This window comes from Mustela lutreola, chromosome 1 (assembly GCF_030435805.1).
Source record: "Mustela lutreola isolate mMusLut2 chromosome 1, mMusLut2.pri, whole genome shotgun sequence".
NCBI lineage: Eukaryota > Metazoa > Chordata > Mammalia > Carnivora > Mustelidae > Mustela > Mustela lutreola.
Genome location: NC_081290.1, coordinates 155926013 through 156070191, shown reverse-complemented (window position 1 = coordinate 156070191; position 144179 = coordinate 155926013). Strand labels below are relative to the sequence as shown.

At 36.1% G+C, this 144179-nt stretch overlaps 2 protein-coding genes across 7 annotated transcripts; one reads left to right on the top strand and one right to left on the bottom strand.

Annotated features, from left to right (window-relative positions):
• Positions 1 to 54363: 54363 nt before the first annotated feature.
• FBXO8 (F-box protein 8) lies at positions 54364 to 111282 on the bottom strand. Of its 2 annotated transcripts, XM_059177555.1 has the most exons (7): positions 111013 to 111282; positions 99498 to 99650; positions 89082 to 89418; positions 85985 to 86111; positions 64741 to 64859; positions 63463 to 63659; positions 54364 to 62016 (listed from the first exon to the last, which is right to left on the bottom strand). In XM_059177555.1, exons 3-7 carry the CDS (start codon positions 89408 to 89410, stop codon positions 61829 to 61831), a joined length of 960 nt encoding a protein of 319 aa, XP_059033538.1. In that variant the 5' UTR covers positions 89411 to 89418; positions 99498 to 99650; positions 111013 to 111282; the 3' UTR covers positions 54364 to 61828. The 2 variants fall into 2 exon arrangements, with proteins under 2 accessions (XP_059033538.1, XP_059033528.1); XM_059177545.1 differs by lacking the exon at positions 99498 to 99650.
• A 200-nt stretch (positions 111283 to 111482) lies between these two features.
• CEP44 (centrosomal protein 44) lies at positions 111483 to 135311 on the top strand. 5 transcript variants are annotated; one of them, XM_059177512.1, is made up of 13 exons: positions 111483 to 111842; positions 113069 to 113178; positions 114067 to 114098; positions 118889 to 119027; positions 121844 to 121991; positions 123115 to 123261; positions 123619 to 123741; positions 126735 to 126905; positions 127889 to 128095; positions 128940 to 129015; positions 133666 to 133790; positions 134044 to 134081; positions 135095 to 135311. In XM_059177512.1, the coding sequence occupies exons 4-13, from the start codon at positions 118939 to 118941 to the stop codon at positions 135135 to 135137; spliced, it is 1167 nt and encodes a 388-aa protein (XP_059033495.1). In that variant the 5' UTR covers positions 111483 to 111842; positions 113069 to 113178; positions 114067 to 114098; positions 118889 to 118938; the 3' UTR covers positions 135138 to 135311. The 5 variants fall into 5 exon arrangements, with proteins under 5 accessions (XP_059033495.1, XP_059033502.1, XP_059033515.1 ...); XM_059177519.1 differs by lacking the exon at positions 113069 to 113178; XM_059177502.1 differs by lacking the exons at positions 113069 to 113178; positions 114067 to 114098 and having other exon boundaries at positions 111484 to 111842.
• The last annotated feature ends 8868 nt before the right edge of the window (positions 135312 to 144179 follow it).

Here is a 144179-nt window from a genome sequence, read left to right as displayed (position 1 = left end):
ACCTTCGCCTCAGGTCATGATCCCAGGGTCCTGGGATCGAGCCCCGCATTGGGCTCCCTCCTCAGCAGGAAGCCTGCTTCTCCCTCTCCCACTCCCCCTGCTATGTTCCCTCTCTCCCTGTGTCTCCGTCAAATAAGTAAATATTTAAAAAAAAAAAAAAACTTTTAAAAAAGAAGAGGAAGTTAATACACAAACTAGAAGGAAGACCATGTGAAGACACAAGAAAAAGACAGCTATCCACAAGCCATGAAAAGAGGCCTCAAACTCTGCCAAACCTTGCTCTTGTTCTTCTAGCCTCCAGGACTGTGAGGAAATTAATTCCTGTTATTTAAGACCCCCATTCTGTGGTGCTTTGCCATGGCAACCTGAGAAAGCTCATATACACTCACTCCATTAAAATCGATTCTCCCCCCGCCCGTCTTTCAGTATTGTCCTCTTCTTTCTCTCCTGCATTGCCCAAAATATTCAAAGTTCTCCGGACAGAGGCTCCTTAGTAGGTTCACAAAGATGACCCAGACATTTGAACTCATGTGGGAGCCGGTTACTAAGATAAAGCAGAAAGTGAGGTAGGTCTGTGAGTCTGGCAGGAAGAGAAAGGCTGCTGTAAGGGCAGGAGAAAGTGCTAGACAGGTGAGTTCACTCTGGAGACTCGCCTCTGAGCCAGGGTATGAGGGTGGGTAGAAGGTACTCACAAGACAGGGAAGACAGTTTCAGCTCTGAGGTGAGAAAAAGTGAGAAGCAGTGTCATTAACTGAGCCATCCTTTGGGTCAGACTGCTAAATTAAATGCTATGTATGCTTTGGGGCATTTAACCAGCCTTAGGGGCCCTAGGGGATGGCTATTAGTATTGTCTTGGATTTACTGATGACAGGTTGAGAGAGTTTAAGCATCTTGCCCAAGGTCTTCACAGAAAAGGGGTAGGTAAGCCATGCATCAGTCCTGATCTGCCTTCCTCTGGATTCTGGGCCATTATCATTATACTCCACCCAAACATTCCAAGGCCAGTGACATTCCTGAGACATGGTGAGCCAAGGCCAGGTGCTGTGTGGCTCCTCATCCAGGACCGAGAATGGAAACCGCTGAAAGGTGCAAAAGGAAAGGGAAGCATACAAAATGACACAGAAGACCAGGATTTGGTAGAGCTGACTTCCATGAAGCCACTCTGTTCACCTACCTTTCTCCTGTTCTCCATGGGAATTATAGGACTTCATTCTGATTCCCCGTATGTGCAAATATACTTATTTGATTTCTTAGCCACTAAATGACTCTCTGTCTTACAACCCTGGATGCCCCATCCCCACCCAACTTTATATTTAACATGTCCCAGGAATATCCCCACTAAGCAGCCACCAGCTGAACACAGGGGTGACCTCATCCACCGGCCAACTTTTAACGTGCATAGATGGGTGTTGTCACTTGCTGACTCATAATACCTGCAGACACCTCGACATGTCTGAGGCATTTATCTGTCTGAAGGCAATAGTACTTTCCACGGGCAAAAATGTGCCTTCGTAAAACACAGTGATCCTGGTGAATTAAGTTCCAGAATTTGCTTAATAGTTATCAAGGGCCATGAGATTTCCTATTCCAAAAAGCAATTCAGCCAAATTAAATGTTTGACTAGAACTTCAGGTAAATTCAAACAAAAGAAAGTTCAGATGAGAAAATACTCAGAATAGATCACAACTTCACAACGTTGCTCAATTCTGAGTATTTGAACCCTAATTATTCAATAATGCTTTTGCTCTACCCCACTTCCTGCAAACCCATGTTGATTAAATAACTTTTGCAAGATGTTTATGAAGTCAAGGACTTTACTGTGGACTAAAAGCCCCTGTCTCAGACACTCCACTTGTGGAGTTCATAAATCAAATTGCTGCAGCTTTCCTACCTCTTCCTGATGCAGCTACAAGTATTTTCAGTTGGCACAATAGTAATAATGAGAAACTCACATTCAGGATTTTCATGCCATCCCTAAATTTCTTGCGCATAGGAGTTCGAAATATGTTTAAAAATTAGAATTTTAACTTTTCCCATTCTAACTTCCCTCTTCTATGACATCACTTGAAGCATAATGGTTTCAGGTCAAACAAACAAGGAAAAAGTAGCTTCATTGTAAGTTTTTGCACATTTAGGATTAAGTTACAAGATTTATTTTTCATCATTACTTAACTACATATAGGTGAGATACATGACTTTCAATCATATTATTTCATATTTTAAAAGAATATTATCTTGGACACTACTCAGCAAGACTCTTAGTACACTATTCTCTGCAAAGTACCACTGAAATTATGCTTTTCTATTCTGATGATTAAAACTTTGATGCCTAAAGAAATTCATATTTGTCATACTGATTAGAGTTATTAATTAATTTCAGGACCTTAACATCCAGTTTTAACTTTATTGAAAATCTACCACTAGCATGCTAAATAACTACCATTATCAATATAATATGACATATATATTACATGCAAGTATTAGTATACACTTGCATATAAGTATATACACACATATATACTAACACTAATATATAATGCAAATCTAACATATATTATACATGTAATATAACTCCTTTAGCTCTAGAATAGCTTATTTCTGTTTTTGGCATTCTTAGTGACAGGTTTTACATCCAAATGGGTTTTATGCCTTTATAGAATGATGTCTAGCCATTAGTTATAGCGACTCTAGCAATTCATAGATTAACCAGGGTAATGAGGAACATGATCTTTATTGAAAAATTAAATTATTAATTTTATCTCAACTTTTTACTTATGAGAGTACCCATTTAAACCATTTTGTATAAGATCATTCTAGTACCTCTATTGAAAAGAGGTATCATTTCATCCTGATTCTATAAAAAAAACTTTTCAATGTTTGGAGGAATTTCCAAATTGATGATGATGATGATAATAATAATAAATTCATAAATAAATAAATATGTAAATTCAAATATGTAAATTCAAAGCCACATGGGTGGCTCAGGTAATTTAGCCTCTGATTCCAGAGTCATGATCATGATCTGAAGTCAATTTCAGATTTCAGGTCATGATCCCAGGATTCAGGGATGAAGCCAAGCAGAGGCAGACTCTTCACTCAGCAGGGAGTCCGTTTCTCCCTTTCTCTCTCCCTCTCCCTCTGGCCCTCCATGAAGCGCCCCTTGTGCTCTTTCTCACTCTCTCTCAAATAAATAAATAAAATCTTTTAAGGCAATTAAAAAATAAAAATAAACTTAAAGAAAAAGACCTATTTGCAACTTGAAACTTCTATGGAACAACACTAGCTTTGTACATCAAGTTAAAAATGAAATATATATATTTTAAAAAAGATTTTGGTCTATTGGCTTCAGTGGTTTTCCATTATTCTTTTATTTTCTGTGAGTGAGCTAATACCATATTTCTCTTTCATCCATCTTTTCAAAAACTAAAAGATGATTCGATGCATACATTTAAAGTATAGATTTGGGGCTGATATAAAGCTCAGCCACAACATGAAAAGTGCAAAAATGTAACTATCCTAGTAATCAAGGCCCCACGGGACCACCAGGCAGGTTCCCCCTTGATCCCCGCACCGGCTTCCAGAGAACTCTGACTCAGCCAGTTCCCAGTAAGGCAACCACGCTTAGTCCACTGACCCTCCATCTACAGAGCTCACTTGCTACGGGGCCGTGTCTCCCTCATTCTTCTCCCCTTCCTTCTGGGTCCTAATCTAGAGTGGGCAGAAAGCCATCTAGGCAGATACCCAGATCACTCGGAGCTGTGGGAAACTGAAGGGTAGCTCTGCCCTCTTAGGTTTAAATCATGAAGTCACAGAAGTGCTCCGGGTCCTCTTCAGTGAGGCGCTCTGTCCCTGTTACCCTGAAGAGGGAGAGACAAGGCCTTTCTGCTCTCAACCCCTTAAATCTCCAAGGAAGTTCTCTCATGTTCTGCCGGCCCTGGGCTCATTGCCACCAGCCACGGGGGGGTGGGGGTGGGGTGGGTCCAGAAGGTTCAGGGCTGCCCTGCGTCTAACTCGCCAAGCTCCTCTCCACGCTCCCCTCCCTGACTCCCAGCCCCAGCGCTAAGACGCAGACAAACCTGCTCAGATTGAACTTCCTCAAAGCTTCTAGTTTTTTGTTTTTGTTTTTGTTTTTTTTTGGATTTTTTTTTAATTTTTTATTTTTTATAAACATTCATTTTTATCCCCAGGGGTACAGGTCTGTGAATCACCAGGTTTACACACTTCACAGCACTCACCAAAAAGCTTCTAGTTTTAATGCCCAAACCTACATTTCCAAATGTTCGAAAAGAGATGTATGCTACTGTCAAGAATCTCTTTCAAAACTCACAGAAGCAGTGAAGGTGGGACTCTTTACTTGGGAGAATGGAGGAAGCCAAGACATATAAATTTAGTAATGTAAAGGAAAAAAAAAACTCTCTAATATCTCAGAATTATTATCCTGCTACAACTGTGATCTGAGATTCATAAATATTAAAAAAATTAATCTTCAATCAAGTTTAACTTAAATATGTTTAAAGCATTAAAAGATGTGAACATTTTCCTAAGGGGCTTTTTGATTTTGCTTACTTTCCTAATTGTGACTTATGACCTTTAATGCAGCTAAGCTTTTATATCTTTGTATAAGACAATATATGTCTTGTTAGGTATTTACTCAGAAAGAAATAAAATTATTTCAGAATGTCCAAAGTAATATAAAATTATTAGGATAATTTTATTACTACAGCAAGACTAAAACCTCTGAAAAACTAAATTTACATCATATAATATATAGTCATTTCAGAATAGAAAATGCAGATATATTTTAATCATATAGAATGTCTTTCAGTGTCCCCCATTTTATCATAATTACCAGTGTTGGGTCTACAGATTTCCTATTGATGCATTAAGTTGCTTTAAAAGTTAATTTAAAAATCCAGTCAAACCAATTGTAGGTCAAAATCATCTCTCATCTCCATTGACATTAGTTCACTGAATCTCCAAATATATAAAAGCACCTAAGTATTTTTGCTTTGAAGCAGAATCTCATATCTTTTTTTCAATGAGGCACATTGGTTTGATAACAGTGAGTAGAATACAATTTTAGAAATGTGCTCTATAACATGCCAAGTCCTAAGTCTTACTCGGCAATCTCGTCCTTACATATTACTCCTCAGGTCTTTCACTAGTCACACTGTTTTACATTTTAAAAATGGGAAGAGTATGCAAAGATAGCAGAAGGGAACAAGGAAGGGGAAAGAAAAAAAAAGGAAAGGAATTAGAAAGAAAAAATTTTTATTTGGTCCCTGATACATCAGATCAAAAAAATTAACCATTTCTACATCTTTCAGTTATTCCTCTCTTCTACACCTACCCAGAGGGTTGCTTCTTCATCTTTGAAAGAAGGGGTGGCAGAGAGGATTTAGGATTCCAGAAAGAGGTCTTCCAAACTGCTGACAAACCACAGGCCAAAGAAAACAGTCAGTATCATAATAAAAAATCAAAACATTTACCAAAAATGTAATCATTTACTTGTAAGATATGTTAAATGTCTCAATGCTAAGAAATATTCCAGAGCAGATACAACTTATTATCCAATAAAGAAACATCCATAGAAAGTCTGGCTTACTTCTCATTTAAACTTGCTCAATATAGATAAAGATTAATCCTATACTTAAGTGCTTCCCCAACCGGTTTTAAATTCCCACAATCATTTAGTGATTATTTGTCATGGATTACGGATACTGCTATTAACTTTTTGACAACAATAGCAGAGACATGGTTGGTCTTTCCATTAGTTCTTGGAAAGACGTTAGCCGTGATCTCTCTCCTATATCTAGGCAACACATTCAAATACGTGTTGATCACCTACTAAAGTGACGTATTGTGTAGGAGGATATCAAAATATAGAGTCCTCAGAAAACAGGTAACAAGAATAAGATATACATGATCATTATAAAGGAGAAACTGAATAGAGGTCAGAAAGGACAAAACTTTACATGAGCTCAAAGGAAGGACACATAAATGTTGCCAAAGGGCATCGAGATGATGTCAAAATGCAATTGCCAGCTCACTGGGCTCTCGTGACGGTCGGTATGTGAGTCAGTGGAGCGAAGCAGGCCATTTCCAGCACAGAGAACTGAAGAGGAAGGAGAGTGAATGTGAAGCTATTAGTCTAGAACACGAAAAATGCCCTAAGTCACAAAATCCTCAAATGCTGACAAATCCTGCAAAAACTGTGGCAGGAGAGATCCTTCCTAAAGTGCAAATTAAATATGTAAGCACCCAGACTCAATCATTTAAAATATAAGCCAATAAAACATAAACCTTTGCTACGTTTCTGAGAAATAATCCATGTTCATCTTAACAGGAAACCAATTAAATGGACTAAGGTCGGTAGACTCTAGTTCTGATTTGAATTCCGCCATCCATTTTTTGAGTGACTCAGGGAAAATTCCTTGACTCTCAGGGTCTCACCTGGCCAGGAGAGATCATGAAGCCTGCTCCCACAGCTTGGTCTCCCAACAAAATGAAGCTGTGTCCTCCCTCCATCAAACACGTGAAGGCCCATCGTAACCGGGGTTCTGGATTGGCATTTTAGTTAAAGTTTTGTTGCCCCGCCAGACCCCCAAACCACAGAAGGAGAACTCTGTGTGTTTCCTACTTCTTTGTAGACTTGAGAAAACAAAGGATTCATTTCATTTCATTTCGGCCATCAATGAATTATGAATTAGTGTGCAGGATTGATGTGTGTTATGTGACACAAGGGGCACATCTGGAACACTTCCTTACTCTGTATCACATTTCAAAAAGTGTTTTTTAAATCATCTAGTAATATAGTGGGCATAAAATTCTTTGCATAATGCAAAGCTCTATCTAGCTAGATGGTATTACTAACTAGTAGAATCTTCCAAAGAAGAAAAACCTCTCTCTTTAAAGACTAAAAATACAAGTATAAAAATACTGCATCATTGGTTCAATAATTAAAATCATCTGATAATGAGAAATTAAGGTGCCCAGGATGGCCACATACTACTCTTAATTAAACGAGTGGCATGATTGTTTCTTACTGAATAATTACTTTCTGTGTCATGATGGATATTAACAAAGAAACTTCTCTAACACTCACTTTTGTCTCTTTTGCTTTATTTCATCTCCATGCTTTAATTAGGTAAATTTTTGAAGAAAAAAAAAATAGGCCCACATCGTTTGGACACATGGATCCGAGGTTTCTCTACCAGATCCTGTGGTAACAGGGTTGTTAATTTTCCTCTCCAAACAACCAACTCTCCTAACATCTCCAAACACCACCATTGCAGGCTAGCTCTTCATCAGCTGGACCTCTGTGACAGAAGACAATGTGCAGCATCATCTGTTCTGCCACATCTGCTTGGTCTCTCACATATTTAACTAAGCTTTCATCTCTGAAGTGCAAAGATAATTATTTCCAGAAGTCACCGAAAAGAGCAGGACCACTGGAGGACACGAGTGCCGGGGATTTGCTTGACTTTCAACAGTAAGAATAGGTGAAAATCTCTGAAGAGAAGGATTTGTGAGATTCTCCAGGAAGGATGCATTTTACAGCTTAGTTTTTGTTCCAGAAGGAGAAATCTACCACATGTCATTGTACAGGGCTGCAGAGAGCCCCATACACAGCCAGAGAGGGAGGGCAAGGCCAGCCTCAGGACTGAAAAGATGGGAGCGGTCGGGTTGTGGCTTGGGCAGAGAGCTGCCCCTAAGTCCCATAGGAAGAAGAAAAGGTGATTTTAACAAAGAAACGTTAATTGAAACATTTCCATAAGCAATATGGAATTATTCTGCTAAAACGTATCATGTGATTATTGAATTTATTTTTTTATTACTTAAGCAAATAACTATAGTTCTTGATAGCCTTAGCGTTTTGCAGGTGCTGTTAATTTTGTTTCTATCATATTGTAACATTCAGAAATTACCTATTTTCTTCTTTTTACCAATTCTAGGTCACCTAGTGGTGAATGGATGAAAAAAAAAAAAAAACCCAGCTGTGAGTAAGTTCTTCATTTGTGACAAATCATGAGAGTTATATCCAACTCAATCAAAACAGGGGGGAGAAAAAGATACACATGTAGTGAAAAGAAGGGCCACATGCACCCCAAAGTTCATAGCAGCAATGTCCACAATAGCCAAACTGTGGAAGGACCCAAGATGCCCTTCAACAGATGAATGGATAAAGAAGATGTGGTCCATATATACAATGGAATATTACTCAGCCATAAGAAAGGATGAATACCCATTTAACTCATCCCCCACCTCCCCTCAGCAGCCCTCAGTTTGTTTTCTACCATTAAGTCTTTCTTATGGTTTGCTTCTTCCCCTCCTCCACCAATGTTAATCAGTTTTGTTTCTTAAGTTCCACATATGACTGAAATTGTGTATTTGTCTTTCTCTGACTGACCAATTTTGCTTTGCATTATACATTCTAGTCCCATCCACATCACTGCAAATTGCCAGATTTTATTCTTTTTGATGGCTGAGTAATATTCCATTGGATGGATGGATATATATATATCACTTCTTACTTATCCAGTTTATCAGTTGATGGAGATTTGGGCTCTTTGCACAATTTGTCTATTGTACACAATGCTGCTATAAACATTGGGGTGCTTGTGCCCCTTCAAATCAGCGTTTTTGCATCCTTTGGGTAAACACCTAGTAATGCAATTGCTGGGTAAGGGGGTAGCTCTATTTCTAACTTTTTGAGGACCCTCCATACTGTTTTCCAGAGTGGCGGCACCAACTTGCGTTCCCACCAAGAGTGTAGGAGGGTTCCTTTTTCTCCACATCCTCACCAACTTGTTGTTTCCTGTGTTGCTAATTTTAGCCATTCTGACTGGTGCAAGGTGGTATCTCATTATGACTTTGATTTGTATTTCCCTGATGGTGAGGGATGTTGAGCATCTTCTTATGTGTCTGTTAACCATCTGGATGTCTTCTTTAGAGAAAAGTCTGTTCATGTCTTCTGTTTTGTAACTGGGTTATTTGTTTTTGGGGTGTTGAGTTTGATAATAGAACAGTGATTTTGAAGATGATATACTTACATCAATATTTCACCATCTTCATGATGTTAATCATTACTCTGTGAAGATTACATTACAGTAACTTATTTAATGCATACTATATGCTAAACATTGTGCTAAGAGTTTTACTCACATTATCTTTTATCTTCTTAAACTTTTTGTTTTGGAAGATTTCAATATAAATAAAAATAAAACAATATAATGAACCCCATGCACCTCACAACCCACCCTCTCATGGCCAGTCTACTTATTTCCATGCCCTTATCATCTGAATCCTCATAGCTTTGTTATTTTGAAATGAATCCAAAACTTTATATTATTTCATTCATAAATACTTCACTATACATTGTCTAAAAGATAAAGATTTTTTTAAAGCAGCATCATTTTATATTATACTCCAAATAACCTTATGAAGGTTGTCCCATCAATACCCCCATTTCCTAGATGAGAACACCAGAGTTTTGAGAAGTAGAGCATCTTGTCCAAAGTGCCCTGATGGTGTGTGGCCTCCTACGGATTCCGATACAGCTGTGTCTAAACGCAAACTTTACATCGGCTCTCTAATGTAAGATAATTTCTTGTTCTAGAATTTTTTTTTTAATATCTCCATACTGACTGGTACTTTATGGTGACAACAGCAAGGACATAGACTGCTCTTCAACACTTCAGGAACTGAAAATTTTGCTCAGGGCACGAGGTAACATGACATTCTAAAAACCGAGGTGGTCATAGAAATCACTTTATGCCTCTTTCTCCATTATCCAAAGTTCATCAAAACTTGTTACTTAGAGATACAGACTCCTGAGAATCTGCCTATAACTTGAGAAAAGTGTCTGGCCATTGGTGCTCTGAGGTGCTAAAGGCAGAAAGAAATACAGCCAGCCCTGACACACAGCCAGGCCTACCAGGGAGAAGGCTGACCACAACGTAAGTCCCAGGAGGTAACACTTACTACAACTTAACATTTCTCCACAGCACTGTGCACAGTCTAGTGAGGGGCAGATGACACGTAGGTGCCTAGGGCTGGTGACGGTTTTAAGGGTGTTTGCTTGTTTGTTTGTTTGTTTGTTTTTTAATTTCCAGAGAGAGAGTAAGAGAGAGCAAGAATACAAGCAGGGGAAGCAGCAGACAGCTGGAGAAGCAGGCTCCCCGCTTAACTGACTCAGCCACCCAGGTGTCCCTAGTGGTTGTTTGTTTTCCATGTTGTCATTCCACACAGTTCCTTATTCCAATAGAATATATCTTTTAAAATAATTTTCATGCCTAAATATTTTTCTCTAAGGTGAATTGCTTTGTCACGGTACTACTTGTAAAGCCAGGGCAGAAAAACTTTCAGGTTCAGCTACTATGAATAATAGCAACTATTGCATGATATGGAATTTCTCAGTTGAAATAGAGCTATATAATCACAGGAATTTCCATGCAAATTACCTAAGATGTTATGCTACCCTAGAGAAACCTAACCTGCAATTTACAATTGCCATTTCACAAAGCAGTAGTTGTCACGTAGGCAGGTCCTTGGAAAAGTCAAGGATTCAGCAAAAAGAGTGGTTTGCTTGGGGATGTGATGATGTCTGAGGAGGCTGAACTGAAAGGAAAAAAAAAAGTGAAACATCTTTCCTCGGTATTTCTAACAGTAAATTTACATCCTTTCCACATTACACAGAATTTCTTCCCTTTCAGCACATTTGGACCTTACACAAGCAAGTCAAAAACACATGGTAATTTTCCATTTTCCATTTAGTTCATTAGCCTACTTCTTTGTAGGATTTGATTCCATAAAAGAGCATAAACATTTGATTCCATAAGCATATGGGTACACAGTAGATACGAATATTGGTAAGTCAGACTTGCCATTATAGTCTGGTATACTGATTACTATGATACATTGTAGTATAAGATGTCTCTTCTATGAGAGGGAAGAAAATGTAAGTAAAGTGCTACTGGTTTGGGGATGAGGGTCCAAAGGCAGGACTGATATTATTCAACTGGGATGGAATAAAAAAAATCACGATGTCTGGGCGTTAGACCTTAGGAATCCTCCTATCCCCTTGCTTCATTCCTAATATTGCTAAGTCTCAAACAAGGTGTCACCTTTTCCAGGAATCTTTCCATGACTTCCTCCCCAAGACTGAATTTTTAGTATTCCCATAATCCTATTAATGACTTTCTTGGTGATTCTAAAATGATGCTGCTATATCATGGTATCTTCTACTACAGAGTTTCTTTGAATTCAGGAATATTGATTCATTCATCTTTGCATCACTTTTACAATCCTGGCATGCAGTAGGTGCTTAAAACTTGGTTAAATCAATGAATAATGCTAAGTAAGACTTAAATGGGACTACACCTCAAAGGAGAGGTAATATTAGAGGTATAGACTGGGAAATCACCAGCATAAAGGAACTGGTTATAGAATTTAAAGTGGAAGAATGCCCCAGTGGATGTGGTGCTGAGGAAAAAGAGATGAGCTTTTGGTGGACTATCTTCCCATCTTTATTGCTATTACCCACTTCCTGCTTTTAGTCTTCTGTGCCCCCACTTACCCTCAGGATACCCCTTATCCTGATTGAATTTTCTTTCTTTTGATTTTTAAGCTATTAAAATTATTTATTTTTATTAATTATTATTTAATAATTATAATATATATAATGTATGGTATAATATGTAATATAATTATAATTATTGTTTGATTATTTAAATTAATTATTAAAACTTATTTTTAAACTTATAGATTATATTTATTGTTGCCCAACTCCCCTTGTTAGAATGTAAGTTCATGAAGGTTGGGATCTTTGACCATTCTGTTCACTAATGCAGCCTAAACACTTAGACCACAGTAAGCACTCAGTAAATTTTTGTTGAATTAATGAATACCTGTGTATATTTAGGACAGTAAATAGTGAAGAAGAGAACTGCCAGAAAGAGCAATCATAACATGGGAAGATAAACCTAAGATCACTTTATATGGTAGAAACAAAAGAAGAAAATAAGTAATAAGTAGATAGGAATTGATATAGCCATTAAGTGTTTTAAGAAGGCGTCTGCAAAGAGATTTTTGGATTGAGTAAATCCAGATCATTGATCATGACAGAACAATTTCAGTGGTGATGAGTGAGGAAATCAGATAGCAAAAGGTTAAAAATGAAGCCAATGTTGAGAGAAGGAAGAACATCTAGCATAGACCACACTTTTAAGAAATTTAGCAGTGACTAGCAAGAGCAGTAAAAAAGAAGTTTGAGGTAGTAACAGGAATTTAAAAATGTACATAGTTTTGCGGTGCCTGGGCGGCTCAGTAGATTGGGTCTCTGTCTTCGGCTCAGGTCATATCTCAGGTCCTGGGATGGAGCCCCACATCGGGCTCTCTGCTCAGCAGGGAGTCTGCTTCCCCTCTCTCTGCCTGCCTCTCTGCCTACTTGTGATCTCTGTCTGTCAAATAAATAAATAAAATCTTTTAAAAAATTGTACATAGTTTTAAAACAAGGGACAAATGACCATTTGGTAGAAAGCAGGGGAAAATGCTCAAAATTAAGAGATAGAAGGTGTGAAATAATATTGGCGAAACACCCCAGAGGAAGCAGGTAGTAATGATAATAAAAGCTTTGGTAAATTTAACCTTTCCAAGTGTCCTCTTCTCCAAGGATGAGCAAAGTTCTCTACTGACAGATTATTTAAGGGCAGTAAAGAGAATACAAAGGAGTTCATGTTGTATGCTGCAGTTTTCTGTGCCGAAATGAAACTGTATTACTCATGTCCGTACATACTGATTCTGTCCACATATGAGTATCATCAACAACATCGATCATAAGCCTGGACCACAGCATAATCCATTTAGGTACTTTCTATTTGTATGGATGACGAAGATGCAATGCGGTGAATTCATTTGCTCAAAAATATTTGTGAGTTATCTACCTTGGACCCATCCCTGTTCCTGGCAATGGGCTTACATCGGTGTACAAAATAGAAAAAACAATAGACACGGTAAATAAATTATATATATGATAACTTAGATAATGATGCATGCTTAGAAGAAAAACACAGAAGGAGGAAAAGGAGGAAGACGGGGAGAGGGAGGGGGAGGAGGAAGAGGAGGGGGAGGAGACCAGGAAGATGAGGAGGAAGAAGAAGAAGGGGAGGAAGAGGGGGAGGAGGAGGAGAGGGAGGAGGAAAAGAAAGACAAACAGGAAAGTGATAGGAAGGGTAATGTCAAGAGCAAAGGCTCTGAGCATTTACCCTATTTGCAAGCCTGCAATTAACCCGCAATGGTTTCCTGGGTGTTAGCCGAAGACACAAGACTCCTGGGTCAGAGACAAAGAATTTTATTACTCAGAGTAAGCAGTAGCCAGAGTATAAACTTGCACATTTCCTGACAGCTGAATTTCCACAGGGAGATAAGAAGGATGACAGATAATGCCTGCACACATAGTGTGTTACATTATAGGAAAGGGACTCTGAGCTTAGAGAGGCCAATTTTTTTTTTTTAAGATTTTATTTATTTATTTGACAGAGATCACAAGTAGGCAGAGAGGCAGACAGAGAGAGTGAGAGGGAAGCAGGCTCCTCGCTGAGCAGAGAGCCCGATGCGGGACTCGATCCCAGGATCCCGAGATCATGACCCGAGCCAAAGGCAGCGTCTTTACCCATTGAGCCACCCAGGGGCCCGGGAGGCCAAATTTTTTAAAACAGCAGTGAGCCTGCCTGATCTTTTCTCCAGAGGGAAAATTACCTTTTTTTGTATTAGAATCAATTATACCTTTATTTGTTTGTTTGTTTTACAAGCCAAAACTCTTTCTGTATTCCAGAGATATTAGCCATACAAACATTCTTAAAAAGATAGTCCAGATTAAACAGCTCTTGTATTTGTGAGAGATACATGGAGGGTGGTCTCCCAGCAATATCAGCCCCTCATTTATACAAAATATGCTCAGTCAGTTTCATACAGTATTTTCATTAAGGCCAACAGAATGCCAAGAAGCAAGATGAGGCCAATCTTGATCTCAGTCGTGCCACACAGGGTCCAAGACCCAACCATACGAACAAGTCCCATAAACCATCAGGGTCTACCAAGAAAGTCAGGTGATTCTCTCCTAAAGTTTTTTTGGCCTCTCACCTTTGCTGAAGAAATCAATCCAGATACAAAAAGAAGTCTAAGGGCATTCCTACCTTGACAACCACCTTGATCGATGATATGAGACTAGCCTGCATGACTTTCAGGACCAAGGCTCTGTTGTTAATCACTTTTGCTAAAGTTAAGCACCAACTTTCATACCATTTTTTCTAAATGGGTGATTCACATGGTAGGGATAACCTCGGTTATAATAAGTCCATTATCTCTCCAGGATCTCTTTCCAAGAAAGAGAAGTGTCATGTGAAAAGATCCTTCTCTGAGGGCTTCCTTCTACCGTGGAAGGTCATTTACGATCATCCTGGTGATGCAACTTACCATTTTATGGAAAAAGAAGCAAGTTAATGCCTGGCTTCTATACAATGAATATAGTTCTGAGGGGTCCATGTGGTTTCCCTGGAAAGGAAGTGTCGCTTGCAATTGTTAAAGGTCTCCAAGTGGGATCTACATGCATGGCACAGGATGAGAGTGCCTCCAGGTCAGCCTTGCACCATGGAGGGCATGTAGATAAAGTGACAGGGAAAGACAGAAGTTGGAATGAAGACCTGAAAAATGTGATGTTGGAAGAAGCTTTGTGGCTCTCTGGAGTTGAATCGTTCTCTTTTATTCATAAAAAACATAGTGAATAAGACATTACTAAAGAATACCTGACCAAGTAGTAGGAAATTTGAATTAGAAGGCTAGCCTTCCTCCTGACCCTTGTGTAAATAGAGTAAAATCAGCTGGAATTTTCTGTTCTCAATCTTGTCTACAACATCAAGGGTTTAGACCAAGACCTTTCTGCCTTTGTGATTCCCTGTTGATCTATACCTCCTGCATGGCGGAGTAAATCTTTAGATCTTTATCATCAATAACATTTTGTACTTGAGAATCTAGACTCTAAAATCACTCTCTAGGAAAAATGGCAATTCCCACAGCTGCCACCCCATCAAGGGCTATCATCCCACACTGATTTGTTATTTCTCATACTACTTACATCAATCTGAAAAAATATTTTATTTTTTTATTATTTCCCTCAGTAGAAGATAGACTTCATGAGGGCAGAAATTTTGTGTCTTTTTCCCTTGCACCTTTCTAGCACTGACAATAGTACCACACAGATAGTAGGCTCAAATATGTTGAATATTAGTTTGATTATGAAAATACTTGATATGTCCGCTTTCCTCCTGTGATGCATGCCTACCTACTTAGAATCCATTTTCAAGTCAAGTAGTTTCTAAGAACATTTCTTACTTGTGACTTAAATATCATCCATATCCTGATTTAGAGGCATTTTGCTAAGACAATGCCATTTTAATCACATTTCTCACGAGAGGAAAAAAAATAAAATAAATTAGTTATATTATTTTACTGCTCTCATTACTTCAAACTATTTTTAAAGCCTCTTTTTTAAAAAAAAGATGTATTTACTTGCAGGAAAGAGAGGAGCAGAGGGAGAGACTCTCAAGCAGACTCCCTGCTGAGCGTGAAGCCCAACTCAGGACACAATCTCACCACCCTGAGATCATAACCTGAGCAGAAATCAAGAGTCTGATGCTTAACCTACTGAGTTACCCAGGGGACCCTTGAACTTTTTTTTTTTTTTTTAATTTGCTATCTTAAAAAAAAATGTATCTGTTTAAAATGAGTTGACATGAGGTGGAAAACCAGGTTGAATATCCTTGGTAATCTAGTGAAATAATATATTATTTCTTGGGATGATTAAGATAGTGAATAAAGAATTGTTTTAACCATCTATTTATATTTTTTTTTCCCCTCAGGGAAATACCAGTTTATTTTGATAATTAATCTGAATTAACAGATGTCTTCCTCATTAGTTGTAACAACATTACTCATTTTTTTTACATTTTCTTTTTTTTTTAATTTTTTATTTTTTATAAACATGTATTTTTATCCCCAGGGGGGAACATTACTCATTTTTTAAAATATTTCCTCCGCTGTTTAACATGGTAAATGGACTAGATTTTTAATTTTTTTTAAAGATTTTATTTATTTATTTGACAGAGGGAGATCATAGTAGACAGAGAGGCAGGCAGAGAGAGAGAGAGAGAGGGAAGCAGGTTCCCTGCTGAGCAGAGAGGCCGATGCGGGACTTGATCCCAGGACCCTGAGATCATGATCTGAGCTGAAGGCAGCGGCTTAACCCACTGAGCCACCTAGGCACCCCTGGACTAGATTTTTTAAAACTGTCCAATATCATGGCCAACAAAACTAAATAGAAGTATACAAACAAAAATAAAAATTGGGGTAGACAATAGAGTTTGTAGTCAAGCATGTAAGTTCTGAATGTACTATTTGAATCCCGTTCGGACACTCACTCATGATCTTAGATGAGTTATTTAACTGCTAGGAACTTTACTTTTACATTATGTAAAAACTGGGTTAATAGTAGTACCAACCAGTTGGACTGTTAAAAGCTAAAAGAGATAACAGTTGGAAAGAATTTATCACAGTATCTGGCAGGCAGTAAATTTTCACTAAATCTTTGCTATTATTACCATTTTAAACCTCATTGGCTAAACATCTTTATCAAAGTATCTTCTTAAGTCTTTAATTAATATCCCACATGGGTCTACCAAGAATCTACTAAGCTAGCAATATCAGCATCATAAATATTCACTATGTTACTGATATAGCCTATCTTAGGGTCATTCCCTGAAACAGAGCCCAGGCAAAAGCAGATGTGCTAACGCTTTATTGAGGAATGTTATCCAGAAACATAGGCATGAGGGAAGAAGGGTGAGAGATCAAATACAAGTAAGGCTGGACCGAGTTTCCTGATGAGCTGGTTGCTCATTTTCACAAGATATCTTTAGTGTGCATTTATGAAGCTACTTAATCTCTTTCATTGTTCGAAACTTGCCCCAAGGGCATTATTAACACTTGGAGCTTGCACATGCATGGGCTCCTCGTGGAAACCTTAGTATCTTGCTTCTCAGATAGGGAAGCCACAGAGCTAGAGCAAGAGGTGTTCAGTGAGGAGGATGAACTGATGTTTTAGGGGCGTGCCCCTCAAGAACATGAGGAAACAGGGAACAGCTAAGCCTATAGGAACAGTAAGCCTATAGAAGCAGGGATGTCTTTCATCAGACCTCAAGGCAAGTGCATGGAATTGGAATGGTGCATAAACTGACTCTGATTCACGCTCTAGCTAAAGGAGCTCAGAGTTAAGGGAAATAGGACAGAATTACTAGACAAATCAAATCATATCTCTTTCTCTTCTAAATTAGCTGCACCTGGGGTATATCAAGTGTCTCTGAATATCTAAAACACTCACAAACAAACTGTATATGAGCATCTCATTAGATTCCAAGAAATCTGGTACCATAATTGATCTTCAGTTTTTTCAAATGCAATTTCATTCTCTGGCAAGTAAATGAGCAAAAACCTCAAACATGAACCAAAAATAAATAAATAAATAAATAACCAAAACAATAACAGTGCAGTTAAAAAACATGCTACACATGAAAAAAGAACCTCATCAATTGTTCAAAAGCTATGCTAAACATTGCTTATACTAAATAATTCATAGACAAAAATTTATTTAAGGTTCCTGTACAAATTAATATTGGACATATAGTTTATTGAGATGCTATGACCTCAAGATAAAAACCAGAACTATTTGGGGGTACATGACATAACTAAAAATTATTTCCTTTATCTCAAAGAAAATATAAAATAATGGGAAAGCTTTTGAAAAGTATTCTGGTTAACTTTGAATGGAAAAATAATTTGGGGTGAAAAATATGAAGATTTTTAGAAGATGATGGTTAGTCCGGAGGGATTCTGCCTTAATCTGTTAAATCAGCTTCAGCCAAAAGTAGGTAAGGTGTCACTATAGTAAGGTAAGTTTGATATAAAATGGACAAAAATCACATCAGTTTTAGAAACAAGAAAGACTTGGAGCACCTGGATGGCTCAGTTGTTAAGCATCTACCTTAGGCTCAGGTCATGGTCCCAGGGTCCTGGGATCCAGCCCCGCATTGGGGTCCCTGCTGAGTGGGAAGCTTGCTTCTCCCTCTTCCTCTCCCCCTGCTTCTCTTCCCTCTCACACTGTGTCTCTCTCTGTTAAATAAATAAAGAAAATCTTTAAAAGGAAAAACTTTTTTAAATTAAAAATAAAAGGACATTCAAAAGACTTAAAGGGACAGTGGTAGGCTAGGTCGTTTAGGGTAGTTCTCTCTTATGTATTAGCAAAACTGGACTAAAACATCATCTTTAAGGCATTGGGAGATAACATGTTAGTAAGAATTTGCTAGTTTGAGATTTTGAGGTACAAAAGAGAACCAGAAAAGTGTGCCCAGCTTTGTAACCACTTTTCACTTTTTTTTTTTTTTTTTCTTAATTTGAAAGAGGAAGAATGGGAGAGTGAGTGGTGCCTTTATAGAAAGAACAGAAATAGTCCAGAGTTTTCCAATAGGAGTTCCGAGTTCAGTCCCTTATCTTCTGTTAGAACTCTGGATATCACACATTTAGATGACAACGGTGAAGGACAAGGATAAGAATGAAATGTAGGGCGCCTGGGTGGCTCAGTGGGTTGGGCCTCTCCCTTCAGCTCGGATCATGGTCTCGAGGTCCTGGGATCGAGACCAGCTTCGGGCTCTCTGCTTGGTGAGGGGAGCCTGCTTCCCCCTCTCTGTCTGCCTCTCTGCCTACTCGTGATCTCTCTCTGTCAAATAAATAAATAGAATCTTTAAAAAAAAAAAAAAAAAAAAAGAATGAAGTGTAGTACACAGCCCTCACCAGAACTATAGTTCAGCTTAAAATCATCTCAATACATGAAGCTGGATTAAGATGATCCCCAATCTAGCTAATGCTCCCACGTGCACACACAGAAAAGTAATGCTACTGAAAAATAGCAAAAACAAAAAATAGAGGGGTGCCTGGGTGGCTCAGTGGGTTAAGCCTCTGCCTTTCGGCTCGGGTCATGATCCTGATGTCCTGGGATTGAGCCCCATATCAGGCTCCCTGCTCGGTGGGAAGCCTGCTTCTCCCTCTCCCACTCCCCCTGCTTATATATTCCCTCTCTGGCTATGTCTCTCTCTGTCAAATAAATAAAATCTTTAAAAACAAAACAAAAAATACAAACAGACAAACAGGAACTCCAATTTGGAGTTAACACTGTTCAAGGACATAAAAGATAAAAGTTTAAACTTTAGCAAAGAACTGAAATCTATTTCTTAAAATAAAAATTTCAGAACAATCAAAAAAACTAATTATCAAAATTAAAATCTCAATGAACAGGTCTTGCAATGAATTAAAAACAAGTGAAAAGAGAACTAGCGAACAGATAAGGTCAGAAGAAAAGTCTCAAAATGAAGCATGTTGAGACCAAAGAATGCAAAATACAGGAAAGAAAACAAGAATTATACAAAGATATAATATAAAGCCTAATATCAGGATGCTTGGGTGGTCCAGTCAGTGAGCGTCTGACTTGATTTCTACTCAGGTCATGATCTCAGGGTTGTGAGACTGAGCCCTACCTCTGGGCTCTGCACTGAGCATGGAGCCTGCATAAGATTCTGTCTCTCCCTCGCCATCTGTCCCTTTCCCCTTCCCCCACACTGCTCACACATGCACACCTTCTCTCTCTCTCAAAAAAAAAAAAAAAATTAAAAAAAAAAAAAGGAAAGAAAAAGCCTAACGTAAATATAATGGAGATCTCAAAAGAACAGAAAGAGAATGGACTAGCAGTTATGTTTAAAGAGAAAATGAATAAGAAAAATGAATAAGGGCCTAAGGGTGACTGGTCAGAACAGTCGGTTAAGTGTCCAACTCCTAGTTTCAGCTCAAGTTGTGATCTCAGGTTCCTAAGATCAAGTCCCATGCCAAGTTCCACTTAGGGAATCTGCTTAAGAGTCTCCTCTTCTGCCCCTCCTCCACCAGCAGTGCATGCTCGCTCTCTCTCTCTCTCTCTCTCTCTAAAATAAATAAATAAATCTTAAAAAAAAAAAATAGAGAAAATGGTTGAGAATGAAACCAAATTGATGGGAAAAAAATAAATTCAAGCCACGTACCCAAGAAGACATACAAAGCTCAAGTAGAAAAGGCTAAAAAGATAAAAAAAAAAAAAAAAGAAAAGGCTAAAAAGAATCCACACCTGCTCACATTATGACTACACTGATAATGTTGAAGAACCATGCTGAAAACCAATTCAAAGAGAAAATCAACAACAATTAACAGAAGAAAGAACATAATACCTTCGTACAGACGTTAGACTGACATCTGTCTCCTCAAAACAAACAACATAAAGAAAAATTAAAACAAAACCCAAAAAAGATCCAGAAAGCTATTTTTAAAGCTCCTCTGGAAGTATTTGAATAAAATAATGATTTAAGTTGGAATTTTATGCATAGCAAAAATATCCTCCAAGAACAAAGATGAAATTAAGATATTTTTTCAGAGCAACAAAAACAGAAAATTCACCTCCAGCAGACCTGAATCTAAAATATTTTGGGGGCTGAATAAAATTGATCCCTAAGGGAACTCAGAAATTTAAGAAATAATAAAAAGTAAAGATAAATATGTGGGTGAATCTGAATAAATAAACTGATAAAAAACTTCAACAGTGAAGGTCTTTATGATGTTGCTATCCAAGGACTTAAACGTAAAGGTATAAATCAATTTCAAATGCGCCTCCAGGCTAGCAAGCCACAATTATGAGTTCAGCTTTCGCACTTCAGAGCTCTGCTGTATAACATGGTAGCCACTAGCCACGTGTGGCTATTGAGCACCGGAAATGGCTAGTCTAAATTGAGGAACGTTGTAAATATGAAGGACACATTGGATTTAAGAAACTTAATTTTTATAAAAATATATAAATATTTTAGTACTTTCTATTGATTAAGTACTAGAACAATATTATGGATGTATTGGGTGAAGTAATATTTTGTTAAAATTAATTTCATCTTTTTTATACTTGTTCTAATGTAGCTATTAAACTACTACAAATTTAAAAATTACATATAGGGATCTCATTCTGTTTTTACGGGACAGTGCGCCCTTAGAGCATGAATTCCATTACCTCAAAATGGACAGTTCCATGTTTGATATCCCCTCTGAAATCACTGAATCACTGACATCATATATTTTATTAACAGCAGAAACAATAGTAATTCACCAACACTATGTCTTCTTCTCTTTAAGATTGTTTCTTAAATGTATCGCTTTGAGAGTTATATCTATCCTTCAGACAAAAGTCCTTTAAAAACTAGATTTTTTTTTAAACTAGATTTTTTAAGGACTTTTTTAAAGGACTTTTTTTTTTAAGGACTTTTACTTTTTAAGGATATAGCTGGACATTAAAATGCAGATTTTCAATGGTAGGAGCAGCCTCTCACTCCACAGGTTTTCACCATGGAATCACCTTCCTGGAAAAAGCTCATCGGATCTACACAAGTGGAAGCTCAAGTACCTTTGGAATTATAAAACATTCAGTTACTTAACAAGGAAAGCAGTTACTTTGTAGAGATGAGTTCATGTTTGTTATTTATTACTGTATCTCAGTAAATACTTCAAGGTTTTGACCATGCAAACAGCACTGCAAATAGCACACGGGAAATGAAATGACCCACGAAGACCAGCCCATAAATTGTGATTGTGAATGTCCACCCACAGACATGCACGATGATACCCCAGAGCACAGAGAGACACCAGGCAGAAAGCATGACGTGCATGTACGTGGGTGTATATACTATGCATATGCCGAATTCTCCCCTCTTGAGCTCAAAGGGAAATTTACTGTGCTCTTCCTCCAGAATATTCCGTAACCAGATATTTGGAAGATAAAATTTGTTCTGTTACATTACCTTTTATCTTTATTCCAGTTCCTGTTACCTTGGGGGTCAGTGTGCCTGAGATAGGGAAATGATGCTGTAGAAAATTTACCAGGTCTTTGTGAGAACAAAGTCATGCCAGACTTCTTTCTCCTACCAAACAAGAAGCCAAGAATAGAACCCAGCTGGCACATCACCACCTAAACCTGGCACAGGAAGACGTTGAGCGGGGCATAAACACTTGAGAAAGTGTTTTTAATGTGTCCACAAATTAACCCTTTGAAGGATTCCAGTGTCATTTCTTCACACTATCAGCCTTAGTATTTATGCTTCTATTCTGTGTTTTAAGGTCATTCACAACCTCACTCACGCCAGCCAGCCCAGCTTCATCTCATGTAACTCTCACGCGTGCCCTTTGCACTCCAGAAAGACCAACTTTCTTATATTTTCCTGAGCATGCCGTTTTCTTTCACACTTACACTTCTTCCCACATGCTTTCATTTCTATCTTGAGTGTTCTTCCTCACGTCCTCTAGTGGCTTAAATCTATTTATTCTTTATAACTAAGCTCAGTGAATCTTCACCTCATAAAAAATGATTTTTGAAATCCATTTTAAAACATTTTTAGACCAGTCTGTGAAAAACATGGGAAAATAATGTAACTTAATCTAGAGCAATTTCAAGGATTTCATTAACAATTACTCACATGTAATGGTTTGTGTAAAAACTTAGACTATACACACACCCATGTCTGTGAAGAGATATAGACTTTTGTAACTGCCGTCTGAAGAGGATATGAAGAATTCTATATTTTTGGTACACATGAATATATGCACATAGAGTATTTATGTTAACCAAAAAGAAAATGTTGCCACTATATTTGCAATGTTTTGGAAGCAAAATCATCTTTTAATAGTATGGAGATACGTGTACTGGCATTTTGTTGTTAGAATCTTTCCTCACCAAAATGACTAAAAAATGTTAGCTTATGATGAAAAAATAAGCTACACGATATGCAAAGGGATATCAAATTAAAATTTCAACTTTAGTCAAGACAACAAAAACATGTTTCTCTTCAAATTTAATTTCCATGAGAAACTATTCTAAATTAAAACCTTCCAGTGCAGTGTCCTTCCATTTTTTTGCATTTTTACTACCTAGAGATCAAACAGTTTGACACAGCAAAAATTCTGGTAAGTTAGGAAGAAATGCTGATTGGTTTGTTGGCTGGTGGCCGGGGGAATGTTATGACCGAGTAATTATGTGTTCTGGACAGATGCATTAACCAGGCTTGGGGCTGGAGCCACTGGATATTATTTTAGTCATAAGGCTAGAGGAACTGAATCATTTTCAAAGCATTGGCTGGCTGACATTGCCTTACTGATGCCTGTTCCAATGACTCTTTGGCAGTAACTTCCAACGCTGCACTTATGACATGGTAAACAAAAACTACATTAAAGGTTTGCTTTTTAATCATGAAGGAGTTCAACATTTCCACTAAGCTCTCTTGCTATTCATCAAGTCACATCGAAGGCTATTGCAGATTTTCATAGTCCTGTCTTCTGATGGGTGAATGTAGCAACGTAGCAGGCAGAGAGAAAGGCTTGATTTTTTTTTTACAGCGATGAAAAGACACATGATCAAAACTCACAATGATAATACATTTTTATAATTCCTCTTAACTAATAAATAAACTGAAAGTGGACAGTGCCTCTTCCCTTTTACCAAGGACTTATTTCAACTCACAAAATTCCATGCGTTGTAAAGTATGCCTGTTTAATGATCAGATAAAATACACATAATAATAAAATAATAGTCAACACGGTGGTTTTGGCTTCCAGGAAGACAGTGAGTCCCATAATAATCAACTAGTTATCTTCAGGTAACTTTTCCTTTTGTGCCATTTGGACCTGAAGTTTTACTTTGACATCCGGTACTAATCATAATTTAATAATAATTTAATTGGAAACATGCTTTGTTATTGCAAATATTTTTATAGTGGTTATTAAAAAACTTAAATAATCACTTTAATATGGCTTAAAATAAAAGCATCTTTATTCTTGTAATGCTTCTGAATTATGAGACATTATGAGTGTATAGTGCCATTTCTCTCAAATATAGCACTTTAAAGTTAAATGCAAATAATAAAGTCAAGCTTCAGGACATTTGGAAGACTTGAATAGCTTTTTCATAATAGCAAAGGATTGATTTTGATGACTACCAAAGTAGGTGATGGAAAGCTATGAAATTTCTAAGAAAAATAGTTAACGAGATGATTATAAATTAGTAACAAAATACATGAATATGATCATTAAAATCATTACAACTGCCTTACTATTTTTATTAATAAAGCTCACTATTTTAAAAAAAATTTTTTAAAGAATTTTTAATGAGCTCTAAATGCTATTTGCTTGTAGTAAACAGTTATGAAAAGTCTGAAAGGTTCAGCTAATTGGAAGGCACTTAATGAACTTGTTAGGAAAAATGTGGAAAAACTACCTCCTAGACCATCAAGCAGCTCCTAAAACAATAGAAACTGACACTTCATGCAATGTCAAAGAAGTCATTTACTGAGAGAAAACCTTAAAATACATCTGAAAAGCAAAAGCCTAATAAATGAGACCACAATGATATAAATGATGGGAAATGTCCTTCCCAGACAATGGGAAATGGAGAAACAGGAAAACATCAGGGAAAAGGATGCAGAGCAAAAATACCAGTTTAATCGTCTTCAGTCAAACTTGTATCATGTTTTAAGAAATAGTTGTTTAGGATCACACAATACAGGCTATATTGAAATTTAATATGTTAAGAATCTAAATAGATCAAAATATTGAAATACATAATAAAATATTATAATACTATATTATAATTATACTGTAATGATATATATTATCCCATTAGCATTTAATGCATAAACTATAATTAACAGAAAGCTTTGACAGGGAAAGAATGTGCTGTATTTCAGCACTGAAGACACACTGTAAAAACCTCTCATTTTAAATTTCTCTTTTTTCCTTTGCACTTGGGACTCAGATATTTTCACAAAATAATTTTTTTTTACTTTAATCATTTTAATAAACTTACTTTGCTCTAGATCGTTACAAATTCCTAGTAGTGTTCCCTAGTGGAACGAATTTATTGCCATTTACACCAATGGTTAAATGGCTGGAATACAAATTAGTGCTAGTTCATCCTATGTGGTGTATTTAATTTCGTTCTGAAAAGAAGTTACAATAGTTGATAGTGGTGTTGAGGTTGTAAAATTAAAATATCTAATGCAACATCTGCCAATAACATATTTACAAAATATCAGAAATAATTTTTGCCTAAATAAATGGATTTGTTTTTGTTTGCAAATGCTAGCATTCAGTATCCATTTCACTCATTTATCTACCCTCATGTGCTGTTTTCATTCAGCATTTATTTGAAGATATGTCAGTTACATTAATTCCCTGTTTAAATGTAAGAAACTCTAGGACTCATTTTCCCCAAATGTTTTCATAAGATGCTTTTTCACTTTTGAAAACTCTATTCAATCAGATGTTCCTCTTGCTGAAGTACCAAAAAAAAAAAAAAAAAAAAAAAAGGTGGAAGGGAAAAGACAAAAGACTGAAAAAAAAATCTTTGAATGAGCAAAGAGTAATATCGAAAGGTATTTTGTTCCTATAAGGTGTAACATTAAAAACAGATAAGTGTACAATATTTTCCCTGATGGACCTAATGAAAATACACTTCAAGCAAGCTTAAAAACAAGAGTACAAACAAAAGAATGCATGTTAATGTGAAATGATCCTCCACTAATGATTTTCTTTAAAAAAAAAAAAAAAAACTTTCTATAAAGCCTAAACAAGGCAGAAAAGACACACAGACACACATCTGTCATATGTTTGCTGCTTTATAGTTACTGCTTTAAGAAAGGATGTGAGTTATGAAGTGAGTCCTTTTGTAAACATTCTAATAAAGTCTGGGTAAGATATACAAGACATCAGAGCCCTTTAAGCTGCTGCTCTCTAAATAATACTAAAGAATTATGAGAGTCTCCAAGTTCCTTGTATAAATTGCTACGCTAGCTCAAAACGCTAGGCTGCTTTACCATTTTGTAAGTCCTTTTCGGAAAATCTCTTGTTACTCTTCCACTTTGCAGAGAGGTGAGAACACAGCAGTGAGGAATCTATATTCTGTAAGATGCCTTTTGGTGGAAGGAGCCAGTACATTCAATGGACGAGTCCTGATTTTGTTTTTCCTCCTCAAACTTCAAATCATCAGCTCCATGAGGGTACCAAGAATGGCATGAATATGAGCACATTCTAAGCACATATTCCTAAGAAAGACATAGGTGAAGGGGACGCAGGAAAGGCAATTCACCTCTAATCACTTTGTCAACTGTTATCTTAAAAAGTAAAATGAAGACGGTAGATTCTAAAAGCGTAGAACAAGGAGTAGAATGTCTCCTCTTGTTCTCCCCTGTCTTTTCTCCTAAATATGTTTTAATCCAATCATTTAAATATTTTGTGATTAATTTCCACAAAGACTGTTTAAATAACTTAAATTCCTTACTGTCTTCAGACTAGCATTGTTCGACCCTACTTTTAGTGATCTCCTGACTTTTAATAGATTATTTTCATTATTCCATTCTAAACTGAAAGCAACTCCTGAAAAGGGAAATGCTAAAAATCGTAGAAATCTATGCCACTGGTTAAAAAATATATATTTTTTTACTTGGTTCCTAAAGATACTTAAATATAAGGAAAGTGTTACTATCCTGAGAAAGTCTGCAGCTAAAGTAAAAAAATAAACCTAACTCAGATTAACAAATTGCTGTCAGAATACTGATTGTTACCAAGCTTTAACTGTTTAATGACTATTTGTAGTGTTACCAGTTGGAAGCAACAAAGAAATACAAACAAAATGACAGAAAAAAATAAATTAAAATCCAAAAACTAACAGTATAGATTATGTGTATTGGCTCATGTAGAATGTGGAACTATTACCAACTTCTTAAGACTCTCTGACTAGTGTTTACTATTATCTCCTAAGGATTTATGTCCCTTAAATTTATGGTTAAATTTAGTCTGTGAATCTAACATCAAGAATTTATTTTATTTTCTACAGTACGAATCACCTAAGGACAATAGTGGCAGCTGCAAAATCAGATGTGAAAAGAAGAAAAATAGAGCAAAGTGTTTGAGATAATAGAAGTTAAAAAGATATTTTAATTCTTCCTTGCCTCTCTGCTAACGACACCCAGCAACCCTGGAACTCTCACCGTCTTTAACTGATGCTCTGCAATATTTATGCATGCATGACAACAAAATATGTTTCAATAAAAATATATTTGAACTAGCGGAGCGAAATTGCTTGAAGCTTTTGATCTGTCTCATAGCTCACATCTCTGAAAGTCTTTTCCTTTCAACAGTTACATTCAAAAAGTCAAAGATATACAGCTGACGATTCAAGCTGAATGACACCACGATAAACTATGGTTTCTCCTGAAGATAAAATACATCATAAATCGGCGCAACACTTACCTCATTTTAAATATTACTGTCTCCTTTTATCAGGTAACACTAGATGACCTCCCCTTACCTCCCTTCTTCCCATATTTTACATGGGATTTTAATTCTATACAATGATCACAACCAGAATTTTTTTTAATTAAAATAGGATATATGGCTTTAAAGGCTTAGGTTATCTGATAGATTTGATTTAAGAAAAATAATGAGGACAGACTGACTTCTGATGCCCTGTAAAACGTGGCAATAGTGGAATTATATTTATTTTTAAGTTGCAATAACTTTTGATATTTAGCTGCAGTTTATCACATGATATAAAATGATAGGCAACATGGTTTTATAAAAATGGAAAGGCATTCATAACCAAATGGCAGAGAGATATTTTCCAGGGAGTGTATGACAACATAATATGTAGCTTTTACTCATTAAAATATCTATGCACGAACTAGGGCGGCCCCATCAACACTGTATTTCCAGTAAACTGCTTGATTTACATCGCCCGGTCTCTAGCCAGAAGTTATCCTTTCTCTGGATACTTAAATCTGGATTACACTCCCCAAACCATTAAATGCGTTAAATGTGCTAGTATAAATCCTGATTACCATCTGCACAGCTTTGGAGGCTTAGCCTTCATCTTCCCTGGCCTGTTGAGAGGCAGGCTTTCTTCTTTGGCTGAAGTAAAGAGGAAGAAGGGGTGCGCTGGTCAGGGGAGAAGATGTGAGGGAAGTGTCCCAGGGCAGCAGGCGGCTGGTCACCTGGCCTCCTGTCTGTCCTTTTCCTTTGAGGGCTGCCCCAGAGTTGACGCTAGTGAGGCCCCTCCAGAGACATCCGTCTTGTCTATCACTGGGGAGCATCCGTCACCAAGGCTTTTTCCCATTTCACAGTTGCCTTTCTCAGAAACTGGGGCTGGAAATAGAAACCTGTGGACTCAGCCCCCTGACTCTGGCCCCCAAATTACTCCGAATTCTGAGTTCTCACCCTTCCAAGGGTGAGACAGTTACATCGTGAAAATTTGGGGAGGTTCCCAAGCCAGCCGAAAATCTCTTTATGGGCTCAATTCATCTTTTTCAAAAATTACTCCTTTTTACTATAACTGGGCTGCCTACTATGTGAGAAGTTAACAGGTATAAATAAATAATAGAACCTTTTTCAGATAATATGAGACAAATAAAAGGCCTTTTATACAATTGTATTGGTTTTAAAAGTCCCCACTTAGGATATGTTCTGTGAGGGTTTTCAATTAGTGGTAAAAAAAGATTTGGGCGGACGAATATCAAACCATTTCACCACCCCGGACTCTGTGGAAGTACGCCTTCCATTCGCCAGACCACTGCCTTGAGTTGCCATGGGGTTAACAGCGCAGCCTAGAACCTTGAAACAGAATGAACCCAGCTCATCTCAGCATACTCCCACAATGGTGATTCCAAACCCATATTCTTGAAGCTCCGGCTATACTCGAAGGGTGAAGTAACCAAGCTTAAATACTGCCTTTCTTCCTCCCAACCTCTAAACAGCATTCCCTCTATATTACAGTTTTCTTTTCTTTTTTCTTGCTGAAAAAAAAAAAAATGTCCTCTTTCACAGGTAAACTTCTCCACCTGGGGTTCATTCTCTCTTCTCTCAACTCCCTAAGGACTTTGCCTCATCAATTACCTGCTCCTGTCCTCATCATGGACTCTTTCCAATATCTGCCTTCAAAGACACCTGGATCCAGTTGGGAAAAAAAAAAAAAACACTTCATGTGTCTCTACCACCTTCTCCCAGCTATTTTCCCATTTCTATCCTTCTTTTCATGCTGTAAACTTCCACAGCACTCAGTCCTCTCCTTCTGTGGCACATAAGCCACTCACCTTAATTCCCTGTTTCATGTCTATATTCACAAGGGATTTATAAAATCCATAAAGACAGAGATTAAGTCATCTTGCTCCACACTGTATCCTCACTGCCTAATACTTTTGCTAGCACGTAGTAAATATTCAAACAATATTGATTATACTGGATTATTTAATTTTAATAAATGCCTCCTTTTTTTTCTTACCACTTTCACCATTACTCCTACCCCTCTACTCTCATGAAAATGTACACTCATCAAAGATATATAGTCTATACTTTCTCAATAACTACTTACAAATCAGTAAATAAAATAACTTTTCCTCAGTCCTCATTCTTTTTTTTTTTTTAAAGATTTTATTTATTTATTTGACAGACAGAGATTACAAGTAGGCAAAGAGGTAGGCAAAGAGGCAGGCAGAGAGAGAGAGGGAAGCAGGCTCCCTGCCGAGCAGAGAGCCCCATGCGGGGCTGGATCCCAGGTCCCTGGGATCATGACTTGCGCGGAAGGCAGAGGCTTAAATCCACTGAGCCACCCAGGCGCCCCCCTCAGTCCTCATTCTTAAGAATCAGATGCTGATGAGGATAAGTTCTTTGGGGACCCTCTCTTTCTCTCCTATCTCTTCACACTCCAATCATTGTGACCTTTTCCCAGTCTCTTTGCTCTGACCTTTACAAACTAACCCCAACGTCTACACCCCAGCCTCCTTGCCTGGAAGATTATATTAGATTCTGATATCTTCCATCTCAATTAATATGAAACATTAATCAGAGACCAATTTATCCTGTTCAAAAATGTCCAAAGCTTCTTGCTGTTTATTAAGTCTAAGCTCCTTATCTTGGCATTCAAGGACCTTCATAATCTTCCCCTTAATCTCTTGCCATAGTCTTCCTGATCTACTTACTAAGACCACAAGAGTCTTGTATCTTCTTCCTGAGGGCTTCTGCCTAATGGAATCCTTCCTCCTCATTTCAGTCTATTCAAATATTATCACCTATTAATACGCGGGCCAGATTACTATGTCTTCATTAAGGCGCAACAAAAATTTCCAAGTATAGTGGTGTCCACTTGAACCCTTATTTCAGAAACTGACCGTGAGATTATTTATTTTCTTTTATTTTGTTAGTTTTGGTACAGTTTTATGATACATTCTTGGTGTTCAAAAAGCAAGGGGTGCAAAAAGCACATTAAAAAAAAAATACGTCTCTCTCTCAACCCTTTCCTTCAACCAGCTAGGTTCCCTCTTGGAAGCAACCACTGTTATCAGCTTCTCATGTATCCTTCTAGAGATATTTTATTAGAAGCAAATAAAATTTACTGCCTTTTAATTTGTTTAGCGTTTTGTACCAAGTAAATATGTAGCTATTTATCTCCTTTATAGTTATTTAACATCTTAAATACTTACATATCTTCCCACTTATGGAGACTGTGTGCCTTGGCTCCCTTATAGAATTGTCTGTCACACAAACATTCCTTGATTGATTGTGCAATTCTTTCTTTCAAGTTGGGGATAGACTATTCAATGGTAAAACTGAATCTCCACTACCTTCCTCCTCAATTAAAAAGGATAAAAAAGTAAGAAGTGGGTCTTTTCAAACACTTCCTCCCCATACACAGCCATTAAAAGAAAATTAAAGCATGACTAATCACGTATGCAGATGTGCATTGTTATACTGCAATAGTTTAATGTGTTCCAGACACAAGCACATATTACCATATTTCCTTTGGTTCTGATACATCTGCTGATACAAGATTAACAGAATCACTGATTTGTAATGGATGATTCTGTTTCTTTTTTGAAATCTCCCATTCCTGCAGCTTTCCAAGTTCACTGAAGGCACGTTTGCACTCATATTTTTGTTTCATCATTGTATCCACCCCATTTCATGTTGCTCATATTAGAAACGACAAGAGAGCCCACCCACTTTGTTACTGCTTTCTAAATGCCCTACAGCTCCTATTCTTTTCAACACATACGCCAAACTGTGAAAAAATAAAGCCCCCAAATACTTTTTATTAGTAAAAAGCTATAAAATGATACCTAGGGGTCAAGCCCTGGAATCAGAGTAAGTTTCATTCATAACTAAACACTACACCCAGCACTACTAATTTAAAGCATTACCCAGTACATAATAAAATACATATTTCTTTTTTCTTTTTCTTTTCTTTTCTTTTCTTTTTTTTTTGACAGAGAGAGATTACAAGTAGGCAGAGAGGCAGGCAGAGAGGCAGGCAGAGAGAGAGAGGAGGAAGCAGGCTCCCTGCTGAGCAGAGAGCCTGATGCGGGACTCGATCCCAGGACCCTGAGATCATGACCTGAGCTGAAGGCAGCGGCTTAACCCACTGAGCCACCCAGGCACCCAATAAAATACATATTTCTAATCGAATGGATGACTGGGTCAATAGAGAACCAGAACAGATAAGCCAGAACCCTTTGAAATCCATTAAAGGGTCTTAACTGTCAAACTGGCTGGATTAAAGTAACTAGCAGGTGCCAAATGTCTCCTGTAGTTCACACTCTACAAAAAAGAACCTTAATGTGTGCTCCACACATATTCCTTCAATTGGCATATTTCTGAATAATCTTGTACTTAAATCAATGCTCAAGGTTTAAATATTAATTATAAAGGTCCAATTTTTCTCAGGAAATAGTATCTGGAACCAATAAGTAAAATTCTAGTTTTAAAAAGTTTATCTAAATTATTTTATCCATAAGAGCAGTGAAGTTTTTTAAAAATTTGCATTGCTGTCCTCAGATATCTATGGAAAATACTAGTATTTTAGGCTTAAGAATTTTAGTAACTCATTAAATCATCAGAATTGCAATAGAATTCTGGTGTATGCTACTTTTCTCAATGACATATTTCCTTCCCCACAAAACATACACATACAAAGTTATCATAAGCTCACTTTTGTTTCTATGGCCCTCTCACCTAGAAGAGTCTCGTTAAGTATAAAATTTGTAGCAAGTTACAAAATCTTCAAGAGTGAGTGAGATTAAGTGGGATTCAATAATTCCGATTCATCACAAAGAGGGATTTTATTCTTTATTCTTAATATTGAAAAATTTTGTTTCGGGTTTTATTTCAGACTGTGGGTATATATCATCATCAATGGCTTGAAAATTTACCAGCTAAAAAATTAAATAAAATTTAACAGTTAAGCCTACTGCTCAAGTAAAATAGGAAGACACTGTTAAGGTAGGTTGAAAGCACTTAGTTTTGATAGGCATGATATATAGCTAGGGAAGTAGGTGTACCCAAATAATTACGCTGCCTTTCAAAAAGTGGCCTATTTATAGGTGGGCTAGCCAATGAGACTGAGGTAGGAGTTGTCACATTTCCTGGAAGTAATTAAAGAAGCAGAGATTCTTTCCTTTTACTGACTGTTTCTGGATTACATAGAGATTATGAGGAAAGACAAGAAAAGTGACAGAGCAGCCTGAACAGCCCGTCAAACTCTTTTTTTTTTTTTTTAAAGATTTTATTTATTTATTTGACAGAGAGAAATCACAAGTAGTCGGAGAGGCAGGCAGAGAGAGAGAGACGGAAGCAGGCTCCCTGCTGAGCAGAGAGCCCGATGCGGGACTCGATCCCAGGACCCTGAGATCATGACCTGAGCCGAAGGCAGCGGCTTAACCCACTGAGCCACCCAGGCGCCCCGTCAAACTCTTTACTACAAAAATTGTTTTTCTCCATGAATAAACTTCCTTATTAACAAACACTTATTGTTTTCATTTTGTGCTGTGTGATGGCACTTTTGCACACAGAAATATTTGATTTCTACATTTTAGCCAAAACCCAAGGATGTGTATTCCCCAACGGAGTTGTTCCCTGTTTCACTAGCATTTTGTAATCCTCTCCAACCCCAACTCCTCTGGTTGGTTGCCATCTGGCATTGTGCCTTTGATTTTATGAATAAGGTCCCCAATTGTTTCTGCAGCTGTTATCAGTACAGTCTGACCTGTTGCGAATGGGGATAACAGAGAAAAATATCTCCACAACTTTCACAGCGTTTCACTCCTGTGGCTCTCTTCCCAGACCTTGCCTTGTGATTTTCTCATGTATGTTCCTCAACCCAGATGGTGACATTATGAGACCCTTGGTTCAAGGAGATATAAAGTGGACCCTTTCCAGTAATCATTGCTTATAAATACACTTATGAATCTATGTATGAATATGGGATCTATTAATTCTGCACACAATACATACATGTATGTGATGGTCCTCACTCATGGTCACTGATACTTCTTCTGATACAATCGCTCTCCACTTCCAACTGGCTATTTCTTCTGTCTACAGTGATGTCTACATCTTCCATATTGGCCTCATGCAAAACAATGATTTTCAAACTTGACTTCCAAGAAGTGAAAGAGATAGAGGTGCTGGCTCCCTACTAGCCTAATTTTTAGGTTACAAGTTCGTCACCATCCTAGCCACTAAGGCAGTTCTTTTTAAATTTCTTTTTTTTTTTTTTTAAGATTTTATTTATTTATTTATTTGACAGAGAGAGAGAGAGAACACAAGTAGGCAGAGAGGTAGGCAGAGAAAGAGGGGGAAGCAGGCTCCCTGCTGAGCAGACAGCCCAATGCGGGGCTCGATCCCAGGACCCTGAGATCATGACCTGAGCCGAAGGCAGAGGCCCAACCCACTGAGCCCCCCAGGTGCCCCTCTTTTTAAATTTCTTTCACGTATTGGACTACCAAGTAAAATTCGTTTTGGAAAAGGGGGTTTGCTATGAATTTAGAGAGTAACAATTCACTCACTACTAGACCTGACTCCAGGCCAGCAGAACCAAAGATAGATAAGAGACTATTATAGTTGAAAGGGCGTTTATTAGCAACCTCCTCCAAATATCTCTCCTTATGACAAAGCCCACTAGACTGTCCACTTCTGGTCCCACCAGAATTGAAAACATCAATTTTAGAAGAACTGTAGTAGACTGGACAGGAGAGAACATTAAGCCATCCATTAGCACTTCCATATGAATAAGTTTATCTACCAGCTCTTGGGACCTAATGGGGCCTGGAGAAAACCAGTTTTGGTGGGGGAGGGGACAGAAGAATGTTACCTAAGTCACCACTTAGGGAACTGTAAGTTACCCTGTGGCTGGAGAGTGGAGAGGACAAGAAGTAAAGGAATGGAATCCTGAGCAACAGAGGTCAGGGAACCCAGGATCTCAGAGTTGAGGCTCTTGAGTCAAGAGTGTGGAGGGCCTAATGTCTAGTAAAAAGTGGGGGGCAGTTCTCACTTGAACCTCCCCTTGGTCAGCAGAGCTCCTACCTTCAGATCAGCAGAAATTTTCTTTTCTTTTCTATTTTAAAGATTTTATTTATTTGAGAAAGAGCAAGGGAGAGAAAAGGGGCAGAGTGAAGGGCAGAGGGAGAAGCAGACTCCCTGCTGAGCAGGGAGACTGAGAGGGGGGCTTGATCCTGGACTCCCAGAGCATGAACTGAGCTGAAGGCAGATGCTTAACCGAATGAACCTCCCAGGCACCCTGAAATTTTCTTTTCTGATATGAGTGCTTTACTCTTCTGATCATGTCAACGATAAGTATTTTTCTTTTAACTGAATTTTACTCTAGAAGGCTTCTGTCATCACTGATACAGATAATAATACCTAACATATATTCATCCTGAGTTATGTTTCTTTCACAAAACGTGTCCATTCTTCCCCAAATTCAGGTAAGAAAGCCATCAAATCTGCTCACAAAATTCTTTATACACATTAACATTTTGTGCCCCTATTTTTGCATTGGAAGTTGCTGATAAAGACTCTTCTAGGGTACAAAAGTAAAATGTAATGGCATAAGGTCTCTGACTGTATTCTCCCTTCCTGTGGCAAGGTATAGGCAGAATATTTATTTATTTTCCACAATTTGTAAAGCTAAGGGAGAAAAAAAGCCTACCGGGTCTAGTTTTTTACATTACATTAAAGTGATAAGTAAAATGGAATTATAGCTATGACTCACTTGGTGCAAATTATTATTCCACATCTTCAGGCCTGCACTGGAGTAAATTGCCTTAAAACATACCTGTATACACACAGCAACTTTGCGCTTCTGAATAGAGGGTGATTCTTGGTTAACTCTAAAGCCAAGTTTGCAGGCAGCTTAACTTTACAAAGGGAGAAGGCAACAAGACTGTCTATGAGGAATACTGTGTAAGGTTTCCGTACCTGTCAATTTCAGGAGCAAAAGGATGGGTGGCAGAGAACATGAATGAAACGAAACCGGAACTCTGGCAAGGGTTTTCTTACCGATCGTCCTCACATTTGTACATGAAAATTTCAGAGGCACACAGTGACAATGCAACCTAATCCCTTTACAGTTAAAGGGGGGCTTTCACAGGCATTTTCCCCTCTGCAGGCTGTGATGCTTGAACAGGCTCGCGGACCCACCCAAAAGCCGTCTAGGATTCTATCTGATTCTATCTGATTCTATCTGAGGCTGAAGAATAAGGCTCCCTCCGGACCCCACGGTCTTCAGGCGCCACCTCTCTGGGAAAGGCCCCCTGGACGGGAGGTCCGAAGTCTGTAGGAAGTTCGCGCACTGTGTCTTTACGGTACCCGGCATGGTCCAGACACGAGGAACAGCTGTGCCTTCCCGCAGGTAAGAGCCTTTGTTTTGCACAGTCTACTGTCTGTCAGAAAAAGTCCCACGGAAATGCAAACACCTTTGTAAAGGTCTCAGCGCTACCTAGCATGCAGACATCAATGCCTTGCTGATTTATCCATTCCTTTGATGATCAAATAAAATTAAGCCCGGCTCCCCCGCCCTTTGATGTGCGGCTCCATCCAGGCTCTCAGGGCTATCCGAGCCTAGTGGAGGGGGTGGGGTGGGGGGCGTCCGCGATGACTCGCTCACTCGCCGCTTCCTAGTCCCCGCGCCTCTGCGAAGGTACGATGGTCGCTGGTCGCGGCAGGCTTTTCCTGCGCGTTCTGTTCCTTGATCTAAAGCTCTATTTACGCAAATTACCTCTTCCTTTCATGAAGTAACCAGGCTTTATTTTCTTTTCTCTATATCAACATGCACACATTCAGTGCTAGAGAACCAGTCAACGTTTTGTGTTATTTATTTTTTATCTCTGATGAGGCAGATTCAAATCAAACAGCAAAGTCAGAGAAAATAATCAAGCAGGTCGCGGTGCGCTTTTTGACTTTTCTTTTTTTCTTTTTTTTTTTTTTTTTGTATTCGAGTTTTTCTTCGAGGAGAGTTTTTTAATTCTCTGCTTCATCGGTGGGGTAATTAAATCAATATTCTTGCGCGCAGTGCGAGGGCAGGAGGCCAAGCCAAACCTGTCAGGCCCTGAAAGCTTCCTTGTCCTGGCATTAAAAGGGCAACTTTCCTCCCCACGGAAAAGGAGGTTTTTAGCTAAGAAAGAGCAAGGGGCTAAAAGACCTTCCAGCAAAATCGGTTGCTGTCTGCAGAAACCTGGCCAGTTCTGGCGGCCAATGAGAAGCTGCTAATTCTTCCCGGGGCAACACCTCTGTGCCCTGAGGGCAGGAAGAGAATGAGATCCCAGGTGGGTAGAGGATCCAAACTCGGAGGCTGATGAAGGAAGAAAATCCCCTCTCTCACTGAGGAACCTGGTCTGCTTTTGTTTTGAAGTTGGCCTGGGGTCACTGAAGATTCATGGGACCAAGATTCCTTAGGGGACACTAAAATTATTGAATTGTTGACTTCATGTCTTGAATAATGGCCAACACGAGTTGAGAGTGGCCTGGAGTACCCCTCTCGCCAACACATTGCACAGGGAAATGGCTCTGTTGAGGGGAAAGAGGTGGAAAGTGTTATCTGCTATCCAGTGGGTCAGGTACATTGTAGAAAGACTGGAAAGGCAGTGTGACTAAAACACACATAAAACAAACAAACAAACAAAAAAACCTTTAGGTGACAAAAAGAGGGGTTTCAATGGCTGGGACTGTGCCTCATGCTTTTATTTAAAACCACATTCTCTTGGGTCCAGCCCAAAGTGAGTTCTAACGTAAACCTAATCTTCCCTGCTTGAGTGGCAGCTCCAGGAAAGGTTTTTGTTGTTGTTGTTTTTTTTTTTTTTTAATTGCTGTGTCCCCATTGCCTAGAACAGTAGGCATTCAGTAATTACTTGTTAATTGAATGATAGACTATTAGAAGTCCACCCCGCCTGCACACGCCTACACACACCACTACCACCACCACCACCAGGGAACAAAGGGATTTGTAAACCAAGACTAGTGAAAGAACTGCCCACCCAGGAGAATAAATCCTGACTCAACAACATCTCCACCTTCTCTTTATAATAAAGAGAAGCAAAATCACACGTGGGATGCGGAGGACAGTGAGTGGCTCTAAGGCTCCTTCCTTGGGTTCTTAGAAGAGATCCTGCGAAGGGAGGGGGCGCTCAGACGGAAGGCGACATAAACATTAGCTTTGTAAAATTGGATTTATAAACGCAGAACTGCAGAACTTTCAAACTACTAAGTAAAAGAAATCTATTCATTCAAAATACAGCTGATAAATGGGTTTTGGAAACGGCTCTCGCGCAGGAATTGTTGAACTTGGACCTTCCGGTTGAGACCCTTTGGGCTTCTCTCCTCGGGATGCTTAGGGAAAGGGAGTGCCCCTGGCGAACATCAGCGTTCTCTGGGTCACTCACAGACCAAACTCGACAGTTGGCTCTCTCCCCGCAACCCAGCAGGAGATGCCCGAGTTTGGTGCTGGGACCCCGCCCCCCCATCGTCATCACACCCCCTGCCCTGGCTACTGACGGAGACCATGTGCAGCTGCCATACTGTGTATAAAAGATTCTCTGCCAGACGTTGGTTTCCTCTGTTCTTGGAATGCTTTCGGCAGATCCTCCACGTTTTCCAGGTCTCTTGGGAGGATAAACATGCATTTTCTTTATTTCAGACTAGATTCCGAAGTGTTAACTAGACTGTGAACTTCCTACTACCTATGGTCCTCCCAGCCGCGAGCTCGTCCTTTTCAGCCGTCGGGGAGCAGGAGCGTGCGCTCTGGCAAACGTCCGCCTTTCCCGCGGTCCGCGGGCCCATCTTCCTTCAGAACCAGGGCGGTTCAAACTCCCGCCAGGCTGTGTGCTGCCTGACACTGGAGGCTGAGCTGGACACATGAAGCGCCGCCACGGACACCAGCTCTGGGAGGGCCGGGTCCTTGGGGGCGCGCTGATGTCGCGGGGCGTCCAGGTTTCCAGACCCCGGTCTCGCTTTTTTAGAGCCAACAAAAGCGACCAAAGCATCCCTTCATTGGATTTCATCCCTTGCACCGGTGGGGAGAAGAGAGGGGGAAGTAGGGCCCGAGCAGAGGGTGGGGAGATTGGGGGAGAGGAGTTGGAAAATGAGAAAACGCGGTCTGCTGACTTTGGGATATTCGCCTTCGATATGAATCTGGAGAGAAGTTGGGTGGTTTCGGTCCCGCAACTCACAACTCACTGGATCAAATTGATCCTGGAGCTAGTTACGGGTGTTAAACTGGTACGCGGGTGGTGCACTTCATTAGGCAAGAAATGGATTAGTTGTTTATTATCTATAAACATTCCAACCACAGCAACCAATCATAAAACCGCGGAAGGGCCTATAAAGTCAAGCGGCGGCGAAGCCTCCATGTGGGCAGTGAGGGTTTAGCAATTGTTCTCGGTGGTAAAGGGTCGGTTAGAGAAGGAGAGAAAGAAGAAGAGGGTGAGAGTCAACCATAAAGCGATTTGTCGAGGAAATAATTTCCCAGATTGAGAATCAGGCTCTCTCCAAGTTTAACGGGGGTGGGGGGACACTGGGCTGCCTTGGAAGTGATGATGAGAGAAAGGAAGAAATGAGGAGTAGAGGGGGCAAGAGTGGGCCATTAGTGAGGTTGATGCCAGCAATAAAAGCTATTGATTAAGTGGGGACAGCAATTTAGTCTTTGGTTCTTGGTGAAATACTTAATCACCAAAGTAGCCTAATAATATTTTATGGAGGGAAAACAAGTTAAAACTGACATATTTCTAGCAAGAATTCACTTTTGAGTATGGGTGAAGAGCTTTTTAAATTCTTGTTTGGGATAAAACATTTTCTAACAGGACTTAGTCTCAAACAGTTAAATACTATTTTAAAACACGATGTCTGGTTGTCGTTGTTAACCAAATAGCTATTGTATTTCTTTAGGTATTTCTTAAAACAAGGCCTAAACTCTCATTGTTTCTTTGATATTTTAATAATCCAATATTTATACTGGCTGCCAAATAGCCAATTAAATACTGTTGTCAATTTGATTCAGAACCTATTGTGTTTAGAAATCAAATTTTTGGTTAATATATTCCTTTGAAAACTTTTTAGGAATAAGTTTTAGAAGAATAAGTTTCATTCCTAAAACTTATTTTAGGAATAAATTTTAGAGTTTTAAGGACACACACACACATCAAAGGTTTCCTATTTCTCAGATTATAAAAACATTTTTATGGAAGTATAACAATCCCCAAAGGGACACAAGTCGTAAGTAACAAGCTTGGAAAATATACATATTTTTAAATACTTTTCATGTAACTACCTAAATAAAAAGTGGGGAGGGGAATTACCAGTACCTCAGAGGTCCCCTTCATTTAAAAATAAATTTATCAGATTTTTATTTGGGGTATGTTGTTTTTAAATTGTTGCTTATCAAATGGTCAGATTTCTTTTCAGTTCCAGTATTGTGGATTTTTTTTTTCTGGGGATTATCTTCTGGAAAATAAAAATAAAATTCTTCAAGCTTTCCTGTATTGAGGAGAGAACAAAAACAGGCTCTAAATTCATTTTCCCCCTTCTGGCAACAGGCACCCCTTCCCCCAGCTTTTCTTATTCCACGCTGAGAGACATAACAAACAAACGATTACATGTTGAAAAACACATCTGAAAACAGAAAGGTCACGTTACTACTGAGTCCTGGGGAACATTAATCTGGTGTTTGGAAAACAGTTGACAGTTGAAGGCTGAGGTTTCTCTCTTTCTACTCTTGCACTGGGAGGCAGAGAGGCAGGGAAGAGAGAATTTGAATGAAAAGAACAAGGAAGAGACCACTACCTTCGTGGCCTCTTCATAAATAATGCTTTGGGTACTCTCAACATTCTAACAGAGATTTTAAAAAATAAACAAATAAAGGAAACTTGACAAAGAATTCGAAATGACTCGTGTTCTCCATTACTCAAAGCGTGGAGGGGTGTGTGTGTGTGTGTGTGTGTGTGTGTGTGTGTGTGTTTTCCTAAAATAATTAATGTGAATAGTGAGAAATAATCACGATAAAGTCAGGCCCTGAACGCCTGAGGGTACCGTTGGCTGGACGAAAACCAGTCCCTTTTCAAATTGCTAGGAGAAGGTGAAAGTTGATTGCCTACCCACTTGCCTCACTACAGGATTTCTCTAAGCCCAAGCCCACCCTCCTCGACCCTCCTCGCCCCTAGTCCTCTGGCTGTGCGCGGAATTCCTTCCCAGACAGAGATGGGTGCCGGTAACACTTTGCCCAGAGGCCCAAGAGACGGGGAGGTGCCCTGGGTGTCTAACACCCAGATATCTGTCTGAGTTGCCTGACAGTCCATTTGTCTGTATTTGTGAGTAGAGTAAGAAAAGATCTCAAGTACATTCCTGGGACAAGAACTGGACACATCGCACTGAAAATAAGGCTGATAATTTGCCATGACAGTAAATAGTGAATCCTTCTTTAAGAGCATCCTTAGATCTGTCATCTCTAAAACAATGAATTGGAGAGGCGGAACGGTGGAGGGGGTCAGGCAGGAGAGCGGGAATCAAGAGATTTTGGATCAAGCCGCAGTTTTATGACAGCTTCGTGTGTCTTTGAGACCGTGACTTTAACCTCGCCCAAAATGAGACCTGACGATGTGCTCTTGCGTGCTCTGATTGTGGAACGAAAATCAGGCCATCGCGAGCAGACGCGATCTATTGCTAGAACCTTCTCCCCCAGCGTCTTTGGCGTGTCTGTGTGAAGAGCCTATTTGGAGCCAAGGCGACAAGGTTGGAAAGATTTGGGGTAAATACTCCGGGTCCGGAAATTTCGTGCGGAGCCCCCTGCAGTTAACCTGCCTCGGGCCAGAGTAGCCAGGGCATGCGGGAACGCTCTGCACCCTCTATCCGGGCTGACAGTGATTTATGCGCTGGTGACACAAGTCGGCCGTAAACCTGAATCGTTAGACTGTATTAGGGAGCTGCGGCAGAGTTAACACAGGACTGCTCTGCCCAGGGGAAGGATCCTTCAACCTACACACCTTTCCCTAACCTCTCCACCCGGTGCTCTACAGCTCCGGGGCGAAGAGATTACAGTTTTTCCTGCTGGTAGGATTCAATTTCAAACCCCTCGGTTAACTCAAAGTATATGCATTCTTTGACCTGTCTGGCCCGCGGGCCTCTAGGGACTCTAGGCCGGAGGCTGGTAGGGGGTCCTGGAGGCCGCGCGCCCGCAGAACTCCTGCGCAGGCGGCTGAGAAGCCACCACGCGTCCAAGTCCAAGTCCCGCACGCGGTCGGTGGGAACAGAACGCCCTAGAGTCCAACGCGCATTTTTTGATAGCGGGGTTGGGAGACGGGCCGCTTGCCTTGGGAAAGAGTTATCCTTGGTCATTTATTTTAAGATGTGAACTTCTCCAGAACCCACCAGCGACTGCGCCTAAAGCCCCCAGCGCCAGGCAAGCGGCCAAATTGCGCTCTCGAAGAAGGAGAGAAACTGGTCCCATCCGGTTACAAATAACTTTTTTTTTTTTTTTTTTTTTTTTTTAAGCAATCAGATCCCAAAGCCCTTCTCTCGCCCTTCAGTTTTCCGCAGGCCGCCTCCCCGAAGCTTGAGCCACTCAAACAGACGCCTCCGCTGGGCAGGCCTCCGGAAAGGCCAAGAGAACACTAACATGGACAGTGACCGCTGACTTGATCTTTCCAGGTTCCTTCCCCTTTGTTTCTCAGTTCAAAAATTCATTTCATAACTCTTTCCAAACAAAAACAACTAAGGAAGATGCTAAAGAATTAAACTGGCACCAGTGTTCTGGATTTTCCTTTGGAGACGGACACGGGGGTACTCTCCCTCCCCCACTGCAGTTCGCGCTACTCCTTCCACCTTTCTGATTGTCTTGGTTCCGGAAGGCTACACTGACCTGGCCTTGAAACGGATTGGGACGTAACAGGTTTCTGTCATTCCCTTTAGTGTTAAGGGCCCGAACCCCATCTCCACCCCCACACCCACCATGGGAGCAGCACGGGAAAAGCTGCCAGACTCTGGGCACCAGGCCCTGCAGTAGGAAGACCGTGAGATAAGGGAGGCTGTAAGTGCTCCTCGGAGATAAGGTCCCAGAATCCTGGAAGAATTTAGCCCCGCTTCCCCTCCCTACTTGCCTCTTGTTTCTACCGCCCGGTTCCCGCCCACTTCTCCTACCCCCACCCCCCCTGCAGGTAGAACCAGGGGCCGGGAGAGGTAGTTGCCCAAGACATGCATCTCCCCAACTCCCACCACCAAAATCTTCTAAGGCCACACAATCCACTTAGGTCTGGTGGAAGTCAATTAAGAGGCTAAGAAAATCTATCAACGGTTCAGCGAAAAAAAAAAAAAGATCTAAAGGCGACAACCCTCCCTTATTCACACATATTAGTTCAATTGTGTCAAAGACTTTAACCGATTTTTTATTCCATTTGGAATCTCCGGTGGTACATGTAAGATGCAGGAAAAGATTGGGTATGGTTTGTGCTAGTCACACGCCAACACACCGTTAAAGGGAAAGGAAAAAGGAACTGAAAGTTTTTAGAAGGACACATATAATATTTAAGATAACTATGTACAAAACGCTCACATAATTTTTATGGGTTATATGAATATTTACAATGAAATTAAATTTGCAATTTAATAAAATTTATTTCAGTCGTTTGCACAGATTTCCTACATCGACGACGCTTGGTTATAAAACTTTATTTTGCAGGAAAATTGCTTCCCTATCAAATTATAACACCATGAGAGCAAATAGTATATTGGACTTTTAAATATATCCGGCTATTTTGAAATGAAATGTTTTAACTGCCTGGCACATACACAAATCACTAAAAACTTGGTTATATTTTAGAAATTATTATAATACATTCTCCTCAATGAAATCAGAATTTACCCCACATAAACCAAGAAATAACAACTAACTCTTCAGGTTAAGCAAACTCCTCTTCTTATTCCTAGAGATAGATTGGCAAGTAACAAAGGAGTATTTGTCAGAAAACACTAAAAATCAAGATTAAAATGCTATATAATCTTCCTTGTAAAACATAATTTTCATACATTCCATATACGGCCATATGAAACTGTCACTTGTAAATTTTACACTTTTATGAAATATAATTTACTTGTGTTATATTTATTTTGCAGCAGAAAGGAAGCCTTATTTTTTAGTCTAAGCTAATATTGTAATATCACTTCTGTTGGTTTACTTTTACTTTTAAAAGCTTCCCTCCCAAAAGAGGAATGCTTTTGTTGAAAGAGCAAATTTTATGAAAACATAAAATCTAAAGATCGATTATTTGAAAGTACTTTAAAAACTCCAGAGATTATATTTGTCGGGTTATCTCTTCTCTCTGTCTCTCTCTTTCATAATTTACAAGTGTGAATAATTGACCTTCACTATCTTTTCCCTTAACCTTTCTGGGTTCCTCCTTATTTGTTTCTCAACCCAGCAGGTCAAAAATTCATTTTATAACTATCTCCAAACAAAAAACACACAACTAAGAAATGTTACATTTAGTTGGGAATCCTGCACATTAGGCAAGAAAATTAATTCTGAAACCCCTACTTATTTTAAAAATGTTACACATCATCCCTGTGAGTAAACTAAATGTAAAATTTCATTTCAGTCACAATGACAGAGCAAATATACATGGTACTATATTGTTGATGTTAAAAGGCAAAACCTCTCAGCCTGTGAAAATCACCTACCTGCCTTCTCTTGATGTTTACAAAAATGTCCATTGAATTCTTTGAACAGGCTGTCTGTACAATCTGTGTTTGCACTAGCTTTTATTATAAATGTTAATATTGAAATCCTAGAGGTAGCTTTATTCCAATTAAGGAGAGCTTGTGAGCAGCACAAGCCTAAAAAGAAAAGACATCTTTCCTATATACTCACACCCTAAACCTCCTATCCCCAGTGTAGCAGGAATAATCCTTTTATTCCATTAAAATGGTCACTAACCTTATAACGATGAAAGAATGTTTTAGTCTTTTACCTGCAGGAGTCTTTTCAATGTAACAGGAACTGAAATAGGGCCCTGGCCATGTTGTCTGTTACAGTCCCGGGCTCTGTACTGTTTTGCCTTGGTGAAGGCTGAAGTAACGATGTCTGACTATTGCCTCCTGAGACTCCTATGAAAATAAGATAGATAGCTGGTTCAAATACATGCTATAGATCTTGACCTGGGATATAGCTGAGAAAAAGCAAACGATTTCACATACACTAAAAAAATTAAAATGTTATTCTAAACTTTTTCTTGTGTGTGTTATTTTGTATGTGCATATGAATGTTATACTCAGTTATACAGATATGTAAAAAATGATTATACTTATAAAAATGTTACTTAAGCCTTTTTTTTTTTCCTCAGAAGAGCAAAAATACCTTAGGAAGCAATTGCATTGTAACTTCCATTTTCAAAGTCTTTGAAACTTGAGTATTTTAATTCATAAGTTCTATTTTATCATTTCAAAAAAATTGTGCTTTATCAGAGCTGTTATTCTAACATGTCTTCTGTACTAGGCTATGTATGTGAGGTTACATTTCCTATTGACTGGGTCAAAGTAAAGTTATTGCTTTGGAATAATATTTATTTGAATGTGTGTGCATATTTGTTTAAAACTATAAGCCCTTGAGAGAGTTTTAATTCTATGCAATATAAATGAGTTTTACATAAGGAATATAGAATTTCAGCCAAAAAAAAGATTTGTAACCTATTATTGTGTTAGGATATTATCAATCTAAGATTAGCTTGATTTGAAAAAAAAATGATTAAGGTCTTTTAATGAACTACTAACATACTGCCATATGTTATGTGTATACATATTTTGCTGTTTTAGAATGGAATATAATCCTTCTGAGAAAAAAATATGAGGTAGATTACTTAATGAATTTTTTCCTGCCCAAATTTTAAGATGCTAAAACATAGGGGTATGTTTTACTCTTTAAAATATTTCCAAAAGAGGGGTGCCTGGGTGGCTCAGTGAGTTAAGCCTCTGCCTTTGGCTCAGGTCATGATCCCAGGATCCTGGGATCAAGCTCAGGCTCTCTGCTGGGTGGGGGGCCTGCTTCTCCCTCTCTCTCTGCCTGCCTATGTACTCTTTTTGAGTAGACATCTAGAAGGGCTTCATAATTTGGGGCAGCAGAAAAATGGAATAGCAAACATCACAGCCCAAAGCAAGAAGAAAGCCAGCCATGGTTTTTAGACAAATAAGAAAGGGCATTTTCCAGCTAGATTTAATTTTATCTGGAGCTGCTGGAGTGAAAGAGAAGTAGGTTCTCAGCATCTAAATTAAACTATCTGGATTCAGTGATGACACCTCCTGTTCCTAATGAGCTATGTAGATATATCTCTAACCCAGCAACATAGAACCCACCATTTACTTTGGAAATTTGGAACTTTCCATTTAGTTAGGAAACACTTTTAGCCAATATCATACTGTAAATGTACGTTCAATTACATTCTCCATAAGGATAGTCTTTAATGAAATTACCTCCAATTATTTATTGACCATCCATCAAGTACCAGGCACTATTCTTGGAGCACCAATGAACAAAACAAGCAAAATCCTAGCCCAAGGTATTTGGGCAATTCTTTCTGAAGAGTTTGGGTATCAATAGTTGGGGCGGGGGCGGGGACGGAGGAGCGGGGGGGGGGGGGTGGTAAATCCTGTAGTTTTCACGTTGTCCACTAGATGGCAAAGTGTGCAAAACTGACCACTAGGACTAAAATTCGGTACAAAGAAGAGCCTATTTCTATGAAACTTTCCACCATATTTTTGAGCATTACAGCTAACAGCTAATGGTAAGAATACATTTTGTTTTCAGTTTACATAGCATTCCAATGCCGGCTACATTCCACAGAAGTCTGTCTACAAGATCCCCTAGCTTATTTTAAGAAATTTTGCTTTTCTCTTTTGCATATTTCTCTTATTCTCGGATGCGTGGATTATAGGAAGATACCCAAGGGTCTGAAAAACTTGGTTTGCATAAGGTCACACAATGCCTAGGATCAATTTTATTCAAATTGTACAGAGATAAATTTAGGTATCACACAGTGATTTCAAATTTAGGGAGTTATCGTCCAAAACATTAACATATTGGAATAACATCCATGTTAATAAGTAGTCAAACACATATGCCAATATATACATACATGCAATCATGCATGTTTTGTTTTCAGAGACCCCTTAAATGAGACTCACACTTACCATGAAGAAACAAAATAATTTCATTTAATCAAATCTCTTCTTTAGGATAAATTAAGATATTATTCCCAAGTGAAATTGGAATTATATTCATCTTTATATCTCCTAAGGAGATAAAAATAATTTTCTTATTAGAAAAAATGGTTTATACACCATGAAAAATACTTCTAATGTTGTTTAAACATAAAGTTGGAGGTTTTCCTCTGCTTTTTTACTATATGAAGTCAGGGTCTTTGTTTCCAGATGAATGTTCTTTAAATATGAAAGTGAGATGTTAAAGTATTTGTCTATATGAAGATGCTCTCTCCAACACACAAGGAAAGTCTCTGTGTTCTTTTCCCTTTTAAATTTTATTTATTTATTTATTTATTTATTTATTTGACAGAGAGAGAGATCACAAGTAGGCAGAGAGAAGGGAAGCTCAGCAGGGAGCCTGATGCAGGACTCGATCCCAGGACCAGATCTAAGCAGACGCTTAACAGATTGAGACATCCACGGCCCCACAATGTATTTTTAATATAATTTTAATTGTAAGAGAATTTCTCTGTATGAACATAGAAGGGGACACTTCCGAGTGGTTCAGGTATGTAAAGTGCTCCAAACTGAAGATGGCAGCTAGTTGTTATCCCTACTGACAGTGACACAAGAAAAAGCCTCAAAGTTAAGCACAGAGAGACTTGAACTTACGTTAGAAAAAGGTGGAAAATTTTTACAGAAATTAGAGTTATGAGTAATGGACTGGATTATAATGGGAGCTCATGGAATCTCCTTCTCTTCAAGTCTTTACCAGTAGAATTTTCTATCAATAATCTGAGTTCGATTTTATTTTTTAAATTTTTTTTATTTATTGGTCTCTACCTCTATTCCTTCTCCTTTGACCCCTCATTACTTCTGGTCTGGATTTCCAGACCTGGGAATACAGCTTTTAGTGGTTTTAAAGTAATCCCATTATAAAATTCTTTAATGAATTTATTATAATGAAATTATATTCTGGGCGGCATTCATATTAGGTTCTTCTTATGGACTTACTGTTTGTTTTTTTCTTCTTAACCAGAATTTTACTTTCCTAATATTATAATAAGCAGAGTAAAACTTTAAACTAAAATTTTTAAAAACCACAAAGTCCTCAACAAATCAAAGCTTTCATTCAATCGTATTTTCTACTCATTTTTTCAGTACACGAACATATTTTTTCAGAGTTGTAATTACTGTATACAATTAGTATGGGTTTCTTTTACTCAACATTTATAATAAAGTTTCCTAATTCTTAGCTAGTTTTTATATTTTCCTAATGGATAAATTCCCCTAGATCTTCTCTAAACATAGTCCTTCCCAATGTTCCTCAACTCAAGTGAGTGGCACCATCACCTACCTAGTTTTTAAAGCCAAAACCCTAGCAGCATCCAGTTCTTGGGATCCCTCCAGGGGTTTCCTGGGTTAAGCATCTGCCGTTGGCTCAGGTCATGATTCCAGGGTCTTGGGATCGAGTCCCGTATCTGGCTCCCTGCACCATGGGAAGCCTGCTTCTCCCTCTCCCACTCCCCCTGCTTGTGTTCCCTCTCTCGCTGTCTCTCTCTGTGTCAAACAAATAAATAAAAATTTTTAAAAATAAATAAATAAATAAATAAATAAAAAAGATCCCTCTGGCCACCATCCTTTTCCAAGTCTTCCAGGCTTTCATCTGTCCAACCTCAGAAGCCTGAAGACAACTGCTCCCCTTACTTTCATTCTTGCTCCAGCCGATGATCCATCCCTCACACAGCAGTCACAGTATCATTTCAAAAACATAAATCGCACCATCACTCCTCTATTTAAATCCTTTTGTAACTATTCATGGTACTTGGATAAGATCCAAATGCCTTACTACCCACCTACCAGGCCAGGCAAGATGGGGCTTCTGCCTTCTTCTCAAAACCTGCCTTCCTTCCTGAATGAATTTATCCCTTCATTCATTCGTTCCTGTATTCTCCAAATATTTAGTGATGTATTTTTATGTTTCAGTGATTTTTTAAGGTGCTTGGAATCAAGACATGAATGAAACAGCATCTTGTTTCCTGACGCTTACATTCGATTGCACGTGAATGTTTCTGTCTCACAGCTTTGGCATTTGTTGCTCCCTCTGCTTTGGAATATTCTTCCCCCGATCTTCTCAGGGATGGTTGTCTTTAGATAGATAAAGGGAGGCACGTACATCTATGTCACTATAGCCAATATATGGTGACCTCTAAAGTCACGTGTATCTTCTTAGTGTACTTGTGAAAGCAAATAACTTAATACAAAGCCATTAGCAGAGTAGTCATGATAGGGCAGTAAGATAAAAGTTCTCTGTAATTTTGATTTTATCATCACTATTGTCAATTAAATATTTGCTCAGTCATCCCAGAGATTTCTCAGACTCCATTCCTTAGAGTGCTGACCAAACTACAAAATGAGCTCTTTTCAACAAGAATCCTAAGTCACAAAATACATTTCCAAGATGCTGAAAGGTGATTTCCTCCCAGAGCTGGAGCTCTGCTGGGAAGCATGGCACAAGCCCAATGGTATGGTTTTTATCGTGGATGCCAACTGGGAAATAATTTAGGGATGTTCTTGATTGGAAACAAATTTTGACCCTTTGGCGCATTACATTCACAATATTTCCACTGAAAAGCGTTTAAAGTTTTATTATTGTATTTATCACATTGTATTATAGTCATGGGTAGGGTGACCATACTTCCTAGTTTATGCCTGTTGTCTTGAAGTACCATCTGGTTTAGCATTTTAGCACTCTCCAAAGTGTCCTGGCTTAGACAATAAACTCTGTAGTCCCCCAAGTTATGAGGCAGGTGCCTGGCTGGAGAGGCTGAGGAACACTGGGGTGGTCCTGAGCCGAGTGTGGGCCAGCTGGAGAAATTGGTGAGGCTGGTGACTCAGAGATGTCTGGCTGATCTGCACGCTGAGAAGGACTTTGGGAGGAAAAGTTAGCCACTGGTGGCTGAAGGGAGAAGCAGCGGAGGAGTTGGGAGGGCCTCAAAGACTGTGGCTAAGCCCTGTGAGGAGGGGACTCCTCTTCCTCCCCCACTCCCTCTTTCTGCTAAGAAGACCCCTATTCTAAGACAGTGAGGTGAGGACTGCAGAGAACAGAACCATTTTGGCTCTGTGACAGCTTGTATAAATGTATTAGCGGGCAGTATCCTGATGAAGAAATGAAAGCAATGAGCCGTAACCTAGGAGAAGCTTTGTAACCCTTAGCCCCAGCGAGGTGTGAAAACAATTAATCAGAGTTTCTAGGCCTTCTGAGAAATACTCAGGTGGGGGGTAGGGGCAGATTTGCATGGGTCTTACTCACCAGGGCAAGATTTAATTTTGCTCTAGGATAATTTTAATTTTGAGTATTCCAATTATAGGTTCAATGACAGTCTATCAATGTACAATGAATTGTTGAATAGTGGAACACATCATGTCCAAGAGGAATATTTTCTGAGCAGACAGTACCTTGGTTATTTAGTTTTAAAATTGTACTGGGAAAGATTTTTACATTGAAACAGGTTGAATGTTTTATGTCTAAGGCATGGTATTGAAGTGCTTAGAGATTTTTAGATATGTGGTTTGAGAACATTTATCAGTATCGTGTTCATTCAACAACTGCTTCTTTAGACCCTGCAATGTTTTTTAAGATTGTATTTATTTGACAGAGGGAGAGGCAAAGAAGAAAGGGAACACAAGCAGGGGAGTGGGAGAGGGAGAAGCAGGCTTCCCGTGGAGCAGGGAGCCTGATGCAGGGCTGAATCCCAGAAGCCTGGGATCATGACCCGAGCCGAAGTCAGACACTTAACCGACTAAGCCATCCAGGTGCCTGCAGCCCCTACAATTCTTCACACACTGTGCTAACTGATCATGACAATATATGTGCCTCCTCTGCTACTTCTTCTACATTTTTATGCTAAGTACTCTCCCAAAATGTTATCTCAGCATTCATCTCTAACCTTTGCACTAAACTAAATTGCTGAAAAATAATTCACATAATTGTACTATTCGTACTTTACATCTGACTGAGAAAAGAGAGATCATTCTCTCCTAATTACCACCTTACTTACACTCAAGCCAAGCAAACTTGCCCTTCAACTTTGCCCCTCTATCTGTAATGGCAACACCCCCTTAAGACCATTTGGAGTACTTTTTAATTTCTTCCTCTTTTTATCCAACAGCCCCTAGTAGCCAAGATGGTTTACTTCCAAAATGTCTCCCAAAACTTTCCCCCATTTCCATGTCCAGTATCGATGCTGAAGGTCAGCTTTCCATATTTCACTCGTTTAAGTAAAAGGACCTCTTCACTGATTTCCTTGAATGCTCTACATTCTGCTGCATTTCAACTTCATGTTTTAAACTGGCTTTGGAAGAATCCTCCTAAATCACAGATCGGACATGACACCATTCTTCAGGAAACTTTCCAATTGCCTACAAAACTAAAGTACTAACTCTCTATTTCAGCTTACTCTCTTCAGTGTGTATTTTCTGGTCATCTCTTCCACTAACTTATTGCTCACACCTTATCCTCCAGTTCCAGCAGATTACTGGCCATTCCACACTCCTCCTCGGCAGTGTTGCCATGGCTTGGATCAGGCCTTTTCCCCGGAACCAGTAACACACCTATTGAAGTAACATTCCTTCTTCACACTCAATTAGTTGAGTGGTTTTTTCTTTTCTTTTCTTTTTTTTTTTTTTAAAGATTTTATGTATTTATTTGTCAGAGACAGAGAGAGAAAGAGAGTGAGCACAAGTAGGATGAGCAGGAGACAAGAGGGAGAAGCAGGCTCCCCACTGAGCAAGGAGCACGATGCAGGACTCGATCCCAGGACCCTGGGATCATGACCTTAGCTGAAGGCAGATGCTTAACCCACTGAGCCACCCTGACATCTCTGAGCTAGTGAGTGTTAATTATTCACTCTTTCTAAAGTGCTGGTTGTCTTTTACTCTTCTACGATATTTTAGCACATTTTTCTCCTACTGTTCGTTAAGGTTAATAATGTACAAAATGTACTTGGGAGTTGGCCTCTCTTGATCCCTGTAAATGTTCATGTGAACCTCCAAAAGTCACATAACTTCTTCAGACCACTGCAGAACTGTGGCGTTATATATAAAATATTATAGAACTGTATGAATTAAGATTGCCTTCGCCCCACTGAAGCCTTTGATGGTAAGGGACAGTGTTCTTCATTTTTGTCTCTTTCATAGCACCTGGCTAATACCTTCCTCACAAAAAATGAGCTATCTATAAATGCTTATTTGGACATTTAAATTAAAACATCACTATAATGTAAAACAATGTCCTAAATTTATACCACGTTATAGGTACTTGGGGGGAGGTATAGTGAACTTGAATACGTGAGGAATGAGATTTCCCTTAAAGAGTGAGAAAAGCACAAAATGAATGAGAATGGCTTTTAGGAAGTAGGCCATGCCTGTAATAAGGTTTTAAAGAAATTAATGTAATAACAATTCACAGTCTTAGAAACTAAATTCTACACCTGAAACTAATATATACACTGTGTTAACTAACTGAAATTTAAATAAAAACTTGGGAAAAAAAAGTATTAGAAACACTTTGAGTCAATGAAAATGGAAACCGGTGAAGAGGGAAAAGTTAAAGCATTATTACACTTAATGGTTTAAAATAAAAGAAATATGGGGAGCCTGGGTGGCTCAGTTGGTTAAAAGTCTGCCTTCGGCTCTGGTCATGATCCCAGGGTCCCGGGATCAACCTCTTGCTGGGCTCCCTGCTCAGCAGGGAGTCTGCTTCTCCTTCTGCCCTTCCCCTGCTCATGAGCTTGCTCATGCTCTCTCTCTCTCTCTCTCTCTCAAAAAAAAAAAATAAATAAATAAATATTAAAAAAAAAAAAAAAGAAAGATGGCATTATCTAGTGCAAAGTCACTTCAGCTGTCAAACTCTAAATGTGCAAAAGTCATCTCTATTGAGAGTGTGATACATTCAGAGTGTTTTTGTTACAAAACATGCAGTGTTTGATTCTGGTAACTTTCCTTGCTCTGACTCCGTGATCCTCAACCAACTTTCTGGAGGCTGGTAAAGAGAAAAAATGTACTGATCACGCTCAGTAAGTTGTCTTTGTAACATTTCCTTCAGTTCTAGATTTAAAAGTCAATGCTATGAAAAATACACTGCTTGAGGTCTGTTGATAAAATCAGATTTTGAGGCTGAGAACCCAGAACCAACCAACTCATCATGATGATAAATGCTACTCAGGGAACGCTGTTACAAGAGCACTGATTTCTCCTCATCTAATCTGAGCTTGGCCTCACTCAAGGGTTTTTCATTTCTCTGGCTTATTATTGACAAGGCCCATAATGTTTTTTGGGTGGCATTTCGGAAAATACTATGCATTATTTTCTTTGTCCCAAGATTAACTAAGGGAAGGAGAAAATATGTATATTTGAGTTATGCAATAAAAACAAGTATCTCCAAAGTAAAATAAAATAACTGAATCCCTTCATAAACATGATTACCTACATTGGATACTGCAATCCACTTATGGGGGGAAAACACACACAATGAAGCAGCTAGATTGCAACACTAAAATTGATACTTATTAAAAACAGTGCATATAATTTTTGAGTGTTTTAGAGATACAATAAACGATCCGATGGCTTCAGAATTGAAAATGACATTTGCCCTAACAGCCACTCACTATGAGGCAATGTGATGGGTGACAATGTGCTGGTATATAGCCAGAGCTACTCTGTTTTGGTCCTTTTATTGTCTTCTCAGTAAGAGCAGTGGCCTTGATCAACATTTCTAGAAGTTTCCACCCCTCTGTGCTTTTCTCAGGCTGCCTCCAGCAGAAGTGCAAGCAGATTCCTTGGCAGTCTGGCGCTGATAGAGGGTCTGTCTCCTCTGGTTGCATACATTCATCGTTAGAAGACAGGACTCGTGGGACGCCTGGGTGGCTCAGTTGGTTAAGCAGCTGCCTTTGGCTCAGGTCATGATCCCAGCGTCCTGGGATTGAGTCCCACACCGGGCTCCGTGCTCCGCAGGGAGCCTGCTTCTCCCTCTGACTCTGCCTTCCACTGTGTCTGCCTATGCTCGCTCTTACTCGCTCTCTCTCTGACAAATAAATAAATCTTTAAAAAAAAAAAAGAAGACAGGACTCCTCTGAAACTTTTAACATGAAAGCATTATTTGTTCATGTTTTGTTTGGATAAAAATGGGCAAATATTCATTATGTTAAACTTCTACAAAGGTAAACTTCAAATGTCTATCAGATCCTCAAACCTTCACTACGATTTTGTTGGAAGAAATTCCTTTTGCCTGAACTCTTTCAGACAGGCTTTTAGAGAAGATCATCAACACTGGTATTGCTTTCTTTTGCAGTTTAACACCAAATCAAAAATATGTATTGCTTTAACCATCCATAACTAACCACATGCAGTAATTTGGCTTTAGCTAAACATATTGATTAGTTTTAAACTTAAGTACACAAATAAGCATAAAAGGGAGTGTTAAGTCAGATCACAACCTTTCAGGTTAATTTAAAAACTTGATAATAAAACTGGGTCATGCTGAAGGCTAAGACGTGTTTTCAAAAGTGAAAAATGATTTCGCTTTCTAAGAATGCTTCACCATAATTCTTAAAAAAAAAAAAAAAGAAAGAAAGAAAAGCAGAAAATATCCTGAGATCATTGAATCCTCGTTTATTTTAATTTTTCAAATAAATTGGGGAGGAGAGACATTAGTGAAGAGCTGGGCTTTACAGTTTCCTTTGGAAAGCATCAACAACTTAAATTTTTTTTTCCCCTACTGAAATATTTATGAGTGAAAACATTATTTTAGGTATGTGTATCTCCAAAACTTACATATTTCTGATTCAGACTTTTAAACTGTCGATACCCAGGAGACAAGGCCATTGACGTGTACCTGGCACTACTTCTGCCAGTTAATTTTCTCCCTGGAGAGTGGTTTTGGGCGACAGAGTGGCGTCCGGGCTCCCCGGGTTGTTGCACTGACGAACTGCAGTGGTGGTAAAGTCAAGGAGCCTGACAAAATCTCATTAATCATTTTAAATTAAATCCAACCTTCCTGTCCAACCGCACCAAGAAGAAAGCCATTTTTTTTTTTTTTAAACAAATGAAAATTTCCTCAGTAAAGATTTGGTATCTTTCTCTTGTTGGCCTTTAATTCGATGAGACAAAAATAATATAAAACAATCCACTTTTTGAAGCTTGAAAACAAAACATTTGTCCAGAAATCATTTAACAGATCAACCAAGTGTCTTTTAAAAATAAAACACATTTTGAATAAAAATACAGGGAAACATTCTGGGGGAAACTATATTGGTTAATTTGGGGACACCATTTATCTTTATTTTCTGAATAGTTCAGGGAATTTATTTAGTTCTATTGAAAATATATGATCCTTAATAATATTTGAAAGAGGAAATGAGATCATTATCCATATCTTGGTATATTTTACTCTAGTGTCTGTTTTCCAATCAAATTTTTGTGGCATTTTACATAGTAATTGTAATGTGAGGTGTGCACACATACACATACATACATATATGCATAATTTCATATTCTTTTGGTATTCATCATGATTTGTAACTGCTTTCTACATTATTTATAAACATCATAGCTTCAGGATTATATATGATGAGGATGTATTTTGGTCTACTTGACCAGTGCCTAGCATAGTGTCTCATACATAGCATGTTCTCAAATATCTGCTAGTTATTTCCTTGAACAGCCCCAAGTTTTGGGCATTCCAGTTGTTGTTGTTGTTTCTTTTTCCCTTAAATTAAAAACAATTGCAGAACTAATGATGTAAGTCTTGCCTTTTGCCTTTTGCTTATTTTGAATTATTTCCTTAGGATGGCTTCTCACAATAGACATATTCAGTTATGAATACTTAAAAAAGAACTAGGAAGTTAACAGTATGACATGTAAGGAGTTCACTTTAAACAGAGGAAAACAGACTCAAATTACAATAAACAAGTTGTTATCTTAAATGTTAAGACTTCTGAATACGCTTACTGTCATCAAGCACCATATTAATCATACTGTAAAAAATGTAAAAGATCAATTTAGAGAAGTAAAAAGATCAATGGCTTAAACTCTTGAAATTAAAAAAAAGACAGTCCTAAAGTAGTGATTCATCCAAATATTTAAGATCAGAAGTTCTCTAGAGATGAATTTATATCAAGAATAAAATAGAGGTTGAATGAGTTTTTAAATATTTTTAAGAAGTTAACTCTAATATGTTCCAATTTATAAGTTGTGTACAACTGAAAGCTCCAAATATATTTTTAAAAAGTGGACATAGTAAAACCATCTCCCTATGTGCTTATGTACAAACTAAACCAGATCTAAAATAATTCAGTTGTCCAAGGTCTATGCTAGGTACTGAGGCAGATAAAAGAATAAAATTTCCACCTGAAAGAACTGGAACAGTTACCCTGGAGAGTAAAGAATCTAAGAGGACTTTGAAGGGCAAATAACATTTTAACAGGTAAATGTGAGGGAGCGGTTACAATTATTAAAAAAAAAAAAAAAGCAAATATAATGGAAGAATGAAAATGCAGGGTTCATTGAGATTAGAGAGTATTAGTTTTAAAAAATGTACTTGGGAAAAACCCTAATGATAAATCTGGAGAACTCAAAAGTTTTTGAGCACTTTTTTCTTTGCCTTCTTTTCTTAAAAAAAACAAAACCAAAAACAAACAAACAACAAAACCCAAAAAAACCCCACAAATTAACCTGTATATTAGAAAACAGAACTGGTAATCATGCATAGGAAAAATGCACTAGCAGCAGTTGGTATGGTATGTTCTGGCCTTGAAACAGCACAGCCCTTAGTGGGGAGGGAAGGTGTAGACAGGCCTGAGTTGCGGAGGACCATAAGTATTCTTGTGGGTTTCAGCAGAGCTCAGATTACGTGTTGGGTAAGAGAATATTTGGTCAGAGACAATATAAAAGCCATTAGCACTACTGTAATGAAAGAACTCAGCCTTAAGTGGAAAAGGTAGACAAAAGAAGCTTGAGTGTAGATGGGAAAAAAAACTACTTGGTTGAGCAGCACCAAATGCAAACTCAGCATCCTTCTTGAAACTCGGCTTCCCTAGCTCTCAGGCCACCATTCTTCTCTGGTCCTTCTATAGTCTTCACAAACCCTCATTTTCTCTACCAAAACCTAAAATGTTGTGTTTCCCAAACATTTCTTTTTACTCAACAAACCTTCTAGAGGAGCTTTCTCCAGTGCTTCACTTAACAAAATACCTTTTAAATACCAGTAAGACCTCCAAACTTACATTATCCAGCCCTGATTTTTTTCCTAGCCTTATTCTCTAGCTGCAACCAAAATTCCATTGTTACTTTCAAATTCAAAATAACTGGGGATCACATCTGCTCCATATCACTCCACTGGTTGCTTCTCTTAGTAGCTACCTTTGATAGTAGGAAAACTAGACCCTTTTATCAAACTTGGTTCCTTCAAAATCACTAAACACCATCAATTTTCAGTTTTTATTTTTTATTCATTCCTCCTAAGTCCTCTGCCACTTACCTAATTTAGCCCTTATAATAGAAAGCCAGTCTTTGAAAGCTTTGCTGAATAAGCTATATTTGAGGTGGATCTTGGATGATGAGTAGGGGAACTTTAGATACAGAAGGGAGAGCAAGACATCACAGAAAGACCAGCTTGTAAAAGACAAAGATCAGATCGCATCACATTTGAGGACGTTGGAGACAAGGCTTGAAAGAAAGATAAGCCGAGGCCAGATTGTATAGCCTTTTTTGTTTGTTTTTAAAGATTTATTTATTTCAGAGAGAGAGTGTGTGTGTGTGGATGGGTAGGGAGGGGCAGAGGGACAGGAGAAGCAAGCTCCCTGCTGAGCAGGGAGCCTGACTCTTGGCTCAATTCCAGGACTCTGAGATCACAACCTGAGCCAAAATCAAGAGTCAGATGCTCAACCAACTGAGCCACCTTCGTGCCCCCAGATCATACAACCCTTTATGCCATGCTGAGGAGGCTTAATTTTGTAGAAAGGAGTACTTGAAATTTTGTAGAAATTGAGTACTTGAAACAGAGGTGTCAAAAGGAGCTTGTGTTTTAGAAAGATAAGTTTGTTATATCAGAAGGAAGGTCCACTAGTTCCAAACTTTAGGCACTTGGAAACATGTGGGGACATTATTTGTATGTCACAATAACTGAGGGATGCTACTGGCATCTAGCAGGCAAAATCCAGGCATGTTGATGTTCTCTGCTGTAGGGAGCGGTCTCCCATAATGAACATCCTTCTCCAAAAGCCAGTGGGACCTCACCGGAAAATACTGAACTAAGTTAAGCATTCAGTAAATGTTTATTATGATGGGGTTTTTAAAAATAAACATGTAAACTTATACTCACCTAGTTTTTAAGATGCCAGGAATAAATCCCTATTCAGTAAGTATAGAAAGTAGTAAAAAGAATACTGCCCAATTCAGGAGGGGTCTACTTCAACCGATGGCTCTTTCAGACAAGCCCTTGAAGAGATAAAACCACAAACTCTGGACAAAGTATAGAAATGGAAAGCAACCCAATAAAGGCTGATCAGTAATATTTTTTTTTTTTCAGGCTGACACTGAAGAGAGTACTTGGAAGAAGAAGATAGGAGATGAATTTCCCATTTTATAGTTTTTGCCTGAAGGCAGCCCTCCGGCTGAATCATTGGAGCCTTTAGTTTTACAGACTTGAAGAACCCTGGGGCAGAGTTTGGGGCAACAGTAGCTGCAAGAAAAGGAAGATATAGAAATAGAAATAATGGAAAGAAAAGAAGAGTGAGCTCCCTAATTTCTGTGTATGAACTGTGCCACACACTCTGGCTTCTCTCTAAACTGTGGACACACACAAAAGATTCCAGGTTAAAGAAGGGAACGGACATTTGAAGTACTTCAGGGGAGCAAGAGCTTGCAACTGAGTTCTGCCAGTTAACTTCCAGCTTTAAAAAAAGAGTCTTTGGAGAAATGTATTATAACATAGATTTCTACATATTTTATTAGCCGTGTCTAGGACAAAGTCTAAATTACTAACATATGAAGAAACAGGAAAATATAGTCTATTCTCAAAAGAAGAGGCAATTGAAGAAGATGAAATGAGCAGATAAAGATTTAAAGCAGCTATTTAACTATGTTCAAGGTTGTAAGGGAAAATGTGCTTGCAGTAAATGAAGATAGGAAATCGAAGCAGCACAGACATATAAATTATAAAAACGTGAAGGAATTTCTAGAATTAAGAAGTATAGTAGTTAAAAAAAGTTCACTGAATGAGCTTAAAAGGGATTACAGAAAAGTCAGTGACCTAGAACAGTGATCAACAGATATAATCCAACTGAAGAGGAAAAAAAGATGAAAAAAAAATCTATGAGATGATATCAAAAGTTCTAGCACATATGTAAAAGGGGAGGAAAGAAAAATGAGATTGAGAAATATATGACAAAATTTTCACTTTCAGAGGGAAGTAGTTTTTTTTTTTTTTATACACAAAGGGAGAAAACAATTTCAATATACTGACTTCTTACCGGAAACAATGGAGGCCAGAAGACAGTGGAGGACTATCTTTAAAGTATGAAAGGGGGGTGGGAATAAACTGTCAATTCAGAATTACATATGCAGCAAAGCACTCTTCATAAAGGAAAACAAAGTAAAGACATTTTCATGTATAAGGAAACTAGGATAATTCATTGCCAGCATACCTGAACAGTCATATAGGTGGTGATATTTTTCAGGAGGACATGAATGATGTTACAAGGAAACTTGGATTTTCAAAAGGAAAAAAGTGTTGGAAATGACAATGTGGGTCAATATAAATGAGGTTTTTTTCCCCTTGTTTAAAGTGTACACGACTACTCAAAGTAAATTATTATGGTGTGGAGTCTGTACTGTACGCTATCTGCAATTCATAGAACAACTGTAAGATAACAAATGGAAGAAGTGGGTAAACACCCTGTACGATTACGAGGTTTCTATATTTTATGTGAAGTGGTACAAATATTAACTGTAAATAGGTTGTGTCAAGTTGTATATCTTGATACGGGCTTGGTTTATTCAAGTGTCTGCATTTATTAAGATTCATGGATTAGTACACTTCACATTTATGTATTTCATGGAATGCAAATTTTACCTATAAAAAACTTTTTTTAAAAAAGTAGATCTTTAGCTAACAATATACAAGTTGAATTCTATAGGAAGAAAGAGTACTGTGATGTCCGAAACTTGTATTACCTGTATTTAAACAGTAAGATAGGTGGATTGGTGGATAGAGGGATGGATAAATACGTGCTAAAGTGAATGCAGTAATATTTTAACTGTAGAACCTACATAGTGGTTATATATACATTCTCTGTAAAATATATCTTAACTTTTATATGTTTGAAAATTTTCGTGAGAAAATGTTAAAAAAAGAATACTGCCCATCTACGTTTGTAATCAAGTCAGGGTGGAGAAAATAAAACACGACAAAGGGGAAAACTGTGAAATGGAGGATACAAAAAACTATAAAGAAGGAAAGAAAAGAGAGTAAAATTAAAACAGAGGTAGAAAGAACCAAATGGTAAGGGAGAGATAGGGATGGGGCGGGGGAGAGAGAAAGAAAAGGAGATTAATGGGAAAATGGAAATGATAAAATGTTATTATTATTGTTGGTCTTCTGAAACTTTCCAATAAATTAATTTTGAAGTTAAAAATTACAAAGAAGTATCTTGTTATGGAATTCAATATTATGCACATGTGAAAATTTAGGTATTTTCCTCAAGATCTGAAAACTTGTTTACTTCCGTTCTAAAAGTCCCCTTGACGTCCAGAATTGTTTGACTACCTTATGTCTTGCCATTGAAAATTCTATAGGACATCACTTGCAGTTGTAATAATATCAACCACTATTTACTTAGGACCAGATATGGAAAGAAGCTTGGACTGTACATATTCAGTAAAAAGTTTCTAATCTTCCAAGTTCCACCCCCTAAACTAGCAGCTCTACTCATCATCACATAGTGTCTCATTTCAAAGCTGATGCTTTTCACTTAGCAATATTTCCAGGAAACTTTTGACTTACCATATAAATATATTCTTCTTTATCATTTCAATGCTAAGTGTTTCATAATTAAATAATTGTTAATTAAGCTATGCTTCATACATATGCTCTCCAAGAAGCAGTATTTTTCCTTATCAATCATGTAACATCGATGAAGGCAAGGCCCATGTCTAGGTATTGCTGCTACCTAGCACAGAGTTTAGTACACAGAAGGTCCTTGGTAAATATTATTGGATGACTGACTCACAATACCCCTTTCTCAAGTGATTGTAAACAGAAATTATCAAGTTAAGAGAATGGCAAATTTTGAATAATTACAAGAGATATAAGTTTTAATAGCATTCTGTTCCTATGTATGGGAATCCTATATTTCAACATATTTTGCTATCTCAAATAGTTTAAAGGACTTACTGAGAAATGACTAACTCAGAACTTTTAAAAATGGAAAGTCGAGTGACGAATTTATATTATAAAAATAAGTGCCTGTTTTGCTTATTACTAGTAATAAATCTATATTCTTATAAAGTTCAAAGGAAAGAGAAACTGGTATTTGTCTTTATCCAACTCAGATTCAACTTTTATGAAGACAGTAATAAGCTCATATCAGAATCAAATAAATTTCAGAACTCAGTTTGAGAGAAAAAGGAAGGGCTTTAGTTAAAATCTTTACAATAAAATAATTATGATTATAAATCTCTTCAGTTAAATATGTACACATTACATGGTATTTTAAAAAAGAATGAAAATGAGTAGTTTTTCAAGCAATCTAATGCACAAATATACCATCTTTTAGAGTATAATGTCAGTTGAACATTCTTAAACAGCTGTGTCAGGCAATGGCTCTGCTTTGTGCAAAACATGATAAGCAAAATTAAGAAAAATTCTGCAAAATTCTTTAGTTCCCCAAGGAAATTACTAAAAAAGAAAATAGTAAAAGGGAAAAAAAAAAGATGTACTCTCGAGCTTGATTGTATACAGAGGCTAGAATGACCAGCACTAATGTAACCCCCATATCTGCTAAATAAGTCCTTGGGTAACTTTAGTTTGAAGTTAATAGTTGAAGTCCTAGCAATTGTGCTTTTATGCAGCCACATGGCCAATAAGGTAGATGTTGTCATAAAGGTGCCCTACAAAATCTTCACTAATGTTTTGAGCAGCACGACGGGTATTTCGAATAAATTCTCTTTTTGACATTTTATTCTTCACATGAGGGCTAGTGAGGTCAATGGAAAGTAGAATCAAAGAGTAGCACAGTACATAGACAGCATCTGGAATTAAAAAGAAACACCTCAAATTATTAGGTGGTTTGAAAAATGTGGTCCCAAAGGAATTACCTAATGCAAAATTTTTCATAATACAAATAAATTGAGATTGGCTCATAACTAAACATAGAATGGCTAACTCATCTCAGTTTGTCTGGGCCTTTTCCAATTGTAGCGTTGAAAATCCTGTGTCATGGGAAATTCTTCAATTCCAGACAAACAGGGATAGTTGATCATCCTAACTGACCACCAATTAATGACTATTTCCTTCAACTCCCAAAGCATTTTAGAATAGTTTGGGAATTTATAATAAAAGCTCATTCCAAATTTTAAAATTTCAGAATTGGCTTTATTTTCATCTTTGCTTTCAAATGTGATACTCCCATTCAATGACCCATAAAATACATTTGTACTTTTTTACTGTTACAAGTATAGTAGTTAAAAAAGTACTTCCTATTAAAAAAAAAACCCACATATTTATTTACATAGAATGTTTTTATAAAAATCTAACTGGAAAATATTTAATGACAAAGACATGCATTAACAGTCCTTCAAAATAAAATGTAAACAATTTATAAGATTGTTAAATTAATATCCACCTTTGAGATATGTATTTTTAAGGTCCATGGAATTTATGTATTAATTTCAAAAGTAAATTTTTAGGGACAAGATTGTTAAACCTGAGCAGTATGCAACAACAACAACAAAATGTCTTTATATCTACACAAGGCAGTATCTGATGTTTACTATCAAAATAGTAACAAACCTCAAGATACTTGTATTATTATTTCTGACAACTACTTGCTAGTATTATGGGGTTTTTATTTCAGAATCCTACAGTCTTAATAAAGCAAAGTTAAATATTATGTTTTATAAAAACATTTTCAACCAATTTCATATGATGGGTAAATGTTTTTGTAATCTCCACTTAATAAGCACAATAAAATTTTTGAGATGAAGAGAAAAGTGAAGCTCTATCAAATGAAAAAAATACACAGGGTACTCAGGTTATATTGCACATACGTAGATATATACTCATTCACACATTATGAAAATTAGTTGTATTAAAAATAAATTTTAGTAGAAAAATTATAGGTGTTAACCTATGTAATATATAAACTATGAAAAGCTTTAAAAATAATTTCTCAAGTTTTTACTTAAATTAGTAATACCCAATTCTCAATCAAGAATAATATTAATGCATCTATAGCTAAATCTTTCTTCCTAAAACAGTGTGTTTACTACATATAAATGACAGCCATGACAAACTATTCTAAACTCACATAAATGTTGTAGTCTATAGAATTACTCATTGCTACAAGTAGTAAAAGAAATACTTGTAATGACTGAAAGCATGTTTCCCCATGGTGAGAAAAAAAAAGTCTCATATACTACTATTTTTACCTACAGGTGGGAAGGGGAATGGAAGGAATTCACTATACATATTCTTACCAGGACTAAGGCCAAGTTCTCGCATTAAATCGGGGTTACAAGCACAGAATCTATGTGAGAACTTTGTTATGAGAGTTTCAAGATACTCCCCACGCTCTTCAGGGGCATGGATATGACGAAAAAATTCTCTCAGTGCATTAGGCAAAAACTGATTTCTAAAATTATGCAACGTTACAAGGTCATCCAAGACATCTCTCCTAGTGGAAAAAGAAAAAGATATAGCTTTAGTCAACAGTTCTCTACTAAAAAAATGATAAGGACTCATAAGTTATATTTTTGGATGAAAATACTTTATTATTGATTCTCAGATCAGCTAATCCTACAAAGTATATATAATCCTTAAAATTAAAAAATCTAACTCTGATTATTTGAGACATTAAATAATTTTTAAATTTTCTGTGAATAGGTTATAACAAAGTAAGGTGAAACTAGTAATTCTAATTACAAAATGAAGAAAAAATTTTTGCAATATTAAAAGGGGCGGCTTCTTTTCGTGTGTGTGTGTGTGTGTGTGTGTGTGTGTGTGTGTATTTTGGCTAAATTCAAACAGCAACAGAATTCTTTATATTTTTTAACTATGAAAATAATAACAGTTTTCACTTTTCACAGCAATCCACACCACCAGAGTTAACAACTATTTATGTAGACTTTAAAAAATGTCAACATATAGTATATATTTTTCTAGTATTTGCTTTTCTCATTTCATCCGGTATATTATGAACAGCTTTCTATATCTTTACACACAGATCTAAGTCATTCTTTTTAATGATTCATCAGTACCTCATCTTATGGAGGTAACAATTCTACTTATATACATTTGGGTTATTTACAATTATATAAATATTTTTGTAAGTGTATGTGTGTACATGTGTGTATAAATATTTGTATATGTGTACACTTTTTTTTATCAATGACAATCTAATATATAGTCATCCTTTGTTTACGCTTCAATTCTTGCTGAGCTCAACCATGATTATATGATCATAATCTTTAATTTCTACCAATTGTTTATGGCAGGGATAGACAAATTATAGCTAGTGAGCCAAATATGGCCCACTACCTATTTTTGTAAATAAAATTTTATTAGAACACAGCCATACTTTGTTTACATACTGTTTGTCTGCTTTCAGACTACAATGGCAGTTATAAATAGCTGTGAGAAAAATTTTTCAACTAGATGACCGCTATATGGTATAGTTTTAAAAGTAAAGCTTAACTCATTAAAAGCATTATCTAATTCATTTCTGATGAAAACTCAAAATTTTTTTTTCTTTTTACCTTTCATCAAGATAGATTCTCAGTTTTTTCCAATTTAGTGTTCTTGTACAGAAGATAAACTTTGCTATTTCCTTTGGTGAATCATCTAGGATACCCTTGGACATAAAGTAGTTCACTCCCTAAGGCAGAAAGACAAGTCTACATAAATAAAGTCAGTCTTTATTTATAAATTTTATCAATTAGGTGATAGCGGAACAATAGCCATAAATTCTTTCCAGCATAAATAGACTTTTTATAGCTTTAACATGCAAAATACAAGCTAGAACTTGAGCTGAAAATATTACATGTGGTTGAGAGTTTACATGCAATGAAAAGTAGGAAATTCAAAGTTAAGACTCCTAAAGTCACCCTAATTCAATTTTCTGGCTCATGTCAGTTAAAACTAAGTATACAGAAATATGGCTTATATGGTGATGGTGGTTGGGGGCCAAGGGAAACTACTATGCAGACTTTAAAATAAGCCTTGAAACAAACACTTCCACTGCCTAATAGAAAACAAGATTTCTTAGACATATTCTAATACACTATTCAAGGAAAAAGCTTGAGAAAAAATGATTCTCCTAATCAAAGATCAACAATTTTATTCTGTAAAGAAAGATAATTAAATTATTTGGCTTAAAGTAGGCACAGTTCCAGGTGGGTTTATTGTCTGTACACACTTTGGCTTTAACGTGTAGCATTGCTACGTTACACAAGAATTTAGCTTCAACATATAGTGAGGCAAAATATAAGACAAAACAATTGCAATGTTTTATAATAGGATTTATCTTTGAATTTCCTTTTCCCTGCATGCAAAGTTTTCCAGAGAAGCATTATCCACAGTTTGTACCTATTTCCAGATTTAAATCAACAACAACAAAACATCAACAAAAAAATTGAACAATGAAACCAATGTTTTCTCATGTATATGGAGGTCACATTCAAATAAATACCTTATGTGGATTTGAATGTGCAGTTATTGAAATAAAAGGCAGGTGTGTTTATTTCAACTCGTAGTTATCCAGATACATGCGTTCCCATGAATACTTATGTCTGGATAATAGCACACTGTGTGCAGTTAATTAGTAGAGAAAATGATGTATTATATACACGCAACGTAGTGTTTTCACACATAAATTCCTTCAGCATTTCTTCCCTTTTACAAACACATATAGTATTCAGAAATATTGCAACCATTAAGAATTTAAAAAGTTGGGAGAATTTTTATGACACACTCTTCAGATAAAAAAGTGTCATAAAATTTTTGTATTAAAAAATTAAAAAGCAGTTTGGTACCATGAGGTAATGCCTTTGAAAGGTTATAATTATCGGTAAATTGTAATTCAAAGATAAGATTTTTTAATATAAAACTAATTTTATGAGCCATGAGGAAAATATCCTAATGACAATGTTATCAGTTTCTCATGTGAATTTTAATAGCACAAAAGCAGTGCTAAAGCACTGGATTAAAAAATGTGTCTAAGAAGAACAGAATGTGAAAACATGAAACTTTCTGGTCAACTCAAATGTAAGCAGTATTTCAGACTGCATCCTGGATACAAGGCTAGGAAATACAACATGGTCAAGATGGAAAGCCAAAGAATTTGTCTGGAATAAGGCTCTCAGCAATTGTCTGAGGGGGTAGGAACTAAAGAAAGAGTAATGCTTGTTCCATCCTTTCCTCCATTAGTTTGAATAATCGAGAGTTGACTGTATGTTTTAATTCATCTACTTAGTAAAAACTGTCTTTTGATTTTTTCCAAAATTCCTCCATTTGAGAGAATAACAAAATTTCAGAAGTATTTGCAGTGCTTAATTTGAATCTAAGCTAGTCAAACCACAAGGAATGTCAACTAATTATTTAATAAGTTCTTTATTTATGCTTACCTATAGGTCAATACTTAAGAGATGCAAAACTAATTATAATCAATTTTTAGAATTATACAAAATATTAAAAAACCTAAATGATCCATTAAATAGTACATAATTCCCTAATCATGATATATGTCTTTTAATATCATTTGATGCTCCTTAGTTACAAAATAGCATTGGTATTTGCCTCATGTAAGCATCCTAAAAATATGTTGTTGATAATTTTCATTTTTAAGGAATACAAGTTTTAAAAATTTAATCTCTCACCTAACTCGAAGTCTCCAAAATCAATCATATACAGAGGTGTAAGCAAGAACACAAACAGCTTTAAACCCAATCCTGAAAATGAGGGACATAGCTTGAAATAAGCCAACTCTGTTGGCTTTATGAGAAAAGGAGGTATCAGTTTTCAAGCCTGGGATTTCTCTGGAAAGGAAGATTACTTCAGAAGGGCTATCAAAGTGACGGGTCAAGGGGTATGAAATAGGAAAAGGCATGAGATCAGATTATAATTTTCTTCAATAACCAAGCTGCAACCATCCAAATTCTTATCTTGTTATGTAACTGATGAACTACAAAAGAAAACACAATATGAGATTGACTAAATAACTACATTTGTTTACTATATGGTATACATATTTTTACAAAATTTTAATATAGTGGTTTTTTTTAAGATTTTATTTGACAGAGAGACACAGCGAGAGAGGGAACATAAGCAGAGGGAGTGAGAGAGAGAGAGAAACAGGCTTCCCACCGAGCAGAGAGCTGGATGCAGGGCTTGATCCCAGGACCCCAGGATCATGACCCAAGGCGAAGGCAGACTCTTAATGATTGAGCCACCCAGGTGCCCCAAATATAATTTTAAAAGAATGGTACAGAGAGATCGCTACATCACAAAGCATGTTACTAATCAGGACTAGAGCTCTCAGCAGAGTGAGAGTATGCATGTGGTGTCTCATAGACAAAGGAAATCATGAACATTAGTATTAGTCTATACTAACATAGTTTCCAGAAAAAAAACAGAAGGCAGTAGCTCACTATTGGTCACATAATTCACTACAAAAGTGTCAGATTATGGATGTCACATTTTGTGGGGTATATTGACAAACTAGAATTTATCTGGATAAAGGAAATCAGGACCTCATAAAATTGTTGAAGGGTATAGAATCCCTGTTAGATAAAGAAGAGTTGAAGGATGTACTGATATTAGGCCTAAAGAAGATACTTAAGAAGTTTAAGATTTTGAGACATCTGAAAGCTTTTATCATAAGGAAAAAGAACATTGTATGTGGTTTTAGTGAAGATCTTAAGCTGATGAAAAGTAAAGAACTTCTTTCCAGAATAATGCACATACACATTTTTTAAATATACATTAAATGCCTGAAGCCCATCTAAGGACTCCAAGTTGGGAATCCCTATTCTAGATGCAGGAGTATGGCTACTGAGTGTCCGTAATACAAAGGGAGGTTAGTGCTATATAAGGAAGACCACACTTGGAATTATAGCTGAGCTGTTCAGGGCCAGTGGTTTGTCATTTGCTTGATTCAATTTTTTTTTTTTTTTTTTTTTTTACATTCCAAAATAAGCTTAAGCTTCAAATTATTACTACTTAGTTTAGTTTGATTGCTTAATCTGTATACATTTTAACTCCATTATGCAAACTCTACACTGTTCAACTTGTAGAATTATCTGGATTCTTAGTTATGGTGTAGTTCCTCCTCTTTCACATGGCAATAATTCTATGACATTTTTGTCATATAACTTATAAACTTATATAACATATAAATCATGATGGTGCCAGTCCTATAATGAATTGGCTCCATAGCATAAAGGGAAGCTTTGTCATCTGGAAGAAGACAATTGACCAAAATGGATTTTATTTAAAAAAAAAGTTTTATTTATTTATTTAAGATTTTATTTATTTATCTAGAGAGAGAGAGAGGGAGCACAAGCAGGGGGAGTGGCAGATGGAGGAAGGAGCAGGCGTCCCACTGAGCAAGGAGCCCCACTGAGCAAGGAGCCCCGGGTGGACTTGATCCTACTGGGATCATGACCCGAGTCAAAGGCAGACACCTAATCAACTAAGCCACCAAGGCATTCCTATAAAAAAAGTTTTATTTTTATTTTTAATTTTTTTCAATAGTTTTAAAGGAAAGTTACAGTGGGATAAATGAAAGTCATATCATGAAAATAGATTGGCTATAAACATTAAGATTCATATTTCTCTGGAAAATCATAAAAGTAAATAATATTCATATTAAAAATTCAAAATTCCTTACTAATGTGAGAGAGAGAGTGAGAGAGCATTTGCCTGAGCAGGGGTGGGGCAGAGAGAAAATCTTAAGCAAGCTCTATGCTCAGTGCATACTAGGGGCTTGATCTCACAATCCTGAGATCATGACCTGAGCCAAAATCAAGAGTCAGATGCTTAACCAACTGAGTCAGAGAACAGAGAAAAGAGATATTCTTATAACCATAAATATTAATTTGGAAAAAAATCCAAAAATTTAAAATCTACTCTATAACTTGACAAATGTGTCAATCTTTCTTGCTGCTAACAGGATTGGTGCTCCAGTAATGTAATTTTTTTTCAGATATATTTTTTTGCTATTAATTATTTTTATTAACATGTAATGTATTATTTGCCCCAGAGATACAGGTCTGTGAATTGTCAGGCTTACACATTTCACAGCACTCACCATATCACATTACCTCCCCAATGTCCATAACCCAACCACTCTCTCAAAACCCCTTCTCCCCCGAGCAACCCTCAGTTTGTTTTGTGAGATCAAGAGCCTCTTATGGTTTTTCTCCCTCTCGATCCCATCTTGTTTCATTTTTTCCTTCTTTACCCTCCAACCCCCACACCCTGCCTCTCAAATTCCTCATATCAGGGAGATCATATGATAATTGTCTTTCTCTGATTCACTTATTTTGCTAGGAGCTGGTTCTTTGAAAGAATTAATAAGGTTGATAAATCCCTGGCCAGACTTCTCAAAAAGAAAACAGAAAGGACCCAAATAAACAAAATCATGAATGAAAGAGGAGAGATGACAACCAACACCAAAGAAATACAAATTAAGAACACATTATGAGCAACTATACACCAGCAAATCTGACAATCTGGAAGAAATGGATGGATTCCTCAAGATATATAAACAAACCGAACCAGGAAGAAATAGAAAACCTGAACAGACCCATAACCAGTAAGGAGATTGAAGCAGTCACCAAAAATCAAGAGCCCAGGACCAGACAGCTGCCCAGGGGAATTCTACCAAATATTTAAAGAAGAATTAATACCTATTCTCCTGAAACTGTTCCAAAAAATAGAAACGGAAGGAAAACTTCCAAACTCATTTTATAAGGTCAGCATTACCTTGGTGCCCAAACCAGACAAAGACCCCACCAAAAAGGAGAATTACAGACCAATATCCCTGATGAACACAGATGCAAAAATTCTCACCAAAATACTAGCCAATAGGATCCAACAATACATTAAAAGGATTATTCACCATGACCAAGTGGGATTTATTCCTGGGCTGCACGGTCAGTTCAATATCCACAAATCAGTCAATGTTAAACAATACATTAATAAAAGAAAGAACAAGAACCATATGATACTCTCAATAGATGCTGAAAAAGCATTTGACAAAGTACAGCATCCTTTCCTGATCAAAACTCTTCGAAGTGTAGGGATAGAGGGTATATACCTCAATATCATCAAAGCCATCTATGAAAAACCCACAACGAATATCATTCTCAATGGTAAAAAACTGAGAGTTTTTCCCCTAAGATCAGGAACATGGTAAGGATGTCCACTATCATTACTGCTACTCAACACAGTACTAGAAGTCCTAGCTTTAGCAATCAGACAAAAAGAAATTAAAGACATCCAGATTGGCAAAGAAGAAGTCAAACTATCACTCTTTGCAGATGATATGATACTATATGTGGAAAACCCAAAAGACTCCACTTCAAGTCTTCTAGAACTTGTACAGGAATTCAGTAAAGTGTCAGGATATGAAATCAATGCACACAAATCAGTTGCATTTCAAGTATTTCAGTAGTTCATTGGAAGGAAAAAATCACTGTGGGACAGGGCATTTAGATAAGTTTTCCTGGAATACCTACTTTAATGGAGTGGTTTAAATAGCTCAAAATGAGGGGAACACTGGAGATGAAAATTTTAGTCAATGTTATATTATATGAGCAAAAGCATTATAAGATAAAAAAATCAGGCCATTTTCAGGAAAATAGGGGAACTATCTTGGGTTTGAGAGCCAAGTCTGGAAGTAGACTGTAGCAGAAATAGCACTGAATTTTAAGGTAAGGAGTTTATCTTCTCCCTCATATGTAACTGAAAGCCTTATATGATGAAGCAATGGCCTGCAATATAAATTTGACAGTATTATAAAGAGAAATAATAAAAGGGAAACTAGACAGTAAGCTACTACAGATGTTCGGGCTTAAAGCAACACAAATGCAAAGGAAATAATCTATCCTAAAAACATATGAAAAAACCCACATATGCTATGTATGTATATGAAAATATGATGTGAGAGCATATATTATTATCATGGTGGTTATCAAGTCAAGGAATAATGAAAAGTGAAAGATAAGGTTAACTGATGTTTCTGGCTTAGACAAAAAGGGAAATGACTGATGGGGGAAAACTCAGGTTAAGAGGGTGTTGATTTAAACAAAACAGTAATGAGTTTGGACTTCAAAATGTTACCTTCGGATGATGACAGGTAAAACTACAAAGGCGAAATAGGCATCTGATAGTGTAATAAGACATAAAGAAAAAAGTGAGAGTTGAAAGTACAAACTAAGGATACTGAATAATAAGAATCAGTAAAGGAGGAGGCAGAGATGGAAGAAAGCAGAGACAGAATAATGTTCCAGAGGCTAAAAGTCTTTGAAATGTAAAGAAAAGGGTATACAATGCAATTCCTAGTATAATTGAAAGTATAATTACCTAGTATAATTAGAAGAGGGACCAAATCATGGTTCTGTGATTTTGTGAACATAATTTACTCAAACTTTCCAAACCTTATTAGTTTCTTAATCAGTAAAAATCTTATTTAAGTGGCTACTGTGAAGATATGAGAGTGTCTAGCATAGAACATGGCTAATATCCTTTTTCCTTTAGGTAGCTCAAGGAGATGAAAATGAGAAATAAGGCAGTAGATTTGGTGACTGGGAGAAAAGAAAATAGTGCCTTTCAAGGGGTCTCTTTCCATAGAGTGATGGGGGCTCAAGGCTAAGAAGAAAGCTAAGGAATGAGCTCATGGTAAGGAAACTGATAGCCCAGTTACTTGAAAAATTTATTAGTACAAAGGAGGAAAAAAAATATTAAAGAACACTGAAGGTCAAAGAGAGAAACAACTGTTTTTTCAAGACAATTCTGACCCATGCATATCAGAAGATGCAAAAAAGAGAATCAACAGGGAGAGGAAAAGATTGGCAAAGAAACAATAAGAGATAATGAAAGCGGCAAGGTAGAGAAAAGGGGAGCAGGAGAAAGACTGAAAATACAAGTGGAACCAAAACTCACCATGCTCTGGCCTAGGTCCAAACACTTCCCACTGTAGGCAAGGAGAGAGCCTGCAGAGGACTGACCTGAGGGACAGAGCAGCCCATAAGCAGAGTACACTAGTACTCACCAAAGATATTTCCCGAAGCACCAGATCCTGGAGAGTATTTGACTTCCTTTTCATAGTCATTACTCTCAGGAGCAAGAAACATAAATGGCCTTCCAAACACAAAGACAGAGACCTAGACAAAATGCTAAGATGGAGAAATTCATCCCAAAAGAAAGAACAAGAAAAAGTCATGGCCAGAGATCTAAGTGAATAAGACAAGTAATATGCCTGATCCAGACTTTAAAGCAATAATCATAAGGATACTAGCTGGGCTTGAGAAACACATAGAAGACACCAAGGGAGTCTCTTGATGCAGGGATAAAAGAGCTTAAAACCAATCAGACCAAAATGAAAAATGCAATAACCGAGATTTGAAACTGATTGGATGCAATGGCCATAAGGATGGAAGAAGCAGAGTAACCAATTAAGTGATAGAGAAGATAGAATTATTAGAAAGTAATGAAACCAATAAAGAGAGGGAAGGAAAAATCTTGGATCATGAATGTAGACTTAAGGAGTTGGTAATGCTTTCTGAGACCGGAGGAGAGGACATTAGAGCTGGTTCAGAGACAGGCATATTAAGAAACTGATAAAGGCAGAAAACAGAACATATTGGTTTTCTTCTTAGGGTGCATAAACCATCTAGAAATAGTTGGAAAAGAGCTGAATTGGATCCCACGTGAAGTGGTAAAGATTTCTATCAACAATGGGAATCTACTAGGAATAAATTCCTCTTCCCTGTTCTTTAATTTCACATATGATACACTGGGAATCTACTAGGAATAAACTCCTACTAGAAGGAGTGCCAAGCAAGTAGGGGGATGTTAATGTAATTCATCCCATCTCATTTTTTTTGTTTGATTTGATAGAACAGATGTTTACAATAATTAAAAAAATTAAGAAATTTTGTACAGTAGACTCCATAGAGTGTGTTATTAAAAACTTAGGCAAATGACAGCCTCAAGACTTACAGAATCAAATTACAGTGGTGAACTGTTTTGATGTAATTTGTTTAGGAGGCAAATAAATAATTCAAGAAATCATGAACAGATAGTTTACACCAATATTAAGAAGGAATTTAGAATCAAGAAAAAAAATGTGTTGGATAAAGAAGATGTGGTGTGTATATACACAATGGAATATTATTCAGCCATCAAAAAATGGAATCTTACCATCTGCAAGGACATGGATGGACCTAGAGGGTATTATGCTAAGCGAAGTAAGTAATTTGGAGGAAGACAATTATCATATGATTTCACTCATATGTAGAATTCAAGAAACAGAATAGAGGATCATAAGGGAAGGGTGGAAAAAATAAAGTAAGAAGAAATCAGAGAGGGAGACAAACCGTAAGAGATACTTAACTACAGGAAACAAATTGAGGGCTTCTGGAGGTGAGGGGATATTGGGTGATGGACATTAAGGAGGGCACGTGACATAATGAAAATTGGGTGTTATATACAACTTATGAATCATTAAATTACCTCTGAAACTAATAATACACTGTATGATACTTAATTGAACTTAAAAAATAAAAAGAAAAATATGTTAGGTATTAGTCATCTTTTTTTTTATTATTTTAAGAACAGCTCTTTGCACACAATTCATGTTTTAAGATCCTTCTATGTTTCATTCCTTCTATTACATCAATACCCACATTTTCTCTCCCCTTTTAATAAAGTCTTGTTTTTTTTTAATTCAAATCATTATTATCCATTATTATCTGGTGTGGTTCAGAAGCAAAAGTCTACCATACATATATTCAGGATCAGAAATTGTACAGGTAACGGAGTGAATTCTACAAAAACAGCTATGCAAAACCAAATAAAAAAGAACCAGCTGTTGTTGCAAACCTAAAACTGACTTTAAAAATACACATTCTTTTTTTTTTTTTAATTAAAAAACAAAACAAAACAAACACTGACCACTTGTACTGAAAGTATTGGCTACTGGCACAGAGAGTTGGTAGAAACATTATGTAGCAGTCTGTATCAATAACAGAAATCACTCCAAAAACAAAACTGGTGATATCTTTGTTTTCCTAGAGAACAGCATAATATAGATATTTAGAAAAAAACTCACTTTAACTAAATTTGTTCCAATTTGCTTTTGTATACAATGTAAAATCCAGAACCACGATCACTATTTTTCAGGTAACAAACAGATCATTAGAGCATTACATAATAGAAAGCAAACTGGACACCACATTTTTAAAGGACATTTGAAGACTTTTAAAATAACAATCTTTAAATTTTAACAATAAATATTTGTAAAATAAAATATATATAAAATAACTATGTTATTTTATATATAAATACATAGTTCAATCTAGATTTCTTTTCTTTCAATGAGAAGAGATATAATAATATTCAAATATGTATTGCAGCCACAGTGAAATGAACAATTGAAATGTCATCTTTTCACATTAAAAATAATGTAAAAATTAAGAGACACAAAAAATATTATGGATATTTATTTTAGTAAAAAATAGCACAATAGAGAGAAGTCAGCCTTTTATAGGTTAAATGGAGTAATCCTATTGTCTTGTTTGAAAATAGTACTGATAGTGATATTATTTCTTCTTTTTTATAGTGCTTTCAGCATCACTTAAGCAAGATGCAAAATCTATTAATTTTTGTTCAGTTGGCAGTTCTCACTCTCCCTATTTAATCAGAGAATATGTATTCTATAGTTAAGGGAAAAAAACACATAGAACTTGAACAGGTGAAATCCATATGGGGGGATATATATATATATATATATATATATATAGTGCAAAATTAAATTAAATTAAATTAACACCTTGCTTTTTAGTTGCAGCAAAGTAAATGCAGAAGATTACTTAACAAGCAAGTTAAGACTAAGCATGGAAGTTTTTGTTCTGTCATTCCATTTCGTTCTACCCACAAACTTTTGCAGGGTTTTCATCTGTAAGTTTTCATACCACTTTCCTCTGCTGTAACAATGACCTTCAGCATAAACTTTAGAAATAACACATATTGCTTTTTTCATGTTAATTTAAGCTGTTCATGCATAGTGCAACTGTTATTCCTAACCTAGTCACTAGAGTCCAAGACTAAAGTAAAAACTATGCCAAGGTTTTTAAAGTTGTTCTATATAGAGAGACTACACAATTGACAAGAAAAGTGTTCCTCTTATTGAGGTGCCTACAGGTAGGCTATTTATTCAGTGGAAGCCTCTGTGTGACTTAGTTATAATTAAGGGAAAGGACATCATGACAATTGGGACAGAAATGTTAAGATGATTTTGATGTCAGTTTGAAATATGAACAGCAGATTCCAGTCTTGTCTGTTCCCTAGGAAGAACAGAGAGCACACACCGTCCATCCATGCTTATGTGGGAGAAGTGACAGTTGAGACAAGACAGTGCTGATATACTGCAGTCAATTCCTTTTTCTTCTTTTTTTTTTTTGTGTGAAATTAATAGATTATATTTGTTAGAGCAGTTTCAGTTTTGCAATGTGAACAAAAGTATAGACAGTTCCCATCTTGGCTCCACCCCTCAATTTGCCCACCCCATCCAGTTTCCCTAGTATAAGCATCTTGCATTGGTGCATTGGTCACCCAATTCCTTCTTATACCATTACTGAAAGTGGTCAGAATGAGACATTCTCGAGGATAATGAAGAATCATATTGTTCAGTTTTAAGTATGAAATATGGAATAAAATCAACTTATTTACAGACCCTGTTTGAAGTGGCAAGGATTTCAGCTTTCCAAAACAATTTATGGGTGTTTTTTTTTTCCCATACATCAGAGTGTACAATGTTGATGAACTGCTAAGAATAATCATACATACACCCTAAATTATTTCTAGCCAGAAGATGTTAATGGGAAATCTCACACAAAGGAGGGATAGTTCAAAAATCTAAAGAAAAATGAAAATTCTTCAAATGGAATCCAGGGGAAATGGAGAAATGTAAGACAGATTATTGTGCTTCTTTTTTCATAGGCAAGAAAGCAATGACATCAGACAAAAAATCACATGAAAGTCATATCTAGGTTTTAAATAACAAATAAAAGTTAGTTCCTATTAATTAGTTTTAATAGACTCAATCAGAAAAAGCATCACACTTTGAGTTCTAATAGTCCCCAAAAGTGTCACTCTGCTGACTAGGATAGATCAATAAGATGAAGAACATGATGTTAATTTTTAATGATAAATTACTACTATTAATATTATTGATAAGTTGCTGGTAGCTAAAGTAAGTTACTTGGAAAGGCCCCTACTTCTCTAAACTGTCTATAATTTGGAAAAAGAAAGCATTCTAGTCAAAATCTGGAAATAAAACTCTATTAGGTGGAGGTACAATTAATAATTCAAACTAATGAGAAAATGACATATTTGAATACAATACTGGCTAATTTAGAATTCCTGCTTAATAAAAATCACATGCAAATAGATTTAAGTGACCAACTTCACTTTGATAAATAAAAATTTTCTCATATTACCTAGATTCTAACATGTACATTTATAAATATAGTTTGACATCCCTGAAACAATTTTGAAATAAACAACATTAAGAAAAAACTCCAAGTCTTCAAGGAAGACAAACAGAGAAGCAAGCTGGAATTTAAACAGTAGTTTAAATAACTGCCAGCACATGTGTACACTTCTTCATGTAATTACAGTATCTGTTCATCCTACCTATATTCAGACACGACGCAGGTTTTAATCTGAACGTAATTTTGGACGCCTAATTACTGTTTAAAATGTCCTTAAAAAGATTAAACTAAGCATCACCACTAACACAAAAAGTTACTGTATATGCAAAACAGTGTTCATCACATGCTAGAAAATGAAATTAAAGGTAAAGGGTATCATCATTCAAAGCTAGCAGATGTTGGTGTGACTGATACATACATTATGAAGGAACATTACTCAGGTGTCAAATATATTTATCTACTAGGACCCAAAAGTTAAGGGAGGATGAACCCCAAGGCCTACAGCAATGTTTGGCTCTTCATAGTTTAAGTTGTCATAGTTGTACCTCTAGTATAAATATAAAACTACATTTTGGGAAGCACTTAGAGGCACTAACCATTTAGCATACACTATTTAATATTCACAGTAACATACTGTATATCATAAATATTATTGTCTTCATTTTATCGATGGGGAAACTGAAGCCCAGAGGTTAAATAATTTACATGGTCTAAGTCATATAATTAGTAAGTGGAGAGATACTTAATAAATATTTGCTGAATGAATGTTTGAATCTGTATAAAGCCTCCAGGTGGCTTTCAAGAGAAGCTATCGACTTTTAAGAATTTATAATTAAACTAAGGGGTTAAAAAAGAACAGAACATAACCACAACAAAAACTTGTGAGTTGGGTCAAAACCAGCATACTTTGAAATGCCTCAAATTATAAACTGTCAAAACTTGGGAGTCCCTAGTACAAATAATAAAAAGCAAGAGGTCATGATATCTTTACTTGCTAAAGGCCAAAGTGGTTCACAAAGATCTTAACATTTTTATTATAAAGAAGGCATCTTCAAAATATTTATGACATGAAAGAAAATGTTATATAATATTAGGAATAAATGTATACTACAGTTAATTGGTAATACATTTGCATTAATGCAGTTTTTCCTTTAGATTTTCATATTTCAAAGGCTGCAGTTAGGAGCACCTGGATGGCTCAGTCATTAAGCATCTGCCTTTGGCTCAGGTCATGATCCCAGAGTCTTTGGATCTAGCCCTGAAGACCCTGGGATTGAGTCCCACATTGGGCTCCCTGCTCAGCGGGAAGCCTGCTTCTCCCTCGCTCACTCCCCCTTGGTTGTGTACTCTCTCTCAATGTCTCTCTCTGTCAAATTAATAAATAAAGTATTTTTTAAAAAGTTGCAATTAATTTGATGGATGCAGTACAAACGATGACATCCAAGAACTGAGGAAATATTATTTTTTAGATTTCTGATAAAGAATTCATCTTTTAGAGTGAGATTCACTGTGGTATCGGTATTCACAATTGCTACATTCAGACAAGATGTGTAGGACAAGATGTGTTCTACACAAAATGACTGGACACAAGATGGGTCCAATTTTGGACATTAAAATTGAGAACTTAGGTCTAGAAAGTGTCAAGTTTCACTGAAACTGGTCACAGCAGGTAACAAAGAATATGGATGTATTAAGATGGTCAGGATACTGCAAGGAAATAAAAGGTAAACAAATTTTTATTTGAACTGTACTTAAAATATTAATACAATATTGTAAATTCACCAGGTACAGGCATCTAAATTTGCAACAAAAGAAAAATTCAAGCAAAAAAAATTTTTTTGCTCATTCCAGCACTGCACATTTTAAAATTTGTAGCATGGTTGCTGTGGTGCTAAATATTTTACCTTTATTCTTTCTTCTAGTTGAAAGTCCTAGATTAATACATTGTCTACTAATTTCTGTTTATATTTACCCTAGATAATTCACACTAAATGAGGTAACAGTATCTCCTATGACGTACTAGGGGAAAAACAAAAGCAAAATGCATCAGCTGGTTTGACTGATGAATAAGCTATAGAATATTCTAGGTCTGAATCTCTTGTTCAATTATATTAAGATGAAAGAGGGCCTGGGAAATTTGCTTCCCTTTGAAGCTTCTAAAGGGTTTACCCTAAGTCCACATACTTCTGTGGACTCATCGTATACCACATACTGGAATGATTCAGTGACAAGCAAAGGGGAGGGTAGTCAAGATCTATTATGGTCAGGGCAGTGTGTAAAATAAAGTTGACCTGAAAGACACAGGATAAAGTTACCTACTTAAATGTAAAATTAACACATGATGGATCAGATTAAAAAGAGATAAGATATATCCATCTATACATACCATATACATGCATGTTGCCCTCAAAAAAAGTGAATGGCCTCCAGTTTAGTATGACCTGACTCATCATAACAAGACTGAAAATATTAAATTATGTAGCCAGAGGGTAATATTCAGTGTTTGAGAGGCACAGTTTTCCACTTTGACTCTAACACAAATCAAGAGAAAGGGTTTTGCCAATTAACTTGAATATTTTAGCTTTCTTGGGTAAATAATTCCAATAGAGAAAGCTTTTCAAGCTATATACAGTGACGGACTCCTCTCCGTGTCAACTAGTTCCCTTGCTCTGACTAGATTCTCATCAGCAAATTGGGGATAAAATTAATTTGCTAATAAAAATTAGCACTGTTTATTCTTATAAAAATAATTTGTGTTCAGGATTACGTATCAAATTCTTAATGAGTCCATGTAATGATGATGATGATGATGCATTAGGATGCTCTTGATTGCAAACAACAGGAACCCCTATTCAAAAGAGTAAAGGGATTTACTTTCCTATACAATAAGAAATTTCAAAGTATTTTGGCTCCAAGGTTGTTAGGCTCATGGACCCAATTCTTTCTTCCTATTTGCCTATGTTAATAGCGCTCATGGCTGCAAAATGGATGCATCTGTTCCTATCATTATACACTCATACATTAGTCCCAGAAGTATACACATGTATACACATGTACAGGTATGTACACATATACACAGATATGGTATTACCTTCTTCTGTCTCTTTTTTGAAACTTAAAATTTTCTTTGCACATGTTTCTTCCAATCTTACAGGTCAGAATTAGACAGCATGGACGCCAAGCCAAGAGGAATAATATTATCATGATTACCCTGGAATAATCTGTGTACAACTCCTGAGGCTGGGAATGGAGCTATCCTTTCAGCTGCCTGAAGTTCTTTACCTAGTAGTAGTCTACGTGAGTATCTGAGTATCTGAGTAGTCTAAGTGACATGATTTAAACCCTGTCCATACAGGTCTATGTGATTTTTTTTTAATTCCTTTTATGATAGGATATAGTGATATTAGAAAGACCTTGAAGACATCTCCTGAGTTCCACTTCTATCCTTCTGTTTTCCCCACTTTGTGGGAAAACTATTTTCCGCTGATAATTAGGCTTCATTACTTCAACCACAGCTTAATTACCGACCCTTATCCTTTTTTTTTTTTTTTTTGTCAGTTTTGATCAGTGGCAGGAGGACCTATAACCGCAAGTAGGTAGTCTCAGCAACCAATTTGAATTTTTGTGCCACTTATCAATAGTCCTCCTTTGGGTACTAAGGCTTCGAAGCCAGTAGAGCCCAGAAATAAAAGCAGAAAAACAAATTCAGTAAGTGGCCCACTAGTGAAACTCATGCTGCAGATGCTTGGGCCTGCCTCAAAGCCATTTCACTCCTTTCACTGCTTTAGCATCTTAGCCACAGTTGCTAAATCATGGTAACTCTAAACCAATTAGTAATTCCATCTATTCTGTTCTCAATAGGTCTAGGAATGTTCATGTGATTCAGTATGTCCATTAGAAATCAGGAGAAGTACATGAAAGGCTCCTGATTTTTCTTCCTAATAAGCATAAGAAATTCGAGGAGAGTTTCTTTGTTTTGCCCCCATCTTTGTGATGAGGATACTTTCATACAAGATGTGATATTTTGAGTGGTGGTGGCCAACTTACTATCAAAAGAAAGCAGAAGTCAACAACACACCTTGAGAGTCTGTGAGGAGATCTGTCTATCACTGAAATAACTCTCGGATACCCACATATGGGTCTCTTTGGAGGTAAATATACGTGGTTAAGCCATTATTAAACTGTCTTGGTTTGTTCCAGCCAAAACACCCTATGTGATACATACTGGAGAAAGTGGGCAGTATATGTGCCAAACTTAAAAGCATCCTAGTGGCCTATCAGCCTTTGCTGAAAAATGTGTTGCAAGAGCTAGAGTTAGTATAGAGAATGAGATATCAAGGGTGTAATGATAAATTATCTGTGTAAATTATTTGATATAAATGCCTGTATCAATGTCTAAAAGTAATTATTTGAATTCAATATTCCTATCAGGTTTGTTGTCTTACCCTTATTTTACAAAGTAACATTTTCTGTAACATATTAGATGACAATCAAAATACAGAACATAGATAAATCTCTCAGTCTTTCAAGGCACAACTCTTAGTTTTAATTTTTTTGTTTTATAATACTATCAGACAAAAGGATAGAGAACAAATACAAATTCATAGACTTTCAAAAGAAAAAAGATTACCCGTAAAATAGGCATCAGATAACTGTCAGTGAACAAGAGGGTATTCAAGCTAGGTGTCTATCCATTTAGGTACATATACTTATTTACACATAGTAAGATGCAGATAATCTACAGTAGCATATAGCAGAATGTGTCCCCTGGAATGTTACTTTACTAAAGGGAAAAAACAAGAAAAAGATACTGTCAAATAAATTTAACAATATGTCAAATAAATTTGGATACTACTACATATAACACATACTCACAATGTGCAACGATGTATTAAAGACTTGGAAAAGTCATTCATTAAATAAGCCCACTAATCATAACCTATCATGGTCAAATTTATTAGACTTGGGAACTCCTTTGACTATGTTATTTAACCTGTGGAATAATTATTCAAAAGAATACATTTGGAAAATGCTTATCTGTATTCTGATTACACCAATCAGGGCTTTCTATGTCTAGGAATAAAAATAAAAGTTATTTTTCATTACTGTTGCTGTTCTATGAGGTAATGGTAATAAACATTTTGCTGTTGTATACTGGAGCAAAAAGTCAGTAAGATTTAATATCTGAGTATAAACTCCTGAGTTCCTTTTAAAAATGGAAAACTACAAATTTCTCATTTATATTTTAGCTGGTCCAACAACAAAAAGAATACATTATTATGAAAATAAATTGCATATGCATTTCCACCTAAAATATATACACAGGTTCAATTTAAAATGTTTCTTGTAACAGATTCTAACCCACATCAATCTAATAATTATGCAGAAAATTATATGCATGCATGTGGGTCTTCCTCTATGAAGGCAAGAAAACTGTGTTTATATAATAGTTAAGACTGTTTTTAACTGATCCCAATGGGAATATTATTATTATTATTTTTAAAGATTTATTTATTTATTTGAGAGAAACAGAGTACGTGAGTGTGGTTGGTGGTAGGGCAGAGGAAGATTCTCCAGAAGACTCCCGTTGAGGGGCTCGATCCCACAGAGCCTGAGATCGTGACCTGAGCTAAAACCAAGAGTCCAATGCTCAACTGACTTAGCCACCCAGGTCTCCTGAGAATATTATTTAAAAAAAAATTTTAAACATATTTACATAAACAAAAGTACAACCTATAATGTATTGAAATTAAACCATGTTTGCTCCTCAATTTTTCGGACTCGAAATTTAAAAATAACTAGATCAAGAAAAATGTTTCATACCAAATGGAGCTCAAGGAATATAGCTAATTGGTTGAGAGCATAAATTATTTTATTATAATACTGCTAGCAAAATAAAATCAACACACGTAACTTGTACATGCAGGGGAAATACAGCCTAATGTAAACAGATGGTTTTTAGCACATTCCTCTACTAGAATGTGGTCACCTGCCACAAAGTACACAAGCTCATGCACAAGATCAAGACTTTACATACAGCTGAGATCACAGGTCATGCAGATAACAACAGCGTGCTAGATAATCGTACCACAAACTGGGCGGATGTTCTCCCCCACCCCATGAGCCACTGCCAGCAGTTGCTGTGGAGTTTGGTTACCCATATCCGTGACATGAACGATGTCCTTTGGAGAATCTTGTTCCCTGTGGCTGTAAGTATTCTTATTTTTATAATACTTTAATGATGCTTGCTATCAAAATGATAAGTACAGAACTAGAGATTATGGAAAAGTAGACTTTTTATAATACTGAACAATTAAACACATCTTATATCAGGTGCTTACAATAAACACTTATATTTACACATATCATCAAAACTAATTTACTTCTCAGGCTTAAATGAACCCAAAACAACACATCTGACGATACTGCTCCAATTAGAGGGGAAAAATATTAACCTCCAAATAAAAAGTACTTCCTGATTTCTAGCACTCAAAAAACTTAACAAGAGTCATTCTAAGACCTGGCTAAAGTATGACTCATACAGATTTAGTTTTATATAAAAACATCTATTAGGATAACTCTTTTAATTACATGATTTTAATTCTGAAGGCTTGACTTGGATAAACAACCAAGTGACACTATTTATGTTAGTCAACAAAATATAGAATATAGTCGTTGAAAGTACTTTCCCTCATTTCTCTGCATCTACAAGTGTATTTATCTCAATGTCCTTCTTTGCCTATTTATAACCTAGGTGCATTCTGCTAAAGATAGGATTCTATTTTGTTATCAGGTAATACCTGCTAAGCTACTGATGTTCATAAAAGGATAGAATCAGAATTCTGGAACCACAAGTCAAAGGTTCAGCTCTATGCCTCTTGAGAGCTCCTTTCAGAGACTGAATTCAACTTTCTGGAATGCTCCAGAATATCTTTAAGTCAAGCAAGGGAGTGAAGAAAAAGAAAATACAGCCAACTCTCAATAACAATGGAAGGTAGGATGGTTAAGTAAAATCTGAAGATCTAAAAATCTTATTTTAGTTAATAACTTCAATCCCCTCTCTTAGCAAACATTTGACTTAAAAAAACTTTAAAAAGTATTGTTAGATAAAAAGAGGTCTTTTAATTTTACCTTTCTTCTCTGTCCACTCCTCCAAACACAGTAGAGGAGGTGTAACAAGAATTCTATAATCTGATATGTGTAGCTGCAAAGATGGAAACACATTTTGACATCTAGCTTTTTCAACTTAGAGATTTAAAACTATCCATATCATATTCTAGTAAATGAGGGTCTATCTATGGTTTCATCTTTGCATAAAAATGATGGCTTTATAATCTGTTTTAAAAATTGGTACTGCTTTAGCAAGGAATGACTACTTACCATAATTAATACCAGCAGTTACATCCAACTTTTCTGACTTTATAAATATACCAGTACTTACCAAGTTATACTTTCCTTAGAATGTACCAAGTTATTACTTTCCTTAGAATGTAACATTGCAAGTGATATGAATTAAAGATGACAGTTCTACTCATTATCAGTAGAATTCATGACAGGAACCAGAATGCCTTAATAAATTGGGCATAATAAGACTGAAGCTTGCAACAGCTGCCTTTCCTTACATATCGAAAGTAAAATACTGTACTATTCTGCCAAGATTCTCCAGTAAGCATCATTTCACTAACTTAAGAGAGTGATACGATATATGTATCTTACTATAAAGTTTGTCATATGAACTGTTTTAACTAGCTGCAAGTAATGTCAAATGCTAGCAAAGAGAATAACGAAGTCTTTGAAATCATGTCATTCTTCAAATATGTTAAGTAGAAGAATATCTTGTACAGAGTAGCTATGCCATAGTGCAAAATCAAAAAGTGACATGCTCACTGTTGCTACATATTTAGAAGGAACAGAACTTGGATTTGACAAAAAATAAAGTAAAAACAAGTGTCTTTTATGATAAAATGCAGCAGAAAAAAATTTACAATCAAGGGATAAGTTATAAAACCTAAATTTATGACAGTTTATCTATTCATCTGCCTTCCAAATTAACTATCAGTACTCTATTCAATCTGAATGTCAAAACTCTTATTAAACAGTAGAGAGATAACAGATTTCTTAATTTAAATATGTATATTAGGCTCTATAAAATATAGATTTTGTTATATTTGTGGTGCTAAGACTTAATTGATAATGGATGGTGTTTCAGTAAAGCTTTGCAATGGTGTTATATTTTTTATTTGTATACAAGGAGAAGTTAAGAAATCGTATTTAATAAGTAAAAATCAATTTTTAAAATGTCATTTGTATTATATGCATATTTATAAAATCAGTATTTGTACAATATTCAAATATTTTACATGGGAGAAACAGGTTTTTTTATTATAATATAGCTAAAGTTAAGATACTCTAAAGAACTTGATATATTTTGCAGATATATGCATACATTTGTATATACATGCATATATTTGATATATTTGCATAATTTACATAGTCCTTTAATACCTCTACAACAAATAAAAAAAAGTTGGTTTTTGAAAATTAAATCAAAATAATTGCCAGTTAAATTTTTCCACAGAAAAATATTCAACTATAAGTAGTAGTTCTGAGGGCTGTATAAGTTGTTAGATTTCTAAAAATAAGCCTAGTAGACATTTATACATTTCTGAGGAAAAAAGAAAAAAACAGCATTTCTGAGAATCTGTACTTTCCAGGATATATATTAAAGCAAGAATGGGGGGAAAATCAGTGAAAGCATGGTCTTCATATTTTGATATTTTGATAAAATTATTCAATTTTATGCCAATCTATAAGCAGTTTCTATGGCAACAGGGACTGTTAAAGGCATTAAGAAGACAACATTTTGATGTGTCACAAATGAACAATGTCCTTTGTGATTGTCTCTGATAAAAATAGCCTTGCTACTAAATAGAAAAATAAAACAGGAAGAAAATGCTGCAGATAAAATCTGATATACATTCTGTGCTCTCCACATATAATGCAGTCATATTGTAATCAGGTCCAGCAGAGGACTGCATATATGTCACGGAAGCTGCCACACAACATGAGCAGGTAGAAAGATTTAAAATGTGAGTTGATAAGGTAAAGAGAAATGACTATGTTACATAGCATTAACTTTACTTAGTGGACTTCTCAGTCATTTCCTCATTGAACAGGAATATTCAATGACCTGTTACTTTACTTGCAAGTTTATTATATGGGAAAGCTGCAGTAAGATCATAATAAAGTTCAACTCTTCCAAATACGCAAGTTCTTCACTTACCTCCTCTGGGTTAGCATTAAAGGTAAGGCTGCCTTCATCCAGCTGCATATACAATTTTCTGAAAGAAAATCCTAGAGGTGGGTTCTTATTATAAATGGAACAGTGACCCCAAGTGGATTTACACAACCTGTAAAAGATAAAATCAAACAAGAAGACATTACTATATTTAATTTCCTAAGTTAAATATGTATACTCATGATAAAATAGTAACATGAAATTTATAGCTCAAAAGCTGAAAATGTTTAATGCTGTACTTGTTTTTTATTTGTTTACTAGAGTATGATTGACAAATGCCTTCAAATTAGCAATTCTGATAGTACTTAATAAACATGAGTTAAAGATTAATAATACTCATGAGCACTATTTGAAATTAAATAGAAACTACTACTAATAATAGCAATGATAGTTATTTATTTAAAACATTTACCCAGTGCTTATTAGATGTCAGGCACTATTTAAAACATTATACGAGTATTAACTTGCTTAATTTTTACAGCAATGTTATGTTGGTGCTAAAGATAAAGAAACACAGACACAACAAAAGATAAAAAAGTTGACTTGAACCCAAGAAGTCTTACTCCAGAGCTAGAAATCTTAATCAAGAAGCTAAATAGGATTAAGTTACTATGATCTATTGCAAAGTAAAGTTGAATGAGGGTAAAGATTGTTAGGTTGGGGGGAGAACTTTGTTGTTGTTGTTTTTTTTTAACAATATATATATTGATAACAGGCAAAATAAACATAGAAAGTACAATGCTATTAACTTTAGTACATACATCAAAAGCTGGGTATGACATTAAGCGTACCTGCTTTTAAGATGCTGCTTCAGAACACTTTTTTGTTTGTTTATTTTAACATCACAGTGATACATGATTGTTTAAAAATTCTAGGAAACCTAAAATGCTAATAGTTTATAGCAAAACATACTATTTTTGCAGTTTGGGATAGTCATGTCCAACTCTTGTACAAAGGCATTAGCTACTGGTTATTATTTGAATGCTTAAGTTTTATCTTATTTTATCTTATTGCAATGCCTAGAAATTCTGGGTCATTAGACTATAGATTATTAAATCTTAAAAGTACATTACTCTAGAGATATAGAATACTGTAATTATATTTTAGTGCACTTTTAATGACACTATCTCAAAATTTTCTGATTTTTGTGTGTTCAAAACACCTACTTACAGTGATAGATATTAAAATAGTTATCATTTTCTGATAGTCATTCTTGATTTTGACTCAAATTTCATGTTACACACATACAATGTGTAGGGCAACAAGAAAAAGTTACTGTCTCAGCCTGTAACATCAAAAACTGTGAGCACAGTGAGTAAAATATGTAATTTAATGACAATATCTTAATAGTTATTTATGTCCTTGCATTATTTTTACCAACCAAATGAAATCCATGATTTCGAGTTTAGTGAGTTTTAGTGAGTTTAGGAGCTTGTTTAGAAAATTGTCAATATTTTAGCAGAAGCTTTAGTCCTATAGGTTTTGACTTTTATTACTGAGTGATGTGAAAATAGAACCTGTCAACATTAATAAATGTTTCACACATCTAAAGCTAAAATAAAAACTAAGCTGGCCTTAAATTTCAAATAGAAACACTTTACCACTAAGAAAAAAAAAAAAAACAAGTGTCATAAAAATAGGCATAATTATGTGGTAAAAATAAAGGAAGCATTTCTTTCAGAAATGAACATCCAGATTTAAATCTCAGGTAAAGAGGACATTCTGATTGGGTTCAGATAAGCTTAGAAATAAACTTTCTTAAGAGTTCAAATATAGGATTACAAATTAAGTTTACTGGAAATACTAAAACGCAGAAATTTTAAATAATTAATGAGCCAGTTTTAAAGTTTTAAAGTATTTTTATTTCTTCTTTTACTGAGTACGAAATTAGTAACCATAAACACTACTAATAGTAGTACTTTCACAGTACCTTCACTATAACAAGACAATGAGAGTAACAGGATGACATTTATGATTTTTATCTATTTAGAGGTTGAGAAATTAACTATATAATTAATACTGTAATTCTGTAGCATCAGAAAGCCCAGAGTTAGAGATGTCATTATCGGTAATACATTTTTACTAAAGTTTGGTTATTTGGATAATTTACTAATTCTTTCAATGAGATTTTCATTTGGAAATTATTTAAAGTCACAAAAAGACCTTTGTTTTTAGACATGTTTTAAATAACTAGAAATAATGAGATATCAATAAACCTTAGACACCAGAAGTTGAAGATCCCAACGATTCTTCTAAGTTTGGTAACATATTTATGACTCAAGTATATGACGCTATTTAAGGAGTAATTGGAGACTGAAGTTATACATAAAACAGATTCTATTTCAAACATTCTTAAATTTATAGATTAAATTTAAACTGATATAATCGCTGCTATAATTTCTATAGTCCACTTTCACTTCAGCAAGCAGAGTATCTCCTTGCATTCTACTACTTTCCTACTTCATTGATGAAATGTTGGTTAGAAAAAATAAAAACTAGATGAAATAGTTACCACGGTTTATATTAACAAGCACCTCTGTGACAGAAAGAAGTATATAAATTAGTCAACACACAATCTTCATATGGGAAGCACAAACTCTATCAGGGGTGTGAACACTAAATTTTGGATTACAAATTCTCACTGAATTTGTATTCTTTTTTAGATATTTTATTATTTTTTTAAGTAATCTCTACATCCAGTGTGGGGCTAGAACTTACAGCCCTGAGATCAAGAGTTAGTTGCATGCTCTACTGACTGAGGCAGGCAGGCACCCCAACAACTTGTATTTTTAGAATAAACTGACATCTCTTCACTTGTAACTTCTAACTGTAGAGTCATTTACCTTTATACTGTCTTTCTTTTACCAATATCAAATTTGACTGTGATGATGCCTCATTATCTTTCTGGGTTTTAATGAAAAGAAAGTTAAAATACAAACCAAGATCAAAAAGAAATAGATCATAATACACGTGTGTGTGTGTGTGTGTGTGTGTGTGTGTGTGTGTGTGTAATAGTAATAAAAACATTTAAGCATGATTGTGTTTAGAGATATCTGAATCAAACATGTTAGGCTGAACTTACCCTTGCCAGAGAAGTTCATCATTCGCAAGGTCCTGCCAAACACATGAAGCTAAGCAGAGGTCAGTTGCGTTCAGGTAGGACAAGATGGTAAAGCTTAGCTCAGGGGGCAACATTTCCAAATTAATGAATCCTTCCTGTTCTTTAGATTTCCGTGCTTTCAAAAGATGATATATATCAATGCCTCCTTGGACTTGTTTACGATGACTGGTGTTAGAAATGTTGCTGGCAGCCATCCTCCTGCTCTGCTCTCTGCTGAGGTAGCCTTGCTCACTATAACCTTCTTGCTGTAGCTGCTGGTTTCTGGCCACTCTCCACAGCCCCTGACCCATCTGCAAGCCTGGGAGAAAGCCAGAATGTAGTACGGTTAACTGTGACACGAAGCATTAATTTACCAGAATTAACATTCCTCATTAAAGCACCTTAAAAGGAGCGATATGTTACAAAGTATAGCTGGAACATCGTTAAGTATGAAACTTGGACAGAGAAAGTTGCAGAAATATTTGATTTGATCATCACTTTTATCCCAGTTTGCTAACTACTTTTAAAGTCCACAGGTGACATAATCATTTTTCACATGGTAAGATTTAAAAGTTACTGATGTCCTAAAGACTCTTACAAATTATAATTATGTGGACTTATGGGCCCATATTAAATACAGCTCTGATCCGAGCACAGGACTTTAGTTAAAAGGCCTCTAGACCCTGCTTTTTATCACAACTCAGGCTAAGCTAAGCTAGACCCTTTTAAACAAACTCCCAGATGCATAACAGCTGTGAAACAGGCTTTTCCTTTAATTCTTGCCAGTCTACACTTAAGTTGTAGACTGTAATAAAATGTAACATAGGCCCTGAAGTCTAATTCAGAAACCTTATAAATTAGACACCTAGAACTCCATGATAAATAGCTTAGTAATGACTATTTGGTTTTGTTGTTACTTTAAATAAAAATCATAATTTAGTCTAATTTTCCAGTTCTTCTCCATATAGCCCTGTAGATTCCTTAGAGGTACCTGGGAAAAGGTTGAAGAGAGTGTACTCCAGCCTCCTCTACCTTCATTTGACCTCCAACCAGAGCGGCTCTACATTTATCTGTTAAGAAATACTGGACTAGCTAGTTTACAAATGTTAGGAAACTAGTGGCCTAGACTTTCTATTTGATCTTGGCTTTAAAATAAGTTAATTTTCCCTAGGCAAATAAACTAATAGAGAAACATAAAACCAGGAAGAGATTTTAACTAATATAGGTACTTCCATGATCCCTTTTCCAAACAAAATATTCTTGTTTTATAAATCTGAGTTGGCTACTAATATGTGTGTGTGTAATTTAAAAATTGGGAGGGGGACTGATTTTCATAGAAAATCATAAAATAAATTTCATAGCTGTTTATAATGAGAACTAACAAAAAAAGAAAGAAAATAAAAAACACCCAGGGTGACTAGAAATTTTAAAAATTAGGAATTTCAGAGATTGTCAAAGATATTATTTTTTCAGTATTTAAAAAGCCATGCTTCACATGTATGTTTACTGAGTTATTGGCTATTATTCGGATAATGACTACTGTAATGGGTTACTTGTTGATCAGAACAGAAGACAGTCCAGGATAATTTTTCACTCTTCTTCACAGTGAACTGCTTGGAATCCCAAGAATTTAAGGTATAAAGGGATAGGGGGTTCAAAGAAAAGGAACATAGTTCCATAGTAGTTTTTAAATGTGGGGAAATTTATTTTTACAAGAAATCATAAAAAATAATCTTTTATCCCTAACATACATACTACAATAATGGTAGCAGTTCTTAAATTAGTGATTAGGCTATAATAATTAAATTTGCATTTTAATATAGGATATTAAAAGACTGAAAAGACAAGACACAGAGCCAGAGAAAATATCTGCAAAACACTTATCTGACAAAGGACTGGTATCTAAAATATACAAAGAACTCTTAAAATTCAACAATAAGAGAACAACCTACTTAAAAATTTGGAAAAGATCAACAGATGTCTCACCAAAAAAGATATATAGGTAGTAAATAAGCTTATAAAAACACACTCTACATCATGTGTTACTCTACAACCTCAAATCAAAACAATGAGATAATCAATGCTATACATATATTTGAATGCTTGAAATCCAAAACACTGATAATACCAAATACAGGCAAAGGTATGGGAATGCAAAATGGTACACTCATTTTGGAAAACAGTTTGGCAGTTTCTTTACCATATGACCCGACATTTGTGATCCTTAGTATTTACCCGAATAAGTTGAAAACTTTTGTCCACATAAAAATTTGTAAACAAATGTCTGTAACATCTTTAATCTAACTACCAAAACTTGTAAGCAACCAAGATTTTTTTCAATAGGCCAATTGATAAACCTTGGTACATCCATACAAGGAAATATTTAGAACTAAAAGAAATGAGCTTAGGAAGTCCTGAAAAGACATGGAGGAAACAAATGGATATTACTGAGAGAAAGAAAATGATCTGGAAAGGCTACATAATGTATGAATCCAATTATTTGACATTCTGGATGGAAAAGGCAAATTACAGAGAGAGTAAAAATGATTAACAAAAAATAAAGAATATCAACAAAAATTTGTAAGGAATTTTAAGTTTGCTAAGTGTTTAAACAATGCCATGTCATATTACAACATAAGTATAATTTAATGGACACAAATGTAACTTTTAATATTCAAAATCATAAAGAAAGGTATGTTATTTCTATCATGGCTATTTCCCTGTTTATCATAGCAAGAAAATATCTAGAATCACCTTGCTTGCTAAGGTCATTCAGCATATCTTGTCCTTTTTTTTGATGATCACATTTAGTTTTCTCTTTTGTTTTTTTATCACTAAAGGTAAATAATACAACATGGTAACTATAATGTTTGAAGTCTCAAGATTTAAAGCATTTAATATCAATTTCTGTATATTTCCCCTGCAGCATCTTTCTGGTTAAGCAGCTGTTGTTATTCTCAGAGATGTTGCTAGGGAACACAGAATCAGGGTGATATCCCTAGGCTCTGGACTTTAATGGGGATCACTTAAGTTGAGCACTGGATAATGTGATTCAGAAAGCATCCGGCAGGTAGAAAGAGGTAAAGCTAGCAGCTGGCTCTTGGTGGGTGGGGGGGACAACAAAACCTTGATGGGGAGGGTGGAAGTTTGAGGTTCATATACACATAATTTAGACAAAGGAAACTGCATTTTCTATTTTCCTACTGATGAATAACACCACAAATTGCCTTTTTGGAATATCCTTTTCCCTTTAAAGCAGTTCTTCATACTGGGCAAAAACAAAGTATGATAAACCACTTGAGGAAGATTAATATTAAAAAATTATGCTCTGGGGAAAGGAAAGGGTGTATAAAGAGTTCCATCCCCATTCTCCTTACAGTAACAGGAATGTGGAATGTGGGTGGAACTGTCAGAAAAGTGATAAAATTCTTAAAATGACATGCCATCCACTGCAGAAGCTGTATAGGAAGTCATGGAAAGAGAACAATGTTGTGGACTCTGAAATCAAACAGACTTGAGTTTAAATCCTGACTCCAGTGGTTATTATTTACAGGATCTTGGGGAATTCGACTTTTCTAAGATTTAGTTTCTTCATATGTAATGGGATCATTTGCATATTACATAATAATAATACCTACAGTTCAAAAGGTTGTTGAATTGAATGAAATAATGCATATAAAGTTCATCTCACAGCTATGACAATATTGGCTATTTGTTGTGACAAGATCATATTTTCATAAAATGAAAATGAGAAGAACTTTGGTAAAGTTTAATGATACTTCAGTTATCTAGATGTTATGCCTGCTGAATAAATTCATTTGTTCATATTGATACTTGATCAGCCATGGTTATTCTTTCACTCATAAATCCCATTCTTTCGTACTGATGACCAAACCAACCAATCAACCAGATAAACCCAAACCTGAAAAACCAAAAAGCCTGTATTATGTTCCACAGAATTTTAAAACTGCAGCATGTCTTATGCCAATAAGAATGGCATGAAACAGATCCTTATGTTATTATTAGTAATGAGTCAGCATCTGTCTCTAAGAGATATAAAATATGATAGAGTTTCATGCTGGGGTCTTACATGATTTCAAAATTCTTGAAAATAGGTTTTTGAACTGAATCAATAAAAATCTGACTTCAAAGTATAAAATCTTCAGATTTCTATTAAAGTTTTAATAAAAATCTTAGTATAAAGATTTTCAGCATTAAAACATAACATCATAAAACATACAGTACTCTCTGTCATTTGTGCCAGGAATTCAGTCCAATAAATATCAAGCTGCATAGTGGAATCATTGAATATACAGAGTTTCAAACTGAAAAAAAATACTAAACTCAAAAGAATTTTTTTTTGTATTTGAAATAAATACTTTGTTGTAAGTACGGATTTTTGTGATAAAATCAATGCCGATAATCTGTTCACTCAAAACAAATTGAGGAATATAGATACTTCTAGGAAACTGTACTCTTTAGAGCATAGTTAGTCTGTTTAGTGTACAAATAAAAGAAATATGGTTAATCCTTGTAATTCCTGGTAGTTATGTTCTATAAAGTCACTACAGTGAATTAGCCAATACTGAACCATTATTCCCAGGAGATACATGGGGTTAGGTTCCTGCAAGGTTCTGGCCACATTTTTGCCAACTCATTAATACATAATTTTGTTTTATGCATATTTCTGTTTAAAGATATCTTGTTTAATATACATTGTAGATTCATTATCACTGAACTCAGCAAACCTGATCAGAGCTCATCTGACACAGGTATTTTCTCTCTAAAGAACCATCACAGCCTTCTTGCACTTAGGACGCTAGACAGCACTTCAGCAGTAAGCGTGGGGCCATTTAAAACGGTGAAATCATCAACAAAAAATGCACAAAAATGTAAAAAATGTGCCACTAAATAGATTACAAAAAGGACACTTGTTCACTATATGAGATCTAAGACAAGAGAGCAGAGCCATCGCCTTATTTGACCTTATGCAAGAACAGCACATCAGAGACACAAATTTTCTGCAGGTCTGTCTGTGTATGTCAGAGAATGACTGTGAAAGTGCTAAAAGTATTGATTTGGGGTATAAAAACATAAATTTTAGTGAGTACAAGACTTCACAAATACAAAATCTGCAAATAAGGAAGATCGACTGTAATGAATACAATTTAAAATATCTGATGCCTTTTCCTCCAAATTTGAATTTATTTTATTTAAAGTTTATCGTGTTCGGAGGATTTATAAAATGCTAAGGACCTTCAAAATGAAACCAAAGATATTTTCTCTTGGTCTCCAAAGTTAGAAACCGTGCTTCATTATTTCTCAGCTGATGGAAATAAATTAAAATTTCATAATTATGTAGATTACAGAGAAGAAATTATTCTAACAAAAATTCCACACAAGATTTTAAAGTTGAAATTCTTCCTTCCAGAGAAAAGAAAAAATTATCAGAAAAAGAAACAAGGCAATTAGGATGCTATATTTTCTTATTTTGCAGAATGATAAACGAAGATTTAGATACTATTTAGTAAGTTTAAATTTCTGTTTTTCCAGAGAATGAGTAATGCAAATAAATAAATAAATAAATAAATAAATATCTCAGAACGCCTTTTTAAATTGGATGAAGAATCTCAAATAAAACAGTGGCCAAACATGGAAATGAATGTTATGCAAGAATGTCTATTTTCCTGGAATTATGTGAACATGTCTTTCAATTTAATTAATTTTCATTTTCAATGGTAATCAAGTAATGCTCCCTATGTCTCAGAGCTACTACATTCTGTTTTTGTGCAAGGGCCAAATATTTATATTCAATTCTGTACTACTTGCACAACTACTCATGTATATAAGTATATGTATATGCAAATGTCTCACATGGATAGAAGACTCAAAAGACTTGGAACTACTGGTTATGGGATGGGTAATGTGACTGAACAGCTTTGAAAACTCAGCGGCAGTGTGTATAAATATGTCATATTAGCTGAAAGAGACAGCTACTTTATTAATTTGATCCCATGCATAAGGAATTTATTATTTTTGTTTATTATCTTACATTTCAAATTTAACTTTGTGTTCCTAAACTCTTATGCTACCATGGCACAGTAGCTGGGATAACATAAATGGAAATTAACATGACGTTAGGAGGATTCCAGCATTTTTCAAAAATAAACAGTCTTTGAAAAATATTATCAATAAAAGTGAATAAATCTTCTTGCTTAGCTAAAGGTCCATTTATGGAGCAAACAGGCACTATCACTTCTAATGATGTGCCTCACCTCTACCTGACAATATTTTAGGCATGTTACTTCCAGGTTATGATGTATATATGGTGCTTTTCCTTTTGAGAAAGCTCCTTCAGTATTACATAGCTTGATTTTAATAGTCTTAAGCCATAAAATTATTTTGATCCATGCTAATGTGATTTCAGGAATAAGTCTTAAGCCAGGACCAGGATAAAAATAAATGGTAGCATACCATCTCATTAACATGATTTATGAGCTACCTATTAGACAATAGTAGATAAAAAAATATATTCTAACTCGGTTTTAGAAAAATCTTTTACAGTCAATTCTTAGCTTCTTGTTAAAATTTTAAGATTGAGCACATATATTTAATCACTTTTTCTTCCTATTAAGATGAGAGAAAAGAAATTTTTAAAAAGGGAAAATTTAAGCCTAAAAGAGAGGGGAAAATAGGCTGCTGAGTGGACAAAACATTCCATTAGATTTCTGTCATATGAAAGTGGAAGGAGTAGTGGTTACTAAAGAAGCCTTGAAGAAAAAGCAGAAAGAGTATGGAATAGTGCAGAAAGTTAAGCAGAAGCTTATGTACCTTAGAGGATCCTCAAAAGGCTTTTAGGGGTCCAAAGAGTATAAGTATGGAAATAAATGAGACTAAAATGAGAAACAAAAATCAAGGGATTACTGGGTCACTATTTCCATCTTTACAATCTTTATGAAAATTAAATGAAATAATATGGGATGACAAAACAAAAGAATAAAGTGTCTAAAATTATTAGACATATCCTCTAACCCCTTTCCCTTATCCAGGTTGAATGAAAAAGGGTTTCCTCTAAAGAAATTGAACCCTAGAGAAAAGACTCCCCTTCTTTTCTAACATTTATAGTGGCCCAGCATAATGGCTATCAAACCAATCATCCTAAAGCAAGGGCTACCAGCTCTATACAGGTGTACCTACAATTCAACATGTTACTGTCTTAAAGATGCAAAGTTCAATCATTAAAGTGTGCCTGAAGCATTTGCACAAGGATTGCTTGGCTTATTTTTTGCTGATTTCATCCAGTGATTCTTTGACAAAAGCTAACAAGTTAATTTTAATCTTAATCTAACAAACAAAATCATAAACTCTACATATTACATTTTTTTTAAAGATTTTATTTATGTATTTGACACAGAGAGAGAGAGAGATTACAAGTAGGCAGGCGGAGAGAGAGGGGGAAGGAGGCTCCCTGATGAGCAGAGAGCCTGATGTGGGGCTTGATCCCAGGTCCCTGAGATCATGACCTGAGCCGAAGGAAGAGGATTAACCCATTGAGCCATCCAGGCACCCCAATATTATACATTTTTGAGAGTTTGCTTAGACAAGGAACCAACTGAAGCTCTCTAACATATAAATATGGCAAAAAGATACTTCTTTCTCCCAACGTTAACCTTTCTAGTCTACTTGGGACCCCCTCAAGGGATACCAAAAAATCCTAAAGGCAGTGTTTCTTAAGTGCAGATTAAGAATGTCCAGTGAAGAGGTAAAAGATCTGTACTCAAGGAACTACAGAACACTCATGAAAGAAGTTGAAGAAGACACAAAAAGATGGAAGACCATTCCATGCTCTTGGATGGGAAGAATAAATATTGTTAAAATGTCTATACTGCCTAGAGCAATCTATACTTTTAATGCCAGTCCAATCAAAATTCCACCGGTATTCTTCAAAGAGCTGGAGCAAATAATCCAAAAATTTGTTTGAAACCAGAAGAGACCCCGAATCACTAAGGAAATGTTGAAAAACAAAAATAAAACTGGGGGCATCATGTTACCTGATTTCAAGCTTTCCTACAAAGCTATGATCACCAAGACAGCATGGTATTGGCATAAAAACAGAAACATAGACCAGTGGAACAGAGTAAAGAGCCCAGATATGGACCCTCAACTCCATGGGCAAATAATCTTCGACAAAACAGGAAAAAATATACAGTGGAAAAAAGACAGTCTCTTCAATAAATGGTGCTGGGAAAACTGGGCAGCTATATGTAGAAGAATGAAACGCGACCATTCTCTTACACCGTACACAAAGATAAACTCAAAATGGATAAAAGACCTCAACGTGAGATAGGAATCCATCAGAATCCTAGAGGAGAACATAGGTAGTAATCTCTTCGATATCAGCCACAGCAAATTCTTTCAAGATAGCTTTCAAGACAGCAACTTCTTTCAACTTCTTTCCTTGGCAAAGGAAACAAAAGCCAAAATAAACTTTTGGGACTTCATCAAAATCAAAAGCTTCTGCACAGCAAAGGAAACAGTCAAGAAAACAAAGAGGCCACCCACAGAATGGGAGAAGATATTTGCAAATGACAGTACAGACAAAAGTTTGATATCCAGGATCTATAAAGAACTCCTCAAACTCAACACACACAAAACAGATAATCATATCAAAAAATGGGCAGAAGATATGAACAGACACTTCTCCAATGAAGACATACAAATGGCTATCAGACACATGAAAAAATGTTCATCATCACTAGCCATCAGGGAGATTCAAATTAAAACCACATTGAGATATCACCTTACACCAATTAGAACGGCCAAAATTAGCAAGACAGGAAACAACATGTGTTGGAGGGGATGTGGAGAAAGGGGAACCGTCTTCCACTGTTGGTGGGAATGCAGCCTCTTTGGAGAACAGTGTGGAGATTCCTCAAGAAATTAAAAACAGAACTTCCCTATGACCCTGCCATTGCACTCCTGGGTATTTACCCCAAAGATACAGAGGTAGTGAAAAGAAGGGCCATCTGTACCCCAATGTTTATAGCAGCAATGGCCATGGTCGCCAAACTGTGGAAAGAACCGAGATGCCCTTCAATGGACGAATGGATAAGGAAAATGTGGTCCATATACACTGTGGAGTATTACGCCTCCATCAGAAAGGATGAATACCCAACTTTTGTAGCAACATGGACGGGACTGGAAGAGATTATGTTGAGTGCAAGAAGTCAAGCAGAGAGAGTCAATTATCATATGGTTTCACTTATTTGTGGAGTATAACAAGTAGCATGGAGGACATGGGGAGTTAGGAGAAGGGAGTTGGGGGAAATTGGAAGGGGAGGTGAACCATGAGAGACTATGGACTCTGAAAAACAATCTGAGGGGTTTGAAGTGGTGGGGGGTGGGAGGAAGGGGGAACCAGGTGGTGGGTATTCGAGAGGGCTCGGATTGCATGGAGCACTGGGTGTGGTACAAAAACAATGAATACTGTTATGCTGAAAATAAATTTAAAAAATTTTTAAAAATAATAATAAAATAAATAAAATTAAGAAAAAAAGAAAAGAATGTCCAGTGAAAACAACCTGAGGGTTTTGAAGGGGAGGGGGTGGGTGAGTGGGTGGGAGGTTTAGGGAACCAGGTGGTAGGTATTAGGGAGGGCATGTATTGCATGGAGCACTGGGTGTGGTGCAAAAACAATGAATACTGTTACGCTGAAAAGAAATTTAAAAAAAAAAAAAAAAGAAAAGAAAACATAAAAAAAAAGAATGTCCAGTGAGCTAAAAAAAGTCAAATCAAAACAAAACCAAAACAGAACAAAACAAAACAAAAGCAATTAGAGAATGTCAAAGGGGATGTTAGGCGCTATTATGAAAAAGCTTCTATTGGTCAAACCCAGGACAATTTGAGCATCAAAATAAAATAAGGACAGTAATAGGTTAAAATCCATCATATAAAAGAAAAGGATCCAAGAGTTTACACTGATGATCAATAAATACATAAATAGGGGCGCCTGGGTGGCTCAGTGGGTTAAGCCGCTGCCTTCGGCTCAGGTCATGATCTCAGCGTCCTGGGATCGAGTCCCGCATCGGGCTCTCTGCTCAGCAGGGAGCCTGCTTCCCTTCCTCTCTCTCTACCTGCCTCTCCATCTACTTGTGATTTCTCTCTGTCAAATAAATAAATAAAATCTTTAAAAAAACAAACAAATAAATAAATAAATAAATACATAAATAAAGGAGAAAAGAAAGGTCTCCTTTACAGGAAAATGTCAACTAATAAAGATAAAAGGAATAATGGGTTGGAAGAATCATTTTCTAATCATTGTGGGAAAAATAATTCTGGCAAAAATTATGAGTGGATGCTGGATCTGGAATCTGGTCAAGAATGGAATACTTAGGGCACCTCAGTGGCTCAGTGGATTAAGCCGCTGCCTTCGGCTCGGGTTGTGATCTCGGGGTCCTGGGATCAAGTCCCACGTCGGGCTCTCTGCTCAGCAGGGAGCCTGCTTCCCTCTATCTCCCTCTCTGCCTGCCTCTCCATCTTCATGTGATCTCTCTGTCAAATAAATAAATAAAATCTTTAAAAAATATATTTAAAAAATAAAGAATGGAATACTTACAGCATCTCCAAGTATCAAGTATCTTCTCACATATTACTCATTAATTACCAGAATTATGAAGATAGTTTTTAACCAAACAATCAAAATGAATATTTATCAGTAAGAGACAAATGGACTACATGTGCTTCTGGCCATAATACCCTGAGAAGGGCAAATCATCCATTATGCAGTATTCCAGCCAAACATGGGTATGTAAGCTGACTCTAAACATGAGGCATATCAGAGGAATGAACTCAAATGGATTTTTAATCTTCAATTTTTTATCTTCAAAAATGCTGTGAAGCCAAAGAAAAGCTGAGGAATAGTTCAAGGACATTTTCGGGATAACTGAAAAACTAGGCATATGGGCTGAAGACTGGATAAAATATTGTATCAATGTTAAATTTCCTGAATTTGGTAACTGTACAGTGGCTGTATCACAGTATATTCTCGTTCTTAGGAAACACACTGAAGTATTAAGGCATAATATATGCAGCCTAGTCTCAAATGGTGCAAAACAGTAATATCTATCTCTACACAGAGAGAGTGATAGAATAATTTTGGAAAAATTTTCAAATTGATGAATATCAGTAAAGAGTATATACTAGTTATTTTTTTTATTCTTACAACTTTTCTGTAAACAAAAATTTGGTGTGGAATCCAGGCATGTGAATTTGAAAAAAGTTCTTGTTAGGTGTACATGCAGTTTAAAAATTACCGCTGGAGGGTTTAGTGTAATACACACTGAAAATCATCACCAAGAAATAAATGCCTGGCATTATGGCTTAAGAGAAGTAGGAGACTCTATCAAAGAAAATACCAAAATAGCAAGAATTATTTTTGCCATTTTTGGTCAAAAATTTTAAAGGATGGAGGACATTTTTTTAAATAAAGTTGGAAAAAATACCCTTTTTAACTTTTTTGGTTCATATTTAAGGCTTGGAATTCCTGGCTATGTTCCCTCCTTCTGTACATATTATGTATATAATACCTAATAAAAATATTAAACAATAATAATGTTTTTGTACTAAAAAACACCATTTAATACTTTCTCTATGCTAAGCACTCTGTTAAAGCTTTTATATATGATCTCATTTTAATCCTCACAATAATCCTAATAGGTAGAAATTATTATTCTAATTTTATACCTGAGGAAACTGTGACCCAGAGAGGTTAAGCAACTTTACCTGAGATCTTCTAGCTGACAAATGTAAAATTTAGTATTCAAACTTAGGTCTGTCTGAGTCCAAAGACTTTAATCTTAACCACCAAACCTTATGCCCAGAACTGTTTGAGCCCACAGATGGCAAAGGCAATCTACCATCTGTTTCTTCATCACTGGCTCTCATCTCTTTTTTCTCTGTCACTGCTTATTACCTCCATTGTTGTTCCCAGCTGCAGCTCTCTTCTCATAGGCTTTGATGTGAAAAAAGATCTGGCTCAAACTCCGACACAGAATCTGATTTACCTATAGTCTGTGGTCTTCATTTTCCTCATCAGTAAAATAATGGATAATTTTTTTTAAAGATTTATTTATGGGGGATGGGAGACAAAGGGAGAGAGAGAATCTCATGCCTAGCACAGAGCCCATATGGGGCTGGACTCACAACCCATGAGATCATGACCTGAGCCAAAATCAAGACGGACGCTTAACCTACTGAGCTACCCACGTGTCCCAATAACAGATAATTCTTACCCCATGGGATTTAGAGGGGATAACGTTTAGAAAACCTAGCCCACAGCAGGTAATTTACAATAACAGGTAGTTTTGTATTCATCTCTCAACCCTCTTTAAATAATAATCTCATGTTGCTTTTTTCATTTCTGAGTACATCCAATTATTTTGGATTTAATTACCTGAGTCGTTATAGTCTGGCTTCTAATTTTCATTAATTTAGGATCTGTGAAATTTGGAGAGATGACATTTACCTTTGCTAGGAGAAAAAAACTAGTAAATACATTAAGTAAGAAGCATTGACTAACTTGGCCTCAATATATATATATATATATATATATATATATATATATATATATACACGAAGTTTGGCAAATAAGGCAAATACTTAGTCATCAATCAGTTATATTATAAGAGAGATAACTTTTTGGCACTTAAGTACTACTACCATCTTTAATCATGACCAATGTTTCTAGAAATGAAAACTTTAAGACTTCACGGAAAGATTCAACATGTCAAAGTTCCTTTGGCAGTATCACAAAATAAATCTGTCAATTAATAAGGGGAAATTTCTACTACAGATATTTAGAAGACCAGTAATTAAAATTTTAAAGTAGTTTGTGAATAGTATGTTAATTTTTTAGATCTTTTAAATCAATGCTGCAATTGTTGAGATTCATATTTTAAGCATATTAATTACAGAATACTAATATATATATATTTTAAAGATTTTATTTATTTATTTGACAGAGAGAAATGACAAGCAGACAGAGAGGCAGGCAGAGAGAGAGGAGGAAGCAGGCTCCCTGCTGAGCAGAGAGCCTGATTTGGGGCTCGATCCCAGGACCCTGGAATCATGACCTGAGCCGAAGACAGTGGCTTAACCCACTGAGCCACCCAGGCGTCCCCAGAATACTAATATTTACTCAAATATGTTCACTAAGACAATACTTTAAAACTCACCTATCTATTGTGCTTTTTAAAGTTTATTATTTATTTATTTATTTATTTTTAAGAATTTATTTATTTATTTGTCAGCAAGATAGAATACAGGCAGGCAGAGTGGCAGGCAGAGGCAGAGGGAGAAGCAGGCTCCTTGTAGAGCAAGGAGCCCAATGTGGGACTCGATCCCAGGACGCTGCGATCATGACCTGAGCCGAAGGCAGCCCCTTAACTGAATGAGCCACCCAGGAATCCCTAAAGTTTATTATTTAGTTTATTAAAAGAAATACAAATTTTAAAAAATGTATATACACACAGACCTTGTTTTACTGTGTTTTGCTTTACTACACTTCACAGATAGTGAGTTTAAGAAATTGAAGGTTTCAGGCAACCCTGCAACAAGCAAGTGTATCAGTACCATTTTCCCAACAGTGTTTGTTCACTTTGAGTCTATGTCACATTTTGGTAATTCTCTCAATATAAACGTTTCCATTATTGTATTTGTGATGGTGGTCTGTGATCAGTGATCATGACTCACCAAAAGCTCAGATGATGGTTAGTATCTTTTAGCCATAAAATATTTTCTAATTAAGGTATGTATGTGTTTTAGATATAATACTATTGCACACTTAATATATTACAGTATAGAGTAAACAACTTTTATATGCATTGGGAAACCAAAAAATTCATCTGATTTGCTTTATTATGATGTTCAATTTATTGTGATGGTCTGGAAGCAAACAATATCTCCTAGGTATGCCTGTATAGAGGCAGTCCTTGCTTTGTACAGTATTGGGGTAGTGATTAATAGTAACCATGGGACCGTGTGAAGTGAGGCCACATCTCTAATATGCTCATTTCAATTAACATGGTACCATGCAAAGTAAGAACTGACTGTAAGTACTAAGATGAGGAATTGATTCCACACAATAGGCTACATGGATAAATCCAGTACTTAGATCTATAAAGTGCTCAGTAAATATTTGTTGAACAAATGGATGAATGGTAAGCAATGATAAAAATAAAAACCAATTTAGATGAACCTTGACCTAAATTTCACCTAAAATTCATAGAAGAAAATCTTAAGGATCCAGGACTGGGCAAGAAGTTCTCATACTTGACATGAAAAGCATGATCCATAAAAGTAAAAACAGACAAGGTGCACCTCTATAGCCAAAACCTCGCTCTTTGAAAGACCATGTGAAGATTAAAAAAAGCTATGTACAGGGCGCCTGGGTGGTTCAGTGGGTTAAGCCGCTGCCTTCAGCTCAGGTTATGATCTCAGGATCCTGGGATCGCGTCCCGCATCGGGCTCTATGCTCAGCTGGGAGCCTGCTTCCTCCTCTCTCTCTCTACCTGCCTCTCTGCCTGCTTGTAATCTCTCTCTGTCAAATAAATAAATAAAATCTTTAAAAAAAAAAAAAGCTATGTACAGACTGATAAAAAATATTTGAAAACCTCATATCTGAAAAAGGACTAGTATCTAGAATACATAAACAACCCTCAAAACTCAACAGTAAAGAAATAAAAAATTCCAATTAAAAAGGGGAAAAAAGACATGAACAGATATTTCACCAAAGAAGATATAACAAATGGCACATAAGCATATGGTGACATGCTCATCATCATTACCCAGGAGGAAAGTGGTTATAATCATAAAGGGGTAGTATGAGGGATCCCTGTGGTATCTAAGCTGTTCAGTACCTTGACTGTGATGCCAGATACGTGAACCTGTGCAGAATTTCATATACTCATTTACACATGGGAGTAAAAATACAACTGGGGATGGGGCGCCTGGGTGGCTCAGTGGGTTGAGCCACTACCTTTGGCTCGGGTCATGATCTCTGAGTCCTGAGATCAAGCCCCGTTGGACTCTCTGCTCAGCGGGGAGCCTGCTTCTTCCTCTCTCTCTGCCTGCCTCTCTGCCTGCTTGTGATCTCTCTCTGTCAAATAAATAAATTAAATATTTAAAAAAAATACAACTGGGGGAATATAAATAAAAAAGATAGACTATTAATATTAATGTCTAAGTTGTGATATTATATTATAGTTTTGTACATTGTTAGCATCCATGGTAATTAGGTAAAGAGTACAAGAAATCTACCTGTGTATTTCTTGAAACTGCAGGTGCATCCACAATTACCTCAAAAAAGGAGAGGAAAAAATTGTATACTTAAAATGGTTGAATTTTATGGTATGTGACTCATACCTCAATAAACGGCTTTAAAAAAAGAATCAGGGGTGCCTGGTGGCTCAGTTGGTTGAGCACTGATTCTCAATTTTGGCTCAGGTCATGATCTCAGGGTCCTGAGAGCCGCTAGGGCTCTGCGGCTCAGCAGGGAGTTTACTTGAAGTTCTCTCTCCCTTTGCCCCTCCCCTAGCCTGTGTACTCTCTCTCTCTAATAAATAAATCTTTAAAAAAATTTTTAAAAATTAAAAAAAATAAAGACACCCTAGGAATCCTCTCTGATTTCATGGAATTTACCATATAGGTCAAAAGAAGACTTGATCAAGGATACAAATCCTTAAAGATACGAACACTATGTTTTAACTATTTACATAGGCTGTATCATAATTGGGTAAATGTATAAATGCTAAAGGATTGATGTTTGTGTGCCTCCTCCTTGATCTAATAAACATGTAAATGCAAAATACATTAAAGAGAAAACTTTGATTTTTATTGAGGTAATTATACATCAAAGTACATAAACTAATATAAATTTGGATTGCTTCAACTGATATCATTTCTAAGGTATAGACATAATTTTATCAAAACTTTTAAAAATCAGAGTAAGTTTTGTTTAAACCTCCTAAATTCTTACATATCCTGGTTTCCATTAAAATAACAGCAACATTAATAATAATACTTTCATTGTGCATTGATGTAATAATTATTTGGAAGAGCTTATTTTTAATTATTTGGAAGAGCTTATTATCAGGCCTTTTTGACTTTTTGAAGTTTATTTCTAGTTTTATTATGCTGAGTTTAGAGAATGCAGGCTATATGATGTCTGCTTGAGAAAAATGTGTAAGATTTCTTGACACTGCTACTCTTGGAGGGTGAATTTAAAGTTACAGCTCCAATTATACCATATTCTGTGTGATCTTAGATATTTCAAACAAGGTTTGTGAGCATCTGTTTCCTATAAAATGGGGGAAATCACTCCTGCCTATTTTACAGGATTGTTGTGTGTCTCAATTGAGATAACATATAAAGACATCTTTTATCGATTTATTTTTTAAAGGTTTTATTTATTTATTTGACAGACAGAGATCATAAGTAGGCAGAGAGGCAGGTGGAGAGAGAGGAGGAAGCAGGCTCCCTGCTGAGCAGAGAGCCTGAAGTGGGGCTCAATCCCAGGACCCTGAGATCATGACCTGAGCCGAAAGAAGAGGCTTTAACCCACTGAGCTACCCAGGCGCCCCTAAAGACATCTTTTAATTGGTAAAACAGTATGTAGGTCCTGACTCACTTTTTTTTCTAATGCAAAAATCCAAGAAAGAATAATACTTTTCTGACATGATTTTAGAGGTAGTTTTCTCATTTTTAAAAAGTGAAACACAGTTTTAGACAACATGAATCTGGTATAACATTACACAATGACACTTCTATCTAAAGGCAGTGTAAATTAATCACCAATGTATATTAGCCACCAATTTATTAAAGTTTCTAAGAACCATAACACTTTTCTATGCAGTGGATGGTTATGTTTCTAAAATAGATAGTATTTTTTACTGTATTTGTAATGTCTTGCTACTTTTTTCAAGAGTAGAGTATTTTCAAAAAAGCATAATATAGGATTTATTAATAGCCCTTAAATATCTAATACAAAGCTTATCTACAAAATGGTATGCAACTTTCATCAAAATGTGTCTAGGTAACAAATTAAACATCAAATAAAATGCTATTCTATAAGAAAAGGGTAATTGCACTAGTGCTTTTAGTAATTCCATAGCACCAAGCATTCAAATAGCACATGCTGTGGAGATGACTCTATGTAATAAAGAATGGCTTACCCACCATTGAAGTAGAAAATACATGTGGAAGATGGGAAGAATAGAAATGAGTCTGGGGGATCAAAAAAGCAATCCTGTTTAAATACTTTTGTTTGAAGCAAACCAATTTCATCAGTCTCTTCCTGAGCAAACACTGTTAAAACATGATGTGGGAGGATTGACATACAAATAAACTAATTAAAATAATTCATTATCAAAGTTAGTTTTATTCAGTAATTCTTAAACATCTGAACAGTGGAATTTGGAAATAAGACATTTCTTATCTTAGATAAAGATCTAAAATGTGTGCCAGAAATGTTATCTCTAAAATGTTAATTTTATAAAGACTTAAAGACAAGGAGATTCACTTACTTCTATCTTTTTAGAGATTTTCAATTAGAAAGTAACAATCAGATTTTGATTACTTTAGGTTTTAAAAATCTTTGTGATGTGATATTATTCTACAGAATAAGAATATGAGAAATGCTCTGATGAACTATTCTCTACAATACATTTAGAATCAAGTGGGCAGCCCAGTATTTATTTCTCTATTTCCAAAAGAACAGACCACCAAAGTAGTTTAGAACACAATAGGTGGAGAAATTAAAAAAAGAAGAAGAAGAAGAAGAAAAAAAAAAAAAACATGATAACAAATCACACCCCTAAAACTGAATGGCAACCACTGTAGAGAAAGAAGAAAGGGTAAGCCCACAAGGAGGTCTGCCTAAGGAGAAAAAGGGAAATAGCTAAGTACTAAGAGGTCACAAGGTATGTTAAACACATAAAAAAAAAAAAAAAAAACCCACTCATTAAATTTAAAGATCTGGTTCTGCAAGAGCAGTCTGTGTTACTAAAAGGCATACCATTTGTAGGATTTTTTTTTTTTAATTCAAAAAGATTTATAACATTACTTTCTGATGCTTTTTTCCAGTTTCTGTAATTCGATTCTAAAATGAGTGTTTACCAAATGGCATTTAAACAAATGCAAAAATTAAAATGTGTCATTTAAATGTAATCCAAAAGCTGAGAATTTTAGCCTTATTTAAATTTTTTTGGCAAGTTCACCCCACTGTTTTAATCTTTAAATAAAATAAATTTATCATACTTCTCACTTGTTTTAACTTTTAAAGCAAAATCAATTATTCTTCTCACCAGCATTACTGGTTCTTACTTAACTGCACTATTTACTCAAACTCCTTGTAATCAGCAACTGCCACAGCACCATATCCCAACCCACCTCCCTGGGGCACAGCACACTCCATGCTCACTAATCAAAATGGTCATTTCTATGGAGGTTGAGGAATTAAAAAAACAAAGCAAAACAAAAACCGTAATTCTCACGGAACAGCTTTTAGACAAATAAAACAAGATACTAAAATACTGAGGACAGCCTAAGTATAATGAAAGTCAGAAATGAGATGAGAAAATATCTAGTAATGAAGAGACAAAAAACCTAGATTTGATTCAGGCTCCTCCTCTTTACCAACTGTATCGGGAAAGTCACTTAAATTTCTATGTCTCAGTTTCCTCACCTGTAAAACAAAGGTTTTGAACCTGATGATCAATCCCTAAGGTCTCTTTCAGCTATAAAATTCTATGATTTTATAAAAATTAAGTGAAAAAAAATCCTAAAAATAAAATGAAGAGGTGATGGAAGGGTGAATGTGTGTGTGTAAGCATCTGTTCTTTTCATCTCTTTTCCCCTATGTTCATGACTAAACCCAATGCCTAACATTGAAACCACAGTTATGTTTTATCATCTCTATGTCACTAAAGTTATTTGTCCCAAATACAATGTAAAATTTAATCAAGTCAGGGTGCTTTAGTTTTATTATAGAATTTACATCAATAAACTTGTCAGAAAAACACTTGTCAGAAAAACAAAATAAGAAAATAAAAGAGAAATAAAAAATAAAAATAAGAAAATAAAAGAGAAAATAAAAGGGAATACAAATTCCTAGAAGTGGATATATTTAATTAAAGTTGTTTTAAAATAGTAAAATAATTCAATGAGAAATCAACGAGTTAGATGTGTATTTCACAGACAATGATTTTGATGCATTAATCACAGGCCAGCCAAAGGATTAGCCTCAGTTTCCAAATTTGAATAAAAATGTAGAATAGCTGAACATAGCACTTGGATAAAGTAGTCAACCATAAAATCATTAAGGTTGCATGACTAACTTCAATGCGCTGTGATCAAAAAAGATAATCTCTTGGTAAATCAATGGTTTTATATTATGAAAAGAGGAAAATGACTCAATCTACACAAAAGCACAGTAAACACACAAACATTCCCTATTAATTTGATCACATAATAAATTACAATGTATGTTTTCACTTATTTAGCCATTAGTACCATAAGGTATTTCGTGGCTGGAAGCATCTCAACTGTGTTATTTTCTCAAGCAAATGTTGAAAATTTTGCAAATATATAAGGGCCCCAAATCACATTCATTAATTGGCTGTAACCTACTATAAATAAAATACGTAAACCTGACAGGGAATCTCAACTTAAAAGTCAAACTTATACTTTGAGAATTGACACATTTAGGCTGGTGTTAAGCACTTAAGTTATAAAAGATAAACCTAATACTTTACTAACCGGTAAGGCTTTACATCATCTTTCAAACCTGTAAGAAGTGTATGCGGTTTTACCATAGATCATCCTCCAGTGTCACAACAAGCCCTGAAAGCCTATACGTACGAATAATTTGTAAGAAGGTTATGTGATTCACTGACAGAAGCTGTGCTGGTGATGGACAGCCAGGTAATGCTGATAGAAGGTGGTACCTGCCACCAAATAATAATGCTGAAAACAGACATCAAAAACACACTTCTGTTCTAAGATACACCTTTCCCATCCTTATTTGATCTCACACCAACAAAAAGACAATGACTTGCATTCTTTCTATACTAGAAAAGCATTACCTCTAGCTTTTCTAACCTCTCTCCTCAAGACCTACCTATGGTCATGTTTATTTTGGTACAGTGTCAACCATATAAAATGACAACGAGTAAGAAATACACAATCTCCAGTTGTGATATGCTTTGCTCATGTAGACCCTAAAAATACAAACATTCCTCTCACGCAAATCATCCCTCATGGCATAATTTCCCAAGAAAAATAGTAAATGCTTCTTCGATAATCAGTAGGGGAAAAAAAGACAAAAAACAAAAACAACTTTTTTTCCAAGAGAGATAATGCTTGCACAAATTTGTTTTTTTACAAATTGACGTTGCTCCTTGTCTGACTACACTTCTCTTGGATGCATTTTTGCTCAGTTATCCCTATCTAGTAACTCCTAAATGTTATCAGCCAGGCTGGGTTAGGCAGTCTAGAGGATAGCCCCCAAAACTTCTGGTTGGAATTACTACTCACTTCTAATACAATGGCAGTAGTGGTGAGATACCACTGCTGAGATTAGGTCATAGGAGAGTATGGGCAGTCTTGTGCACTCTTTATTGCTCACCCTAGGGGAGCAATTCATTGTGTGAAAAGCCCATGTGGTGGAGAACCTAGGCCTACCAACACCCATGTGCATGCATTTGGAAGTAGATCCTCCTACCCCTCAGTAAGCCTTCAGATGGGATCATAGTCTCCACTTGCAGCTAAACAACAAATTCATGAAAGACCTTGGGTCGGAGGCTCTTTGCTAAGCTGTAACCAAATCTCCACCCCACAGAAACTATGAGATAATAAACATTTGTTGTTTTAAGCTGCTAAATTTTGGAGTAATTTTTTACCCTCAATAGATAACTAATACAGATTCTCAGACAAATTATCAAATTAACTGGCTAAAAATGGGAAGTTTCCTACTCAACTTGAAAAACAGAATAAAATTTTCCTTCATTCTCAGATCTGGTCAATTTTGTAAGCCATTAGGGAAGTAAAAACCCTCCTATGCCATAAATATGGTCACCATACTCCAAATATTAAAAGGAGAAAGCAAGCAGAAATGAAAAACATAAATTAGCTTCACTTTGCAGTAGCAAAGATCATGATATATCGATTTGGAGAGAAACATCTAGGATCCTTGAAAATAAAAGTTCAATTTGTTAAAATAAGTAGCCTCAGTCATTAAACCACTAATTACATACAGAACCTAAAAATAAAAACAAAAAACTTGAATGGTGATTGGAATTTATGTATAATACTTAACTGGAAAACCCGACATAGAAGAGAGTAGAGACCAGTTACAAAGAAACAAACAAGAGATAAATTAATAATCTGTCAAATTTGTAACTCAAGTTTGATGGCTGAAGTACCCGGCGAAGCCATCATGATCTTAAGTAAAAGTGTCTGCATTCACATAACTGAAAAGTAAGTATAGAACCGAAAACTGCCTATGCATCAAGAAAACAATCTACTTGAAAAGGAACACTTGGGCTAGAAAAGAGTAATCTTTACTATTGTCGGCTTTACTTCCTAAAGAGGCCGGGACACCACCTTGGGTCCCAAGTTAACCTATACTCCAGTGGCCTAGAAACACAAGGAACACACCTACTCCCGCCTCCTGATACAGAGTCTACATTTTAACACGCCACTACAGCTGTCACTCAAAGTGCTCTGCACTGCCATTGGTCCCAAAGTCTTGCTGGTTGGCAAGTTTCTGCCAACTGGCAAACACCGGTTGTCTTTATTTCCAAGAAGAAAAGCAAGGGTATGTAGAGAAAAGACGCAAGAGTTCTGAAATATCTTGTACCTGAGCGACCTGCGATCCCCACCGCCGCCGCGACGAATCGGCCTCTGGGCGGGGGCTTTTAGTCAATAAGAAAATGGCTCAGCCGGGAACTGGTGCCCAGGCCATGGAGATGCCGGTTCAAACTTTACTTGTCCACGCCGGTGGAGGTATCAGCAGCGAGAATAGCAGAAGAAGCACAGGATCCCTCTGAACTCAGCGCACCTCAAGCTGCAACATCCAGAGCGACCGACGGTCCGACTTTTGACGTTTCCTATTGTTGCCGGAAGTGACGTTAGGGTTCTGAGCCTTAGAGAAGAAGCATTTTTATTCCCGGTCTTTACGATTCGCTATAGATTCTCCGTTTCTCACATCGCATCCCGAGCCACTTTAAGCATCAACACTAGATAAACTTTTAATATGAAATTTGCGGTCGGACTGGCTGTTGAAAATCCTCTCCGCAGAGTCAAGTTTCCTCAGCGGTCTGGACAAAGGTGGTGTGGAATCTGCAGCGAGGAATCGTGAAGCACCGAGGAGCTGGCTGCTTTGAAGGTCTTCCCGCGGCGCGTGGCGGGCTTTGACCCACTGTTTAAATACCAACGGTCGACTCGAGGGGTGCGCGGAGGTGCAGGTGTCCGGCTGCAGCGAGTAGCTGCTGGAGGCTGGGCTCGGGTGGCTATCTGGTCGCATATGCTACCTCCCTCTCTCCCGGCTGTGAGGGGCCAGAGGCCTTCGGGGCCCTCTTTGCTTGGCGGCTGCTGGGGAAGCTGGCGAGAGTGCGCCCCAGGTTAAGCAGGGGAAGAAGCCTGTCTCTGTAGCCCTTACCGAAACCATGGAAGGGAGCAAATGACCAGGTCTGCCTTTTCATCCTTTTAAATCAAATGGAGGGAGGGGAGCCCTAGATATGCCTTGCCTATAAACCCAACTGGTATAGCGTAATGATAAACAGCGAAATAGGAAGAATCATGGCATCTAATTTTCTTAGTTTAGGGTAGGGTTGGGAAATTACTGACCGATTCCTTCAGTTGGAACCTATGAGCTGAGGAAAGGATCCTACTCCTCCGAAACGCTGAGTAGAAGAGGTCGAAGTAGTGAGTTTTTCTTGCCTGCATTTCTTTGAGTTTCCTTATATCTCTGCCTTCTAGACAACTTAACAGTTTTTCCCTCTCGCTGCGAAGAAAATGCATCTTGGCATTTTGATTCCGAAATTATGGGTACACAAGACTATTTTTCTAAAATTATCCACAAATATTTTGTATTTTGAGCAGTTTTATATGTGAACACAGCAATACTATTGAGCTATATTCTTGTCCCGGGCCCCCATTGTTTTTCGCCCAATCTTTTGTGTTTTTCCTTTTCCAGACCTTTCTACGTAACTCTTAGAACAGTATTTCCCCTACTGCATTTTGAGCAAATTTCATAAACTGAACTTTACCCCTATCTACTCTATTTTTGATACACGGTTTTTAGATAATACGTAGTGTTGTAAGATACGTCACAAACTCTTAGCCATGGACTATAATAATTAAAGTCAGTGTACTTGCTTTGTTCTGAAGAAAAAAATCACTCTGAGTTCAATGGCATTCCATTGGGAGGAATCATTTAAGACTTACAATCACAATGAGATTGAGCTAGATTAAAAATCGTAAACTGCTATTGTATACCCTTTTCACTATATCTCCCCAATAAGTATAGTTGAGCAGGTCTGACCTGCAGAGAAAATTCTCTGGAGGATGCTGGGAAGCAATATTGAATCCATCTTAATGGCTGAAACTATGCTACAAGCAGAGTAATGGCTCTTTCCCCTTAACTTCTTTTAATAAGGGCTATAAAGTGAAAATATTAATCCTTTTTAAAAAAGTAAGTTATTTTTCATTTCTGAAAGTACTGTGCTAAAATGTGCATGACTTGTAGATTGTCTTAATATCTTGGTTTTAGTGTTTTTCAGTTTCATAGTAGATTTAGCAAAGTCTCATGAAAATGTAGAATAGTGGCTATCATTTTTTTGTATAATACTCACTTCTTTTTAATCCCTTTATTTTTTCTATCCTGTTCTATTATTTACCTCCTTCACCTACAGATCCAACCTGTACTTGTATCTTACTCTTCTTCAAAAATATTTATTCTGCTGATACTGAAGAGGATGTGTTCCAAGGACATACTTTGTTGTCAGAAAGTCCATTCTCAGAGGTAGAAATAATATGAGACATTGATCTATGTTCCAGGACTTCAGAGAAGGGAAAGACACCATAAAGTGCTAAGTAAAACAAAATTACATGTACTAAAAACATGGAATATATATTTGGAAGAATTAAAGTCTACAGAGGGAGATACAATTTATATTAAAGTTACAGAATGTCTTAGGAAAAGGTACCCCTAGAAGAGTCATATTAAGATAGGTGGGTCTGGAACTTAATACAATAATTACTATATTGGCCAGTGGCAGTACCTAAGAATACATATATTTTGCAGTTACAACCAGATTAATTCCCATTTCATCTTTCCCAGGAAAGTAAAGGCTGGTCTCGGGAATTTCTTTCTTACTGCTTTCTTATGTCCATCTATCCCCTAGTCATCTTAAAAGATATTTAATAAGGCTTATTTTCTTGGCTAATGTTTTGTATAATGTGATTTCAGGATCACTTCTTTTTCCTGTTATCTCCCATTTGGCAGACATTACCTCTACCTAAAAATGTGAATATTTAGTAGTAATTGATTAACTGAAAAATACTGACTAGAATCCGTGCATGAACATATAAATTATACTCAATAACCTGTTCTTTACTATGTTGGTAAAGGAGAGGAGTCTTGGAACAGGAAGGTACTGTGTTCCTAAAGAGGTGGGGAAGCAGAATTTGGTGGCCATGGGCTTAAAATAGAAAGCCTACTAAATTTGGGATTTGCAAATTCCTGACCTTATTACCTCTAGTTATACATAAATACAGAGAAAGTGTGTAAGGGAATATTTTGTATCCTGTGCAACTGCTAGAATGTTGACTGGGGAAAAAGATTATACTAACTCTACCTGATTTATGAATTGTTCTGTTTGTTTTTAATGTCAATGACTTCATTGTAAAGGAGCTTCATTCCCAGAGGATTCATTATTCAAGGTATTGTTATATATTTTCCTGCTATGGAGTGTCCATGGACAGTTACAAATAGATCTTTTTAAGTGTGTTATTGGGCACTGCCTTACTGATTGACTAAACTTAGTTTAGAAGCCTTTTGGCTCTTTCTAGCAGATTCTTAACCATTTAATTACCTATCAATATTTATTTATTATATGAACCTCTTTTGAGAATAATCTTCGAGAATCTAATGAAAGCCCTACGCCATGCAATGAGTCATTTAAAAATATAATTTTATGGTGTTTTCTTTGGAATTTAAAAAACTATTGTATTTAAAATCTCAAATATTGTTTCTGTCTTTTGGTGCATATATACATACCATACTGTTTCATACATATGTTCTCTGGAGTTGTATTCCTGTTTCATAGGCCCTTTATATGTCAGCTTTAGTATATAGAACCATAAAGTTTTCTAAAGTAATTATACTAATTTACCCTTCCAGAGCATTGTATGAGTTTCATATGTTCTGTAGTTTCACATTTTGGATTTAGTTTGGAATTTCCTAATGATAAATAAGATTGCATATCTTTTCACATATTTACTCTTGTGAAGTTCTTGTTCGGGTCTCTTTCCCGTTTTCTATTATTGTCTTTCCTTTTCTTATTGCTTTGAAGGGAATTCTTTACATATTCTAGATATGAATTTCTTTTGTTGGTTTTATAGTTCTATAGAAACATTTTCTCTCAGTGGTTTATCTTTCTACTCTCTTGAAGGGGTCTTTTGATGAACAGTGTTGCTAATTTTAATGTGATTCATCTTAACAGTTTTAAGATAAGAAATCTTTCTCTACCTAAAGATCAAAGATAGTCTTCTCTATGATCTCCAGCAAGCCTGGTTGTCTTACATTTTATATTTAGATCTTCAACAAACCTGGAATTAATTTGGTAAAAGATATGAGGTGCCATTTACATCAAGGGGTCAAGATTTATTTATTCTATCTGGGTATTAAGTTGATCCAGTACCATTTATTGAAAAAGACCATCTTTTCTCCAGGGCTACTCAGCATCAACTTTGTTAGAAATCTAGTGTCAATATAAGCATTGTCTTTTTCTGGACTCTTCTGTTCCATTGTTTTATTAGTACATTTTCACTAATTCCAAATGTAACTTTATAATGAGTCTTGATATCCAGTGGTTAAGTCCTCCAATTTTGATTTTTATCAAGATTGATAGTTATCCTTTATCTTTTGCATTTCTGGATACATTTTCAAATCAGCTTGTCAATTTCCATTAAAAAAAAGAAAACCTTGAGAGTTTTGGGGGAAATTCATTGAATCTGTGGATCAATTTTTTGAGTCTTCCAATCCTTAAAGAGGTTGTATATTTTTTCTATTTACTCATTCTTTAATTCATCTCAGTAAAGTTAGGGTTTTTTGTTTTGAGGTCTTATACATCTTTTCTAGGTTTATTCACATGTTTGTGATACTTTTGAGGATACTTGATTTATACATAGAAAATCTGTTTTTAAAATTATACAATTAACTTGAGGGATACAGAGAAGTACAACTAGTTTTTATGTATTGGCCTTCTACCCAACAGTCTTGCTAAATTCACTTATTTCTTTTGGACTCTGATTATATACAGTTATGTCATCTGTGAATTAGGGCAATATTATTTCTTCCTTTTTAGCATTTATTCCTTTTATATATTCTTCTTGCATTTTTGTACTATCTGTAACCTCTAGTACAAGGTTAAAGAGAAATGATGAGAGGGAACAAAATTCATTCTCAGTCTCGGGAAGAAAGTTTCCTTTATTTCACCATAAAGCATGATGTTTGCAGTAGGTGTTTGTTTGTTTGTTTGTTTTTTGGTAGATATCCTTTATCAAATGCACACAATTCCTTCTTTTCTAATGTCCTAAGAATTATATTATGCGTGAATGTTGAATTTTATGAAATGTATTGGTAGGATAACACTTTCTCTTTTACTTGTTAATGCACTGACATTATAGTAATTCATTTTTTGTTTTGCTTATACTTTGGATTATAGTCCAATAGTATTCAATTCATTTTGTCCTTCAGATAGTTTTACTTTTGACCATTGGGAACTGTTTCATTTGTCTCCTGTGTCCTGTTGACATACCCCCATCACATTGGGATTGGTTTATTTTGTGTATACTTTCTCACTTTCTGGAACTATGTATTACTTTAGACTCATCTTATATATGTTCTGTCCCAGCCTTAGAATTTACCATTTCTACAGGGAGTCCTGGTTCCTTTTATTGGAGAACATTATACACACTAAGATTTGAATGTGAGGTGTGTGTTCTTTACTGCTGGGGTGTTGTTGCTTTTAATCACTTTCAGCTGGAAGAGGAAGGCAATACGTATATATACTAGCTGTCTATATACACTTATGGAGAAATACAGTATATAACTGTTTGTATCTATATTAAGCTGAACATGAGTTCATACTGGAATTTTCTAACTAATGCATTAGGCAGGCATGGCTCATTCTAGTCTCTTCTGATCTATAAATTCCTACTCTAGCAATAAGAAACGTTACTTCTGTTCTGCCTTGTTTTACTTAATTTTTCAGTTCCCAGTGTGTGTTACTGGGATTGTAGTAACTCATGCACAGATGTATCAGAATTAATGCATAAGTAAATGGGAAACAACTTTCTAAACTTAGATATAGTTTATAAACCAGCATACAGCGTTTATATGCAAGTGGTTTTGTCTTTAGCCTTGCACTCATTTCCAAAGTTACTTAGTTAACATCTTTTCCATGCATCCTCTTCTATGAGGTTTTCTCCCAGCTTCTAAATGGTTTTTTAAAGGTTGCATACATTAGGGTTCTCTTTGTGCTATCCTGTTTTATAGGTTTTGACAAATGCATACTGTTGTGTATATACCACTGCAGTATCAGACAGAATACTTTCACTACTCTAAAAATTTTTCCTACGTTTACTTATTCAGCCCTCTCTTCTCCTTCCCTCTGAGTCCTTGGGGGGGGTGTATTGTTTTCACTTTCACTACAGTTTTGCCTTTTCCAGAATGTCATATAATTAAGATCGTACAGTATATAATCTTTTCAGACTGGTTTCTTTCACTTAGGAAGATGCACTAAGGTCCATCCATGTCTTTTTGTCGCTGCTCATTTCCTCATTGCTGACTTAATATCCTCTTGTATGGATGTACCATGATTCTTTTCATCGATTCACCAATTGGAGGACATTTTGGTTGCTTTCACTTTTTGGTGATTATGAATAGAGCTGCTATAAACATTCGTGTGCAGGATGTTATAGGTACATACTTTTTAAGTTTGATTTGGTTAATACCTTGTTTACCTGATTGCTGATTGTATTGGTTAGACTATTTAGCTTTGTATCTGCTAAACTGCCCTCCAAAATGACTATACCATTTACATTTATTCCAGCAATAAGTGAGAGTTTCTGTTGTTCCATATCCCATATGCATTTGGTATCATCAGTTTTTTGGATTCTAGCCATTATAATAGGTCTCTCTCTTTCTTTTTTTAAATTTGCAATCACCTGATGATATATAAGACTGAGCATCTTATATTATTATTGTTATCTGTATGTCTTCTTTGGTGAGATGAATGTTCAGATGTTTTGCCTATTTCTTAATTGGTTGGGTTTGTTTGTTTTTTTTTTCCTTGCTCCTATAGGAGTTATTTGTATATTTTGGGAACAAGTCTTTTATTCAATATGTATTTTTGTAAATATTCTCTCCCAGTCTGTGAACTATCTTTTCATTCTCTTGACAATGTCTTTTTTAGGAAAGAATTTTTAAAATTTAGTGAAATACAACTTATTTTTAAAAAATTTGATAATGATCTGATATTATCTAAAAGCTCATTGGTAATCCCGGGGAAGCAGAGAGATAGTTGCCTAGCTGAACCACGTATGTGGGATGGGGTATGGGGGGAGAGAAAATAAAAATCTAGGGTTTCGCAGCTCCTACCTGGACTTTCAAGTAATCATCCTTATTTCAACCCCCTTGGCCTTACCCCTTAGCCTTTCATAAGCATTAGAGGCCCTTCATTTCTGGACTTATCTTGCGGCTGTTTGTTTCCTCTTAAATGGACAGATAAAATTAGCCTGTCTCTACTTTGCTAGGTTGGTTTTCACTTAATCATCTGCTTTCCATCTTCCAAAACTTTGTTGATACTTTCTGTCATGTGGAATCCCCTCTAATTCATTTTGCCCTGTTGAGTGTATATGGTTTTTAATCATTTACTTTCATTTTAGTGATGTTAAACAAAAGAAATAAAGATAACATGCATTTAATCTGCCATATTTTACAAGCATTTCTAATTTTTTTTTTTTTTTACTAATCTATTTTTATTTTTTAAACAAAACATCTTATTGGCAACTATATGAGATCAAAGCCCTGGGAATAATGACTAAATCTGTAATAAATTCCTTTGTCTTCATTTTTTACTGATCTTATTATGTAACGATTATAAGCATCTAAGATAGTCATTGATGGAGATTATTTTAGGTTGATTTCTCTCCCCAAATGGTACTTTGTTAAAAATAAACTATTAGGGAGACTATCATGAGACACATTGTAAGAATATGAACATAAGGCAAACTTTCTTTTTTTGTAAGGAAAAAGTATTTGGGGAAAATGCATTATCTTACATTTGGGAATATACTGTAGATAGACGATAGCACTGGACCAGTAGGGAAGATGTTAGTGGAGAAATAGCTAAGATAAGTATAGTAAGTGCATGTAAGAGATGTGAACAAAATATAAAAGATTCAGAAATAGACTTAACCAGTGTTTTATGGATTTTTATTTTTAGGTGAAATATTAGAGTATTTCAAAAGCTGGAGCCGAATGTAATGTTAAATAATGGCAACAGGTGACTTAAAAAGAAGCTTACGGAACCTAGAACAAGTTCTTCGTTCACTAAATTATCCTCAAGAGGTGGATTGTGTTGGGTGAGCTATATATCAAACTTAATTTGTGTTCTTTTTGATAATGATTTGAATTAAGATTGAACATTGAGGGTGTATCTAAGTGGAGACAGGTTTTACTGGGTTGTTTAAAACATTTTCCTTGAAATGATTAAAATGTTTTAGAAGGCAGGGAATTATAGGATTTTTTTGCTAAGTATGAGTCAGTGAAAAATTATAACTCAAGAGGTTTAAAACACCTTTTAGAAGTAGAACCACGAAATACAGCTGTACAAGGTATGGTTTCTGTACAACTTGTAAACTCATTAAAGTATAATGGATCTCAATAATTAAATAATTTTCTATCCTCTCACATTCAGTTAGATGGTATTTTTGATTTGGAAGATTCTAGTTGATGGGTTTCTTATGACAACTTACACCACATGCTAAGACTGTTATTAAGCTAACTCATTTAATAGACCCCACTTGAACCTTTTGCTGTAGTTTTCACTTTCCAAATATGACTTACTTGCTTTTATAGTATGTAGCAACTTGCATTTCTTCTATGTTCATGCTGATCTAAATATGGTACTCTCATCATCTACCCCTTCATATTTCTTTTCTCTTCTTACCTGGGATTATTGATTAAAAGTATTCCCCACTATGGGGCGCCTGGGTGGCTCACTCGTTAAGCATCTGCCTTTGGCTCAGGTCATGATCCCAGGGTCCTGGAATTAAGCCCCACGTCTGTCCAGCTCCCTGCTGAGCGGGAAGCCTTCTTCTCCCTCTCCCAATCCCCCTCCTCGTGTTCCCTCGCTTGTTGTGTCTCCCTCTGTCAAATAAAGTATTCCCCACTAGAGTATAAGCTGAAGACTGGGACTTTGTTTTGTTCACTGCAGTATCCCCACATTTAGAATTGTGCCTTTAGAGCTAACTAGACATTCAATGAATAAGTGTCAAGTGACAAGTCCAGATTAACTATATGTTCAAGTAGTAGAGTAAAATTAGTTAAAACAGTAAAAAAAGAGAATCTTAGAATAATGTGCTTTACATGTAAGGGTGGATGTTCTAGGGGTGTGCTTTACGTATACATGTGGATGGACCATAGGGAGAGCTAACCCCAAGAGATGGCAAAATGAAAGGATAATGAAGACCATGGGAGAAAGTTGAGCTCTAAAGACCGATTCCAGGCCTTCTGTGTGAGAATCAGAAGTTGCTCCACAGCATGTACTGATCAGATCCTGCTTCCTTAACACAGGGACATGCTATGTTGTTGTCTCGCTGAGACTTAACCAGTTTGAATAGCCACATTTTCTTCTTCCTATTTGAAGCATCATTTTAAGATACATTCTGGATAGGAATACTTGGAAAATGAACCAATTATTCCCCTATCTTTTGAGTTTGGAATTTAATATTTGATTTATATTATATAAATATCAGTATATTATATACTGACTCAGGAGTATCATTAAGAATAATATTTTTTAGACTGTTTCACAACATAGTACTCTGCAGGGTCTTTTGAAATAAGTCACACTACTTGCAGCTGCTTATTCAGGGTGCCCCCCCTCACCCACATACACACTCCACCACACGTGTTTTGATTCTTATATTTCTTACTCATTTTTAACCTTTTTCTCAGCATCTCCTGTTTGTTAGTCTACTAGTTTATAATAACTGTTTATTACTATTTCTAATCAAATTCCCTAGAAACTAGATAATCAAGATTTTTGAATTAAAACAAGTGGTATTAAATGTAGACCCTGGCTGTCTTCTAGTCATAATGTGCATAAAATGGACAGATTTTGCTGTTCAAAAGTATTATTTTCATTTCCTATTTTCCAAGGTTGCTAGAATAGTTTTCTCATTGGGTAGAGTATTATCATATGCATAAGTGTAAAAGAAACAATTATATTTGTCCTGAAAAATAAAATGTTATTTTATCATTGTATACTTGTTCTCTGCCTTTTAAAAAAGTTTCAGGTGAGGATGGGGAAATTTATGTATGTCTTGAATTTTGTGGAAAACGAATGTTTTTTATAAGTGCATTTTTACTTCAGTCGAACACATATAACTGGCTAATTGAAGAAATACCTCCTTGCTTTGTTGTGGGAGAATCAGTGAAGGTACTTCACATTGAGAAAATAAGGTCCACATGTAGACAAGTAGAAAAGAGTACAAGACAGAGCATAAGGCATCAGACACTGAATGCCCTGGGACTCATTCTGTGAGATATCAGTGTGGATCAGAAAATTGAGGGTGGCTCTCTGGGAGGCTTGAGATCTGCCAAATAGTTCATAAGAGGGAATAACAGGCCAAGAAGGATGGGATACCTTTCTAGGCTGGAGAAATTAGCATACTCTACCAAGGCACAGATTTCTGCTGAGCTTGATACAAGTGGAGGATTGCAAACTAATCGGCCGAGTTACAGTAGATGCTTTTTCCAGCCCTGTTTCCCCTCTGTAACGTAGAATTCATAATATTTTACCCTTGCAGGTTTATTATAAAGAGCAAATGAGGTAATATAACAAGTGTTTGCAAGTATATTCAAGTGGTATATTTGTTTAATTAGAGAAAATGGACTGATCAAGTAAGGCTAAGCTTTGGAAACTCAAATACTGTGGTATATAGACTATACTATTACTAAAGAGTTAACTGTTTAAGTAAATGAACTTATTTCATAGTAACTTGGCTATAGTGAGTTAGAGTAGGAGATGGAATCTAAAGGGTTTTGTGTATCTCCTAATTATTTGGCTGTAGTGTTAATTTACAAATTATTGACACCATATTTTATATTCCCTTTCTTATCTGAGTTTGTGGTATTATGCTCATTAAATATCTTTCCCTTTTCTCCTGAACAGTTTGGTAAAGGGAGATACTGCAGCTTCTTTGCCCATCATCAGCTATTCCCTTACCTCATATTCACCTTATGTAGCAGAACTTCTGATGGAATCCAATATAGAGCTCATAGCGAAGAATGACTTGCGCTTTATAGATACCGTCTATAAGGTATTTTTTAGTTTATGAAATAATTCTTTCAGAAGTCATTGAATGATTTTTTTTTAAGAGTAATGTTTTATAACCCCTTAATTATATGTGAACCACATCTATTTGACAGTATTTTGATATGAATTTCTCATTTAGACGCAGTCCCTATTATAATCAAGATAATTTAAGTTCCCATTATGTTTTATAATCTAATAAGTGGCAGTTGGTAAAAACTTGTCATTGGTTACCATTTGCTCTTTTTATATCAGAATTTTAGTAAAATTTGGCATATCGGCAGAATTTAGAAATGTGACTTTATTGAGTAAAATTTGTAGTTTATAGAATTGTAATTACCATAATTAGTAAGAGGAAACTACAGCTTTGAGATTTTATGTTCACTGATGTCTGGGAGTATGTCTTATACCTAGTCCAGTATCTATATTTATACTGTATGTACACTGAACTTAATCTCACGATTAAAAAATACCTCCATATTATCATTAATTTTTACTCAAGCACTGGTTTTCTCACTTCTGTTAAAATAATAAAACCCATTTATCAAATCTAATTTTTTATAAATAATGAATTGCATTTGATGAAATGGTACCTTTTATATGTAGAGTCTCTTTTTAGTCTTCCCTTTCTTTGACTCTAACCCCAGCAAGCTTCCATGGAAACCTAAGAGGCACTTCTAAGAAATCCTAGCGTTCTACAATGTAGGCTTTGAAAAATGTTGGTCTAGTCTATTTCTTTTACTTTACAAACGAGACATTGAAACACAGAGACCCACTGACCATGTTGTGGAGGAATTAAATTATGATTTTTGTGACATCCGTATGGTATTATTCTTTATTATCTAGTAAGTTAAGGAGTTTTCTAGTACCAATGAGGCTATTTGAACTTTTTGATCATTGTCTATATTTTTTCATCTGCCTAGACAGTCATCTATTCTCTGCTAATTCCTAACTAGCTGTTTCCTATGTAAATACCTATCTCCTACCTATGACTCATATCACCCCTATGAATCTCTTTAATACCCTTAATCTAATGGCTTGGTCCTTCTTTTCCTCTCAAAGGTGTTATTACATTCCTGACTGGGTGGCCATTTATGATTTTTGGATTTTGGTCTATTCCCTCTTTACAGCTTCTTCGTGATCAATTTAATTATAAACCAATCTTGACAAAAAAGCAGTTTCTCCAGTGTGGATTTGCAGAATGGAAAATTCAGATTGTTTGTGATATTTTGAATTGCGTGATGAAAAAGCACAAGGAATTGAGTAGTCTTGAGAAGGTAATTTTGTTAATTGATTTTAACTTACTCCAAGTAGCCCAGTATTTTAATGTATGAAGTCAGTACCCTAGATAGCAAACTAACACAGATGTACAGTTACTGGATAACCGTACACCTGAATGTTTGCTTTAAATACTGGTTACCTGTTTTTACATATTTGTGACTTTGAGCTACTAGTCCTAAGCTAACTGTTCTGACAACACATTTTCTTCACATCTTAGTTTTCAAAAGACATGTATGTCTCATTAGTTTCTTATCATTTGGCAGCTGTATTTCATATATGAAAATTTAAATAATATAATTTAAATATATGTCAGCTTTCACATAAAGTCTTTAATATTTTATTTTTTTTTTAAGATTCCCTCACAACAGAGAAAGAAAGTCAGTTCTGTTAAGTCAGAACCTTCTTCAAGCACTGAGAAGACATCTACAGAACCTGTTGGCATTGACATCACTGGCAGGTTTATGACTTCAGGAAAGGTAAGAAAATGTGTCAGTGCTAAGAATTATCTACCTAATTAATCAGTGTACGAGTTTCACTTTTCTGACTAGTAGCTAGCCTAGTAAAACATTTTAGTCAGGGGCGCCTGGGTGGCTCTGTGGGTTAAGCCTTTGCCTTCAGCTTAGGTCATGGTCTCAGGGTCCTGGGATCAAGCCCCTCACTGGGCTCTCTGCTCGGTGGGGGCCTGGTTCTCCCTCTCTCTCTCTGCCTGCCTCTCTGCCTACTTGTGATCTCTCTCTCTGTCAAACAGATAAATAAAATCTTTAAAAAATAATCAGATATAGTAAAAGATTTTTAACAATGTATACCATATTATCCAGAGGACAGTCCTCACATTTTAAGAGATTAGAGTTGTAAAATTGACGAATGTTTCTCTTTATGTTTCGAATGCTTACTTCTGTCTCATTGCCCAGGTAGAATAACAGTGATTTGGGAAGGCTATGTTATGTGGTCTTGACATGTACTCTTAATTATTATCTAGTTTTTTGAAAACATGGGAATGTTTGAAGAGCATACCATTACTTATAGTGATAGGTTATGATGATTAATTTGCATATGTTCATATTTTTATACCAGGGGTATATATTATCCAGTGATTGATAGTCCCTACACATATAATCTGGTTTTGGGTTAGGTTTTTGAACATTTTTTGTTGTTGTTGTTAATAAATAACCTACTCTTGTCTCCTTCGAGCACTAGTGGATGAATGAATCTAATGCCTTTAGAGATAGCTTTTCTATCTCCAAGAGACATTGAGGCCAAAATATTACTTTATAACAATTAGTATATTTTCAGCTGTCTTTCACTTTGGGCAAACCATTTCTGAAATTGAAGGATAGAATATCAAATAATCAAGGTGTAATTAGGTCAAAGAAATGAATAGCTTCTGGCTGAGATAAAATATAACCATTTTGCAACATGTAAAAGAGCAATAAGAAAAGGAATTAAAAGACACATTGTTTCTGAATAAGTGCCCATACTTCTTGTAAACTTGAATCTCTAACTTATATAACTCTTGTTAGTTTTATATGATTTTATTTTCTAATTTCTAAATGGTTTATATACATAGTGTCCCTCCCCAACTAGAATTTATATGAACAGGAATTTTATTATACAGCTTTTTTTGTAACCTTCCTGTGCTTAGCACAGACATTGTAAGCACTTACTAAGTATGAGCTGATCAAACTAAATATATTTTTCAATCTTCTATTTCAGTTTTGGGGCTGAGTAATGATCTAAATTGCCCCAATAAGGTGCAAAACGTAAAGGCATTAAGTTTATTTTAGTTTTCTTAGAACAAAGTATTTTTTGTCATTAATAAAAATTATTTATTTATTTAATTATTTAGAAAGATTATTTATTTATTTATTTGTCAGAGGTGGGGGATGCACAAGAAGGCAGAGTGGCAGGCAGAGGCAGAGGGAGAAGCAGGCTCCCTGACGAGCAGGGAACCCGATGCAGGGCTCGATCCCAGCACCCTGGGATCATGACCTGAGCTAAAGGCAGCCGCTTAACCAAGCCACCCAGGTCTCCCTAAAAGTATTCCAACTTAGAAAAGTTGGAAATAAATAATCTTTCCAACTTAGAAAAGTTTGAGTCACTACCTTATGGGTAGAGATTGAGTCAGTACTAAAGCAAATGGTTTCTTTTCCCAGTATCTTCTCTGTAGAGTATGATTTGTGAATTCTATCGTACATTATATGACATCTTTGTGGTGCATATGCAGTCTGTCTGTAGTAGAGGAAGTAGGCAGAAAAGGCTTGTGTGAGTGCGTAGTTTGACCTCATGCCTTATTCTTAGGACTTTCTCTTTGTCATTATTAAGTTTGAATTATTAGATGAAGGTCTAATATTTTCTGGCTTGTTTATTAGAAAAAAAATTGCAATGGTCCCCTTCACGGAGCCAGTTCTTGATTATTTATATGTAAATTATGTGGCAACCTATTATGGGATGTTCCAAACATTCATAAAAGTACTCATTCCCAGGGAGCCTAGGTAGGTCAGTTGGTTAAGCATCTGCCTTGGGCTTGGGTCATGATCCCAAGTCCTGGGATTGAGCCCCACATCGGGCTTCCTGCTTAGCAGAAAGCCTGCTTCTCTTTCTCCCTCTGCTTGCTACTCACCCTGCTTGCTCTCTTTCTCTCTCTGTCAAATAAATGAATAAATAATCTTTTAAAAATTACCTATTCCCACTATTAGAAGTTGATCAACCCCTCCTTAATTTTTTTTTTTTTTTTAAAGATTTTATTTATTTGTTAGAGAGCAGGAACAGGGGGAGTAGCAGGCAGAGGGGGAAATAGACTCCCTGCTGAGCAAGGAGCCTGTTGTGAGACTTGATCCCAGGACCCTGGGATCATGACCCGAGCTGAAGGCAGACTCTATTTTTTTTTTTTAAAGATTTTATTTATTTATTTGACAGAGATCACAAGTAGGCAGAAAGGCAGGCAGAGTGAGAGAGAGGAGGAAGCAGACTTCCTGCTAAGCTGAGAACCCCATGTGGGGCTTAATCCCAGGACCCTAGGATCATAACCTGAGCCGAAGGCAGAGGTTTTAACCCACTGAGCCACCCAGGTGCCCCAAAAGGCAGACTCTTAACTACCTGAACTACTGAGGGGTCCCAGCCCGTCCTTAATCTTGTTTCATCTTTATTGTAACCACTTTTCTAGCATCTTTCCCCCCAAATCTGAAACAATATGAGTCAAATCCCAGGCATCATTGAATAGGTATTTCAGTTTTTCTGGTCTGTAAGAATGCTTTAAAAATCAGGACCACAATTTCATCACACAAAATATTAGTAATAGTAATAACAGTTTAATCAATAGTGTTTGATATATACCTTAATATGTTATTTAAACTTTGGTAAATCTTAAAGGGAAGAAAGATATTTCTTCTGAAAAGTTATTATGTCTATGTTTAAAATAACTTTATGAGGAAACCATTGAAGCAGCTCTGACGTATTTTCCTTTATGCAGAAAAAAGCTGTGGTGATCCGTCACCTGTATAACGAAGATGGTGTTAACATTCCTGAAGATACGATAAGTACAGTAACAGATGTTAGTGAAACATTTGATGTGTGTAACTTAAAGACTACTGAAATAGAGATTCCTGAAGTAAAGTTCCCTGAAATCAAGTCTGAACAACAAGTAAGAATTTTGTTCTTCTTTAACAGATGCAAGGATTTCTTACTTTGATGTACATGATAACTTCAGCATCTAAACTTTGGAATGCCTCTAACCTTTTGAGTCACGAATCATAATATAACACCTTTTACCATTATTTAAGAATAAATAAGTGTACTGTATAGGATCAACAGATACTATTTGCTGCTTATGTTTAGGGTACTGGACCAGGTGTTACGGGTAAGAATTTACTGATTCAGGGAATTTACAGTCTGGTGAGAGACTGTAATACACTACTTTGTACAGTGAGGGTTCTCTGTTTATCTATGCCTGTCCTTAATGAATGGAGAAACATTTTCCTTTTTGGGCCCTCACCATCCCTCTCTCACTCTAAGAATACCTTTCCTATTACTTTATTGTCACAGACTCTATTATAGTGTCTGTGTGTGTGTCTATTATAGTGTCTAATCTGCACTGCTCCTGCTTAAACTTTTCTTTCTTCTCTTTCTTATAACTTCCCTACATCACAGTAGACACTTGTCCCTTATAAAAATTAACACAGGGTCATGAAGCTTAATTCCTTTTTGTAGCAAACTAAATAGTCTTAATACACTGTCATTTCTTTGTCACACCCTCTTAGCTTTGTGCTAGGGGCTATTACAAAAAAGTTTGTGACAGTTTTCTCATACCACCAGGTATTGTTCTAAGAGCTTCATGCAAATTAATTTAATCCTCACAGGAACCGCATAAAGTAGGTACTGGGTTGTTTTTTGTTTGTTTGTTTGTTTGTTTCAACATATATAAGGAAATTGAGACCCCAAGGTCATACACCTCAGATGAGGTAGTTTCAGTGTCCGAGCATTCTGTCTCTCCAGATAGCACTCAATTCTCACACTATACTGCCTGTTAACTACTGAGATAACACAGTGCACTGAAAAATGGGATACATTGAATTTTAAGGGAATTTTAGTTGGTGTAGTATAATTTTTAACCTCTATTCATTTTAGGATGTTCAAATCAATCCTGAGATTACTGCACTACAGACTATGCTTGTTGAATGCCAAGAAAAGCTTCAGAAACTGACTTTGGTAGAGAGTAGATTAGACTCTTTAGAAGAAAAAATGAAAGGAAAAGTGATGGTAAATGAAAAAACATGGACTAATCTTCTAAGTCGTATCACTCTTCTTGAAACAGAAATGCTTCTGTCTAAAAAGGTATTTTCTTTCCTTAACATTTCTAGGATCTCAGATACAATTAAGTTTTCATTCATTGTAAAGTGTGTATTCTTTTTAGAAAAGCTAATTATGATAATATTAAGGTAGTGGATACTTAGTTGAAATGAGGCTCTGTTTAGATACAGCCTATTTTGTTGCTGTTGTGGTTATTGTTTTTCTCTTTATCAACTAAGATAACCTAGCAAGACTCTCTAGCTTCTGCTTTCAGAGCTATTAATATTTGAACAGCTCTAAGCATTTAAAATAAGGTAGGATAATGTTTGATTTTCTTTTTAAAGATTTTATTTATTTATTTATTTGACACACAGAGAGAGAAATTACAAGTAGGCAGAGAAGCAGGCAGAGAGAGAGCGGGGAAGCAGGCTCTCCTCCGAGCAGAGAGCCGGATATGGGACTCGATCCCAGGACCCTGAGACCATGACCTGAGCCGAAGGCAGAGCCTTAACCCATTGAGCCATCCAGGCGCCCTAATGTTTGATTTTTATGAGAAGCTTGAGATTATATTCTTTAATAGCCTAAATGGCCTATTTTTATGGGGAAAAGAAAAAATGGACAGGAAAAATTAAAATCATGACTTCCTGTTTTTATTCATTTACTCTGATCAAATTATAAATTTCATAGAAATGGTTAACCAAATTTGCCATGGTCTTATCAAATCTAAGAAATTTGTTTTTTTATTTACTTAGGATTTCAATTTCTGGTTCAGTTAAAAATGTTTAAACATTCATCATGTCATCTTTATATCTATGCTTAACAGCAAGAATATAAAACGAGTACATTTTTCTCTCCATTTTATTCTAAATACTAATCTTTATTATTCTAGAATAATGAATATATAGACTTCAGTGAAATGAATGAAGACTACGAATCTAGTAACGACATGGATATTCTGAGTCCTGGTAAGTTCTAATGTTATGACAGTGGTATTGGTGGTATGGCAAGGAGTTTTCAGGAGGATGATTTACATAGGTGTTTGATAATTTTTATATTCCCAAGCCTTATTTTTTAGAAACTGTGGCACCCCTAGAACAAAAACAGTATTGAACTTACAGACTACTGAAGCCAAGCACTGCTAAAAAACGCCAGCTTACATATCTTATATGACATAGTGGTTTGGGCACTAAATTTATTAGACTACACATTTCAGATTTGGTAAAATATTTCCTCTTTGCATTTGTCATTCATTTATTCAAAAAATTCCAAAGCTGGGCGCCTGGGTGGCTCAGTGGGTTAAGCCACTGCCTTCGGCTCAGGTCATGATCTCAAGATCCTGGGATCGAGTCCCGCATCGGGCTCTCTGCTCAGCAGGGAGCCTGCTTCCCTCTCTCTCTCTCTCCCTGCCTGCCTCTCTGCCTACTGTGATCTTGCTCCGTCAAATAAATAAATAAAATCTTTAAAAAAAAAAAAAAAATCCAAAGCTTAACTGTGAGGTCCTTGAAATGAAGATCTTAACCTTGTATTCTGTCTAGCAGGCAGAAAATAGGCCCGTATTTCTATCTCCAATATCTGTATATAATAGAGCTCAATTTTTTATATAGTGAAAGAATCCTGAATGCCTGCTATTTGCAAAACCTTGCCTTTTCCTGGCATGGTAACTTAGTTGGTTAAGCGGCTCAGGTTGTGATCCCAGGTTGCTGGGATCAAATCCTGCATGGGTCTCTTTGCTCAGCGAGGAAGGAACCTGCTTCTCCCTCTATCTGCTGCTGCTCCTGCTTGTACTTTCTGACAAATAAATAAAATCTTTAAAAAAGACAAACCTTGCCTTTTCTGATTTTGCTTTTGCATTTTCATGTTATAATTTTATTAATGTTATTACAGAACATAGCTTTAGCCCATTTAGTTAAAATATATACAAGTTTAAGCCACTGTGCTGTGACTTAGACTGATGGGCAGACAGGCCACATCTGAAATGGGTTATAGATTATGAACAAGGTAAATGTGTGGTCTCAAAGCTTATAATCCAAATGTGATCAATTAAAATAGTCAAACTTATATATAAATTCTTATACTTTGCGCCTTACATATATATGCTACATGGAAGCATATCTCAGAAGTTGAGAGCAATAATTCACTAAGCTGATTTTAGTATTAGGTTGGGAATGGTTTTGTGAAATTCCTGATTTGTTTCCCTTTTATCAGAAATAGTGTGTCCATGGCTGTAGGCATCTCTCTGTCTTGGTAAAAATCAGTGAGAAGAGGTTTTTATTATGGATTGGGCTTATGTGGGGGTGATTTTGGAGACAGTTTAAAGAAGCCAAGGGTTCTTCTAGTTTGGGTGTTGTCAGGAAACAGGAACAGTTTGATGACTGATAATGAATGAAAAAAAGAGCTGAAATTTTCAGTGGGAGAGCACTATAGCTGGTCATTTGTGTGTTTACTTACATTCTGTCCTTGTCTATATTCATACGTGACAGCAGTCTTATTTTGTTTCATCACGGTAATGAAGTAACCTCAGATGATGTTCATTTTCTGTGAAATTTTTTATGTTCAGGAGGGGATGCAGTGATCTAGTTGTTAATTACTAGATAGGCCATGACACTGAGGCTCTTTCTGTTTTTCCTTTGGGTTTTTGTGTGTGTGTGTGTGTGCCTTTTTCCTCCCAAGAAAATAAAGTTATGATATCACAAGAGTGTGGTTCCAGTATGACTAGAAGGAAGGGTATATGTGGGTATATGAAGGAAACTGAAGCAGAAGAGTAGAAAGACAAAATCATGTTTATGTGTAGATTTTTAACAAAGCTAATAATGATCAGATTTGTTTCAGGGAAAAAATCATCTTAAAACAGAATAGTGATTCATTACAGGAAAGTAACACTGGGAAGGAGAGTAATTTGAAGGGTCTTTCATTTATCTTTATTTCAGAATAATGGGGGTGTCTACCAAGGCTATGATAGAATAAAGAGGAAGTAATTTATTTAGCTGTTAGAATTGATAGGCCTTGATTGCTGATTGAAGTAGAAGTCGTGAAGGAGGAGGAAAAAGTCAAGACTGATCACTTATGTTTGACTTGTATGGCTGGTTATACAAGTAACTATCAAAGTAACTAATTGTTACTTTAATAAAGTAGAACATTATTAATAATAAAATAATAAAAATCAATTTATAATACAATTTTTTGAATTAATGATTAATATTAAATAATATTTAATATAATTTATTAAATTAATAATAAAATCCTTAATAAAATAGAGAATTAAAGAGAAGGCTTGGGAAAAAATAATGAGTTCACTTTTGAAAATATTAAATTGTGTATGATATACTTAAGACAAAATATCCAGAAATCAGTTGGACATAATTTTTTCCGTGATTGGGAAGTACTAGTTTATAAATTACAGGTTTCCCTGCTATCAGAAGAGCATTACTGTGAAAACTTTCATAAGCCTAAATGGCATAAAACAAAGAAACAGTTACCACTAATTTATATAAAAATTCTTTAACCATTCCCAGACCCCAAAATGACTTCTCTTAGACTTTTCTGATACCTAAGGACACATCTTGCTAACGGAAAGCACAGTTAAATTGTGATAAAGCACAGTTTCTCACAGGAGCAGTTCAGAGCTGTGGAGGCCTGGTGCTGAGCCGCTGAGTGTAGCTCCCAGGGAAGCCGCTTGGCGGGGCCACTCTCGCTGCTCAGGGTGTGAGGCCACTGTAATGACTTGCTGCAAAACAAATGCTGAACACTATTTTCATTTTTCACCTTTATTCATAAAAGTCAACATCCTCCTTGATTTCTTTTGGTTAGCAAATAGATACTAATATGGGTCTTTTGTTAAAAGCAAAGTGCATAATTTGAAAACTGACAAAGTGGGAGATACCTGTATAGTTAAATGGCAAAGGACCTAACTAGTTCTCTTAATGCAGTCAGGTCATAATTCTCCAAAGTTGGCAGTGAAAGCTTAATGGTCATGTGGCGAGAGTTGGCTAGAAAATCTAGATCTTAGAGTTCAGCTTTCTTCACGGAAGTCTATTAGTGGTGACTGTGAAACTCCCCTTTGGGGCCACTACTCTCCCCTTTGCTTTCTAGCCTGAGCTTAGTTACCAGTCTTTTCTCAAATCTCCCATAGCACAGCTAAGAAACCATTACCTTTGTACAAGGAAGACTCTACTAGAGGCTCAGGAACGCAATAGGAAAAATCGTCACAGAAAGTAATACACACTTAGCTGATCTGGCTATCACATATGGCTGGTGTTCAGTATATGCCCTTGTAATCTCTGGAGTGCTGTATATGGCTCTCTGAATAGCCCCCTAGCCTGCCTAATACCATGTTTCTCTCATCATGAGGTACACCCTTGAAGGCTAGATAGATACCTGCAAGGCTAGGCCCCAGAAAATAGAGCAGACAGAGCCATTCCTTCACCTTCTACTCTGTCTTCCCACTCTTTATTTCCTGTCCTTGGACTCAAACCCACCTATTTTTGAACAGCTTAATTCAGAAGTGCCCTTTCAAGGACACTTCTCTCTATTCATAGAAAATAACCCAAGAGTAGGGAGTGGTAGATAGAGTTCCTGCCTAGTGTCAAGTTATTACTTGAAATTACCTATTGCCAGCAGCCCCTGCTAAAAGACCTGGGAGTAGCTAATCTACCATGTGATTTCGACCCAACTGGATCAAAAGTAGACACCCAACCCAGGGAATACTAATCCAAAAGGTGTTGAGCCAGATCATTTTCTCTCCCTTGGGGATTTAGAATTAGGATACTAAGTCAGTCAAATGATGTTGAGCCTGGAATGGGGTGGCCATTTTGTTCAAATTCATGTTGATAAACAAGCAGAGGAATGGAGTAAGTAAGTAATAGAAGTAGACAAAAGAGCCTTTCTCCCTTTGAGATGAAAGTAAAAGTCTAGTTGTTTCTGTCCTCAGGTGGTAAAACTTTTTCCTAAGTGAGGTTGTCTGTGTAGGCTTATAGTAAACTGTCCTATGTATACTAGCTTAAATGGGTGTCTTTTTTTTTTTTTTTTTGCCTTGATTTTGGAGCCATATGTATCTTGACTAAAACATAGGGCTGGATTTAATATTAATAGCAGCCTGTCTTATTTATGATGTTTTATAATTGATTGAGTTGTAGGAAAACTTTACCATCGTTTATTGAATGAATGGTATCGGCATACTGGAACTGGAAAGTTGTTCAGTTCTTTAGGAAAAAAAAAATCTGTAAACCCCCCCTTTTTTTTCCATGCATATTTAGGATACAATGTTTCTTGATTTTCAAAAAGTACAGTCAGTGTTAGTAATAGTTACCACCACTTAAAGAAAACTATGTACCTGAGTCAGTAGCTTATACTTAAAAATTGTGAACTTGCCTATTTATTCAATTGATTGCTGTGATAAAGGTAATAGTACCTTTTGGTCATTTTTATTGGCCTGTTTTGAACATCTAGATCTCTATGTCTAAGTCATTATCTTAAAAGAATAATAGAAATTTATCTGGGTCTACACCAATAGTCATTTCATATTAAAATGTCTGTTTTTCTTCAATATATACATGAAATTTTTAGATATGACTCCACGGTGAAAGGAAAAGGTAACCTAAAAATAAATTTCTCCACAGATGGAAAAAGCAAAAAGGAGAGGCAAACAAGTATTCCTTTATCCTCTGGCTATAATACAGTGTCATCAGATTCAACTCCCAGAACCTCAGCTGGTAGTTACTGTGGTTTGAAAGAGAATTCAGAGGTAAGAAAACTGGCAACTGCTTAGATGATTTCCTTTCTAAGGTCAGAACAAGCAAGCATTAGATTTAGTTGTAGATGCCATTGGCAAGAAAAAATAGTGGAACTGTAAATCTTAATCTCTCGTAAAAATTCTTTATGATAAGTAAATAGTACTTAATGCAATGTTTTAGGATGTGTTTTATATGTTCATGGTCCATCTTTGATGATGGTTTACTTTGAGAAATTGCCTAAATTTGTTGCTTTTTAAATTAAAGGAAACAACAATCCAGAAAATGGAAAGGATGAAAAAAATGTAAGTAACAGAAAGGGGCAACAGAAATTCATTTCTCTATAGGGAATTGTATAGGATTACAGTATATATGGAAAGTGCATGTGTGTTTCAAACCTTAAAGGTCTCTCAATCAGGTGTGGGATTCCCTTCAGGACTCCAGTGGGTAATAAATCCACCTACAGTTACGTGTTTGTGAGATGAGTCACTGTTTTGGTTTCCAACAAGTGATGTAAAACATTGTTAATGGAATTAATTGTGGGATTAAGCAGTGCAAAGATATTTGTGGTTGAAAGTTAATCAAGGGTATTATGTACTTTTGATAACTAATGTAGCAAAATATTTAATATATGTCGGTGGTTGGTTTGGAGACATTTTATTTTTTTTTATTTTTTTTATTTTTTTTTTTTTTTAAAGATTTTATTTATTTATTCGACAGAGAGAGATCACAAGTAGGCAGAGAGGCAGGCAGAGAGAGAGAGAGAGAGGAGGAAGCAGGCTCCCTGCTGAGCAGAGAGCCCGATGCGGGACTCGATCCCAGGACCCTGAGATCATGACCTGAGCCGAAGGCAGCGGCTTAACCCACTGAGCCACCCAGGCGCCCCGGTTTGGAGACATTTTAAATATTATTAGAGTATTGCCAGTCTTTCAGACAGTTATTGGTAAAACAATACTAAAAATGATACTTGTTTCTTGTACAAATGTGAAACTACCAATGGGTATTAAAGAGCAATTAAAAGGAAATATGAAGATATTGTGTAAGATTATTATGAAGTCTACTACTTTAATGAACTATATCATTTTTGAAATTTGATAAGTATTAAAATAACTTGGGCTTAAGAATTAAAGACTCATAATTCACTTTGGTTGCTATTTCTCCCCTCTGGCCATAGTATATACTTAATTACTGTTTATACCTTTAAATAAGAAAAATACTGAAATTTATTTTAGGTTAAAAGCCTAATTTCAGCCACTTAAACCTATGCCTCATTATGAATTTTTTTTTTACTTAGTATGATTTATTTGTTGTATTGCAGGTTTGAAGAAACCGCAGAGTTACTGAAATGTCCAAATCACTAATTATAGAATTTTCTGCATCAACTTCTCTAGGACTTTGGCTACTGTACATATTGTATATTTTAAGAATTCGCTATAAATTTTAATATGCTACAATGTTTTTATGAAGAATTTGAATTTCATTTGGTATATGAGTTTTTTCAATATTGAATAAATACTTTTTATGCTATGATTACACTTCTTTACTCGGTTTTACTTTTTTAAGAAAAACTTATGTGCCAGTACATTTCTTTTAGAGAGTGAAGTCATTACACCACTGTGTTTTTGTGTTGACATTTGTTGGCAGTGTGCTAAGTAATATGTTTTTTAAAGTACAGCCTTGTGGACCATGGTTTACATCCTGTTGGAAACATTCCAACTGGGATTTGCGTATTGTACCCAGGAGGCTCTCATGCATACCATCTTGCTATCTGTACTGACTAATATGTTGTAATGAAAAGTTAAAAATGCTCATTGACAATGAAATGAAAATACAATTTTAGGCTAATCAAAAAGCAGTAATACATTTTTAGTTAACATTGAAAAAGTGAGAGTCTGATGCTCTTTTTGTATTTGGCAACAGGTCAGAAAGTTCACCACGAAAAGTGTGTTGAGTATTTTAGTGCTCTATTCCATAACACATTTTAAGACCAGCAGTACAGACACAGATGGTGGCCATCCAATATTACAAGATACACAGTATGGTTTTTTGTTTTCTTTTAAGCGACGGGAAGTTACATATTTTTCTAGAGAGAATAAAAGTCTTAGATGAAGTTAAATCAAGAGAAAAATGAAATTCACTTTAAATTACTAGCTACATTACTAGACAAATGATCTTTTTAAAAATGATATACGTAAAAAATGTAATAACGGCCCTGAGAAATTTTTAAGAAAATTGATTCCATTATTTGGAAGGAAAAAAGGAGGGTTTTTTCCCCCTTTTTTATTATTATTTAGATCATCTGATTGCATTTTACTTATTTATTATCTGTTCATATTCTGTGTGTAATTTGATATTGTCACATGAGACTAACATTAAAAGTTAATATTAACATTAAATTCACTGTAGAAATAAAGCATTTTTAGTATTCTAATGTGTTTAGTCATTAAAATTTATGTATTTTAAAAGTTAACATACACACTTAAATTTAGTAGAATTTCAGCAAATATTTCTAGGATTAATGAACCCATTTAGATTTTTCCATTATAAAAAAAATTACAGAAATCAAGATTAAAAGATTTTCTTGTAAAAGAAAAATCTATTAACTTCTAAACTATCAGTACCAGCATGGAATTATAGCTCCACCTTGTGGTTCATGTGTCAATATTTTACCTTCTATTAAAACAGCTGGTTTCCCGTAAAAACTTATTTTATATTTTCTCTTTTGAAAAACTCAATTTAGGAAAGAAATATTTTAAGTTTTCTTGTGCAACACAGAAGAAGAAGTTTTCTTTTCTCTTTGTCTTTTTCTTGCCTCCCTGTCCGTTTTATATAGCATACATACACAGTTGTCCCTTCTACAACACAGGTGTGAGTGGCCCAGAATTGCACAGGTCCACTTGTACATGGATTGTTTTTGCAACACAGTACTGTAAATGTATTTTCTCGTCTGTATGATTCTTTTTCTTTCTTTCTTTTTTAAAAAGATTTTATTTATTTGAGAGAGAGAGAGAGAGAAAGCTCTGAGAGGGTGAGAGGGAGAAGCAGACTTCCTGCTAAGTGGGGAGCCCGATGAAAGACTCAATCCCAGGACCCTGGGACCATGACCAAAGCCAAAGGGTTTGGTTCTTAATAATGTTGTTGTTGTTTTCTCTAGCTTACTTCATTGTAATAATACCATGTATGGGGTGCCTTGGTGACTCAGTCGGTTGCCTACAGTTTAGGTCATAATCCTGGGATCCTGGGTTGGAGGCCCACATGGGGCTCCCTGTTCAGTGGAGGATCTGCTTCTCCCTCTCTCTCTGCCTCCTTCCCCTGCTCATGTTCAGTGCCTCTATCTCTGTCTTTCAAATAAATAAATAAATCTTTAAAAAAAAAAGTGCAGTATGTGGTACATATAACAAAAACAGTGTGTTACATCAACATTATGTCATTGGAAAAGATTCTGGTCAACAGTAGGCTATTAGTAGTTAGGTTTTTGGGGAGTCCAGAGTTAAATGCAGATTTGACTGCATGGACAGTAGGCTCCCCAGCACCTGTGTTGTTCAAGGGTCAACTGTATATACAATTAGATTATTTGAAACTTCTTTAATTTGAACTTACATACAGTATGCAAAATATAAATAGCTATTGAAAATATAGTGAAAGATGTCTTATATTATCAAGTGGAAATTTGGAATCCAATTAAAAAATATTTTTATGTAACAACTCGAAACAAAAAGGAATAAATCAACTCATATTAACACTATACATCTACACTTACAAAGAATCTCAGTACTACCCTGACAACATAATCTTTGCAGAAAACAAAGCTATTTTAACTTTGTTGAAGTTATTGAAGAGTCAAATAATTTCTTAGCTCTTCTGGAAATAGTAGAAAAGTTTTTTCTCATAATTTGGTAAGTGGCTTGTAACCTTAAACCCTTTTTGATTAACTTGAGGGCCTTGAGAAAGTGAGAGAAGAGAATCCTGGAGAGATTATTTGGAGCTACGTTATTAAAGTCTTAATTGGAATTTTCACTAACTCCATTCCCTTAATTCTCCCATAACCTGGGTAAAATGTATTTATTATACTACCAACAAAAACATCTGCAGCGTGTGCTGCTCTATGTGTACTATACTTTGTGAATAGGTCTGGATAAAGATTATATAGGAACAGTTACATAAAGAATATGTTGAGGTAAAATACTAGTTAGAACAGATTAAAGAAAAGTAACATCAACAATGTGAAAATCCTGGGGGCGCCTGGGTGGCTCAGTGAGTTAAGCCTCTACATTTGGCTCAGGACATGGTCTCAGGGTCCTGGGATCAAGCCCCACTCTCTGCTCAGCAGAGAGCCTGCTTCCCCCTCTTTCCCTGCCTGCCTCTCTGCCTACTTGTGATCTCTGTCTGTCAAATATATAAAACCTTAAAAAAAATTTTAAACAGTGTGAAAATCCTAGACAAAGATAAGGATTCAAACGTTGGAAAAAGTAGCTCTCTCTCTCTTTTTTTTTTTTTTTTTAATTCTAGTATTATTAACATAATGTATGTGGACTAAATATATTCACTGAAAAATAAAACTTAAAGACTTTGGAACAGTATTTTATAACATTCATTATATACAGCTTTATATAATTGACAGGCACTTAGGGAAGCATTAAAAATTAAAGGACCTTGTCAATTTTACAAACTACAACACTTTTGGAACTTAAGTAACAACATTATAAATTTAATTTTTACTTTTTAACAATCCCCAAGTTCATCTGTCCTTTCTTTCAAGCTAAAAGTTGTAGAAAGGGTGAAGAGGTGGAGTAGTGTAAAACTTTAAAGTTAAACTACAAAATTAAATTTTTAATTGCTGTGTCACTTGAGTTTTAATGTTTCTAGTGAAAACTGCAAGTTTCTTATACTATTCACAGAGAGGAGGAAGCTGGAAAACTGGTACTGACAACAGTAGCACACTGAGAACCTGCAAATTTATTTGGGATGATGGTGGTGAAAGTTTATATTAATTTTATAATGGTTTTCATTATAGCTAATAGTTGTAGGAATGGAGACTCTATATCATATATGCCTTATTTTTCTCTCTGAAGCCAACTAAATCAACTAATAGAAAATTTTAATTTGATTTTTGTGAAAAGGGTTTTAGATGCAAAATGCTCAACTCAACATTTCAAATTAAGGAACAGTTACATAAAGAATATGTAACTGACTTAAGTATCCCAAACGTGTACATTATTTGAATTTTATATTAAGGATAGGTGGTAAGAAAAAGCAGAGAATCAGTACTAATTACCCAAGAAAGTTGAACTGTGGGACTAGAGACATGGGAAAGCTGAATGTCGTGGCCTAAGTCCTAATTTGTAAACCCAATCATTCAGTTTCCTAAAGTTGATTTGTTTGGACAGCAATCAATTTATGAAATTATTGGGTATAGCTCTCCAGTTTCTTTGGTGTTGAAATCCTGAAAGACATGCGCTAGAATTATAAAGACATGCACATGGATATGCACTAGAATTATTCTATACCTGTTATTTAAATGTCTTTTGATCATCCCAATGGATGGAACCATAGGGCTCTCCATCTACGACCGCTTTTCACTTTTGTGGTGTATGAGTAAAATTTACCCGCCCAAGTTCCTTCTTTCTGGGTCCTCACTAGACAGTGCTTCTACTTCTTTAGTTATTTTTCTTGCCTTTGAAACTAACTTCTGAGATTCTTTAAGAATGTATCCTTGTTAGGATATTTATGAAAAAGTTTTAAAATAAAATATTGACTGGTTAGTGATTATTATAAAAGTGTAAAACTCATTCAAATTAAAATGGTGCCATGATTGATAATTTTTAGGCACATTACTTCTGACTCACTTTCTATTTCTCTCATCCCCCACTTTGGTAAAGAAATATGTATTAGTAAAAAAAAAAGCAATATGTATGAGCTTCTCTAAATCCTAATTCAGGTGGTTTGTCTTTTGCTTGCTTTACAAAGTGACAGTTGCTATCAACACAATACAGAATCTTACTCAGCCAGATGACTACTCCTAATCCCACTGCAAATCCTACCCTTTATACTATTTTACCCCTCAAACTCCTTTCCCATTGCCACTGCATTCCCACTTCTATTCTTTGTTTGCACTGTTCACTTATCTCTCTGCTTATAGTCTTGCCTCCTTTTAATGTAGCCACACTGCTAGGAAAGTGTGTTTTTTGAAGTTTTTCTTTGATTATGCTACGCTGCTCCTTAACATGTTCTTTAAATTTCTCTTATTCCTGCTAAGCAAATCCCAAACTTCTTACCCTGGACAGTGTCTTCACTTTCTTTAAAGTCTTATCTACATTTCTAGAGTCATCATCTACACATCTACTGTCTGTATACTTAGGACTCTTTAGCTGTGCTTTTGCACACTATTTCTTTTTGTTTGTTTTGTTTTTTAATCTTTTTTTTTTTAAGACTTTATTTATTTATTTGGCAGACAGAGATTACAAGTAGGCAGAGAGGCAGGCAGGGAGAGGGGGTGGGGGAAGCAGGCTCCCTGCTGAGCAGAGAACCCGATTAGGGGGTGGTGGTGTCCCAGGACCTGGAGGTCATGACCTGAGCTGAAGGCAGAGGCTCTAACCCACTGAGCCATGAGGCGCCCCTTTGGCACACTATTTCTTTTGCAGAGAATGATTTTCCCTCCATTTGGCTTATCTTCTAAGACACTGTACCTTCCTTAAAAGGCTTTTTTCTCTGTACCTTCCTTTAAAAGCTTTTCTCAACTACAGAAGCCAAATTATATGCTCCTATCTCTTTATGGTTTTAGTGTCATGTTTATACTTTTGATTTTTATTCCAATTCCATAGTTATTGTTTGTTTGTGACTACTCTCTATTGGCTCTGTCAGTTTTCAGGTTTTTTCCACGAAGTTTATTTCCCCCTAGTGCCTAGCATTTGAGTATTTGTTTGTTTATTCATTACAAACTAAGTAGTACTTAGTCATTATTTGTTGACTGAATGAATATCAAATTATAATGCAATTATAATCAAGGTTTGCAGATAAGTAAGATTTTATTAAGTTGAAAGTTGCCTGGCCCCTTGTGCTATATCCTTTCAATGGTAGGAGGGTATTGAGGGAGGAAAGATCTAATCAGCATATGTTCTAGAAAAGGGTCTTCATACTTTGCTGATATGTTAATGAATGACATAGACTCAGAGTTGATAGAAGTGTTTACTGGGTCTCAATCGGTGAGCCTAGGCACTGGCCCCAGGCAGAGAACAAGATAAACATGGTTCCTGTTCTCACAGAGCTAAAAACTGAGCAGGAAATGACAGTTAAGTAAGTAATAATGTCTAATAAGTACTTAAAAGGAAGTATGATACATCTGACTAATCTGGGGGGTGGGGTGGGGGGGTGGGGGACAGGGAGAAGGTTTCTAAGAAGTGCTGTTAATCTGTGCTGTTACTGTAAATCCTAACAGGCGAATGAGGGATAGCCAGGGAAGGTTTAAGCAAAAGGGCTAATGTAAACCAGGTCCTTGAGAGGAAAGTCATTTGAAGGAAATTCACTGAGACTAGCCTGCATCCTGTGGAGGTGGGAGGAGAGTGGTGAGCGGTCCCTTCATACAGGCCCCAGGGCAGTTTGAATTTAGTGGAAAAATTAAGGAGCAAAATATCTAACCAGATTGAGTTTTTGAAGCATTTATTCTAGTGCTATATTCTGAAGAATGAGTAAGAGGTGGCAAAGCTAAAGGGGGAGAAACTGTTTAGAAGGCCATTACAGTCATCTACCAAAGAGATAGTAAGGCTGACTCAGTTTATCCTAACAGTGGAGATGGAGGGAAATAATGGGATTGAGAATGTACAGTTCTTCTCATTTAAGACTCTTAAATTGGATTTAAATTGATCTTGTTTAAGGACTATCTTCAAGGGGCGCCTGGGTGGCTCAGTGGGTTAAGCCTCTGCCTTCGGCTCAGGTCATGGTCTCAGGGTCCTGGGATCGAGCCCCGCATCGGCTCTCTGCTCAGCGGGGAGCCTGCTTCTCCGTCTCTCTCTGCCTGCCTCTCTGCCTACTTGTGATCTCTGTCTGTCAAATTAATAAATAAAATGTTAAAAAAAAGGACTATCTTCAATTAATATCTGCATGGGGGGTGATACTACATTAATAATTCGTCTGCTATTTTACTAATTGATCTTGAACTGGAATCTTAATGAAATACACAAAGTCTTCAGCCATTCAACACCATCTATGAATCAGATTTGCACTGCACCAAGACCCCAAAATAATTTGTAGGTAACTTGAATTTGAGGAGCACCAGTTTCCCCTTACATACCTCTTGTTTTGTTATCATAATCATCATTTGAATCTAAGCTTTCAAATTCTGATTCTTTTGAATTGCTTTCATCTAAATGCAACTTTTTATAACCCATGTTTAATACCTTGGGTTCTTTCCCCTTTCAAATGGATAGTTTAGGGTTTTGAATGCACTTTTCTTTTTCTTTATTCAGTTGAATTATGTGTGAGTATTAAAACCTTCTTTTTCCAAAATTAGGCGTAAACTGTACAAATTAGTGTTTGGTGTCTCGTCAGAAATGATTCTTCACTAAACATGCATAGGTCTTACCAGTATCTTCTGTCTTTAAAATACCTGTGTTTCTGCTGAGAAGTTTCCCAATTTTTTAACCTTAATTATATTGCCCAAAGTGTAATGATCAATCCTCCTCTGCATAACATATTAACTTTTCAGTATTATGTCCCAGAGTCATCTTTTTGAATATATGGAAAGTAACTTTGGGAGTTCATATTTTACATTTAAATTAAAATTTAGTAATAAATGGTCTTACTAACTTTCAAAAAAAATAAAAACATCTGTTTTGTACAATCCAATTTGAGAAGGGTTAAAATGAGAGAGGAAAAAAAATGCACCTTATATGTAAGAAAATATATTTAAGAAGCAGTATCGATAGACTGGGTTTGAGTAGAGAGGAAAGGAAGGCAGAAGCCATTAAGCATTCATCAACTTACCCACTCAGTATGTCATCTTCTCAGTAAGCGATTAATACTAGTTTAGAATCACTTGTGTTTTCAATTTCTGATTATTGTTAATCTGTTGACATTCAAACTAGAAAACTAACAATGCCACAGTTGAAGACTTGAATGAAGGTTAAGAAAAAAAATAATAAAGGGTTAAAATTTAAAAGCATTTCAGTATTCCATTTATCTGTTTTTCAATTTTGCAACATTTTCTTGAATCATTATGTCCTATTCCTTTTTCCCTTACCCTTTGGGTTAGGATTCATTTTTGCCCTTTATATACTCTGCTTTTTCAGTTTTTGGATGTGCTGGACTTTCCATGACCTTACACTATTTCATCTACCTGAAATGCTCCTTAATCCCCAGTCTGTCTCTCTGTCTTCCTTCCTTCCTTTTTTCTCTTTTTTTCTTTAAGATTTTATTTGAGAGAGAGAAGGAGGGAAGGAAAGCACAAGTGGGAAGGGGGACAGAGAGAGGCAGAGGGACAGGCACTCCCCCTGCTGAGAAGGGAGCCTGATGAGGGACTCAGTCCCAGGATCCTGAGATCATGACCTGAGCTGAAGTCAGAAGCTGAACTGACCCGAGCCACCCAGGCATCACAACCCAAGTCTTTGTTTCCTATTCTCTCTACCTTGTCAAGGGAACTTCTACTTACCCCGTGGTTTCAGATGAAACATAAATTCCTCTAGGTAACATTCCCTAAGTCCCTAGCATGCTTTAATCTTCCCATTACATACTATTAAAGCACCCTGTGATTTTTCTTCATTTTAGTTTGTACATTATTAAAGCCATTATTCACAATTGTTTCATAAGGTCTGCCCTCCCTGCTATACTGTAAGCTCTGTGTGAGAAACATCCTGAGTTTTGTTTACTGATGTATCCACCACACTTAGCACATGCCTGCTTGGTAGGGCATTTTCAGTTCATTTTGTGGTTTGATAAATGAACACTTAGACCCCCTCTAACCCCCATGTTACTATATGGTTCAAATTTTGTAGACAACTTTTACTGATTTCTAAATTCAACATCTTAAAATAATTTCAATTTAAAATCAACCTTTTATTTAGCTATTAAATTTCTATATCTGGTAATGTATTTAAATGTGAGATACAGTATGTAGCATTAATTTCTAAGTTGGCAACTTTTAAAAACATTCTCCATATTTTAAGTATTAATTTTCTTATTTTTTTTTAGCCCTAGTTGGAATTTCTCCCATTAAAAAAGGTGAGGAAATTTTGCACAAAAGTACATAGGTCTCATTTAAAGCACTAAAAGCCAATGAATTTGAGAAAATGAGATTTCTGCTTGCAGCAATATAGTAGACAAGATATTTTAGAAATTTTAAAAACTCCTGCAACCCATCATCAAATATTCAACAGAAAAGATCACAATAAATATCACAGGAAATAAGAAGA

Coding starts and splice junctions, on each gene's coding strand:
- FBXO8 (XM_059177555.1), bottom strand. CDS start 89,410: ATGGGTCAGGGGCTGTGGAGAGTGGCCAGAAACCAGCAGCTACAGCAA. Junction 86,112..89,081: donor GATGAACTTCTCTGGCAAGG/GTAAGTTCAGCC, acceptor TATCTTTTACAG/GTTGTGTAAATCCACTTGGG. Junction 64,860..85,984: donor TTAATGCTAACCCAGAGGAG/GTAAGTGAAGAA, acceptor TTTCTGCCTTAG/GGAGTGAACTACTTTATGTC.
- CEP44 (XM_059177519.1), top strand. CDS start 118,939: ATGGCAACAGGTGACTTAAAAAGAAGCTTACGGAACCTAGAACAAGTT. Junction 123,262..123,618: donor AATTGAGTAGTCTTGAGAAG/GTAATTTTGTTA, acceptor TTTTTTTTTAAG/ATTCCCTCACAACAGAGAAA. Junction 123,742..126,734: donor GGTTTATGACTTCAGGAAAG/GTAAGAAAATGT, acceptor TCCTTTATGCAG/AAAAAAGCTGTGGTGATCCG.